A 144,179-nucleotide genomic window follows, 5' to 3' on the forward strand; every position below is an offset into this window, starting at 1 on the left:
AGATGTTCCCAGAGGAGATTGTGTAATGTAATGTATCAGGATTTGACTGATCATTTCCCCACAGTTCCATAGATAGCCCAGATTTTAAAGGTCATAGCCCGAATGTTCATATCAGGGTTACGCCACAGGAATCAAACTTGTCTATTAGTAGGTTTTGTTATCCCATTAGCGTGAGGCGGACTGGAACTAGAGGACTAGAGCTGGGCAATATGGCAAAAATGTATATCACAATACTTCAAGAAGTTTTTGCGACACACAATAAAATACAATAATTATTTTTCCTGACATTTGATAAGTTGGACCAGACAAAATAGTATTGCATTAAAAATACTTTGTATTCACCATTTCGCACACTGTGCTGCACTAACTCTAATTAAACATTTAATTAAAAACCTAATTATGCTCTTCGTTATCAAACATGCAGGTAGGAAGTGGTTTTAACTACTGATGATATCCATAATACGCTCAGGAAAGCATACTGAGACATATTGTGACTTAATTTATTAGAATAATGATAAATATTGTCATACTGCCCAGCCCTAAACAGGACTACTATTACTAAAGGAGCTCTGGTTATAGCCAATAACAGAAGACCAAACACTCTACAGTCTCCGCCCACAAATTTCACATTATATTTATATTCAATATAAGTGAAAGGTCACACTGTTAGGATAGATCCTGTGTAGTTACACAGCATTGCATAGCATCTATGAACAAACTTTACAGCATTTCAATTTGAATAACTTCTATATTTTGAGTTTCTCATTAGGCTGAATGAAAAACTGACTCTAAATGTAGGTACTGTGATATAAACTGAGTCTGTTCTACAGTTTCTCATTAGGTTGAATGAATAACTGGCTCTAAATGTAGGTATTGTGAAGTGGGCGGAGCTTGGAGGGGTCAGTTATTACTGTCAGATGCACATTACAGATTTGTGCTGGACTAAAATCACCAATCTCACTGCTAATGACTTAAATTACAGAATCTCCCCAGGTTAAACTAATCCAGCTCCAGCAGGGCTTTAGATAAAATCTGGTTTAATGCAACCAGGCTGTAAATCCGGTCCAGATCCTTCATGTGTTCCGTGTGTCACTGTAAATAAAGAGAAAGAGAACTCGAGTCCACACATTAGGTCCAGCCTCGCAGGCACGTGTGTATATTCTCATCACGCTTTCAAGCAGCGACACAGTTCACAGCGATGGAGAGATACGACTGGACGCTCCGGAAGTGTCCGCATGAGCCGAGGAAAATTGCTCAGTCGTTAGAGTCACACAGTCGGTCTGGGAAATGACGACCCAGGGGATCTGAGTGGTGTTTACAGTCTCTGTCCTCGTTCCAACTGCAGGGCTGAACGGTTCTGAGTGCAGTGAGCTGCTGTAGATGCACTTCAGCTAAATACTGAAGGATTTTTTCTCTCCTGAGTGTTTTCAAATCATAACACATCAACTTCTGCTCGACTGTATTAGTGAGTAAAGGAATCTACACACTTAAAAAGATGGTTCTTCAAGGCCTCTTTGGTAAAGGCAAGGGTTTCCGTTTTGAACCATGAGTTCTATATAGAACTATTCGCATGCTTAAATGGTTCTCTGCATGGTGAAATAGTTCTGCAGATTATGGTAAAATGATTCTTCAGAAATGGTTCTTGTATTGTTGGAAGCTTGATATCGTAACTATAGCAGAACCCCTTTTTGTGGTATATAGAACCATAATGGTTTGCAGATAGTTCAATATGGAGCTCATGGTTCTAAACAGAATAACAAAGAACCTTTGAAGAACCATCTTTTTCAAGTGTGTACTCAGTTACATTACAGCCATTCATATTTGGTTAACGATTCCTTTTTTTCCTTTGCGTTTAATTTCATTGTGTTTCATTTGACGATGTCTGTACTGCTTTGTGATTGGTCACATCTCTGACGTTGGAGATTTAGCATTTACTTTTAGATCAAAAAATCCCAAAAAGAGAAGAGTAAGAGCTGTGAAGTCGTCAGTTTCTGTGCTGATAGACGCTGAAGTTCCACTGCAGTTCTGTAAGTTACTCAAGTTGTGTATTGGGAAGATACTTTAAGATTACTTGAGTCATTATTTTACTAAAATATTTATACTTTTACTTGAGTAGTCGACTCAAAAACTTTGGAACCGATTTCTTCTGCATCTGAGCAAAAAGCAGCTCGCAAGATCTTACGCTGTCACTGTGTCAGACAGCCTCTCTGATAAATGCAAACTAAAATAGAAATATTGTAAGAGAAAAATTATTGTATAATCAAACATCACGAATGCTCAAACACCTTAGTAGTGGACAGATACCGTTTAGCCCTTGTTGGTCAGCCATGTTATTTAGCTATAGCACGACTTAAACTGACAGAGTTTTGCTTCAAATTAAAATCTTAATCTAGATTTATCTAGTGCCGGTCAAACCAGGCGGTTAGTGAGGAGGGCTGACGTGAGAGCTGTAATGGTGACAGATCTTGAGTGCACTTATTTTAGGCACGGTAAATATTATTTATTAATTATTATTATTGAACTGAACAGCCCTAGTAGCTTGTTTTAATTAACTGATTTTGTGCTGTTTTAGCGTTTATGTTCGAGTGGAACAGCTTAATGATTTTTAGAAAATTTGCATCGATACGTTCATCCAATTTAATATCACACTTCCATCCGTTTTCCTATTGTTCTGTTGTTTTTAAGGCAAAAATAACTGAAAAAGCACTCATTCCCCTGGAACTGCTGCCGCTGCATAAACTAAAACTAATCTAATTAAGCATTGCTCCGCCTGTTTTCCCCGTTCCGGTGTCGACCAGAGGAGGATGGGTTCCCCTTCTGAGTCTTGGTTCCTCTCAGTGTTTCTTCCTCTTTGCTCTTAGGGAGTTTTTCCTTTCCACTGTCTCCACTGGTGACGCTCATGGGGGCTCAGACCTGGATTTTTCTGTAAAGCTGCTTTGTGACAACACCTGTTGTAAAAAGCGCTACATAAATAAACTCTGACTTGACTTGACTTGTGCTCATCTTGCTCATGTCTGGTCAAATTTGGATGTATTCATTACTTTTTTATCAAAATGGTAGGATTCAGGTAGTATTTTAAATAAACACTATAGAATTTCATTGGCTTTGCCATGACAAGCTAGCAACCCCCTTTACTAGCGAGCCTTGAGAGCTTTAGCATTAGCATTAGCTAGAAAATCTGGGTGACCTGACATTTTTTAGGTACTTCTTCATCCTCACGCAGCAGCGCAGCAGATGGAAAAAGAAACCGTAACTGAGTATATGAATGTGCTGTTCAGCCCTGCAGTGGAAAACAGGCTGCTGGTCCAGGAGTGAGAGTCGGGGGGTTACTTTCAGTCTCAGTCTGCGGTGGTCCAGGAGTTTGTGTTACTGCAGTTCGGGCCGTGCCTCCACCTCCCCTCGCGAGGCAGTACGGGCACGGATGTACTCACTGGCCTGCAGGGGTCGCTGCTCACCCAAACGCCATCGACGCACTGCCAGGTACGAGTTCACTCCGTACACGCCCGTCACCAAAAACCCAAAAATCTGAGAACAAACAGAAAAACAGTGGATTAGTATTGACTATCAGTCTGAATCTCTGATATCAAAATAATTCTGTTGGATTCCTACAGAAATGATTCACCATGATTTTATTTTGGTGCTATTACGATACTGGGGAAAATATTTATATGCCTCCTGCTAGCTGCCCCCCCCCCACCCCAAAGCTATGAATTATTCAGCATCTACTACGTATCTACAATGAAACAGTCAGTAACTACTATAAATTACTGAGTATCCACTATGAATTATTCAGTATCTACTACAAGCTTTTCAGTATCTACTATGAAATATTCAGTATTCACTACAAATTATTCAGTATATACTATGAATTTTTCAGTATCTACTATAAACTTTTCAGTATCTATAAATTATTCAGTATCTACTATGGATTGTGAGGGTTCCCAAGGTCCCCCCTCCCCCCAGTCAGGCAGTGAGAACGCTGTGGATGTTTATGGGGGAAGTTCCTGCTAAGCACATGTGGACCATAAACCGCTAGAAGACACCCCCCCCCCATCCCCACCCCGACCATAACCCTGACTCAGTCTGTCTCTGTGCACAGCCACACATTCATATACACACAAACACACACACACACTCACATACACACACACACACACACACACACACACACACACAGTGGTGGGCGGCCTGCAGTCTGCTCCAACACAGCAACCCCCCCCGCCTCCAAAAGCCTCCACTGGGACCATGCACAGCTGCAGTGAGTGGTGGCTGCTGAGTTTGTAGGATAGTTTCTGTAACAGTGTGAATGACCATATAAACATTAACACAGCAGAGACAATATCCAGAAACCCGTCCACTCACACCCTCGCCTTCTACTGGATGAGCTCAGACTGTGATCCCACAGTAAAAACTATTAAAAAAAAACCCTTTTTAATGTTTTAATGTAAAATATGATGATTTTATGTGTGAACAGCTGTTCAAAGCTGTGTTTGCTGGTCATGTACTGGCTGCATTTTTGAGCTCAAAATAAGCTAAAATTGTCACTACCGAAACAGTCACTACTGAAACAGTCACTACTGAAACACTTAGTAAAGTTTGGTGTTATGATTGTTTTGGTAGTGATAAAATGAAATGTTTAATCATTAGTTTTAATAGAATAATCATAGTTATGGTTTAGAGTCACTCAGAGCAAAAGGATTTTAGTCTAAAGTCCAAAATCAGATAAAAGTCCCAAATGTGTTTCAGCTCTGACTCTGAACCAGTTCAGTAGAATCATCTGTACACAAATGGCATATTTCAATGTGTTTCCTGTCAAAGCAATTAGAAAACTGAATTCGTCAGTATCCACTATAAATTATTTAGTATCTACTATAAATTATTCAGAATCTACTATGAAATATTCAGTATCCACTGTGAATTATTCAGTATCCACTACGAATTATTCAGGATCTACTATGAATTAATCAGTATCCACTGTGAATTATTCAGTATCCACTGTGAATTATTCAGTTTCTGCTATGAATTATTCAGTATCTACTATGAAATATTCAGTATCCACTGTGAATTATTCAGTATCCACTACGAATTATTCAGGATCTACTATGAATTATTCAGTATCTACTATGAATTACTGAGTATCCACTATTGATTATTCAGTATCCACTATGAATAATTCAGTATCAATAAATTATTCAGTTTCAGTGTGTTTCCTGTCAACCGCCTGCAGTTCCGTCAAGGCGACCTGACATCCAATATCTGACACAGTCTGTTCACAAACTCATTATTCTCTGCTGAAATAACAGGTCAGTCGTGGTCATCAGGCTCACTGTGAGTAACTTCACCAAACACCATTTATTCACCATTTAAACACAGAGCAGGAATTAAACCACAGAGCGGTTATTTTTGGTGTTTTGCTGGGCAGCTGTGGCCGTCAGACTGAAGGCTCCGTCTCTGTGAGCTACAAGAATCTGTGTGTTGTTCATGTGATCGGCTGCTTCACAGCTCTTTAGAATGACGTCATTCATTTTAACTGTTTTACTGTTATGATTTATATTGTTTATATAAGATTTTAGTGATTGTTCTACTTTATTTAGGCTGTTCATTGATTTGCTGGATTTCTCCTCATGTGTGCTTCGTCCCGCTCCCACCTGCAGAGAGCTGGTTACCTGCTAGCTCCAGCGCACAACACAGAAAATTAGTCCCGCGCCGCAAGATATTGTAGCGGGTCCCGAGGGAATCCGCAGGAGTGCAGACCTCTACTAGCCAGTATTTCGCTATGCTGTACTGTTATATTGTTACACTGGCAATAAAATTGAAAGTTTAACTGAACTGAATTGTGTCTCAGCTGAGGAATAAGCTCTCTAGTAGACTTAGAGTTAGCTAAACTATTTGTTTCATAGCTGAAGTTATTAGCTAGTGAGCGAAGCCAAGGCAGCTAACTTGTTCAATATTCTTAACTTGGCTTGTAAACTGTGATGAAATTAATACTACACTTAAACAAAAATGAACAGATTTGGGACTAAAATTAGAATGACCCAGATATGTAGTGAAGGTTGATCACACAGCTAAAAGAGAACTTACAGAGAAGAGAACTGCTACTCTGTAGTATTTTCCGGGTTTCTCAAACACTAGAGGGCGCTCCCGGGTCCAAAACGAATGGGTTAATAAGGGTTTGAATAAAAACATAGTTTATAAATGCTTCAGCATTGTAATATAAAAGAACACAATAATTTCCTGAACACTGAACAGCATAAAACATTTTAACACTGCTGTTATATTTTTTAAGAGCTTTTAAACTCGAGTTATAGGAGTTTAAAACGGTGCCTCGTGTACATTCATGACATCTGTGAGCGTGAACAACCAATGAGCTGCTCTGCTCGCCAACCAATCAGCACTCAGTAGCAGTAATGTTAGTGTCCTGCTGCCCAAAACCCGTTTGTTGTAGAAAAAAGGAAACATACAGGTGAGTTTTCTCTGCTTTTTTAGTGAAATACATCCTTCTACTTTCTAAAATGAAAGGACCGTTCTGGGGAAGTGATTAGAAACTATTTTAACTTTTCGTTTTTAGTTGTGTAGTTCTATTCACCCATTCTTTGAGGACCTGCTCTGGCGTTCTGCTGTCATGTTTTTGATATAACAGGGGAAATAGGAAGAGGCCGGACTCCACTTAAACTGACTCTGTTGGCTACCTAATTGTTTAGCTGGCAGAAGATCTTAACAGGCACAAACTTACAGCTACACTGAAACTGATGCAGTGTCACAAAGTGGCCACACAGGGGCAGCACTGCACTGTCAGAACAGTGCCACATTATAACTGCACTGGGTCGAGATCCTAACAGCACTGTAACGGCTGCAGTCTGACTGTTTGTGTGTGTCTGTACTGAGTATCAGGGTTAGTAAAAGCTTATTTACCACAGCGGCGATCTCGGCTCCACTCTGGTGGTTTAGAGCTGCCAGAACCACCGAGGCCAGGAAGAAGAACACAGTGCTGGAGGCAGTATTTATCAGGTCCTGCATACACAAACAAACACACATGATGAACTCAGACACACTGATATGATGAACTCAGACACACTGATATATCATTATCTCAACTGGAGTCTAAGTTCAGACCCACCTGACTGATTCTGATATAAGGTCTCAGGCTTAAGTGCTTAAAGTCGGTTTCCAAGACTACAAAGAGTTGCTTGGAGTTATTTCAAAAGCATTTAAAGCCAGACAAAAAAGTACTAATACAAATGTAAAAATCTAAACATACATAATACTTCAATAAAAATTAGTGGAATAGTGGAGTAATAAATGTGAGATTTGAAGGTGAAATGTGAGCTGCGGCTGAAGACAGTAATAAGTGCAGTGCCTATAGGCTGCAGGCAGGGGGCACCAAAACACCAATATACACACTCAGGGCACACATTTAAATAAAGAATATAAACTTAAATCAGTTATATTAAATCATATGGCTATATCGCTGTTGTGGGAAGAAAACCTCCTATCTCCAAAATGGTAACTTTACAGGAGAAGGAAAAAACATACTTTACTTTTCATGCAAGTCAATGGAACCAGACATTTTTCCAAGTCATTTTGGGTCGTGTCTTTTAGTCCATTCATCATGACATTAACATACAACGTAAAGGGTAACATGTATTTTTAAATTATGTCAAAAACTGAAAATGTCAAAAATGGATATGAGGTTTTCTTGTGACAACAGCAGCATATATATTTATATACCAAAAAAAAAAAACGTTTGTTTTTTTAGTTTTCTGCATAATTTGAGCTCCACAGTCGTCTTTAACATTGTGTGGAACTTTCAGGATGATTGTACCAATAGAAATGCTCCAAAATTGCTTCAAATAAAACATATTCCCATTAATTTACATTGAAAATAAATAAATAAATAAATCAATAAATAAACAAATAAAGAGATAATATTTGAATAAATATTATACTCTGTTTATTTATTATATAATGTGCATATTTTGTGTAAAGTGCTTTACAGTAACAGCAGACAGACGTATAATCACAGTCTGTTGCACTGAGGACACAACAGTTCAGCTGAACGGTCACTGCAGTGTGACTGAGACACGGTCACTCACATGACTGAATACATGACCACAGTCATTTACCACATGACTCTCTCCCTCTTTCCCTCCCTTTCACTTTTCTCTCTCCATCTCTCCTGCTCTGTGTCTCTCTCTTTCTCTTCTTGGTCTCTTTTAGTCTTTTATTCTGTCTGTCTCTTTTGTCCCTATCCATTTCTCTCTCTTTTTAATGTTCCTCCTCTTGTTCTCTTTCTCTTTCACTCATTTCCATCACTCTTTTTCTCTCTCTGTTCTTTTATCTTTCTTTTTTCTTCATCTATATCTCACCTTTTCTTTCTCTCCGTCACTTTATTTTTTCTCTCTTTCTCCTCCTCCGTCTCTTTTTTCTTTCCTTTTTTATCTCTCCATCTATCTTTATTACCCCTACACTTCCTGTAGTGTATTACAGTCTGTCAGAGTGACTGTGTGGATCATATGAACATTATAGAGGCTTTTTAAATGAAACAGTAGAAGCCATATCGCCCCCTACACTTCCTGTAGTGTATTACAGTCTGTCAGAGTGACTGTGTGGATCATATGAACATTATAGAGGCTTTTTAAATGAAACAGTAGAAGCCATATCGCCCCCTACACTTCCTGTAGTGTATTACAGTCTGTCAGAGTGACTGTGTGGATCATATGAACATTATAGAGGCTTTTGTTTTTATACAAACTCTGCGTCGACTTTTGTCCACAGTTATGTTGACAGTTAATCAGATTAGCTGAATAATCTCTGATTCAGAAGCAGTGAAGTGAAAACCGCAGCAGCTGTGCTGGTTTCGGAGAGAAGCTCAGGGAGCCTCAGGTGGAGTTTTTGGAGAGCGTGTTTATGAGCTGTGGAATTTCTGAAGCCAGTGTTTTCTGCTGAGCAACAGGAAACCCACGGAGCCAGAGAATGTGGAATATAAGGAGAAAAAGCCTCTTTCCAACAGAGAGCAGGGGGAGAGTGAAGGATAAATGTTCCAGCTCTTCTTCAGCCTGGGTGGTAAAACAGAGTTAGCATGAGCCACGAGTTTTACTGGGTCAGACTTGGCAGGCTGAATCTCTACCACGCCGTGTGCTCTGGGCTAGGATGATTTCTTACCATGATTTTTACCATAATTATGCTGTCAGACAAAAATCATGATGTTTTTTGATCATCAGTTAAAACAAGTGAGGTAGGACAGTACAAATCAGCTTGATTTTAGCTTAATTTTAGAGAATACAAACTTTAAATAGTGCTTCAACACCGAAGAAACTCCTTTTCCTAGTGTTTTTATCAACGATAAATTCACACAGGATTAATATAGTCTGAGATTACTTCTAGAGTTTGTTTTATAGCGAATTAATATAATCTGGGATTATTTCTAGAGTTGGTTTTATAGCACATAATCACTATAACCTGGGAATATTTCTAGAGTTCATTTTATAGCACAAAATTAATATAATCTGAAAGTATTTTTAGAATTCATTTTACAGCACATGATTAATATAATCTGAGTTTATTTTTAGATTTAGTTTATAGCACAGGATTAATATAATCTGAGTTTATTTCTAGATTTGGTTTTATAGCACAAGATTGATATAATCAGAGATTATTTCTAGAGTTCATTTTATTGCACAGAATTAATATGATCTGAGATTACTTCTAGAGTTTGTTTTATAGCACAGAATTAATATAATCTGGGATTATTTCAAGAGTTTGTTTTATAGCACAGGATTAATATAACCTGGGAATATTTCTAGAGTTCATTTTATAGCACAAAATTAATATGATCTGAAAGTATTTTTAGAATTCATTTTACAGCACAGGATTAATATAATCTGAGTTTATTTTTAGATTTAGTTTATAGCACAGGATTAATATAATCTGAGTTTATTTTTAGATTTAGTTTATAGCACAGGATTAATATAATCTGAGTTTATTTTTAGATTTAGTTTACAGCACAGGATTAATATAATCTGACACTACTTCTTTGACTGGTTCACACAGGATAAGAAGTCTCAATATAAATGACAGAGATGGGACCAAACCACCTTTACTCCAAAACAATCAAAAACAAGTAAAAACGTTTCATTAGCTGACGTTCGGTTTACCCTACACATCTGTCTTAATGTCTTATATAAACGCACTGTGTCTTTAACTGGGAATTCACAGCCAGCAGCAAACATCACTGAATAACATCAAACTTTTTAAGACAGCTTTTTGAGTTAACTCAGCTGGAGGGCGCTGGTGAACCCCTATAACCTCATGTTAACTCAGAAAAGCTGTGAAGTAAGTAAAATTTAAAGTTGACCCAATTTTTCTTTTCCTTGCACTCTCACTCTCTTTTTTCTTTTTACAGTGGATCAAACTAGGAGTGGGCAATATAACAATATTTTATCATTAGTGTGATAAATGATGTCACAGTACACTTTTCTTCTTAAAGGACACCGACTAACTACATGTTTCAGTACAGAGTGAGCAGAATTAGGCCTGTTTAACTGTACTTAGTTCAGTCTGTATAACATTAAATAAAAATCACTGTAATGTATTATTATTTTAGTATTTTTATATCTAACATTGCAGATTCTATTTTGTCTGTTCCAACTTATAAAATCTCAGAAAAACTAAATAAGTAGATAAGGCTAAAAAACTAGATAAGGCCAGAACTTAGACGGCTGTAAACACTGCATTTTAAGCAGCTACAGTGTGTGTGTGTGTGTGTGTGTGTGTGTGTGTGTGTGTGTGTGTGTGTGTGTGTTTTCATTTGTCTTTGTTTGTGATGAAGGACAACAGAAGGGACAGTGCACTGTTTTCTGTCCTCATTCTTTCTAGAACAGAGAGACAGTCACAGCCTGGTACCACAGAGAGAGAGAGAGAGAGAGAGAGAGAGAGAGAGAGAGAGAGAGAGAGAGATGTTATGTGGCACTGAAATCTGGGAGATGCTGTAAATTCTGGTACCACCTGAACCAGTCAGATCCAGACTCCTTCACTACAGAGTCTTCATCAGTAACAAAACAAACTCAAACCACCCACTAAACCAGCCACGAACAAGAACTCAGAGGGGAGCTCAACAGCTCGGCGCTCCACACTGAGAGAGAATAAAGACAATAACAAAACAGATTACAGCTTCAGATTTCTGGAAAAAACAAATTACACACCAAAATTAACCCAAATGTTCTGAAATATTTAATAATTATCAGATTAAAAGTAAAGATGACAAACAAAGGCAAATGCTAACAACATTCAGAATGAGTGACCATAAACTGGCCATTAAAATAGGAAGTCACAGAGAAGCAGGATGGACAGAGAGGACAGGATCTGCACCAACTGTCCATCAAGAGAGACAGAAACTGAGACCCTGTTTGCACCTGTTCAATTCATCTCTTCAGTATTAAGATTATATCTGGATGAGGCTCCTCCCAGTACAACCAAAACCCCTCCCAGTACAACCAAACCCCCTCCCAGTACAACCGAAACCCCTCCCAATACAACCGAAACTCCTCCCAGTACAACTGAAACTCCTCCCAGTACAAACGAAACCCCTCCCAGTACAACTGAAACTCCTCCCAGTACAAACGAAACCCCTCTCGGCACAACTGAAACTCCTCCCAGTACAACCTAAACCCCTCCCAGTACAACCGAAACTCCTACCAGTACAAAAAAAACTCTTCCCAGTACAACCGAAACTTCTCCAGTACAACCATAACTCCTCCCAGTACAACCGAAACCCCTCCCAGTACAACTGAAACCCCTCCCAGTACAACTGAATCTCCTCCAGTACAACCAAAACCCCTCCCGATGCAGGTTGTCACTGGGCTCGTGATCCGTGTCTGTGAGGGAGATAATCATGGAGGACCCTCCTGGTTGGGGGCGAAAAGAAATGCATAACAGCAACATGGACAGACACGACTGTACAGAACACACTGCAGACAAAGAGGCTGAACAGATAAACAGTTGGTAATTGGTTGCTGCGTATTGAGCTGATTTTCTGTCCCACAGCAATCTGATTTCAGTCTGACTAACCGGAGACGCATTTGACCACCAAGTATAAATACATGAGGCTAAAATCTTATCAGGATACACTCCAGATACCAGACATGAAGTGAGCCGGTATAAAAAGGGTCTGAGAAAGAATCCCCACCTTCTCCTCACTGACCGGTACTGAAAATTAAGGTATTACTGTAGAGACAACAGATTTAGCAGGACAGTTTATTCAAAACCGCCATAAGATCGAAAATAAAACATGTAACACAGCATATCTGCAGTTACGGAATCTGTGTTTCTGATTCCTGATGCTCAGATGTGCTTCGTAATTTTTTAAGTTTACCTTATTGTTTACTTTATTTTTTTTTATTTTATTACTATTATATTATTATTATTATTATTATTATTATAATGTCCATACTCATTTTACGTTTATATATAATCATACATATACTTAATCTTTATAGCTTTGTTTTAATTATTTATCTTTATGAACTTGCGAAAGAATTTCTTCACTTATATATTTATTATAACTCGGTTTAACATGTATTGTACAGTTTTGGTAACATAGGTCTCATATCCTGTCATACCAATAAAGCATATGAGATTTGATTACAGAGAGAGAGAGAGAGAGAGAGAGAGAGAGAGAGACAGAACAGAGAGAGAGACCAAATGTTCCCTGACAAAATTAGTCTAATTAATTTCAGCTAAATCATTAAAAAATTATTGACCCATTAACATTTTTAGGTACATTTTTTTTCTTAATCTCAATAACTGACACAATAGACTATATATTGAAAATTGAACTTTGCTTTTTTACCAATTAGCTACTCGTGCTAAAGCTGTGTTCACATTTTGCCATTGAAAAAAGTGTCTTTGCACGACAGACAGGGTCATGCAGCCGTGTTTCCATGGTGACAGCATCCACCAATAACCTGTGATGGTCTAAGGAGAGCTCGGCCTGCCTGTTTTATTTATTTAGGGTGGAAAAAAGTCACGAGGATGCAGAAACTCAGCGCTTTGGCCCACGACAACCATACATATGTTAATATGTTCATCTTTTTTTTTTCCATATTCACTGGAACTTTTTTTAAACAATCAGGAATAAGCCCCCCTGCCCCCCACCCGGACCCCCAGCTAAGTCCCTGAGTTGGACTCGACTCTGGATTTTGGATCTCCTAAACTGCCTCTGTAAGGAAAATAAGTGTTTCCGCTCGGGCCTGCCAGAGATACCATCAGAGCGGAGTTGGAGAGGGTTTCTTCTGAAAGCTCATTCGCTAACTGGAAAAACAAACCCTCCTCTGGGACGCCGGCCACAATTACAACACACAGCTCTACGAGGGGAATTCTGGCATCAAAGCTTCAAAAAAGGCACGACAGTTTACCCTCACTGCTGAGTCACACAAAACCCCCCAGCCGGCCTGGCAGGGGTTTGAGGAGCTGTTAGGGTTTGAGGAGACGGTGAGGTTTGAGGAGCTGGTGAGCTTTGAGGAGCTGGTGATGTTTGAGGAACTGGTGGGAATTGAGGAGCTGGTCTGTTTGAGGAGTTGGTGACCTGAGGAGCTAGTGAGGTTTGAGGAGCTGATGAGGTTTGAGAAGCTGGTGAGGTTTTAAGAGCTGGTAGGGTTTAAGGAGCTGGTGAGGTTTGAGGAGCTGATGAGGTTTGAGAAGCTGGTGAGGTTTTAAGAGCTGGTAGGGTTTAAGGAGCTGGTGAGGTTTGAGGAGCTGGTATGGTTTGAGAAGCTGGTGAGGTTTTAAGAGCTGGTAGGATTTGAGGAGCTGGTGAGGTTTGAGGAGCTGGTGAGGTTTTAAGAGCTGGTAGGATTTGAGGAGCTGGTGAGGTTTGAGGAGCTGGTGAGGTTTGAGGAGCTGGTATGGTTTGAGAAGCTGGTGGGCTTTTAAGAACAGGTAGGGTTTGAGGAGCTGGTGAGGTTTGAGGAGCTGGTGAGGTTTTAAGAGCTGGTAGGGTTTGAGGAGCTGGTGAGGTTTGAGAAGCTGGTGAGGTTTTAAGAGCTGGTAGGGTTTAAGGAGCTGGTGAGGTTTGAGGAGCTGGTATGGTTTGAGAAGCTGGTGGGGTTTTAAGAACAGGTAGGGTTTGAGGAGCTGGTGAGGTTTTAAGAGCTGGTAGGGTTTAAGGAGCTGGTGAGCTGAGGAGCTGGTATGGTTTGAGAAGCTGGTGGGGTTTTAAGAACAGGTAGGGTTTGAGGAGCTGGTGAGGTTTGAGGAGCTGGTGAGGTTTGAGAAGTTGGTGGGGTTTTAAGAGCAGGAAGGGTTTGAGGAGCTGGTGAGGTTTGAGAAACTGGTGGGGTTTTAAGAGCAGGAAGGGTTTGAGGAGCTGGTGAGGTTTGAGAAACTGGTGGGGTTTTAAGAGCAGGAAGGGTTTGAGGAGCTGGTGAGGTTTGAGGAGTTGGTGAGATTCGAGGAGCTAGTAAGGACTGAGGATCTGGTAGGAATCGAGGAGCTGGTGAGGTTTGAGAAGTTGGTGGGGTTTTAAGAGCAGGAAGGGTTTGAGGAGCTGGTGAGGTTTGAGAAACTGGTGGGGTTTTAAGAGCAGGAAGGGTTTGAGGAGCTGGTGAGGTTTGAGAAACTGGTGGGGTTTTAAGAGCAGGAAGGGTTTGAGGAGCTGGTGAGGTTTGAGGAGTTGGTGAGATTCGAGGAGCTAGTAAGGACTGAGGATCTGGTTGGAATCGAGGAGCTGGTGAAAAGGTCTACACAACTACACAAGCTGGTGGGATTAGATGAAGCTGGTGGAGTTATTTACCTCAACCCAGAACAATCAGTTCACACTGTGTTTCTAACTTCGTTGTGAAATCAAAATGTGGAAAATGATCACAGCTTAAATAATTGCGGTCATCTCGAATAACTGCAATTAGGCGATTATGTAATAATTATGACAGACCGACATTCAGCTAAGTCGCTCTCTTTAGCTTATAATAACAGTGGGAGATCAGCAGTGTGGAGAATTTATTCTTAAATTCTAGGCTGAAAATCACTGGTTTTTAACACTGTGTGCTTCTGGAATCGCTTGATAATGTATTAAGATTAATACTAAGTGACCCTTATTAGTCCCACAATGGGGAAATTTCACCTTCGTGCAGTGAAACACCACATACCACATAATGAACACACACACTAGGGGGCAGTGAGCACACTTGCCCGGAGTGGTGGGCAGCCCCATTCACGGCGACTGGGGAGCAGTTGGGGGTTAGGTGTCTTGCTCAAGGGCACCTCAGTCATGTACTGTCAGCTCAGGGGATCTAACCGGGCGACCTTCCGGTCACAAGGCTGGTTCCCTAACCTCCAGCCCATGACATGCGCCCCCTTGTGGATGTAGAAGGCATAACAGTGACTTGGATATCTGCCGCTTGCTGCCATTAATTATCCACTTACTAAAAAAATGCATACAAATAAACAAGAGGATAATCGAAATTTAATTACCGACCCCATCTGACAGCCCTAATATAAAGCACTGTAATTGAGAGACTGATAGTTTGTTAATATCGTGCAGCCCTAATTATGTTATTAATACACTGATGTCAGTATAAATGTGATTGTCAGAGGTGAACAGTCTTTGTGCAGCCAGTGACGGTCAAATAAAACCCTGTTCCCTAAAAACAGGGCACAGTTCTGTGAAAACAGGCTGAACAGGAGCAGACTGGCTGCATGTTTAGGGTTAAGCATGCGTTCCTGTGTTGTATAAACTGCAGTGTGATAGTTATGGTTGGACTGGAACTGCCCTGCTCCCACCAGCTCTCTGCTCTGGTTGGTATGCAGAGCTCTCACAATACAGATCAAGCTTTTCCATCTACAACCAGTTACAAATGGTTCTGCAGCAAAACCCAGCAGCACTGAGGTCTCTTCATGTTTTCTAGAGTGTCGTTGTCACTCATTTGTCAAAATTCCTCCATAATTCAGTGTGTGAGATGTAAACAGAGTGATTCAGAGTGGTTTGGTGTGAAATGGTTCAGATGTCTTTACAGTGGTGGTGATAGGAACCAGGGGTCGCCATGACTACAACACAAATATAGCACTTTATCTACTATCCAGAACCACCAGTGAACCTACACGAGTCTGAGTTTTATATGGAATGTTGATGATGGAAAATAGTGGAAAATCTGAAATAATAAGTTTTCTTTGGGGACTATTTTGCATCTTCAAGCGTTCTTCAGTAAAGACAACGGTTCTATATAGAACCATGAACACTCAAAGAACCACTTGCATGCTTAAAGCGTTCTTCACATCATTAAATGGTACTTCAGGTGTTGTATGTGGTTCTATACAGAACTTTTTTGAAAAGGGGTTCTATATAACACCTAAAAGGATTGTTCTATTGTATACAAGCTTGACAACATAACAACAGCAGAACCCTTTCTGAGGCTATACAGAACCCTGTTCAAAAAGGTTCTATGTAGAACCACATTCAACGCCACTTAAAGAATTTAATGATGCAAAGAACCCTTTAAGCATGCAAATGGTTCTTTGAGTGCTAATGGTTCTATATAGAACCACTGTCTTTACTAAAGAACCCTTGAAGAACCATCTTTTTTTGGCTTCTACTGCTCTATAATGTTCATATGATCCACACAGTCATTCTGACAGACTGTAATACACTACAGGAAGTGTAGGGGGCGATATGGCTTCTACTGTTTCATTTAAAAAGCCTCTATAATGTTCATATGATCCACACAGTCACTCTGACAGACTGTAATACACTACAGGAAGTGTAGGGGGCGATATGGCTTCTACTGTTTCATTTAAAAAGTGCTCTATAATGTTTTATCTGTTGAACTCGGTTAGGGTTAGGGTTGGTGTATCTATACATTGTACATACCGTTAGACTCCAGTTGACCTGCGGCACTTTGGTGTGCAGGTTTAGGCTGAAGATGAGGAGTAAAACTCCCGTAACGACGAAGGCACTGCAGCTCACAAACTCAAACAGGTAAACTCCCGCACACGGAGAACACATCATCACCGTCTCGATACAGATAAAGCCGATCAGAGACAGGACCTGAGAGAGAGAGAGAGAGAGAGAGAGAGAGAGAAAAAGTTAAAAAATGCACACAGGCTTTTATTTTGTAAAATAAACTAAGACAAATATTACAAACAATTGAGAGAAAAAAAAAGAATGATTAGGCCTGATATAAAATGATATAAAATAAACACATAAATCGTGGGAGCGTTATTTCCCTAAACAGTCAGTTTATGTTGTAGTTTATTTAATAGAAAGGATATCAATTGTTATTGCTAACATCTGTATTTTTACAGTTTTTCACTGTAGATTAAAAAAAGAATTTTTAAATATATCAATATCAGTATCGGTATTTGGATATTATGCTTTGTATTACTTGATATAAGATAGTAAAGGAAGTTACTGATGTTGCCCATCCACAATTAGTGGGTCATACATACTTTTGTAGCTAAACGTACCAAAAAGAAACGTATCGCTGCTGTCGGAAGAAAACCTCCTATCTCCAAAATGGTAACTTAACAGGAGAAGGAAAAAACATGCTTTTCTTTTAATGTAAGTCAATGGAACCAGACTTTTTTCCAAGTCATTTTGGGCCGTTTCTTTTAGTCCATTTATCATGAAATTTACACACAATGTAAAGGACAACAGGTATTTTCAAATTATGTCAAAAACTGAAAAACGTAAAAAATGGAGATACAAGGTTTTCTTGTGACAACAACGTTACATAAAGTGTATTTGATACATTGTAATTCCTCAATACTGGTTTTGTAATTTGTTTAATTTTTCTATGTTCACTTTTGCAAAGTTAGTGTTGCTGCCAAACATTTGCTCTGCAGTGAACAAATCCGAGCGTCCACCGCAGAACCTGAACATTCTTTTGTGGTCTTCGGCTCCTGTTTCTCTCCGGTCCCGTCCCTGAAGTTCTCTCAGGTTTTAGCGCGCAGCAGTTGCTCCTCCAGAGCCGATGCATTTTCCACATGCCTCTGAGAGGGCCGCTGTGTTTTTTTGGAGTCGTGCAGGGTTCAGCCGTGTTTTCCTGCCTCGTTCTCCAGCCGACCGCAGCGGGGGAAGAATCCTGAGGCTAAAGTGCTTTTGCTATTTAGGTGTTACGCTGCCTCGGCTCTGCGGAGCGAAAAACCTCAGACAGATTACAGGTTGGAGCGCTCGGAGACAGAACCGCCGCCACAGAACATTCCAGGAGCCGGAGCCTTCTGAGCCGGCACGCACCGGAGAGTCAGGAGAACTTCATCATTACGTCTAGTAATAATCATATTTAAATCATAACTACTGTTCCTGGCTTCCATTCCCATAACAACAACAACAATAACAGTAATCATAATAGTTGACCATGATGTTAATTAGCTGAGCTCATTTGCTAACATTCTGTATTTTTACTGGCTTGTAATCTGTGTGTATAATTGTAGGCATTAAAAGTGTTTAATTTGGCTCTAAATTTGTTTGCATTTAAAAGACACAGCCATCATTACACAGCCATACCCTCCTGTCATGTAACTGACCTCAAAACAATTCCAAAATGATTCTTTATGCAACGACTGATTATAGAATCTCAAATTTCACAACAGGTCAGTTCCAGTCACTGTAATATTATCTTAAAAACTATATATATTTATACACTGATCAGGCATAACATTCTGACCACCTCCTTGTTTCTACACTCATTGTCCATTTTATCAGCTCCACTTACTATATAGGTGCACTTTGTAGTTCTACAATTACAGACTGTAGTCCATCTGTTTCTCTGATACTTTGTTAGCCCCCTTTTACCCTGTTCTTTAGTGGTCAGGACCCCCCATGGACCCTCACAGAGCAGGTACTATTTGGGTGGTGGGTCATTCTCAGCACTGCAGTAACACTGATGTGGTGGTGGTGTGTTAGTGTGTGTTGTGCTGGTCTGAGTGGATCAGACAGCAGTGCTGCTGGAGTTGTTAAACACTGTGTCCACTCACTGTCCACTCTATTAGACACTCCTACCTTGTCAGTCCACCTTGTAGATGTAAAGTCAGAGACGACAGCTCATCTGCTGCTGCACAGTTTGTGCTGGTCATCCTCTAGTCCTTCATCAGTGGTCACACGACGCTGCCCACAGGACGCTGTTGGCTGGATATTTTTGGTTGGTGGACTATTCTCAGTCCAGCAGTGACACTGAGGTGTTTAAAAACTCCAGCAGCACTGCTGTGTCTGATCCACTCAGACCAGCACAACACACACTAACACACCACCACCATGTCAGTGTTACTGCAGGGCTGAGAATGATCCACCACCCAAGTTGTGAAATTTGAGATTCTATAATTAGTTGCTGCATAGCAAACACACAAGCTACAGAACACACAAGCTACAGTCTCTAACTCTACACCAGCAAGGGTTTCTAATAAAGTGGCCAGGATGCATATTATAGTACATCATTATAATAAGAAGCTGTAACAGAGTCTGGTGGAACTGGCCTGGATAACACACAGCTGTTCTAAATAAAGACTGTGGTGCATGTGCGAGTCCTCAGAAACGAAGGAGCGAGATAGAGAGACCGAGGAGCCGTGATCACAGAGCTGCTGATGGAATGTGAGAAAACATCCTGTCAGTTTATTCAAACCATCCACAACTTCAGCAATAAAAGCTTCTGCAGCTTCCTCCTCATCTGAGAGCAGATCAGAGGAGCCTCACACAAACACACATCTTTCCTTTCTTACAGATACGTTTGAGCTGATCACTAATTATATAGTCAATCACAGATAGTTTCCATATATCGCAACTGTCAAACAACTTGGTCGATTTAAGTGTCTGAAAAACAGGCCGGCTACAATCTACAAAATACGTCAATTTACCAGCAAATCTAATGAGTAACGTTATGCATGTTGTAATCAGTCCTGATATGTCTGGCTTTAAAACTTGTGTAGCAGTGCAAGGGAGATATGCCAACACCAAGAACTACCAAACCATACCAAAAACCACCAACCCATACTTAGAACTACCAAACCACACCAAGAACTACCAAACCATACCAAAAACCACCAACCCATACTTAGAACTACCAAACCACACTTAGAACTACCAAACCACACCGAGAACTACCAAACCATACCAAAAACCACCAACCCATACTTAGAACTACCAAACCACACTTAGAACTACCAAACCACACCAAGAACTACCAAACCATACCAAGAACTACCAAACCATACCAAAAACCACCAACCCATACTTAGAACTACCAAACCACACCGAGAACTACCAAACCATACCAAAAACCACCAACCCATACTTAGAACTACCAAACCACACCAAGAACCACCAAACCATACCAAAAACCACCAACCCATACCAAGAACTACCAAACCACACCAAGAACTACCAAACCATACCAAAAACCACCAACCCATACTTAGAACTACCAAACCACACTTAGAACTACCAAACCACACCAAGAACTACCAAACCATACCAAAAACCACCAACCCATACTTAGAACTACCAAACCACACCAAGAACTACCAAACCACACCAAGAACTACCAAACCATACCAAGAACTACCAAACCATACCAAAAACCACCAACCCATACTTAGAACTACCAAACCACACCGAGAACTACCAAACCATACCAAAAACCACCAACCCATACTTAGAACTACCAAACCACACCAAGAACCACCAAACCATACCAAAAACCACCAACCCATACTTAGAACTACCAAACCACACCAAGAACTACCAAACCATACCAAAAACCACCAACCCATACCTAGAACTACCAAGTCATACCAAGGACTATCAATCTCTACCAAAAACCTCCAAACCATATCAAGAACTGCCAAACCACACCAAGAACTACCAAACCACAACAAGAACTACCAAATCACACCAAGAACTACCAAACCATATCAAGAACTACCAAATCACACCAAGAACTGCCAAACCATACCAGGAACCACCAACCAACACCTTGGACTACGAAACCATACCAAAAAGTACCAAACCACACCAATCATTACCCACCATACCAAGAACTACCAATCTCTACCAAAAACCCCCCAAACCATGCCAAGAACCCCCAAACCATACCTAGAACTACCAAGTCATACCAAAAACTACCAAACCACACCAAGAACTACCAATCTCTACCAAAAACCTCCAAACCATGCCAAGAACTACCAAACCACACTAAAAACTGCCAAACCTCTTCAGCAACTACGAAACAGTACCAAAAACACCCAAATCATACCAAAACTACCTCATACACATTCAAAACTCTTCATTTTGTGGACATTTTATTGCAAAGAATAATCAAAAATGTGCTACAGATGTAAAGAAATATATGTAAGTTGTATTTGTTGACATTTGTTGTTCTACTTTGTGGTAAAAAATAAAGTTTATAGAGTTAAAATTCACCCCTCAACTTCAAATGCAAGTGTTGAATTCAGTGTCTATGGTGATCATCCATACACTACAGACACAGCACATGGAGATCAGGCTGAAAAAACTGGAGAATTAATTCAACTGTGTGTTATTTAATAAGGCAGATCTCATCAGTCGTATGAATGCACTGAGCTGCACATCGTCTCACTTTCCACAAAGAAACCTGCAGTGTGTGCAGTCGATATTCAGATGAAGACATGCAGAGGCTTACAAAGAACTAGTTTTGCAGCTTCACTGAAGGTTTGTTTAATGTTTAACGTTTAATGTCATAACATGATCATAAAACCACCAACATAATCACCGTGCACTGTTTCGCCTTTAAAGCAGAGCTCACCCCATATTGTAGCATTTCTGCATAATTCAGAGAGGTTTGGTGTGAAATGGTTCAGATGTCTTTACAGTGGTGGTGATAGGAACCAGGGGTCGCCATGACTACAACACAGATATAGACATTTTATTTACTATCCAGAACCACCAGTGAACCTACACGAGTCTTCTGAGTTTATATGGAATGTTGATGATGGAAAATAGTGGAAAATCTGAAATAATAAGTTTTCTTTGGGGACTATTTTGCCTCACAGCACCCTGCATATTATGTATCCCTCCACCATGAATGGAGTTTAAGTTCTCTAAACTATCATAAAACAGTGTCTCAGTCATCAGGCAGTGAATTCATAACCATTTCATGTAGTAACTTTCTGTGAGGGAGCTTTTAGAGGTGGACGTCTGGTTCCTATCACCACCACTGTGAACAGTTCTGACTGTAATTTTGAAAAGTCTCTGAAGTTTCCCTTGCAGTCCTATTAAAGAGTAACACTGTGGATTTGCTTCTGTGAGGCACTAAAAACAGACGGTGAGAATAAAAAGTGTCTGAAATGTAGCTCGAGTCAGATTTTGTTCAAGAGCTACGACAACATCAGCAGATTCACAGGGAGGATTCAAAAGGTTCTCCATGGCAACAAGCGCAGAATATGCAAATTACATATCAACATCTAACATTACATACAGGAAGGTTTGTATCTAATGATACTAACCACACAACCAAAACACACAAATCATTTCTGCTTTATTATGATGCCACTTTATAACAATATAACAAAACATTAGGTCACACAGAGGTCACTGATTAACCAGGGGGCGACGATGGCACCCCTTTCCACAAAATTTCACATTTCTGTCCTCTAAAAACGAAAAGCCGGTGGGCCAAGTGGTCACTCACCTAGGATATTTTTTTGCTTTGTCATTTTTAAAGGGCAGTTCCAACAATTTTTTAAAATTCCTGCATGATTAATTGATTAAGATATAAACAGAGTCATTCAGAGTGGTTTGGTGTAAAATGAGAAACTTACCGAGTCAGCACTGTTCACAGTGGTGGTGATAGGAACCAGACATCCACCTCTAAAAGCTCCCTCACAGAAAGTTCCTACATGAAATGGTTATGAATTCACTGCCTGATGACTGAGACACTGTTTTATGATAGTTTAGAGAACTTAAACTCCATTCATGGTGGAGGGATACATGCAGGGTGCTGTGAGGCAAAATAGTCCCCAAAGAAAACTTATTATTTCAGATTTCCACTATTTTCCATCATCAACATTCCATATAAACTCAGAAGACTCGTGTAGGTTCACTGGTGGTTCTGGATAGTAAATAAAATGTCTATATTTGTGTTGTAGTCATGGCGACCCCTGGTTCCTATCAGCACCACTGTAAAGACATCTGAACCATTTCACACCAAACCTCTCTGAATCTCTCTGATTACACCTCACACACTGAATTATGGGGGAATTTTGAAAAATGAGTGGAATTTCCCTTTAGCAAACTTGTTTGTTTAGACAGGACAAACTGCATCCAATCATATTTTGTCTGACTTTGTTAACTGTGACAGCTAATGTGGAGGTGCGGAGACTGTGGTGGTCCGCCTGCTCACAGATGCTGTTCTATTGGCTGATGTTTGCTAATATCACTGTATGAAACAATATCTTAAATAAAATAAGGTGTAAATCAGCTGGTGTTACTCTGCAGATCACATGATGTCAGGGCGGATCACCTCAGCAGGGGGACCACTGTGGCCACCAGAACAGCAACATTTTAAAGGCAAGAATTAAGCATTAAATAAAAACTATTATATTAAATGTTAATTACATGAACTGGAATAGAGCATTTCCTGAAGAAAACGCAGCGGTTGCGTAGTTTAAGCGATTTGAGAACAGTTGCTAAGGCGTTGCCAGGCGGTTACTATAGTGTTTAACATGATTGCTAGGATGTTGCTAAGTAGTTGCTGTTTTATTCCAGGTGGTTGCTATGGTATTTCCTGGAGGTTGCTAAGGTGTTGCTAGATGGTTGCCAAGATGTTGCTAGGCGGGTGTCATGGTGTACCAGTGGTTACTAAGGTGTAGCTAGGTGGTAACTAAATTTGTGATTTAAGGAAGACTGTACGAAAACTGTACATTGGATCAAAAAGCTGTACACAAGCACAAAATTCCCGATCAGACCAAACATTCCGGAGTTGGAATGCTGTCCATATTTAAAAAACTGCAGGAGTTAGCAGACAAAAATCCAGCAGAAAAATAAGAAAAAAAAAATCAATAAACAACAGTGTTGCACATTGCATTGCACAATCACTAATAATAATAATAATAATAATAATAATGATAATAATAATAATGTGCTGTTCGCTGGTACGGAGCGGTCAGGACTGACTTTTTTCTCCACTCTTTTGTCTTGTTACACAGCAGATGGTCAACACTGAGACCGGACTCCAAGTAGCCATTAACGCGAGCAGCTTGATGTTAATCCCTCAGCTGGAGGAGGAGGGGGGAGACGGAGGGGGGGAGATGGGGTTTCTGACACAATCATTACTTACACACTTGCTGAACACGGCCGGTCTGCGTCTGTGTGTCTGACACCTGCTGTCTGCAGGCTGAAGTCTGGCCTGTGACCTGCTGGACACGTTACCTCATCATCCCCCCAGAGACCCTCTCTGTTTCTCTCTGGCGCTGAACCGCTAAACTGCTCATTTTCACTTCATGTACGACCTACGTTCATCTGATTAGCACCGTCCGGTTTAGGGTGGTGGGTTAAGTACAGTCATATGCGAAAGTTTGGGCACCCGGTCAAATTCCACACTGTTGTTGATTTTCTGAGTCACACATCCTCTACAGAGACACACTACTGCACATTTTACTACACAGTTACTGTTTATTTACTGACTTTAACTCTAAAAATAAACATAAATTGTGGCATTTGCAAATGTTTCTATGGTATATTTTATTTAAGATGCTGATCCTGCAGCACTAATTCATGCATTGTCTGTCTGTTTTATATGTCAACAGTGATATGAAAACCTTAAAGTTCGGTCATTTTGGAGACGTTTTTATACAAATCACATGAAAAAAATGCTTTTGAAAACACAACATTTTTTATTTTTTATTTTAAATACACCTAAAATAGGTGTTTGATGTGTGTATACATGATTTCAAAGCGTACCGTTCACTCCCCAGTACATACAGTCCATATTTGAAAACTAAACCGCAGAAAGAGCCCGTTCGGAATTTATCATAGCTGTGATGTCACAGCCAAAAACGAACAGTTTGTATCATATTTCAGGTCGGACTGCTTTTTTAATGAGGCAGCCAATCAGAACAGAGCTCATTTACATATAACAGTCTTAAAGGTAGAGTAAAAAAGCAGCCTGTTTAATGTTAAGGGGATAAAGAGAGGTTGGAAAAATGAATTATGAATTTTTGGTATAGATGAACCTCAGGGGCACATGAGAAACATAGGATATGGGCTTTTTGTGTAAATGAATACCAAAAGGAGCTCATATCTATATAAATATTAGAATAACCTCACTCAGCTGGGTAACATGGTGATATGATATCATTACTGTGATAAATTACATCACAAAATTTGTTTCTGAGCTCCCTGCAGGCACTGTGAGTACTTGTGTAAACAACTGCATGCCTGATAAAGCACTGTCGAGTTAAAACCGCTTAGCAAGTAGCTGATTGGATGTCATTTCCATTATGATTTTATCTTATTTTTGGTTTAAAATTTCATTTTTTTTATTAGGTTGAATAAAAGTAAAAATTGCTGTACTTATAGTACATAATCTTTTAGCATTTTTAGATGTGTATCACGTCATTAACGTCAGATGTAACTCACTCACTCATGTTTAGCAGACTGAAGACTCTCCAAAAGGGGGTGCTGTTAGCACTATAATAGCCTCTGGTGCTTTATAAAGCAGTGCTGTATCAGTGTGTCCTTGATTTAAAATTAGGCACTGCTGTGTTGCTGGTGCACTGTGACGTGTATTGCGTATCGTGAAGAAGTACTGGAATAATACATTTCTGCCATACCACCCCTAAACCACGCCCCGCCCGCCTCTGTTCTGCTTCTGAAAGGTAAATGAACCGTCCAGGCTTTTTTCTCGAATAAACTGATTTACTCTGGAGGTTCCTGTACATTCTCCACCCTTAACGAGTTTCTGAGAGCAGCCAGAGAAGCACAACACAGAATACAGCATCCCTGCAGCACACACAGACACACACACACACAGACACACAGACACACACACACACACACACACACAGACACACACACACACAGACACACACACACACACACACACACACACACACAGACACACAGACACACACACACACACACACACAGACACACACACACACACACACGCTCTCACACAGAGAAGCATCTGGAAAACTCATTTAACTCCACACACATTAAACAGAGTTACTACAATAATATTTAACTTTCCCTTATTAAAACATTTATTATAAACGTCTTTGAATTCAAGGCCAATCTTGATACATGTGCACTGATACATTAGTCCGTTACACCATTAAAGCAATACACCATTACAACATTACACCACAACATCAAGCATACCACTGTGGTATTACACCATCACAGCCTTACAACATTACAGCACTACACCATTACAGCACTACAGTATTACACCATCACAGCACTACACCATTACAGCACTACAGTATTACACCATCACAGCACTACACCATTACAGCACTACAGTATTACACCATCACAGCACTACACCATTACAGCACTACAGTATTACACCATCACAGCACTACACCATTACAGCACTACAGTATTACACCATCACAGCACTACAACATTACAGCACTGCAGTATTACACCATCACAGCACTACACCATTACAGCAGTACAGTATTACACCATCACAGCACTACACCATTACAGCACTACAGTATTACACCATCACAGCATTACACCTTTACAGAACTGCCATAATAAACCATTACACAACATTACAGTCATTACTTGAGTACATTACAGTATTACTACATTACAACACTACACTACTACACCTTTACAGTACTACACCATTACAGCACTACAGTATTACAGAATCACAGCACTACAACATTAAAGCACTGCAGTATTACACCATCACAGCACTACACCTTTACAGAACTGCCATAATAAACCATTACACAACATTACAGTCATTACTTGAGTACATTACAGTATTACTACATTACAACACTACACTACTACACCTTTACAGTACTACACCATTACAGCACTACAGTATTACAGAATCACAGCACTACACCTTTACAGAACTGCCATAATAAACCATTACACAACATTACAGTCATTACTTGAGTACATTACAGTATTACTACATTACAACACTACACTACTACACCTTTACAGTACTACACCATTACAGCACTACAGTATTACACCATCACAGCACTACACCATTACAGCACTGCAATATTACACCATCACAGCACTACAACATTACACACTACAGTATTACACCATCACAGCACTACAACATTACAGCACTGCAGTATTACACCATCACAGCACTCCATTACAGCACTGCAATATTACACCATCACAGCACTACAACATTACAGCACTGCAGTATTACACCATCACAGCACTACACCATTACAGCACTACAGTATTACACCATCACAGCACTACAACATTACAGCACTGCAGTATTACACCATCACAGCACTACAACATTACAGCACTACAGTATTACACCATCACAGCACTACAACATTACAGCACTACAGTATTACACCATCACAGCACTACAACATTATAGCACTACAGTATTACACCATCACAGCACTACAACATTACAGCACTGCAGTATTACACCATCACTGCACTACAACAGTGCAGCACTGCGGTATTACACCATCACAGCACTACAACATTACAGCACTGCAGTATTACACCATCACAGCACTACAACATTACAGCACTGCAGTATTACACCATCACAGCACTACAATAGTGCAGCACTGCAGTATTACAAAATCACAGCATTACAACATTACAGCACTGCAGTATTACACCATCACAGCACTACAACATTATAGCACTACAGTATTACACCATCACAGCACTACAACATTACAGCACTGCAGTATTACACCATCACAGCACTACAACATTACAGCCCTGCAGTATTACACCATCACAGCACTACAACATTACAGCACTGCAGTATTACACCATCACAGCACTACAACAGTGCAGCACTGCAGTATTACACCATCACAGCACTACAACATTACAGCACTGCAGTATTACACCATCACAGCACTACAATAGTGCAGCACTGCAGTATTACACCATCACAGCATTACAACATTACAGCACTGCAGTATTACACCATCACAGCACTACAACATTATAGCACTACAGTATTACACCATCACAGCACTACAACATTACAGCACTGCAGTATTACACCATCACAGCATTACAACATTACAGCACTGCAGTATTACACCATCACAGCACTACAACATTATAGCACTACAGTATTACACCATCACAGCATTACAACATTACAGCACTGCAGTATTACACCATCACAGCACTACAACATTACAGCACTGCACCTAGCTAACTGTTGTCACTCAGACATTCACACACTCACTCACTCAGCCACTCACTCAGTCAGCCACTCACTCAATTACTCAGTTACTCAATCACTCAGTCAGTCAGTCAGTCAGTCTTTTACTCACTCAGTGGAAATCCTACTCAAACAGAAAGCCTGGCTGAAGCAGGATGGGGCAGCAGGGTGGGGAGTCTGCCCCGTGGGTAACTGAAAGTCAGTCTGGTGACCAGACCAGTTTGGCAACAGAGGGAAAAAAAGCAGCAGATGGGCGTGTTGTGGTTTACACACTTACAGGGAGTTAAAGAACAGCGAGGAAACCTCCTCACGCAGGAGACTTAAAACTGCCTGATCAAAAACACTGCAGGAGTTTAAACGTCCTGGATAATACGACAAAACTTATCATTATAGTGATAAATTATATGAAATTGTCACATATTATACTGTGGATGCTGTCAGTACTTCTACAACACTGAGCAACTGCGCGTCCTGTTCAGTGCAGTGCAGCATGTAAAACATTGAATAAAAACAATGTACACTCATAGTATTCAATAGTATTATAATGTGGAACTACTGGTTCTATTTTCATCTGTTCCAACTTAAATTAAACTTCAGAGAAACGAATTATTGTGACATTTTCCACTGGTGAAAATGCTTCTATTTTGTATTCCTTTCTAATTTAGTACAAAACTGCTAAATGATATCATCAGCATAACAATTTGAGTGAAAAATAGAATTGTTTACATTTTAACATGTAACAATTTTAATTTAATAATCTGAATTGATAGCATTTCGATAACATTACAATCGTGCTGCCACCATTTTGGTAGCAACATCAAGTTCACTCAGCAGTGCTGTGGCTGTTTGTAATGAGATAAAGCAATAACTGATGGATCACTTTTTTAAAGCATATTAACTGATATATTTGAGTGCACTGTCTTGATTTTATTTGATTTGTTGTTGTAGTGATAGCAAACGAAAGCTGAAATCTAAACGGCTCAGATTTTCCGCTGTGTTACTAGCACCCCATCCTAAACCTCATACTAGCTCACTAAATAGTGTGTGAAAATAGTGCATATCTCATTAGAAGTGCACTCATTAGTGCAGTAGGTGAAGTACGGAAGTGTGTGGTTTGGGACGCGGCGTTAGATCAGCCAGTGAGCTGCATTCAACAGCTGCTCTGCTGTGCTGCTCGTTAGCTGCTCATTAAACCCCTCCAAGAGGAAGTTTGAGAGGTTTGTTGATTGAGAAGCGTTTATTGAGGTAAATTAATCATTTATTGGGGTAAACTTATGTATTTATTGCGGTAAATTGATGCGTTTATTTAGTTAAGCTGATGTTGCTTCCTATTCACCAACTTTCATAACTCATTCTACGTTTAAGGCGCCTCAGTGTAACTGCAGCAAATTCAAATGAGAAGCTGGTGAATCAGAAGCTTCAGCTTTATTTCTGTGTATTTCTGTTTATTATTTAAGAGTTTTGGCAGTTTTGGTGCCACTTTTATTAGTTTTTATAAAATACCCCACACTGGAATGTTCTGAACTCTGGAGATGTGCAGGTCATACGGATCCACCAATCGGCTGATCACTCCTCGTAGTATTTTCTGCGGACTCATCTAAAGCGTCCACATATCTGTTCATGTTTTTGTGGTCATTCTGGTCTGTTTTGTTGGTGTTTATCCTCCTGCAGGGCTGTATCTGCAGTATGACGAGACAAGCTCATCATCATCATCGTTACAGCTCACCTACCAACATGGAGACACAGAAAAAATGTATGTACATAGTTTTTTGTTCTATGTGGCTGTATTGTTGACTGACTGGCTACATTTAGGGTAAGTTGGGGGGGGATTAGACTTTCTGTCAAAGTACCACTTAAATTCATACAGTACATTTTAACCATACTGTATGGATTAATGGATTATGGATTTCAGCCACGCCGTCGTCATAAACCTCACAGTTACTGACAGACTGAGACGGCTAATGCTAACAGAACTCTCAGTGAAAGTTTGTATTCTAAACACAGTTTCACCAAATCAGTAATCAAACAGTAACTGCAGATTAGCCTTTATCCCTAGCAGGATGATTTCTGGACATAACGAGGGTCAGTCAGCGTTAGCAGCAGGTCTGCAGATGGACAGCGGAAGCTCCACTTCACACAGATCACACAGAAAAACTCTGCTCTCCGGCTCAGAGAGGTTGTGGTAAATCATCCACCAGCGGCTGCTGAGGCTCAACACAGGAAACATGAAGCCATAAATAAATAACTACAAAAACATTCACACAACTGTGGGCGCGCCAGCCTGCGCCGCTCACCAAACAGCACACAAAACAGCAGCGCTAACAACAGCATGACGTCGTTTTATTATCATAAATTAATTCTGACTCGAAGCTCACTGAGACGAGTGGAGAGACAGTGTGGAAAGTGCTGATTCTGAACTTTTAATCTGTCCCACATTCGTGTCTGTGAGTAGAAGAGAAGGCATTTCATTATGATCTGAATTTGACAATGACAGTATGTAATTCATTATTAGGGCTGGGACCAGTTACTGACTTATTAATACCAGCCATGAAATGTAAAAGCATTCTGCACTTTGGTTCTCCTTATTTTCACACGGCAGTGAGTGAATGTCACTCCACAGAGACGACAACAGAAAATGTATTTTTCATGCTTAATAAAGTTTACTGCAGTGGCCTCCAGCTCTGGTCCTGGAGATCCACCTTCCTGCAGAGTTTAGTACCAACTTGGTTCCAATAAGATGCCCCGCCCCCTTACTTAACTCTAACCTTACGTTCATACCGGCAGCAAATTTTTGCCTCGTCACCCAAAACGCTGGTCGCTCATCGCCTGTGGGCGTTCTGAGCTCGAGCGGACTGTTGGTTGCAATGGTTTCACTGATGCCAAACACAAATCAGAGGCGTAGGCGCTAGATATAAAATCGCTGGTATGAAAACGCTTGTGTGGTTATTCTTATTTAATCCCTGTGTCTGTGCAGTCAGTATGTGAGGAAAACAGTATTTGGTCTTTTTACTGCCTATTTGTGACAAACACACCGCTGCCATTATTCCACCTGTAGTAGGAACCATTCTCTAGGAACCAAAAATGGAGCGCACCGTTTCAAAGTGGTGGAGATAAAGCGTGTACTACGCTGCTCAATGCTCAATTCCTATTGGTAATCGCCACATTGTTTCGCTCCTTATTTGCATGAAGTAAAACTCCGCACAACTTTGTCGCATCACTGACTCCGCCCACTTCGCATCGCCAAGGTTTTTGCCGCCTTCTGTCGCCAGAAATCGCCAGCTCTTATTGAAAATGAATGACCTCCGGCTGCTTTGTCGCATCGCTGCCAGTGTGAATGCAGGGTAATACAGCTGATCCAGCCAATCAGGGACTTGGGAAGAGGTTATTTAGCTGGAGCAGGTGTGGCAGAGTGTGGTTGGACCAAACTCGTCAAACGGATATTTACAGATTTAACGCACCGCAAACTTCACATCAGGTCCAATGCATTTTTTCACACAAGAGGACACAAGAAGGCTGTAAGGTGGTATAATGTGTTTTAAAACAGTTCCATAATTGTCTCGTTTATTTTGTTTGTTTTATTACATTTGTCTTCATACTTGAATACCTGAATAATACAAACCTCAACACAAAGAAAATTGGGACAGTGTGTGAAAAGCCAACAACAACAGAAAGCAGTGATCTGTATATTCCATTTTACCTGTATTACATAGAAAACATGATATTTGATCTTTTTCTACATGAACTTTGCTGTTTTTTTGTAAATATTTGCACATTCCAAAAAATGTTTACCTCTGAGTTAACATCAGCTTTTAGCAACGCTTAATGATCGTTTGGGGACTGAAGATAAAAACTGATCCAGCTTTGAAAGTGAAAGTTTTTGCCATTCTTCTGTATTACAAGTCTTCAGCTGCACAACCGTATGTGCAAAAAAATTAAGTTGATAAAACATAAACATCTTTTTATTTTAAAAACAGGTCAAAGTAGATCAACAAATCAAGAGTTTCTGTTTCTTTATTTGCATTCCACCTAATATCCTAATTTTTTGAAACTGGGTTTGTACATAGAAATTAGGGTTTAAACTCATTTATCTTGACCTGGCAGTCTGGCACGCCTCCACACAGGCTGTGTCTCAACCGCACACTACTGTACTACACACTGTGCTGAAAACAGTAAAGGCGTCAGTGGTGGTGCACTAATGTGACGAGCTATTTAGAGCAGTATTTGCGGTTTGAGACGCAGCCGCACATCTGAATATATCTTTAATGGATGGAATGCATTAAGAGTGAGACTCAACCAGACAATTTAACGTCCAGTCGAGCAAACCAACCGGACAACGGAGCTCAAAACCTGACCTGGCGACTCTGAGTGTGACTGCAGCCCGACAGTCAAAGGATTCATAGATTACGGAGCTGATCGTGAGCAGCAGCTCTACTTAACAGCACCGGAGAGGCTTCAGCGCCAACACACACCGACTCACTCTGACTCTATTCATACCTTATCATTTGTTTCAGTGCCGTATCAGAGACACCAGGCGGCTCAGAGTGACGATATCTGACCTTCCACTAACGCGCTAATGCAAATATCTCAGCTGTGCGATAAGACGTGGTGGCGGCACACAGAGAGTTTAAACACGTTCAGCAGCTCAGACACGGCACAGCGCGGCTCACTCAGCTGTTTAAATGCAGAAGCTGGTCTTAGATCTGTTCTCCAGCGTTTTAACGAAGGATATCCACCTTCTTGTTCCACAAACAATCTCTTAATCATTGAATTCAGGTGTTTCATTCAGTCTCATTACCACAGGTGAATGAAATCAAGCACCTAGCCATGCAGTCTGCCTTTACAAACATTGGTAAATGAGTGGGTTGCTCTAAAGAGCTCACTGTATTCGAGCGTGGTGCTGTAATAAGATGCCACCGTTGCAACAAGTCAGTTCACAAAATTTCTTCCCACCTAGATATTCCACAATCAACTCAAGTGGAAGCGTTTAGGAACCACAGCAGCTCAGGCACGAAGTGTCAGACCACATAAAGTTACAGAGCAGGTCGCCGAGTGCTGAGGAGCATAGAGCACAGAAGTCTCCAAGCCTCCTCTGGCATCAACATCAGCACAAACACATTACCAAGCACAATGCTGAGCGTCGGATAGAGTGGTGTAAAGCACCGCCACTGGACTCTGGAGCAGTGGAAACGTGTTCTGTGGAGTGACGAATCAGCTTCTCTATCGGTCAGTCTGATGTTGAGTCTGGGTTTGGCGAATGCCAGGAGAACGTTACCTGCCTGACTGCACTGTGCCAGCTGTAGAGTTTGGTGGAGGAGGGATGATGCTATGGGGCTGTTTTTCAGGGGTTGGTCTAGAACCCTGAGTTCCAGTGAAGGGGAATCTTAAAGCTTCAGCACCAAGACATTCTGGACAATTGTACACTTCCAACTTTGTTGAACAGTTTGGGGAAGAACCTTTCCTGTTCCAGCATGACTGAGCCCCAGTGCACAAAGCAGCTCCATAAAGGCCTGACTGGGTGAGTTTGGTGTGGAAGAACTTGACTGGCCCTCACAGAACCCTGACCTCAACCCATCAAACACCTTTGGGATGAACTAGAATGGAGATTGTGAGCCAGACCCTCTCGTCCAACATCAGTGTCTGACCCCACAAATGCTCTTCTGGATGAATGGGCAGAAATTCCCACAGACTCTCTCCAACATCTTGTAGAAGCTTCCCAGAAGAGTGGAAGCTGTTGTAGCTTCAAAGGGGGACCAACTCCATATTAATGCCTATGGATTTAGAATGGGATGTGTAGGTGTCCTAATACTTTTGTCCATATAGTGTATTACAGAGGGGTTCCTTTCAAAGCCGCTGCAGTTGAGATTAAATAGCACAGAGCATTCAGTGTTAACACCTGCGTGATTGAATCCAGCGGGTTGTTGGGTTCTCGTTGGCAAAGCAGAAGCTCTTCCACCTACGATCATCCACCCTCACTGTGCACATGACAGGACTCACTGTGGTGGACGAGCCAAAAACATTTCCAAAAAAGTTGGGACGCTGTGCAAAATGTAAATGAAAACAAAATTCAATGATGTTCAAATCATTTAAACCCCATATTTAATTGAAAATAGTACAAAAACAACATATCAAATGATGAAACTCGAGAAATTTTTAACATTTGATTTGTCATCTTTGTTCTATTTTCAATGAAAAATAGGGTTTAAATGATTTGAACATCACTGAATTTTGTTTTCATTTATATTTTACACAGCGTCCCAACTTTTTTGGAAATGGGGTTGTATTTTAAAACGTGTAAATGAATAAAACTTTATCAGTGGAGTGAGACTTTCCTGCAGGACGTTATCTTTTGCGTCCGACGCTGTGGATCTTTCCTCTGGCTGAGTGTCCAGATGCATGTTTCCCATAATCACTTCCTCAGCTTCACTGTTAGTTTTCCTGCTGTGAATTCAAGTGTACGCGTCACTGCGAGCAGCAGGCAGTTAGAAATACGTTCCACATCTCCACGGAGACTTACAACATCTGGTTCAGAAACAGCTGGGATGTTGCTGCTCTGTCTGTTTTGCAAAAGAAAAAAACTTTCTTTCTTGTTTTTTTGGAATCCCTGCAAAAAGAAAGTACTTACAGACTAACAGAACAGTTATTTTGGTGACTAATCAAATAATCTCTCCATTATTTTGATTAATGAGTAATCTATCCTTCCATTTGATGAATAATCAAGAAATCTACCCATCAATTTGATGACTAACTGAGTAAATGACACCTTATTTTGATGGCTAATCAAGTAATTAATATTTGGTGGCTAATCAAGTAATCAACACATTATTGTGATGACTGAACAACCTACACATTGCTTTGATGACCAGTCGAGCAACTGACACATTGCTTTGATGACCAATCGAGCAACTGACACATTGCTTTGATGACAAAACGAGCAACTGACACATTGCTTTGATGACCAATCGAGCAACTGACACATTGCTTTGATGACAAAACGAGCAACTGACACATTGCTTTGATGACCAATCGAGCAACTGACACATAGCTTTGATGACCAATCGAGCAACTAACACAGTTTTGATTACCAATCGAGTAACTGACACATTTCTTTGATGACCAATCGAGTAACTGACACAGTTTTGACCAAATGAGTAACTGACACATTGCTTTGATGACCAATCGAGTAACTGACACAGTTTTGACCAAACGAGTAACTGACACATTGCTTTGATGACCAATTGAGTAACTGACACAGTTTTGATTACCAATCGAGTAACTGACACATTGCTTTGATGACCAGTTGAGTAACTGACACAGTTTTGATTACCAATCGAGTAACTGACACAGTTTTGACCAAACGAGTAACTGACACATTGCTTTGATGAGCAATCGAGTAACTGACACATTGCTTTGATGACCAATCGAGTAACTGACACATTGCTTTGATGACCAATCGAGTAACCGTCACAGTTCTGACCAAACGAGTAACTGACACATTTCTTTGATGACAAATTGAGCAACTGACACATTGCTTTGATGACCTACCAAATAACTGACACATTGCTTTGATGACCTACCAAATAACTGACACATTGCTGTGATGGCTAATGGAGTTATCAACACATTGTTTTGATTGCTAATAGTTTTGATCACTTATTGAATAAACAATTTAACTGACTAATCAAACTTATCTATCAATTTGATGATTAATTGTGTAATTTACCCACTTTTTTGACAATTAATTGAATAATTAGTTCAATTTGTATTTTTGACATTTTCTTTTAAAAGTCAAACTGGATTCAAATGTTTAATAAACTCATATTTTACACATTTTTATAATTTGAGCTTTAGTGGTTTAGTTTAGATTTCATTTTTTCATTTAAAAAATCTAATTTAAACATTATCATCATGCAAACATTCAGCTAATCACTGCTGAATCACTGATAAGGTAAACTTTAATCAGTAATTTGTCTTAATCAAGTTAAATCAATTAATGTTAGCCCTAGAAAAACACATACACAAATAACCTGATGAGCTTTGTCTTCTGAAACTAATTCACTTGAATTCAGCTGCTCTTTTATTTTCCTCGCCTGCATTCCACACACAGTCGGCACACAGCCAAATCCCGATTTCACTCGCAGTTCATGGAGGACACTCACTGCTTTAGTAGAGGTCAAACACACCAACAGTGAAAAGAATCATATCTGCAACACAACACAACCAACACATTACTGCACCTGAATAACTGACTCTAAATGTAGGTATTGTGATATAAACTGAGTCTGTTCTACAGTTTCTCATTAGACTGAATGAATAACTGACTCTAAATGTAGGTATTGTGATATAAACTGAGTCTGTTCTACAGTTTCTCATTAGGCTGAATGAATAACTGACTCTAAATGTAGGTATTGTGATATAAACTGATTCTGTTGCTATGAAAGGACGTATATAAAGTATGGAGAGGACGATCTCCCGTGTTGGGAAAAGAGAGAAAATAAAGCAGCCACAGAACACAGGTGTGAAAACTCTCACCTGGGAAATATTTCACTAGTTAGCCAGATAAGTGTAACCTCTAAGGGCCGGTATGTGGGTTCAAGCCACAGCTCCTCACTTACTATAGCAGACACTACTACTGAATAATTCTTAACAGATACTATAGCAGATACTAAGACATTCATAGTAGATACTGAATAATTAATAATTGATACTGAATAATTCAGAGTAGACGCTGAATAATTCAGAGTAGATACTGAATAAGTCATAGTAGATACTGAATAATTCAGAGGAGATACTGAATAATTTAGAGTAGATACTGAACAATTCATAGTAGATACTGAATAATTTAGAGTAGATACTGAATAATTCATAGTAGATACTGAATAATTTAGAGTAGATACTGAATAATTCATAGTAGACACTGAATAATTCATAGTAGATACTGAATCATTTATAGTAGATACTGAATAATTTAGAGTAGACGCTGAATAATTCAGAGTAGATACTGAATAAGTCATAGTAGATACTGAATAATTCAGAGTAGATACTGAATAATTTAGAGTAGATACTGAATAATTCATAGTAGATACTAAATAATTTAGAGTAGATACTGAATAATTTAGAGTAGATACTGAATAATTCATAGTAGTTACTGAGTAATTTATTGTAGATTCTGAGTAATTCATAGTAGATACTGAATTGTTGACAGTATTGATGGAGTAATAAGTCTTAATACTTGTTTGTAGTATATAAAGAATAGTTTGGGGTAAAAAAGAAGTAATAAGTGTTGAGATTAGTAAATTAGTATTAAGATTAAGGTTCATGGGGTTAAGCATGGTTTAATCCCTGTCTGGAGTCTGGATCTATTTCTCAGTGCACTGAGCAGGATTTCTCTCTTAGCTGGATATGTTAATCCAAAAGCACCGTCCAACAGAGACGCCCCTCAGCTCTCCTCCTGTCTGTCAGGTTATTTCTTTAAGCACTGTGATGTTATATTTCTGCCATATCACCTCTAACAGAGGTAAAAGTGACTGTTTTCATCCCATTTAACAGCCTGAACACCGACACAAACTCGCGGTCAACAACACTGCAACCGTAAACCACCTCACCTGTTATTAACACTGTAACTGTCACCCCCAACAGTTTATATACATATTAATATGAGTAACACCCATACTGTACTTTCTGCACCCTAGCAGAGCTACAGTTGTAGTAGTTGTAGTAGATGTATAGCTGCATGTAAGCCTTGCTGGAAAAAACTACAGAAACCATCAGGTGTTTTTGTTGGTTCCTCGTGGTTTCGTATTGTGTTTAGCCTTTTCTTAAAGGGTTGGTGTCACAGTATAAAGGATCCTGATGGTTTAACAGGTGACCTGTGACGGGTTCTAGACGCATTCGATGGGATCCGAATCATTAAGCCACATCCCATTAAGAAGCGAAAAGCATTAGGGCTTTAATCATACGCTGTGAAAAAAAGGGCTTTATCTTAAAAAGTGAGGAACCTGGTGGCCTTAAAGTTCTGAGTTCACTAAACTTCAAATAAGTTAACAGAATGTAAAACACAGATTACTGTCCTGCTAACTTACTATTATAAGTGATCATTTTTACAGTGTAAAGGTTCTAATTTTCAGCAGGGCACACACACACACACACACACATACATATATATATATATATATATATATATATATATATATATATATTGCTGTTGTCTGAACAAAACCTTGTATCTCCAAAATGGTAACTTTACAGGAGAAGGAAAAAACCTACTTTACTTTTAATGTAAGTCAATGGAACCAGACTTTTTTCCAGGTCATTCTGGGTCGTTTCTTTTAGTCCATTCTTCATGAAATTTACACACAATGTAAAGAGCAACAGGCATTTTTAAATTATGTCAAAAACTCAAAAACAAAATACAGCTGGTACAAATCAGCAGGTACTTTAGGCTCTATTTTGTCTTATTAGCTGTATGAGTAGCTATATGTCCCGTTAGCAGGGGTTTAGTACAGACAGCCTTTATAACATGTTATAATGTGTGCTTTTACAGTAATAAAACAGAAATGCAAATGAGTCAAGCAAAGACACATAGATACACAGATAGAGAGAGAGAGACGTAAATGAAATAAAATCAGTTTGAAACTATCATTTGATTTAGGTTTCAACACGTATTTTCAGCTGAAAATAAACATAAATAAACAGTGAAATGGTTAATTAAATACACTTCAACAAGGCAACTGGAGTCAAATCAGTTTACGGAAGTGTAATAGCAGTTTAAGAAGAATGGAGGGATGGGCAAGGAACAAATGAAAGGTAAAGGTGCATGACAGTTACGGATGGGTGAAAAAAGGAGCACTGATTAGCCAAAAAAAAAAAAACCTAAAAGGGAAACTTATGGTCGGTGTAATACTGCATAATGGACCTCACTAACATTTTCATCCTAGTTACAGCCCTGTATATGTGGGTGTATATGTATACACATATACACACATATATATATACACATACACACACTGATCAGGCATAACATTATGACCACCTCCTTGTTTCTATGCTCATTGTCCAGTTTATCAGCTCCACTTACTATATAGGTGCACTTTGTAGTTCTACAGTTACAGACTGTAGTCCATCTGTTTCTCTGATACTTTGTTAGCCCCCTTTTACCCTGTTCTTCAGCGGTCAGGACCCAAACTGTGCAGCAGCAGATGAGCTATCATCTCTGACTACATCTACAAGGTGGACTGACAAGGTGGGAGTGTCTAACAGAGTGGACAGTGAGTGGACACAGTGTTTAAAAACTCCAGCAGCACTGCTGTGTCTGATCTACTCAGACCAGCACAACACACACTAACACACCACCACCACGTCAGTGTTACTGCAGTGCTGAGAATGATCCACCACCCAAATACTACCTGCTCTGTGAGGGTCCATGGGGGTCCTGACCACTGAAGAACAGGGTAAAAGGGGGCTAACAAAGTATCAGAGAAACAGATGGACTACAGTCTGTAACTGTAGAACTACAAAGTGCACCTATATAGTAAGGTATATTGACCGGTGTATGTTTGTATATATATATATATATATATTAGTACTGAATAGTTTTTCACTCTTGTGTATTCTTGTATATGTGCTGCTGGAACACTGATCTCCCTTTGGAGATTAATAGAGTCTTAACTTAGTTTTATTCTGTTATTCTGCCCCCACAGTAACCCTCCACTGTCAGTGCCCGGATATAAACTCTAACATAATATAATCTCACCACTTCCAGCGCTTTCAGGATGCCGAAAGAGGAGCGGAGGTACTCCGTGTCCCAGCGGACGCCCCTGACCCCTCTGGCCGCCTGGACGGGCTCTGTGGTCGGCTGGTAAGGGCTGGTGGCGCCGCTCATCATGGAGGCGCTGGAGGCCTCTCCATCAAACACCTCCGGCTCCTCCGAGCTCCTCATCCTGCAGGAACAGCGGGGCTCCGAAACAGGCCGAAATAGCGAAGTAATAAAGCAGGACGGCAGGAAGTCCAGCAGCAGCAGCGGCTCCTCCGCCGGACTGAGGGAGCAGCAGCACCGCAGCTCAACTTGGAATCACTCACTGCTGACCTGCGGCTGCCGCTCGGCTCCAAACTCCGAACTCCATCTTCTCCAAACGGCTCATGAGGCTCCGTCTGCTCGCGCTGCGTTCATGCACGGAGCGGAAAACACTGCGAGGATGGACAAGCGGCCTTCAGCATGACGGACCTTCCTCACAAACACTACATCCCACTACATTACACTACATCCCACTACATTCCCACTGCTTTAACTCTGAGCTGCTGAGCTCTTCAGGCTCCGCCCATCATCCCCGAGAACAAAAACACAGAAGTTAAAAGTCCCAAAGAAAAACTGGGAATACAAATAAAATGCAGAACCTAAAAATAAATATATTAGGAAATTAAATCAAAACGAGTCGATAATAATAATAAGAGTCGGCTCGGAGCTCTGAGTGCTGCAGCCCTTTCTCTTTCACTGTGTTGACAAAACTTACAGTGCAAAAAGGGGAAAATTAAGGAAGTCCGGAGAGGTTGTCAAAATTTCTGCATTGTTATCTCGAGATCAAAAGATAATTAAGTCATGATCTCGAGAAAACTTTGCTATCTTAGGATCACAAGATAATTAAGTCCCAAGATAACAAAGTTGTTATCTGTTTTGTGTAATTGCAGTGGTGTCCCAAGTGGTTACTATGGTGTTTTTCTGATTGCAGTGGCGTCCCAGGTGGTTGCTAGGGTGTTTGATGTGATTGCAGTTCCTGCATACATTTCCTTTGAGAGAAATTTAAAAAAAACCTGATTTTTAAAATCATTATATGAAAACCATACACCTGGTCAAATGCTGGACACAAGCTGACCATTCCTAATCATGCCAAACATTCCGGACTTGGAACGGTGTTAATATCTTGAAAACTGCAGGACGACTTGGTGGACAAAATTCCCCTAGAAAAATAATAACTAGAAAAGTGCAGCGAAGGCGCAGCTGAAGCTAGCTAAGGTGTTACTAGGCAGTTGCTATGGTATCCCAGGTGGCTGCTAGGCAATTGCCATGGTATTCCAAGTAGTTGTAAAGCTGTTTCTTCATGGTTGCTAGGTGGTTGCTATGTTATCCCAGGTGGTTGTTAGGTGTTGCCAATGGACGTGTATCATTGAGATATAAATGGTGCATAAATGGTTGCCCCCCCCCACTTATTCTTGAAAACTGTGCATCTGATCAAAAAGCTATATACAAGCACACAATTTCTGACCAGACCAAACATTCTGGAGTTGGAAGTGTCCTTATCTCGAAAACTGTGGGAAGAGACAATTCAGTAACACAGCGATAAACTTGGCAACTGTTCGCTGAACGCTACTGCATAACAGCGACATAACCATGCCATAAACATGTCATAGCAGATCTCATGTGTTGTCATGAGAAATTTTGTTCGGTAATATACACCAATCAGGCATAACATTATGACCACCTCCTTGTTTCTACGCTCATTGTCCATTTTATCAGCTCCACTTACTATATAGTTTCACTTTGTAGTTCTACAGTTACAGACTGTAGTCCATCTGTTTCTCTGATACTTTGTTAGCCCCCTTTTACCCTGTTCTTCAGTGGTCAGGACCCCATGGACCCTCACAGAGCAGGTACTATTTGGGTGGTGGATCATTCGCAGCAGTGCAGCAACACTGACGTGGTGTGTTAGTGTGTGTTGTGCACAGCTTGTGTTGGTCATCCTCTAGTCCTTCATCAGTGGTCACAGGACGCTGCCCACAGGACGCTGTTGGCTGGATATTTTTGGTTGGTGGACTATTCTCAGTCCAGCAGCGACACTGCAGCACTGCTGTGTCTGATCCACTCAGACCAGCACAACACACACTAACACACCACCACCACGTCAGTGTTACTGCAGTGCTGAGAATGATCCACCACCCAAATACTACCTGCTCTGTGAGGGTCCATGGGGGTCCTGACCACTGAAGAACAGGGTAAAAGGGGGCTAACAAAGTATCAGAGAAACAGATGGACTACAGTCTGTAACTGTAGAACTACAAAGTGAAACTATATAGTAAGTGGAACTGATAAAATGGACAATGAGCGTAGAAACAAGGAGGTGGTCATAATGTTATGCCTGATCGGCGTAAGAAAATCATGTTATCATTAACTGTCATGCCAAATATTATAATGTTAGCTTAGACCACATGCTGCTATTTTGCTGCGTTCTCTAATTAGTCATCATGGCAATTATCATATTTTACTGGGAATAGTCTTAGTTAATGGCATTTAATTGGTACAATTAATAGTATCTGTAACATGATACCGTTATATTACTAAACATAATCAGTTATGACAGCATATGGCATGTGCTATGACATGTTTATAGCAAAATTGGCCAAAATTGGCCATTTAAGGTGGAATGGAAAAATTCAAGGTCCCTTTTTGGTCCAAAATAAACCACTAAAGCTCCAAAATGAGATGAGTGACCAAGAGTAAAGCAGAACAGGAGCTGAATGAAATTAAATCCTGAGTAATTCAAGAAAATCTGAATACTTTACTCCCTAATGTACTTGCTTAGAAGTCAAAATTACTTTACAATTACTCAGGAAGACACAAATCCATCAACATTTTATTTGTGTTCCTGGAACTGAGTGAATGCGCAGGACGCAGCGCTGCCCTCTAATGGAGAGTTCAAGGCCTCACAGCCATTCCAAGTCCAAAATAACTGGAGGAACAATAACAACCATGTAAATAGTCACTGACTGGGTAAAAAAAAGAGGACAAAATGATGGATGGAGTCTGGATTTGTGTTTTATTGAAGCCAAGTCTGAAAAAAGACATGTTTTCTTTATTTCTCTGCCGGCACTAAAAGCGAGATTCCACACAATCGCATTTACTGCATCAGGTTAAAGCCATACAGTCAGACTGAGGTGAATATGTGCACAAACAGGCCTTTTTCACATGGAAAGTGTCATGAAACTCCACACAGGGCTGAGAGCAGAAGCTTACTGGAACTTCTGCCTCCTTATAAACAGGGGAAGTGCGTATTTTAGGGGTTTTTAAGCGCAGCTGTCAAGTTTTAGCTAAGGCTGAGTAAAATATCTACAAAAAAAAAAAAAAAATCTGTTCATCATAACTGTTCTGCATCTACCACTGAAACCCAAACAAAGTGCAAATCGAATCGCTTCCTTAGATGTCCAAGACAAAAATATTGCTTTTTTTGGTGGACAGATTTGGACTCTTTCATCTGATGTTGCTTTATCTCCACAGGGAGAGCAGACGTGTCCAGCAAATGACGCTGTAGAAGCTTTGAAGAAGCTTCAAGCGCGGAGCCAGCGTGGCGGTTTTGGTGCGCGGTTTGTTTGCTTTAAATTTTAGATTTATAAAAAAAGGAAATTTAGCAAATAAATGGGCATAACAGTCCAATAAAACAGCTTCAAGAACGCCAAGTCTCGCTTTAATCCCACAATTACTCAAAGATTTCAAGAAAGATCTGCAGACGGAGCGAATGTGAAGAACGCATGTGAGGATACTTAAGTGCATTTCAGGTAAACGTGAGTGAAACTCGCTCTCCGAGCAGAGTGAATGGATTATAACAGGTGACGGTGAGAAGATTATTACAGAGCTTTAATGATGGAAGTGCTTAATTACTAAAACCGGGGGTAAATAGTCCAGACTTACCGACGATATTGACAATATTGTGCTTGACTATCAGCGAATGCTTAGCCCTGCCCAACAAAGACGCTAATTCATATGCATCATATGTAGATTCAGTATGCAAATGAGTTCCTCCGTTTGGTTGGTATGAGACTCTTTCTATACAATTAATACAGTTCATTAAAAAAAAAAGTAGACTCTGCACACCGTGTGGTCTTTTCCCTTAAAGAACTGAAAAAAAGCAAAAAAAAAACCAAAAAGATCAAACCATCAAGTAGGGCTGCACAATATTTTGTCAATTCTTATCATAATATTGGCATTTGTAATATGCAAATGAGCATGAGCCCCCTAGCCAATCACAGTGTGCTGTGAGCATCCCAACCAATCACATTATTTTATTTTGGTTAAAACAATGCAGATTCTCAATTGTGACACATTAATTCACCAAAGAGTCCTTAAAGGGGAATTCCACCAATTTTTAAAATTCCTGCATAAATAAGTGGTTCAGAGTGGTTTGGTGTGAAACGCTCTGTTCTAGATAAACTTACCGAGTCAGCACTGTTCACAGTGGTGGTGATAGGAACCAGACGTCCACCTCTAAAAGCTCCCTCACAGAAAGTTCCTACATGAAATGGTTATGAATTCACTGCCTGATGACTGAGACACTGTTTTATTCTTTTTTTGGGCCTAAAATTGATTAGGCAGGGCTAGGGTTCTCCCAAAAACAACTGCAGCCACAAAAACGAAAAGCGAAAAAGCTCTGCGCTCTGACACCTGCTAATACTTTCATCTCACCAGAAAAATTTCTTCATAATTTGTTAAAATAACTGACTTTTATACAGAAAAACTCTTTGTGTATTCACAGGGTCCGTTGATGCGGCCAGCGTGGGCAAGAATGGCCAGCAGGGTTTCGTTTTTTTTTTTTTGTTATTTTTTTAAACTTATCACTATTTTACCATCATCAACATTGCATATTGTCGCTCTCATGTAAAAACCTTGCAGCCTTGTTGTTTTTCATTTTTTTTGCATAATTTGAAAACCCCAACAGCCCTTTGCATTGTGTTGAAATGTCATGATGAACAGACTTACAGAAATGATCCAAAATTACTTGCTGCATTAACTTCCATCACAAGTTAACAATGTTTTTTTCCTTAAAAGTTACTATTTTAAAGATGCAGCGGAGATATATTTGTGTTGTAGTCATGGCGAAACCTGGTTCCCATCACCACCACCCCTGTAAATACATCTGAACCATTTCACACCAAACCACTCTGAATCTCTCTGATTACCCCTCAAACTGGATTACAGATGAATTTTGAGAAACTGGTGGAGTTCCCCTTTCACAGATCATATTCAGTGTAATGGTAATGCTGGTGTGTTGTGTGTACGGTGCAGCTCTACCACCAAAACATTCAATCAGAGCGAATACAGACCACCTCAGCGGGCAGAGGAAGAGTTTTGGAATGAATGGCTTCTCCAGGTTCGCTGACCCGGAACACGATTTAGGACGCGACTCCATACAAACGCACTCACTCACAACATATGGGTTCTTTGGTTCCAGGTTCCAAATCTGCATTTTCCTTTTTTTTTTTGTTTTGTTTCCTGAAGCGGCCGCCGTCGTCCAGAAGCCGCTTTAGCTGCTCCGTTTAACATCTTTTTTTTTTCTTTTTTTACTCTCTAACACTCGTCAAGGATGGTAAAACTGAATTAGAGAAAAAAAACAACCACAGGATTAAGTCACGTCTTCGGCTGATTCATCGAAAAAAATCAATACGTTGCTAAATTTTCTAAATTTGTTCTGCCTATTCTCACAAAAACTCCAAAAAAAAAAGAATTTCTTGAATTTACATGAATTAATTGGATATGATACAGTATCAGAGGAGATAACAGTAGCAAAAAGGGAAAAGTGACTATAGCTATTAGCGTGAAGGCTAGCACAGGCTGATGTAGGGCTGCTACACTGAAGGCAGAGCGGCGCTGGGCACTGAGGCGGGTCGAATAACGCATTTTCCTTGAGGGACGTTTCTCTACAGCTTCACTGTGTACATTTCAGGAATGTTTTACACTGCAAGACCGTCCGACAAAACAAAACAAAGTGACTTTAGAGAAACATTCGTTTCATTAGAACCATTCTGACTGGTACAGGTAACGTAGACGAGATATACTGGGGGGTGTGGGGGGTAGATGAGATATACTGGGGGTGTGCGGGGGGCAGTATTAGTGGTCTGGGCCATCTAGGTCAATTTCAGACACAGGTATGCAAAAACAAGCTTTTTATACATATATATTTATATATAGAAAAGAAAAGGCGTGCTTCCCTATTGCTCGGCTGAATTATCTAGGCCACAATGTAAGCAAAAGGTCAGGAGAAATAAGCAAGAGCAATAGCATACCACAGATCTGTAGAAAAACAAAACTAAATAAAATAAATACCTGAAACAGGACAAATTTGGAAAAAAAAATAAAGAGACAGCAAAATTACAAAATTAAATAAAATAAACTAAATAAATACTAAAAGCCTGGCAAAAAAAAAGGCGATACAACAGAAAACAAAACTGAAGAAAAAAAAAAAATGAAGACAGAAAAAAAAAATAAAAAGATAAAAAAAAAGGACCGAAACCTTTGACCGTTGGTGCTACAGTGCAATTCCTCTTCTGGAGACACAGACGCCGGCTGTGCCAGGCACTTGGGAGTTTTCGGATAATTTTTTTTAAATTTTATTTTTCAGGAAAAATGCTGCCCCGCCCCTTTTCTCCCAAAAACAACTGTAGCCACAAAAACGAAAAGCGAAAAAGCTCTGCGCTCCGACACCTGCCAATACTTTCGTCTCATCAGAAAAATTTCTTCATAATTTGTTAAAATAACTGACTTTTATACAAAAAAACCGAACTAAAGCTCGTATAGCAAACTCTTTGTGCATATTTACAGAATCCGTTGAGGCGGCGAGCGTGTGCCGATCCCGTCCGCGCTTTAAAGGCCAGCAGGTTTTTTTTTTAACGTATTCATTTAACTATTATTATTTTTTTTTACATTTTTTTTCCTTTTAAATCGGTCGTTTAGTGTCATGACGTCAGTGGTGGAGTTAGCACGTTAGCGAAGAAGCTAAACGTCTGATGGATGAAAACCGAGTAAATACTTCTTCTTCGAAGCTTTGTTTTCATATAAATACATCAATATCGCATCTACGTCTTTACATACTACATACTTTCTGCAAGAATTTAATTCTGAATTGAATATATTTCGCCTTTTTTTGTTTTTTTTTCTTTTTTTAAATCACCTGAAGCCACTGCGATCCTCCAATAGGTAAAGCAGAACAAGAAACAGCAGCATGTCTCAGTATGTTTGCTGGGAGGATGAGGAGGAGGAGGATGATGAAGATGGGGGGGGTATCAACTTGTGTGTACATGCATCGTTTTAACCTGCCACGCCTGCCTCGACAAAAAACATGACCACAAAAAATGTTTGGAAATAAACAAATGTAGTATTCAGATCTCTCTTTGCCCCGCCCCCAAACACCTGATGTCATCCCAGCGTACTGAACGAGTGGGGGGGGCGGATTTTGGTCATTACAGTTTTCTTTATGTTCTATAATCATGGTTTTGTTTTTCCAGAGTGTTTTGATGTTGTTTATTCTCGGAGGAGCTCACGCCTCGTTCTCCGCGGCGGGGGTGCTGTTGTTGGCCTTTAGCGTGGAGTCCGGTTTCTGTGTCATTCGGTCCAGCTCCGCCTGGACGTCAGTCAAAGCCGGCTTCTGCCCTTGGAGAAAAAACAGAGAGAGAGAAAACAGAGTAATCTCCTGTAGCGTCTGCGCTCACATATCCAACACTGAGGGCCCAGTACAGCAACAAAAATAACCTGACAGTGGACACACCCCCTCTCCCTGAGGTATAATAAATAAATAAATAAATCAAATTAAAGTTTGTGATTTAGTTGAAAATAATAAAATTTTTAGACTACAATTTTACTAGAAAAATATATTTTTTTAAACATGCATACGATATAAAAATATTTTACTTTTAAAATAAACTTCAGAAAACATTTAGAAAGCATTTTCAATATTAAATACTGTTATATGCAAAAACTAACATCTTTTTTTTCACATTTGGTTGATTTAAGAAATTTATTTTCTGCAAGTTTTAGTGCACAATTTCTATTACAAACATTTATTTAAAGTTAAAATTAAAAAAATTTAACTGACTTTTTTTAAATATGCATACTATACAAAATGTCATTTTTTAAATAAAGTGCAGAAAATATTGAGAAAGCATTTACGATATTAAATAGTCATATGCAAAAATTTTAACACCTCCACTCAAATGACATTTTGTTGATTTAAGTGAATTTTTGTTTTCCTGCAAATTTTAGCGCACAATTTATTTGCTGGTTTGAACACAGTAACCAATATCTTAATTTCAGTAAATAAACAGTAACTGTGCTTTGAAATGCATCATGTTGAAATCCATGCATGTCTGTTTTTTAAAAAGGGGACTGTTGCATAAACACATTTTGCAAAAGTTTTACTGATTGGAATTGATTATTATTTGGACTACAAAACATAAAATATGCAAATTTAGGACTGAAGGGAGCATCTGCATATTTTAGCAATTTATCTCAACATAAAAATCAGAATATAACTAACTTTATAAAAGATTTTGCTATACTGTGTATCATAAAGCAAAGATAACATCAATATCATTGCACATTTTTGATACAGAGACCCTTAAAAAAATGTGCTGAGGGTGGAAATTAAACAGGAAACTCGTTATTTTAATGGCACAAAAGTCTGAACATCAAAGTAATGTAGAACAAGCTCTGCTTTGTTCTACCTCGAGGAGGGGTATGTCTAAAAAAACAGCTTTTTTTGGTGGATTTGTTGCTGTACGAGTCCCGAGAGAGTGGAGGTTTGAGGAGGTCTGAGGAGGTTTATGGAGGTCTGGGCTGCGTTTCAGTGCTGGAATGCTGCGACAGCAGAAACATGACGGCGGCTGCACACATGCAAAACTAATCATGAGGGCGAACGAGTGAGGAAACAACGGCTGCATGCACTTCCTCTTTTCATCCACAGCAGAGAGGTTTAGACGCCAAGGCCATGACATCAGTGAGAGGAGGACAGCAGTGAGGTCAGCTTTTAGGACTTAATGTGGATGAAGAGTGACAGAGCATTAACCTGTACAGGCTCCGCCCACAAATACGTTCTTTCATAGGTGCTGCTGTGAGGTTGGACAAACTTTACAGAGCGCTATTAAAAATCCCATTAAACCTAGTGAGGAACTGTAGAACAGACAGTTCATATCACAATACCTACATTTAGAGACAGTTATGTTAGATATAAACTATAATCTGTCCTACAGTTTCTTATTAGGCCGAATGAATAACCGGCTCTAAATGTAGGTATTGTGATATAAACTGATTCTGTTCTACAGTTTCTCATTAGGCTGAATGAATAACCGACTCTAAATGTAGGTATTGTGATATAAACTGAGTCTGTTCTACAGTTTCTCATTAGGCCGAATGAATAACCGGCTCTAAATGTAGGTATTGTGATATAAACTGAGTCTGTTCTACAGTTTCTCATTAGGCTGAATGAATAACCGACTCTAAATGTAGGTATTGTGATATAAACTGAGTCTGTTCTACAGTTTCTCATTAGGCTGAATGAATAACCGGCTCTAAATGTAGGTATTGTGATATAAACTGAGTCTGTTTTGCAGTTTCTCATTAGGCTGAATGAATAACCGGCTCTAAATGTAGGTATTGTGATATATACTGAGTCTGTTCTACAGTTTCTCATTAGGCTGAATGAATAACCGACTCTAAATGTAGGTATTGTGATATAAACTGAGTCTGTTCTACAGTTTCTCTTTAGGTTTGATGGGATTTTCACCAGCACTCTAAAGTTTGCCTAACCTCACAGCAGCACCTATGAAAGAACCCATATGTGGTCAAAGCCTGGACAGATCAAATCATGCATTAGATGATAAAATAACTATGCAGTGACGTGAAACAGGAGTCACGTCGTTTAAGAGTTAAACCAGCGAGGGCGAGACGTCACCGGCTGCTTCAGCGTCTCTTCGATAGTCCCGGCCTGACGTGCTCTCCGACTCTACAGGTAAACCTCCACACAACAGTGTTTTCCAAAGGTAACAGCAGCGTATTCAGGCAGACTCTGTGCAGGTTAGACAGGTTAGTGAAGGTTATTTACCTGTTTTCTTTGCAGACCCCTGCACTGTGGCCCCTGCGGCCCCGGGGCTCCCTGGCGAGCCCGTCTTTTTACTCAGCAGACTGTTGAAGAAGTTTGCCAAAACGCCCTCGTTCGCAGCAGCACCTGGAACACACAACACACAACAGACACACAGTTACATTTTCAAAATTTCCCCAAGGTTAAAAGTTTAAGATGTAAACAAAGTCATTCAGAGTGGTTTTGTGTGAAATGCTCTGTTCTAGAGAAAACAGACTCTGCCTGAGGTCTGAGACACTGTTTTACGGCTGTTTTGAGAAGAATTTAAATCTAAAACACATTTTGTAAACTCCATTCATGGTGGAGGGATATATGCAGGGTGTTGTGAGGCAAAATAGTCCCCAAAGAAAACTTATTATTTCAGATTTTCCACTATTTTCCATCATCAACATCCCATATAAGCTCAGAAGACTCGTGTAGGTTCACTGGTGGTTCTGGATAGTAAATAAAATGTCTATATTTGTGTTGTAGTCATGGCGACCCCTGTTTCCTATCACCACCACTGTAAAGACATCTGAACCATTTCACACCAAACCACTCTGAATCACTCTGTTTACATCTCACACACTGAAAAATTGGTGGAAATTCCCATTTAATCAACAAGACGATGGATAAAATTTATGTTTACACCTTCTGCATGTAGTCATTTACTGTATTAAACGTCCATTTTTACATATAGAACAAAAAGGCTCTACAGGGATGCACCAATATGGGATTTGTGGACGCCACATCACCAATACTGATACAAAAACATTTGTAAATGTATAAATTGGGATTACATCTACCTGAATTAGCATTACAGAGAAATAAAGCATTACTTCTGTAGTTACAAATGCAGTAAAATGAATAAAATAAATGAAATGCAGATATTTTAGTGCAGTAACCCAGCAGCACATAAATATTCTGCTCTTCTGAAGTTCAATAAACACATCATATATTTGTCTGAAGTATCAGTCAAATCTAATCATCTGTAGGATAGTTATTCATTTTTTTACATCAAATATCTGCCAATATTGACACGGATATCATCATGCTTCTCTATAATGCTCTATAATGTTCATATGATCCACACAGTCATTCTGACAGACTGTAATACACTACAGGAAGTGTAGGGGGCGATATGGCTTCTACTGTTTCATTTAAAAAGCTCTATAATGTTCATATGATCCCCACAGTCATTCTGACAGACTGTAATACACTACAGGAAGTGTAGAGGGCGATATGGCTCTTTTTTTGGTTTACTTTTCTACATCATTTGATGTCCTTTACATGATGAATGGACCAATAGAAATGCTCCAAAATAGCTTGTGATAAAATCATAATGTTTTTCTTTGAACAGTAAAAATATGTATTGATATTTCTTTCTATAAATTCTTATTTACTTTTAAGAACAAAACACAATATAATATAGTAACAGATTCTTATTGTGCATTGCTGCCCTTGACAACAAGTTTTGGCTCCCTGCTTTAGGTGTAAAAGCACTCAAGGAGGGTAAAGCAGAAAAACAACTCAAAAATGACCCAGAAAAGCCTTCATGTTTCACCACACTGTTTTGGACTGTGTTCATTTATCTGTGCCAAAAACCAGCAAAGTGAGAACCAGCCAGCTGTGTGAATAGAGCGCAAAACTTTCAATTAAAGTTGATTTAATTTATAAAGCGCCTCATTCCTGCTGGTATGCGGCACGCTCTCCTGCTGAGCTTAACAACGGAGAAAATGTCAATATTTCTGGCCAGGCAGACCAACTGAGACCTCCAGGAATTTAGGGAATAATATTCAGAGCCCCCTCATGATGGCAGTGTTCGCAGTGAAATTAAGGGAGAAATAAAAGAACACAGCATCTCCACCTGAAGTGGAAAATAACCCAGAAGTCTCCATCCATCAGCACTGGAGATCGAGGCTAATGCAGCAGGTGCATCACAATTATTACATAATTGCCTGAGGTGTGTGTGTGTGTGTGTGTATCCAACAGTGTAGTGAATCAGTTCGATAGTGTTACGCCTGATTCACACATGCTTCCTCTGCGTGGCTGAGCGATGCGGCGGCGTGAGCACTACAGCTTGAATGAGCTGGACTTTCATACATACAGCATTTGTGCTGCGGAGCGGAGCAGCGAGGAAGTTCCACAGACATTAAGGCCCAGTCCCATTTCTTCTTTTTACCCCTGCCTCTTGTTTTCGAGTGTCACCCTAACCCCTTGGAACTGAGTTACAGGGTAGTGGTTGAAATCTTGCCCTACGAAAGGGGACCCAAAATACCCCAAAGAGCATCACTTCATTAACAGCTACCAGCGCTGCTCTGTAGGCGACCCTGCCAGTCTGCAGTGACAGCAGAGGAGGGTAAAGTTCAGCTCCTCACTGCTGGGCTTTAGTTACATTTAGGGCATCATATGATCTTCAAAGAGGGGGGCAATTATTTATTATCACCCACCAATACTTCTTCAGTGATATGAAGCTCAGATATTCACCAGATTCTTGTTAGAATTTTTCCGTTCCACCTTAAATGGAGCAGCAGTTACATTCTGGCACTTCAGACGTCTGAACTGCTGGACTATTTAAGGTGGAACGGGAAAATTAGCTAGCTAGCTACCGAGACATTAGCATGCTATTAGCGATTTTTATGCTTGTTATGAAGAAAATGACCAAAATACACTGAAACGACATTAAACTAAGATAAAACAGTGGTTATCCTATTTTTTAAACGGAGAAAATTCTCACATTTGTGTGTTTCTTTGGTCTCTTGTTCCCCATCTTGCCGGTTTTTCTTTTTTTCTCATAACTCTCTGTTTGGAGTCTCTGGAAAAACCTCCATTTGGAGGGTCATGTAGCCCCAGCACTTCACCCTCCCCCTCTATCTCAACAAGAATCAGGACACCCTACATCTAGACGAGAACACGCAAAACAGAGGGCTAAGGGCTCAGTGGTAGGGGCGAGGGGTGAAATGGGACTGGGCCTCATTTTTCCAGACGTATTGATGATGACAGTCAATAAATACAGGGTGATTTAAAAAGATTCATCTGATTTCAAAGCGCCATATTTTTACAACCGTGAGGTGTCTAGGAACCAATCACAATCCAATTGAAAGAGGGGGTCATAGAGTTTCCGACTGTCAGTGGAAGATGGCTCCCCTTCAGTCTGAGAGGAGATGAGACCCCTGAGCAGAAAGCGTTCTGCTTTCTCCACTTCAATAAGAGTGAATCCGTCATAACTGTGCAGTGTGATTTTCGTGGGCAGTGAAGCTCCAGCAGCTCAGAGCGTTCGACGTTGGTTCCACAACACTGGATGATCTCCGAAATCGCACTGAAAGAGCCGTGAGTGCAGCGACACCCGACACGCTCAATCCAGTATGGGATGAGTTTGACTATGGCGTTGATGTTGTCTGTACAGCAGGAGGAGGTTCATATTGAGCACTTATAAAACTACATAAACTTTATGCTCATTTAAACCATTTACAGTTCACTGCATTGATCTGTAACGATGTACAAGTGAAATAAATCATTTTGAAATCAGATGAAACTTTTTGAATCACCCCGTATAATTTATAAAGCACACGATATATTTGTTTATCCTCGGCAGCGTTCTGACTGTGATTAGGCAAAAGCCTTCCAAGCCAGATTTCCCAACTGGGAAATCTGTCTGCAGCACAGAATGTTTAACTAGTATTTCATTATGAATTAAATTAAATGTAAAAATTAGGGTTTTTAAAGTTTTTACACAGTTTTCTGTTTAATTTTCATTGATTTTCATGGCTTATTTCAATTTGCTGCGTGACGTGCACAGGAAAAAACGGCACTGGGTCTATTCTCGAAAATCCCTCGGACGCTCTGCCGTTCCGCTCACACAGCCTGTGTGCAAGTGCTAACCTGTTAACATGAGCGCTGAATTGAAAAGCCGCTCCGCGTCGCTCACGACATGCAGAGGAAGCATGTGTGAATCAGGCCTTGGCCTCCTAGTAAACACAGCTAAGGTGCCAGATGGCTAATAAGCCAACTGGGACATTAGGCTCAGTCCTATTTCACCCCTCGCCCCACCACTCAGCCCTTAGCCCTCTGATTTGTGTATTCACATCTAGGGTTAGTGTGTCCTGATTCTTGATGCGATAGAGGGGTAGGGCGAAGTGTTAGAGCTCCAGGGCTCTCCAAACAGAGGATTTTCCTTAATAACACTCCAAACAGAGTGTTCTAAGGGAAAAAATAGAAAAAAAGCGACAAGATGGCTGAGCAAGCGACCAAAGAAACCCTCAAATGTGAGAAATTATGATGACTACTGTATTATCTTAGCTTAATGTTGTTCGAGTGTATTTTGGTCCTTTTCTTCATAACAAGCACAACAATCGATAGTAGTGCTGATGTCTCGGTATCTAGCTAGCTAAATTTCCCGTTCCACCTTATACAGTCCAGCAGTTACATTCTGGCACCTCAGACATCCAAACTGCAGCACCATTTAAGGTGAAAATTCTAACAATAAGCTGGTGAATATCTGAGCTTCATATCACTGAAGAAGTATTGGTGGGTGATAATAAATAATTGCCCCCCTCTTTGAAGGCATATGATGCCCTAAATGTAACTAAAGCCCAGCAGTGAGGAGCTGAACTTTACCCTCCTCTGCTGTCACTGCAGACTGGCAGGGTCGCCTACAGAGCAGCGCTGGTAGCTGTTAATGAAGTGATGCTCTTTTTATTTGAGGGTCCCATTTCAGAGGGGAGATTCAACCACTACCCTGTAACTCAGTTCCAAGGGGCAACACTCAAGAACAGGGAGTAGGGGTAAAGATGAGAAATGGGATTGGGCCTTTGGCTTCAACTTTAATACATGCATATGATGAAGACAAACTGTCAATCCCAGTTATTGATGAACAATCATCAGCTAAAATTCCATGACTGTGACAGACCTATAACACAGCTAAAAATAAGAAGACTTAGCAACACCTAAAACGCCTCAGACTGTGTGATGTTCAGTATCTCTAATAGTCTTGATGATGTGTTTTCTGACACTGTGTGACTCACTGTTATCTATAAACATGGACTAAAGTATATTAGCATAGCGAACATAGTAGCATTTAGCACGTTTATAGATAACAGTGAGTCATGCAGAGTCAGAAACCACATAATCAAGACTATTAGAGATACTCACCATCACACAGTCTGAGGCGAGTGATGATTTAAGAAACTGATGCTAATCGACTGGCTATAAGTTTATGTTACCTGATAGCTACACTGGTCTTGTAGCTTCAGTGCTAAAACTAAAGAAGCACCAAGCATGCCTTGGCTGACTGACATTAGGAGTGAGGTAGAAATTATCGCTTTAAAGCTGGAAGGACGCTCACCCTTCATGTTGGGGTCGGGTTTCTTCACTGTCGTCATGGGCGACACGCTCGCCACGTTTGTAGGTCCGGCGCGTCCCGTAGGCCGAGGGGATCCAGACGCGGTCCGCGCTGGAGACTCCTGCACACACAGTTCATATATAAGGTCAGAGATTTGACCAAACCATTTCCATAAAGCAGAGCTGGCCAATACGGTTAAAAATCCATCTCGCTATATATTTTATAACCTTTGGCTGATAAATGATTTCAGTATTCATTTCAGTATTCAAATGATTTCGTTCGCCCTGGAAAGGTTTAAGAGTGAAGAACCACGATTTGGGCTAAACAATTTAGTAGTTAAACGCAGCGAGACTTGTTTACTGCAATAAGAGCTAAAATATAATTAATATAAAAAAATATTTTGGCTGAGATGTAAACAATCTAAATTTTCTAATTTACTATCCAAAATCCACCAGTGAACCTCCATATGCCTCGTTTGTTTTTATGTGATGATAAACGTAAAATAGTGGATAATCTTAAAAAGATATGATCCTTTATTATTGCCACAACAGGGAAATTCACAGTGCTACAGCAGCAAAGGGACAGCAAGGCACCAAGCAAAATAGTATCAGGAAGAGAATTAATAAACAAGGTAATTAACTTGTTTATTACTTTACACGGTTACAGTTTGTTACTTATAACTTTATAGACAATATAAAAAACACTAAATATAAAAAACACTAAATATAAAAAATAACTAATAATATTTGCGTGTATTGCACATGGATATGGTGAAGAATTAACAGTTTAAACATTATAAATAGAAAGGCTAAAAAATCTTTACACTATTATGCCGAAATTTTGAAAAATCAGTGAACTTGTCCTTTAATTTTGAATTTAATAGTTTTTACAGTATGTGTCATCAGACCTTCATGTGTATAGGTATTCTTATCTGTACTTATGTATTGTACCATTTCAAGCTGAGCTTTGATCACAAACCTAAAAATTACACTTTGATTTTAATGCTTTAAGTTCTGAACTGTACTGATTTTACATTTTATAAATGTACAGAAACTCAATTAGCTATTTAAAACTAAAACAACAAGAAGTTTTACTCACCGTTCCTCTTGTTGGAGTGGCTGGCTGCTTGGCTAACAACGACTGCACGACAGAAAAGGATATAATGAGATATAACCACACTTCAGTTCACATTTAAAGTAAAACAAACAAAAACTAAACCAGTCCAAGAAAAAGTGGCAGAATAAGCTTAGCTTTTAACAGAAAGACACTAAACGAGTACATGATATTAACCAATTTGGGTCCATACTGGAATCATTTATTTATATTTATTACTTTTTTTAAACTACAGCGGCTCTTAGAGCCTCACTGAGCACTAATCGGAAAAAGAAATCAAAACTGGTCAAACAGTAACAACAATACTGTGATCATTTCTCGTAAGAAACTGAGATGAACACAAAACTTATTTTGTCATTAAAAAAAATTGGACCAAAGGATAAAAGTACAATTAGAAAATCTCTTATTAAAACTAGAAGGAGCAGGGAATAAATAAACAAATAAATAAATAAATAAATATACACATATGTTTTTCTCTGTCTCATATATATATATATATATATATATATATATATATATATATATATATATATGTATATATATATATATATATACACACACACACACACACACACATACATATTTTATATATGTATATAAAAAACAGAAACACACTTATACAACTAACTGGATACACACAAGATTTCTGAATGAAATTAGCATTTCATACTGGTTGGATAGGCAGTGGCATAAAATGACCTGACATCAAAATAGAACTCTTTTTGTCAAACAGAATAAAATTCTGTGACCAATTTCCTTTTTAATTCTTTAGGTGTAAAAGGGTTAAAGTGGTTATAAATAAGCTAAGAAAGCAAACCAAGTACTACTCATCAGTATTACTGAGCCAATTAAACAACAAATATATGCAGGGACCAAAAAATTAGCCTTTGTACCAAATAACATTATTATAATCAATATTAACACTGTATAATCAATGCTGTCTGACTGACAAAGCAACACACAATGTCTTTACTCAGACAGTGCAGGGCTGTGAGAGATGGACACTGTTGTTCATGATGTGGAAACAGACCTGCTGCTTCATGAGAAACACCTGCTCATCCTCAGCGTTGATCTCTTTATCATGCACCAGCTGGAGAGGAGACAAACACAGTGTGACACAAATAATAATAATAATAATAATAATAATAATGAGAATTCATGTTATAATAATAATAATAATAATAATAATACACAACCAGTTTAATTTAAATAAAGCTCATAACTCTGAAAAAGTAACTACTGGAGAAGCAAAAACAAATTATAAATTTCAATGCGAGTTAATGTAAGAAGATTTTAGTCTAAGTGGTTTTGGACTGTTTCTATCTGTCCTGCCATGACACTGAGTGTGTTTACATGCACTCAATAATCCTAATCCTAATCATAATCAGATTTCTGCAGTTATCTGATTATTCAAATAAAAAGCACACTCTGATTTCTTAGATCGGAGTAAGGTCTAGAAATGCAATTAAGAAATCTGATTGATTTTAGCTCAGTAATCAGATTTCTCAGTGCATGTGAACTCTTACTCTGATTTCTTTCGGGTTTCTCAGTCTGAGCATGTGTGAAAACAGACGGCGATACCGGAAATAAGCGAGCAGCGTCGCCGCGAGACACAGCAAAACACTTTCGGAGCGACGCTGAAACCAAATATATGCTTAACGAAATGAAGGATTTAAATATTCTTCATCTTCTAGATGATGTCTGTTCATATTTTCAGGTAAAGTGGCGCAATGTTTTAAAAAAAGCCGCAGCATAAAGTTTGAGTTTACATCACGTCTCCTTCTGTGAGTTTATTGGCTGGTTGTAAGGCAGAAATCCGATTACTGTCTGACTCATGTAGATCCTGAGTTTCCACATTATCTGATTACTCAAGTGCATGTAAATGTGTTGATCGGATTACTGACAAAATCTGATTTTCTGCACTTTTTGGATTATTAAGTGTGTGTAAACGCACTTATTGTGCCATATACAAAAGTTTAGGCGCCCCGGTCAAATGACATGCTTTGTTGATTTCCTTATTTATTTCAGCTTATCTATACTTAGAAAACCAACAACATGCAATTTGACCAGGGCATTACACCTCACCTTTAATGATCATATCATATTTTCTATATATATATATATATAAAGACAGTGTTTACAGTAGATCTAACAGGTAGAAACAGGTAAATTCTGCAAAAATACATGGTTAAAATGCTAATTTAACTCCGCATGTCTTCTTCTCTCACAGCTCCGTCTGTCTTACCTTTCGTACTGGAGGTTTCATGATGAAATCCTCAAAGGGATCTTCCGGTCTAACCGTTGTAAAGTTTTCGTGCAGAATCGCAATTTTCTTCTCGTTATCCCATCCAGACGGACTGTAAACGGAGTGTAGAGACACACAGAGGTCAGTACAGCCTAATACACACACAGAGGACAGTAACAGACACACTGATGCAGAGACGGTCAGCTTCACACTGAAATAAACAGACTGAGTCCGTTAGCGAAAACGAATAAAAGGCTGATGTAGGCGGCTTTAAGCCCGAGTGGTCATTGACGTTAGAGGAGCTGCTGGGTCTCTTACATGAACACAGCGTCCTTCTCCACCACTAAGGCCGGCGTGGTGAACTGGAAGTCGTACATTTTGTGCACTATGTATTTGTACAAGAGGTCCAGGTTCTTCTCCTCCTTTACGGAGGTGTAGATCAAGGCAGCTCCATCTGTGGGATGAGGTTAAGGAACAGACACCAGCTGCACCGCAGAACAAGATTCCCTTCAGAAGATGTTTTATAATCAGAGAAGCAAAGTCACAGAATTTTCTCCTGTATTATTTTCACCTCCTCTTGGTGTGTCTAACACAGCAGCGTTTAGAAGCAGATGAACAGCTCACAGTGAGAGCGAGACAGGCTAAAGTACAGCCTCCACATGGAGAAGGTTGGTTTAACACACAGTTACAGCTGAGACCCCCAAAGTACCCAATCAGAACTACAAATAAAACCCCCCCTATACATTTAAAATACTTTGCAGAAGATTTTATTGACAGATTAATCAAAAACATGACCACTGATGTCTATCAAATAAAATATTTTTCAGTTTTCGCTGTGCCAATATTTACTGTTCTACTTAGCATTAAAAAATAAACGTGTCAGCGTTTAAATATTTATTTTTATACCTTCAGTGTGGAAAGTTAATCGACTTGAATCAACATAGAATTCCAACGACTTGTGTTTTGCATCGATTTGGCAAACTTTTTAGTGGCTATTACAACTCACAAGCCCGTACCGAAGGTCAGCAACTCGGCCTCCGCCCCGAAGGCCAGCGACTCGGACACCGCCCCAAACGCCAGTGACTTGGCCAGTGACTTCGGACACCGGCACAAAGACCAGTGACTTGGACTCCGGGCCAAACACCAGTGACATGGACTCTGCCCTGAACGCCAGCGACTCGGACTTTGACTTTGAGCAGAAACCTGTTGGGTTTAAAAGCTGTGTAGCGTATGGGGGGTTGTCAGCTCAGACTGGGTTCCCGGCCCGAGTAAGGTGATGGGGGTATACGGCATGCGCCTGTCCTTCAGGCCCCGATGACGGCTGCGAGAGCCGCCAGGCAGGCGGGACAGGAGGGAGAGGAACACTGCGAGTGAGTAGGGGGCGGCACGCAAATCCCGCCCGGGCCCCACCCCCTGTTCCACAGCGAGACCGCTTCACTACAGCTCAATTTGTTCGATCAAGGTGGTCGAGCTGCCGAGCGTGGGGCGGTCACGGGGAGGCGGAGCAATGGGCTCTCTTTCCCTCTCAGCTCAGGTGCTCACGCTGCCCTTAATGAGTGCCAGCTGATGCTGGTTTGACTTCGGCAGCATGGGCACCTTGAACAGGAGCGGAGAGGGAAGAGAGAGGAAAAACATGGTTGAGCGGAAGCAGAAGAAAGACTGACGAGCTGAAAAGCCTGGGTGTCAGAAAAGGACTAAAGAGTCTATCTAGAGGCCACTGATAAGTGGTCACATTCTCGTTCTTGTGTTTTGCTTTGTGTTCTGCGGGTAAAAAGGTGAATGTCCGCTGCTGAAAAAGTCACTCCTGCCTCAGGCGTCCCTACTCCGTCCTCGCTTTAAAGGACACACACACACATCATTTGTTGTTAGCTGTGTGTCATAGCCCTTTAAAATCTCAGGCGAATTATTCAGTAACTACAGCGACTTCAGCACAAACTGGATGAGCTATTCTTAGGTTATAGAAGTGTGTATTAAACTTTGGGGCTGCTGGTGGGATCTGGCCATTTAAGATGTTAACTCACGGTCAAAGAACTCTTTTTGCGATCTGTGATTGTCTGTGACAGCATCATCACGACAGTTATCATACAGTGTAAAGCTGCCTTAGTTCCCACGTCTGTAGTTTACTGACATTTCCCCAAAATCAACAATTGGTGAGGAGCTCAGTTCACTGTAATAAACTCTTAATAGGGCAGTTAGACTGAAGGATACACTGTAGGCTGAATCGCCTCATGTGGGACTGAATGAAGTCAAAATGCTCCTCTTTGTAGTCGTGATCCTTCTCCAACACAGTGACTGCATCACACTAGAAAAAAATAAAAACAGAGAGATATTTTAGCTCGGGGAAGTCAGCTGTTCTCTCATGAGAGGCATGAAATTATTGAAAAACAGGTTGTACATTCAGCTACACTTCCCTCCCACAAACACCACAACAACAAATCACCACCCTGCAAAAAAAAATCATTAAAGAGCTTTTACTCCACACTTTTATCGCATTTTATTTCTTTCTTATGACATTTATGTGATCTGATGGACCAACTGCAGTCATACATCATTTTTATATTTCACATTTTTTATGACCAGAAATAAACTAAGACTGTTTTTCTTACTGTGCCTTTATGATTGATGTATGTAAATGAGCTCTACTGTGATTGGCTGCTATGTCTTGTAACTCCTTGAATCCTTCAAGGAAGTCCTTAAATTCTAACAAGCAAGGCTAAACTGCCGCAGGCTGAAAGGGTGGAGCTAAACTGCCGTAGGCCGAAGGGCGGGGCTAAACTGCCGCAGGCCAAAAGGGCGGGGCTAAACTGCCGCAGGCCGAAAGGGCGGGGCTAAACTGCCGCAGGCCGAAAGGGCGGGGCTAAACTGCCGCAGGCCGAAAGGGCGGGGCTAAACTGCTGTAGGCCGAATGGGCGCGGCTTAACTGCTGTAGGCTGAATGGGCAGGGCTAAACTGCCGTAGGTCAAAAGTGCAAGGCTAAACTGCCAGAAGCCGAAAGAGGTGGGGCTAAACTGCCAGAAGTCAAATGGGCGGGGCTTACCTAGATGTAGGCCGAATGGGCGGGGTTTACCTAGCTGTAGGCCGAACGGGCGGGGTTTAACTGCTGTAGGATGAATATGTGGGGCTAACCTGCTGTATGCCGAACGGGTGGTCACATGTAAATGTCTTCATGGTTGTGACATCACAACCATGATGAATTCACAGCTGCCTGCTTTTGCAGCTGACTTAACAATCTGCCTGTGTGGCCTGCGGGAGCGAAATTTACGTTTTTAAAATGTTTACTTAAATCGAAACTGTTTTCCATGCTATAAGCCCTTTAAGGCCTCAGAGGCCTCTTTTTTGGGCTGCAGGACGCACCGTGACTCAGGATGAGCCGCGTGTTCCCTCGCTCCCTCCAGCGTTTTGGCAGAAGCAGTGGGTGCCTGATCAGATATGCAGGTCGGCATGAAAAATGAATATTTTGGTGCAAATCGCTTTTGGGAACGGACAAGTGCACTCAACTCAGCCCGTCTGGAAGCAAATCTGTGCTAAACAGGGCTGCAGCCCACACAAGCTCTCAGCAGCTCCCAACGCCACATCCAGACACGCTTACTCAGCAGTTAGAGAGCAGCTTGGCAGCTGATTTTATTAGAAAGATCTTCACCGCCTGTTGAAAGTCTGGGGACAGTTAGCTTTTCAAAATGTTTTGAAATCCTAATAAATGTTTTTCATTCACACTTGACATTAACTTAGGCTGTTAAAGAGCCCACTGCATGGAAAAGCAATAACAGTATAATGTTATAGTCAATACATGGAATACATAAAACAAAACTCAGTTTTTTTGTGATGTCACAACAACCAATGCATTTACATGCCACCTAATCACCCTACAGCAGTCTGGCTGTAGCTTCAGCGTGAATGGGCTGGGCTAAAGCGCTGTGGACGGAAGAGGTGGATGGTAACGGTTGCCTATAAAGCGAAATGTATCTTAGCACTAATAAGGCCACATTTTAAACCTGAGGTTACTAAACATTTCACAAACTGCACTGAACTACATCCAATTCAACAAGACTAATTATCAGGGATGCATTGATACAGATACTTGTACTGACACTGTGCTCATTCACTCACAAGTGAACACTGATACTGGCTGATATCGTGGCTCTGCTCACACAGAGAAGAGTTACTGACTCCGTCACAGTCGGACACAAAGCCGCTGGTCACTTTAAACATTCCGCCTTGGCAGATTTCCATCAGGGATACACTGTGTGATTTTAGCCCGTTTATAAATGCACAATCACAACCACTTCACTAGCACGGGTGGAGACACACAGGCCAACAAAACGGAGGAGAAAAAGTCAACATATCCTACCAAAGTCCATATAAGCGACTTTACTCTGTTTGAGTGCAATAGTGAGGTATAAACATTAATACAGTGCTGTGTTTGTAAATCAGGCTGTAGAGACCGAACTGTCCTACCATGAACATCAGCGCCTGCTTTAGCTTCAGTGCTCAGTGTTAGCAGTGCTGCTCAGTGTCTCAGTGTGTTTGCTCAGTACTCGTGTTTTTCTGAATGAATCAGCTTTATTGATTACGGTCCGTAGACAGAGCGTCTGTAGAGGCTGCGTTTAACGTAGCAGGTCAGTCAGACAGAGCGTTTTCGTACAGCGTACAGAGTCTATAAATCGTAGCTTTGTCTGAATACAACGATCTATTCAAACGTACAGTGAGAGTCACCAAAAGAACAAGATTTCTAAAATCACACAGTGTCTGTCTGGCTTTAGAAGACATTCAGGTACAGCTCAACCAGCCAATCAAAAGACTCCAACAAGACGGAAAACTGGAAGCATGAGCTCCTCGGATGTGTAAGCCTCGGATGTAATTCCTGCGGTCAACGTGCTGCTGCTGAAAGAGACAGGTGAGGATCAAAACTATGAAACCTACTTTACTTACAGCTGTACAGAAGAGCTTTTCTGACAAGGAACTAAACCAGCTCTTCTCCACTGCAGCGCTGCTCTAACAGAGACCACTAATGTAGCAGAGCTTGCTAACGCACTTCATTTAAAATTTAAAGATTTAACTTTGCACTCATTTACACTAACAACTACTTTATTCCAAGTAGGCATTCATTAGGTACAGTATCAGACTCTGTATCAGCAAATACTAAAAAATATGTACTCATACTCGGTCTGAAAAAATGGTATCGATGCATCTCTACTACTCTCGATATCCTCAATATGCTCAGAGAAGCACACTGTGTGCATCATGACAAAATTTATCGCAATAACAAAAAAAAACATTGTCATATTGTCCACCTCTAGCAGATGTTATGTAAATGTGTTGGTTTTTAATGACATCACAAAAACAGCAACACAAAGAGCATGTTTCTGCAGCTTAGTGTGTTTTCCTATATTGACTGGCGAGTGAACAGTACAGTTTCACAACATTTACATTTTAAATCAAGGCCCAGTCCCATTTCACCCCTCACCCCTACCACTCAGCCCCACCCCTCCGTTTTGCGCGTTCTCGTCTAGGGGTAGGGTGTCCAGATTCTTGTTAAGATAGAGGGGTGAAGTGTTTGGGCTACATTGCCCTCCAAACGGAGGTTTTTCAGACACTCCAAACAGAGTGTTATGGGGAAAAAAGAAAAACCAGTGTGGTGCCCAATCTCACATCCCTGTCCTGATCTTACTTCCCCTGCTTTCCGGTCACGGTACTCACGGTTTTACTGGCTGAATCAATCATACATATCACAGCCGTCAATTAACAATTCTGGGAGGAACCTCAAAAGGCATAGGTAGATATTTATGTGCCAGATTTTTTGTAAACTTAAATATATTCATAAATGCAACAAAGCTAGCACACCCCTGAATTAAAACAGTGACACAGTTTACCGTTAACAGTTCTGGCTTGCATGATAATGAAAACGTGCTAAATTGATAACTCTTGCCGAGGGTCCTTGGAAAGTGAAATCAGGACGGGGATGTGAGATTGGGCAAGCAAATGACCAAAGAAACCCACAAGTGTGAGTATCTTCTCTGTTAAAAATTACAATAACCACTGTATATCTTAGTTTAATATTGTTTCAGTGTATTTTGGTCCTTTTCTTCATAACAAGCATAAAAACCGCTAGCAGCAGTGCTGACGTCTCGGTAGCTACAGCTAAATTTCCCGTTCCACCTTAAATGGTGCAGCAGTTACATTCTGGCTCCTCAGGCATCAGAACTGCTGCTCCATTTAAGGTTTAATGGGAAAATTTGAACAAGAAGCTGGCAATTAGCTGAGCTTCATATCACTGAAGAATTAGGAGTGGGTGATAATAAATAATTGCCCCCCTCTTTGAAGATCATATGATGCCCTAAATGTAACTAAAGCCCAGCAGTGAGGAGCTGAACTTTACCCTCCTCTGCTGTCACTGCAGACTAGCAGGGTCGCCTACAGAGCAGCGCTGGTAGCTGTTAATGAAGTGATGCTCTTTTTATTTGAGGGTCCCATTTCAGAGGGAAGATTCAACCACTACCCTGTAACTCAGTTCCAAGGTGCAAGGTGACACTCAGAAAAAAGGGGTAAAAATAAGAAATGGGATTGGGCCAAAATTCCAGTTTTCCGTGATATTGGCCCTTTAAAGGCACAGTAGCAAAAACAGCCAGTTTAATTCTGAGGGATGGAGATCATTGGTTGCCAATCAACATTATTGGTTGATATTTTTGGCCCATGCGCAAGTCATTACATGTTGATGGAAGACTACTGGAAAAACAAGAATTCAGGCTCATGATATGACCGGCTGAATTGTGCTTAATATGAACCAAGAAGATAAAAGTTTAGATTTCAGGTTGACTTTAATGAGTCGTGCGATGATAATGCTGTGATTTTTATCTCTGTGGGGTTTTTCAATCCAGCACTTTATAAATGGTTTAGGAGGGACTTTATTATCTCTCATTTAATTAAGAACTGAAACGAAAGAGGCTAAAAGAAAATGTTCCCTGATGTGTTAATGCGGGGTGTTGTGTGTCGTGCAGCGCTGCAGGGCGAGCGTCGTTGGTGTGAGTTGTGGTGTTGTGTCCTAAGAGAGCATGTGAGGGTCTGCAGCTCCATCACTGCAGGCCATACAGACAGCATGAAGAGAGTCTTTCATTAGCAGAGACTCTGCAGGAGGAGACGCTGAATACATCTCACACTCCGGAGTCCAGCGCTCCTCACAACAATCAGGGATAGTCAGCTATCAGAAGTACTGAGGAGTCTCTCAGCACCTTTAAGACTGACGTATGCAAATGAGCTCTGTTCTGACTGGCTGCCTTGTATTGTGTCTCATTCACAAGGCAGTTCAGGCTGAAACACTTCTTATGACTTCAGCGTGAGTGGGTGGGGCTAAACTGCTGACACTCAGCACATACGATATACATAAATACACTGGTTTCCATGTCATCACAGAATTTCAAAATGGGCAGTTTTTGTAGTTTAGCTGCACTGGAGAATGATGACATTTTTATACACTACATCAAACTATTTTAAGAACGTAAGGAACATTTTGTCTGCCCTTTAAAATATACAGATTGAAACAAACAGTAACAATAAAAATAATAAAAACGCAACTCCTATATTAATTTATTATTTTAAATACAATACTGCACAAAGTAAATTAAAAAAAGTCACTTAAATAAAAACATAAAATAAAAATGCAGAGTAAAAACATTACATTGTGTATTGTTCTAACTAGAATCCTTTAAAAATCTGCATTTTATAATTTGGCCACATATTGGTGCTGAATAATAATCTCTAAAGGACATGCATATTTTATTTTTTTTCCAGCCTACAGCAGTTTAGCCCCTCCCACTCACCCTGACGTTATAAGGAGCGTTATAAGGAGTTTTTTTTTTCTTTTTTACGTAACATCAGTCTAAAAGGCTCTGTAGCAGAAAAGCCTCTTTAGTTCTAAGAGATAAAAAGTAGAAATCAATTACGAAAACGTTTGGTAGAACATAAATGCTGTAAGTGGAGTATAAAGGAAAAAATGAAGTAGATAACACACTTACAGTATACTTATATTTCAGAAGTGCCTTTTTTCCCCCACCCTAAAGGGTGTGCATTCGATTTTTCTGGTGAAATTATTCCTTCAACTCTAAACAAATGTGTTGCAACCTAAAAATACTGCAAATTGTATTCGGCAGCATTGCTCAAAAATGCAGCCCGTCTCTGAGCTCAGACAGCCATGCAGGCAAAACAACCAGTCTCTTTTTTTTCTTAACTGAATTATGGGCAAACTGTTCAAAATTCATCAAAATAAATACGAATTTGACCAAATGTTAAGAATTTTTAGGCGTAATTAACTGGTCAAGATGTAAATGGAGTCGTTCAGAGTGGTTTTGGTGTGAAACGTTCAGTTCTAGAGAAACTTGCCGAGTCAGAATTGTTCACAGTGGTGGTGATAGGAACCAGACGTCCACCACTAAAAGCTCCCTCACAGACAGTTGAACATACCGCCTGATGACTGAGACACTGTTTTATGATAGTTTTGAGAAGATTTTGGGCTTAAACTCCATTCATGGTGGAGGGATACATGCAGGGCGCTGTGAGGCAAAATAGTCCCCAAAGAAAACTTATTATTTCAGATTTTCCACTATTTTCCATCATCAACATTCCATATAAACTCAGAAGACTCGTGTAGGTTCACTGGTGGTTCTGGATAGTAAATAAAATGTCTATATCTGTGTCATGGCGACCCCTGGTTCCTATCACCACCACTGTAAAGACATCTGAACCGTTTCACACCAAACCACTCTGATTACATCTCAAACACTGAACTGTGGAGGAATTTGGAAAATATCTGTGGAATTTGCGTTTAACGCACAGTCACCTGTTTTTCCCGTTCCATAAAGAGGCTGAATTTGTTGGCTGTTTTATTTATATCCCCGATTCACACTAGGAAGCTATTAGCATAGTCAAAACACAACACGGTGCGTCTTCTCTGTGATCAGCCTGTGTGATTGATGTTATCTCCTCCGTAATACACTCTGGCAATGTTTCGTCATCCTGCAACAAGGCCGACTGGGTGGAGTTTCAGGGTGGAAACAGCTGGTTAGTGACAGTCGTACCTTTGTGCAAACTATTAGTACAGGAATGCCGAGGTTGTGCGTGAGGACGTTCTCTCCGAGGGGCAGCAGAACCCCCTCGTCATCTCCTCCGGCCGGAGGGACCCGTCTCTGGGGTGAAGAGGGCACCGCGTCCTCCGGCTCTGCGTACTCCTGGAAGGCCTTCACCACTTAAAAAACCACAGAGAGGGAGAGAAACAGGAGCCGTTAGTGTCTGAGTGAACTACTGAAGGAATATAAATCAAACAAAACAAAAATCTGACAATAACAGTGATATTTTGATACGTCTCAAAATGAGGCATAGTGTCTTCATTTATTCCAGTTCAGACTGGGCTGTGCGAGAACTGTAACACTGAATTTACGTGTGTCAGATGACAAAGCACTATAAAAGATCCTCACAGTCTCTACCACAGCTGCTCCAGCTAATTAGCTTCCTCAGAAGTCCTTGTTGACCTGACGCAACACAATGACTAAACATTAAACTAAAAAGCAGTCCTCACTACTGCTGTATAAAACCAGCGCTCATGTATACAAAGAAACAAAAAATCCACTTAGCAATTCATGGACAATATTGATAAATTACTATGAATCAATAAGCAGTAGTGGATTTAGCACAAACCCAGACGTAGTTTAATTAAGCCACAATATTTGTTGATGCTCCCAATATTCACATATTTGCCACGTTCGTAGGCAGGTCGCCTTCGGGGTGTGGGGAATAAATAAAAATAATAATTATAAAAAGACACACACACACACACAGACACACACACACACACAGAGACACACACAGAGACACACACAGAGACACACACACACACAATCCTGCCCCACCAGCGCATCGTCTGGTGCTGTAAATATGGACTGCAGGCTTGAAACAACTAAGCATATTACGGATTAAGCAGAGAAAATGGGCTGGTAGTTGATTGTGTGGTTTGGTGGTTCTTGGTATCTGCTGGTAGTTGATTGTGCGGTTTGGTGGTTCTTGTATGGGCTGGTAGTTGATTGTGCGGTTTGGTTGTTCTTGGTATGGGCTGGTAGTTGATTGTGCGGTTTGGTTGTTCTTGGTATGGGCTGGTAGTTGATTGTGCGGTTTGGTTGTTCTTGGTATGGGCTGGTAGTTGATTGTGCGGTTTGGTGGTTCTTGTATGGGCTGGTAGTTGATTGTGCGGTTTGGTGGTTCTTGGTATGGGCTGGTAGTTGATTAGGTGGGTTGGTTATTCTTGGTATTTGCTGGTAGTTGATTGTGCGGTTTGGTGGTTCTTGGTATGGGCTGGTAGTTGATTAAGTGGTTTGGTTATTCTTGGTATTTGCTGGTAGTTGATTGTGTGGTTTGGTTGCTCTTGGTATGGGCTGGTAGTTGAACTGTATGGCTTTGGTAGTTTTTAGTGTTGTTTGGTACGCTTGTTTTTTCCTTGGTATGGTTTGGTAGTTTTGCTTTGGACGTCAAAGTTTTTGCCTTTAGTTTAAAACATTTTGCGGTTACAGCCTTAATGATATTTTAAGTTATCGTTTAAATAATAAAACAGCTAAAGCTTAATCATGTGAAGTAGCCTCAAGGTTCCTGTTACTCTGTATGCTGTTGTTTTGTTTTTGAAAACTGATGTAAATCACAACATAAAAATCTTTTGGTGAGGAAAGGCGTTCCGTGTATGGAAAGCTGCTGCACAGCTTTATCAGTTTAACCAGCACAACAGCGTGTGGGGAAAAAAACCTCTTGCGCTGCTACTTTACTAAACACAGTCTAAACTGACCGTGACACAAATGTTACTTTTGTCCATTTTAAAGCTGCAGCGTGTTTTTAGATGTTTAAATGCCCAACTTGATTGATAATCGCGACAGATGCCTTCCCACACTGTTGATTAACAGATCTAGAAGACTCCAAGACGAAGGGGAGAGGAGGGACTTCCTGAGGAAGGAACGGAGCGGAGGAATGCAGCTCCAGACGACCCAGAAAGGCCACGGAAATACAACCAACCCCCCCGACCACGGCCAGAGAACACAGAGAGCTGAAACTGACGTTCCTGCTAAAATCTTCCAGACACAACAGAACAGAGGATACACACAGCCCAGCAGGCCAACACACAAATAACGGCACTGCTAAACTTCTCATTTATGTTTCAATCAGTTTTGAGTTGAAGATTTTGAAAAACTTCTGAATCTGAAGATGTTGTTATATAACAAAAACCTACCTCTGCAAAAACTCACTGAATAAAGACAATATACATTATGAGGAAAATGTTATTATGGATGTATAATTAGAAACACTCAATAACATTCATATGATCCACACAGTCATTCTGACAGACTGTAATACACTACAGGAAGTGTAGGGGGCGATACGGCTTCTACCGTTTCATTTAAAAAGCCTCTATAATGTTCGTATGATCCACACAGTCATTCTGACAGACTGTAATACACTACAGAAAGCGTAGGGGGCGATATGGCTTCTACTGTTTCATTTAAAAAGCCTCTATAACGTTCATATGATCCACACAGTCACTCTGACAGACTGTAATACTCTACAGGAAGTGTAGGGGGCGATACGGCTTCTACTGTTTCATTTAAAAAGCCTCTATAATGTTCATATGATCCACACAGTCACTCTGACAGACTGTAATACACTACAGGAAGTGTAGGGGGCGATATGGCTTCTACTGTTTCATTTAAAAAGCTCTATAATGTTCATATGATCCACACAGTCACTCTGACAGACTGTAATACTCTACAGAAAGTGTAGGGTGCGATATGGTTTCTACTGTTTCATTTAAAAAGCTCTATAATGTTCATATGATCCACACAGTCACTCTGACAGACTGTAATACACTACAGGAAGTGTAGGGGGCGATACGGCTTCTACTGTTTCATTTAAACTTAATTTAAAGTTCATACGACTTCTATTAAATAACAGTTCATAGATTAACTGCTTGTAGAAACACTGCTGTACTGAAGTGCATCATTAGCCCAGCGCTGATCTCTGTAGGTGTTCATAAGGTCACTTCATTAAATTTATGTAGGGCAAAATAAATAAATAAATCAATAAATCAATAAAACTAAAAATAAAAATACTTGCGTTTCTAATATGCGTGCAAAAAAAGAGAAAGAGGGCCTCAGAGGAGCTGGAGAAGGACTTATTTAGCTCACATGGGAGCAAAAAGCATTTTTCTTGGTTCTTCACCAACATAATAAAGCTCTTTCAGAGAACATAAGAGTCATAGATCAGTGAGAGCGGCTCCAGAGGGCAAACCAGAGTGTCCGGAACACTAATAATACTTATTTAAATCACAAGGAGCTGTTTTGAAATAACAACATGCTTAGCTGCAGCTGTTTGTACCAGCAGTTTAGAGGAACATACTGTAAATTTTTGGCATCACAAACTTCCACAAGTGATGATTCTGCCAGATAGTTACAGATACGACTAGCGTACGAAAGTGTGGAGTAACTGGCCAGATTAATTTATTACTTTTATGCAATAACAACTTATACAACGAGGACGTAAACGTTACAAGCTATTCACCAAAAGGTATTTTCAGATGTTTTACTCAACAACACTGTTTGAAAACACTGACCAACTGCATGTTTCATCATAAAGAGAGCAAAATTAGTCCTTTTTAACTGGATTTAGTGCCAAATATTAACTTAAAATCATGGTGTTTGGAGTTTTTAATCTATTTTTTTTTTAATTTAGCTCTACCGGTGCTTTTTTCCCAGTTCCAGTTGATCAGATGTCTGAAAACAAATACTGTACTGTGAAAATTTCTCAAAGTATCGCAATATATTTTTGCCACATCACCACATCTAACTGCAACCTACACTGACCAGGCATAGCATTATGACCACCTCCTTGTTTCTACGCTCATTGTCCATTTTATCAGCTCCACTTACTATATAGGTGCACTTTGTAGTTCTACAGTTACAGACTGTAGTCCATCTGTTTCTCTGATACTTTGTTAGCCCCCTTTCACCCTGTTCTTCAGTGGTCAGGACCCCCGTGGACCCTCACAGAGCAGGTACTATTTGGGTGGTGGATCATTCTCAGCACTGCAGTAACACTGACGTGGTGGTGGTGTGTTAGTGTGTGTTGCGCTGGTCTGAGTGGATCAGACACAGCAGTGCGGCTGGAGTTTTTAAACACTTCAGTGTCACTGCTGGACTGAGAATAGTCCACTGACCAAAAATATCCAGCCAACAGCGTCCTGTGGGCAGCGTCCTATGACCACTGATGAAGGACTAGAGGATGACCAACACAAACTGTGCAGCAGCAGATGAGCTATCGTCTCTGACTTTACATCTACAAGGTGGACCGTCAAGGTAGGAGTGTCTAATAGAGTGGACAGTGAGTGGACACAGTGTTTAAAAACTCCAGCAGCACTGCTGTGTCTGATCCACTCAGACCAGCACAACACACACTAACACACCACCACCACGTCAGTGTTACTGCAGTGCTGAGAATGATCCACCACCCAAATAGTACCTGCTCTGTGAGGGTCCATGGGGGTCCTGACCACTGAAGAACAAAGTATCAGAGAAACAGATGGACTACAGTCTGTAACTGTAGAACTACAAAGTGCACCTATATAGTAAGTGGAGCTGATAAAATGGACAATGAGTGTAGAAACAAGGAGGTGGTCATAATGTTCCACACTACATCAAGCTAATTTATTCAAAAAATAAATTAATAAAATAAAATAAAGTGAGACGTTTGGTTTTCCATTATATGGGCCTTTTAAACGTAAAAATAATACTAATAAGAAAATAAAAGATTTCTTTAATCGTTGAGATTAAAGATTACCATTGGTAATCAATAATAACCATAATTTAGCCCACAGTTTTAGACACTGCAGCCCATAAACAGCATCAACCCTTTCACTCAAACACAGTCAGACTGCAGCTGTAAACACTTTCCCTTGTCGACTTTGACCAACTTTCACTTAAACCAAACACGGGTGTGGTCCTGTCCACCGTCCGCTGAACAAGCCTAAGACAAACACTTTAAATACTGCATATACGGCTTTAAATGTGGCGTATAAACCGAGCGCTGCCCCTGAGCGCGACGCTCTCCTCAGCCCCAATCCAGCACAGCTCTGAGAATCAGATGTCAGAGCAGACCATGATGCAACCGGCCTGTAACAGGGCCTGGACACGAGCCCAAACCATTCTCTCTCTCTCTCTAGCTCGCCCACTCACTCCCCTCAGCCTGACGGAGCGATGACATCATCCCCTCCCAACATCCTCCTGTTAGACGGTCTGCTTCACACTGCAGGACTTATTAACCCGTTAAGGTCCAAATCTGATACCTGACATCTGAGCACAAATCTTCTCAAATCCATCAAACTATATAGTTACAGCGCAATTTTTAAACCAGTACTTTTATCTTCTACAGGTTTATTTTTACCAATTATCATTAAAAAATTACAAAAATGCAAATCTGATTGTGAATAAAAGTATGCAAATTACATGCAAATCATAAAAAAAAAGCACTGTTAGATGCTGATCTGAGGTTTAATTATACATGTTATCATCACTTTAGATCAGGGGTCGCAACCAAAACGTTAAAAAGAACCATTTTGTCCCGTTTCAACAAAAATCTAACCACCATGAGAGAGACAGCATTTTATGTTAATTTTACTGATGTAACGTTTTACCATATTGGCTGTAAATATGTCTCAGTATGTGCTAAATGTGCTGATAAAGGCTAAAAATATAATCCAAACAAAAACTCAGACTTACTTTGCTCTGCTTTAAGCTTTAGCTCAGCTATAGCTGCTTTTCTCACATCTCCAGCAGGAAACTTTTCCTCAAAAGTAGAACAGTTTCTTGTAAAATGTCTCTCAGTGTTCGACTTTTTACGAGGCTAAAGTTGCTTCTCATTCAGCAGCTTCCTGTTCGAATTTTCCCGTTCCACCTTAAATGGTGCCTGACATTACAGCTGCACCATTTAAGGTGGAACGGGAAAAAAAAGTTGGTGAATGAGAAGCGACTTCGGCCTTGTGACTTTTTAGTGTTTCAGTTTCTGGTTGCAGATTAAACGTACCAGGAAACCAGCTGGAGTGATTATAAACACAAATAAGTCAATTTGTCTCCAAATTATCGATGTTGGTCTTAAATCTCTCTCTTTGCCGTTTCGTTAGCTACTAGCTAGGCGAGATTGTTGTCTGTGTTGCCATGGTGACCAGCAGTCTGCGCTGATCATCAGGGTTAAAGGGTGAATTAGCAGTTCTACATTAACTCCAGAGTTTAAGACCATTTATTGTTAAACTGTGTTGAACGATCAGCAGAGCTTTATTTTACTGTAAAGGAGGATTATTTTATTTTTACCTTCTAATCTGATTCAGCTGTGGAGCCACAACAGGGCAGTGAACGAGCTGCATGTTGCCGACCCGATTTAGACTGATCAGAAAATAGATAGAGCCCAAACTCAGTCCTGTCCAACAGGAGGAGAGCTCAGAGACACTCCTAATGCAGAAGGAACACTCACTTCTGCTCTGCGTCACCCAGAGTTTAAAAGTAGGTCTGCATGATACAGACTCAATACTATATTGTGATTTTATTGCTACGCACCACAGTGTATCATATAAGGGCTGAGCGATGTGACAATATTTATCATTACTGTGATAAACTGTATCACGTAGACATTGTTATAGAGAGCGTAGTTAGTCAGGTTTAAGTGGATTTAGTGGTAATGTGCAATATAATAATAATAATAATAATAATAATATTTAAAAAATTGGTATAATTTGCATTGAAAGTCATGATATCATACTGAGTGTCATGAACATTTTGTAAAGCAATTGTGTGTTTGTGGAACACATGCAATAATAATAATAATAATAATAATAATAATAGCATCTCATACCCAATGCTTTACAAAACAAAAACATCTGCTACTATGATTCTTCGTCTTCTTCTTCTTATTATTATTATTACTACTACAATCCTTGTTGGCAATGTTATTTATTTAATTAATTTTAATATAAATTTAATATTTATTATTATTATTACTATTATTATTATCATCATCATCATCATCATCATCATACCTTGTTGACATTAACATTCATTTCTTACTTTTTATTATTACTATTATTATTATTATTTTTTTACTAGTACTACCATTCTTGTCAACATTGTATGTTTAATTATTTTTAATATTTACGTTACTTATTTACTTTTTATTATTATAAATCATTATTATTATTATTATTATTACTGTTATAAAATGAATGAAAGGCCCCATGAAGGTCTGGCTTCAACAACGCAGTAAAGTGACCAACTAAGTGACCAAACTGTTTTCTTAACTAAACAAGTGCAAAAAACATTACACAAAGCTCTGATCCACCATGTAAGCATACAGGTCGGCCTGTTTGACGTACAGATTATAGCCAGAAGTAGCCTGAGCTTCACATCACTGCTTCCTCTTTTCATTTTCACACATACACAAACCGTGAAAGTTCTGTTTAACACAAAACGATCACAAACAGAAGCTCCAGAAGACCACAGTGCTGCGGGTCAGCACTTTAACTGGACACTCAGAAAAGACTTCACCACCACAGAACTGCAGCATAGCTAAGCAACAGGCTGTGGACGACTGCTTTCATGTTAAATGGGCAAAATAAACTCATTACCATGACACACTGATGACATATGAACATTATCTGACTAAAACACAGATAGAACTGTGTTTCACTGGAAAACTGCAGTTCTGCCAAAGCACCCAAGCCTTAAACAGCATCCTAATGCCATTATATTACAATGTTTACTGTAGTTTGGCAATTTTGGGAAGTTCCCACCAACACGGAAAGAAATACTCACACTGAAGCACTTCTCTTTTTTCAGTTAGAGGCCAATGTATGTAACTATGTGAGGCACTGAACTGAAATTTGCTCAGTTAGCTACAAGGCTAATGCTGCTAATAAGTAAGGGAAGCTTGTACTTCACCAATTAACACCTATAATAGTTAAACTATAAATTAATCCATGTTTCTAGACAACAGTGTGTCATACAGCGTCAGCAAGTCTACTAGAGATTATTTAAGTCCACACAGTTTGAGGCGAGTGATGATTTAAGCATGGATGCTAATTGGTGGAGCTAAAATGAGAGAAGCAAATTTCAAACACTAGACATGTTTGGATCAGACATACGTTTGAAGTAATGGGTGGGGGATAATGAGTAATGCGTGGGGTTAATTAGTAGAGGTAATAGATAATAGGGGTTAATGGGTGGCGTTAATGGGTGGGGGTAATAGGTAATGGGTGGGGGTCAATGGTTGGGATAGTGGTTAATTAGTGGGGGTAATGGGTGGGGAGTAATGGGTCAGGGGTAATGGGTGGGGGTTAATGAGGAATGGGTGGGCTGAATGGGTGGGGTTAATGAGCAGGGGTAATGGATGGGGGTTAATTGGTGGGATAGTGGTTAATTAGTGGGGGTAATGGGTGGGGAGTAATGGGTCAGGGGTAATGGGTGGGGGTTAATGAGGAATGGGTGGGGTGAATGGGTGGGGTTAATGGGTGGCGTTAATGGGTGGGGGTAATAGGTAATGGGTGGGGGTTAATTGGTGGGGTAATGGTTAATTAGTGGGGTAGTAGGTTGGGTGTAATGTGTAATGGGTGAGGGGTAAAGGGTTGGGGTGTAATGGGTTGGGGGTAAAGGGTTGGGGTAAAGGGTAATGGGATGTGGTGTAATGTGTAATGGGTGGGGTGAAGGGGTGGGATTAATGGGCAGGGGTAATGGGTGGGGTTTATTGGGTGGGATAATGGTTAATTATTGGGGGAAATAGGTGGGGTGTAATGTGCAATGGGTTGGGGGTAAAAGGCTTTGGGGTGGGTCTAAATGAATTTGACCTAAATCTGAACTATCGCTTTAAGGCCTGAAGGACTCCGCCTCCTTAATCTCTCCAAAGTGACAGAAACATAAAAGCCTCTTTATGAGTCAGCACTCACTCCTCTGCTCCATCTCCCTCATCTCCTCAGGCGGGATCCTCAGCTTGTCCACGTGTTCCCGCAGGACGCTCGTCCACTTCTGCAGGGACTCCATGATGGTCCACGGCCGGGACATGTCTGCCACGAACACGGCCAGGCTGTCCTTCAGCGTCTCGGCCGAAACGGCGAACTTCAGCAGGCCTTTGTGGTACAGATCTCCGTCCAGGATCCACACGTTACAGCGCGTCAGGTCTGAAAGGCAAACAAATCCGGAAAAAAATATCATCATGATAAATCAGGACCAAGAATGCAGCCCAGAGCTTTGACTGGCCAATCCGGCCCCCCAGATGAAGCTGGTAGCTGATTGGTTGTCAATCCTGGACAGGGTCATGTATCATTGGCTGACTCTTCACAAGAATTGGGAGAAAGTGTTTCTGTTTTAGAATGAAATGCACACTTTTCAGTTCTTTGCATGTGTTTAGTTTCAATTTGCACAACTTTTACAGATGCTGGCAGCAGCGTCTGGTAAGGAGAGGGTGACCTGGGAATCACATCATGATAATTAAGACGTTTTTAAAATAGACGGCAGATCTAACTGAAAACACTCGAGATACAATGACTTTGCTGTGGTACTCCAGGTGGTTGCTAGAGTGTTGCTATGGTGTCCCAGCTGGTTGCTAGAGTGTTGCTATGGTGTCCCAGGTGGTTGCTACGATGTTGCAAGACTTCACACAGTGAACTGCACTAAATCCAATTAAAGAGAACTAATTACACTCCACTTTTTAATTAGACATACTGTTCTCCACGTACTGACGATGTGCACGCTGTGTTCAGCAAAGCAAAGTTTATCGCAATAACAAATATCACCACACTGCACACCTCTAGCGTTACAGCGCTGCATGCAAAGTGAAACATCTCTGCAACGTTTCACTCTCTGCAATGCTCCGATTTCAGTATTTTTAATATTTTCATCTCAAACTATTACCTTGAGTTCTCTAGTACACACATCACTACTCACTACAAGCGGAAAAAATAAACTCGCAGCTTGCATTCATTAATGGGTTTGATGCAGTTTCTTTGGGCTTTTGTGTGAAACTTACAGCACAGACGTCTCTAAATTCAGGTTCTGGTCCTGAACTTTGTAATCACTAGACTGTAAACTGAATTTAAGGATCTGAAGAACTCTGGTAGATGTGCTACAGTCTCTCTGGCTCTGTTCGCAGCTGGTGAAAGGAACTGGGAGGTGGAGGTGGACAAGGTAACAAAGTTGTTCAGAGCAGTTTGGTGTAAAACGCTCCAATCAAACAGTCCCCAAAGAAAACTTATTATTTTTATTTTTATTATTATCATCAACATTCCATATAAGCTCAGAAGACTCGTGTAGGTTCACTGGTGGTTCTGGATAGTAAATAAAATGTCTATATTTGTGTTGTAGTCATGGCGACCCCTGGTTCCTATCACCACCACTGTAAAGACATCTGAACCATTTCACACCAAACCACTCTGAATCACCCTGTTTACATCTCACACACTGAGTTATGCAGAAAACACTTAAATCAGTTCTTCTTTAAGACCCAGTCCGAGTGCTTTGGGTTTCTAATAAGTCTCTGATCTAAAGTGATCTCCTTAGCAAGCAAGTTAAGAGTTTTGCACCAAGACATTCAAACAAGGTTATTATTAACATCAGCTGCTGACCAGCAAACGCATCCCTCCTGCAAACGGCACCCACGGCAGGAAATGATGTAACAGATGTTTTTAGAAAGCCCTCAAAGCCACAGCGAAGACCCAGGACTACTTATATCATGTAAGCTGAACTCTTTATCCCATTTTCCTGCTCAATTAGGCTTTTTAAGCTATAAGGAGCTTTCAAGGAGCTCAAAGGCCCAATCCCATTTCTTCTTTTTACCCCTACCCCTTGTTTTCGAGTGTCACCCTAACCCCTTGGAACTGAGTTACAGGGTAGTGGTTGAAATCTTGCCCTCTGAAATGGGACCCTCAAATAAAAAGAGCATCACTTCATTAACAGCTACCAGCGCTGCTCTGTAGGCGACCCTGCCAGTCTGCAGTGACAGCAGAGGAGGGTAAAGTTCAGCTCCTCACTCAATTTTCCTGTTCCACCTTAAATGGAGCAGCAGTTACATTCTGGCGCTTCAGGCGTCTGAACTGCTGGACTATTTAAGGTGGAACGGGAAGTTAGCTAGTTTGCTATTGTGACATTAGCATGCTATTAGCATTTTTTATGCTTGTTATGAAGAAAAGGACTATAATACACTGAAACAACATCAAACTAAGATAATATGTTGGTTATCGTAATTTTTACCAGAGAAAATTCTCACACTTGTGTGTTTCTTTGGTCTCTTGTTCTCCATCTTGCCGGTTTTTCTTTTTTTCTCATAACTCTCTGTTTGGAGTCTCTGAAAAACCTCCATTTGGAGGGTCATGTAGCCCCAACACTTCACCCTCCCCCTCTATCTCAACAAGAATTGTTACACCCTACCCCCAGACTTGAACTCGCAAAACAGAGGGCTAAGGGCTGAGTGGTAGGGGTGAGTAGTGAAACGGGATTGGGCCAAAGACTCATCAGCAGCTTGTAGTTTAAGTGAATCATCTTTATTTTCCGAGTGGACTGTTTACGTGACTCACCGTCTCGGTCTTCATCGTGGACGCTCAGGTACAGGTACTCGAGCCCTCTCCCTTTTTTACTGTGCTCGGCTCCCTGGAGCTTCGCCATAAGTGTCGTCTTCCCCGATCCATCCTCGCCTGAAAACGTAAGCGCAACAGCCTTGAGCTGAAAGGCCCTGTAGCCTCTATATTTCATGCATTTTTGTTTTGCCCACTGAGGTCCACTTGCTTTGCTTGTGTGCTCTTACATCATACATAGATGACCACTTTCCCATTTAGGATTAAACAGACCGTGCCTTTAACACATCGTCGCTGTCCGAAGAAAAACAAGCATCTCCAAAACGGTACGTTTTACAGAAGAGGACAAAAATGTTCTTCACTTTCAATGTAAGTTAATGTAAAGTGATTTTATTCCAAGCAATTTTGGAGCATTTCTGTTTATCCATTCATCATGAAATGGTCACACAATGTACAGAGCAGTTTTTCTACAGACAGCGACGATATGTAAACGAGCTCTTAAAATCTGTTTTAATTGGCTGTCCTGAATTGCAGCTGATCTGAATAAGCAGTCCGGGCTGAAACACTCCGTATAGCTTCAGTGTGAGAGGGCGGGGCTAAACTGCTGTAGGCTGTACAAGTGGACACATGATGATATCAGACTCAGATCAGTGTCCTCAGATATTGCATAAAAATATATAAATAAATGAAATATAAGCAGCCCACAGAGGTTTAGACCTGACAGACATTTCAAAACAATACTTGATGAATTTATTTAACTACAGTAAAGCAAAATATTTAGGTGTCACTGGGTTCTCACATATAATATATCTACATTTTATTAATTTTACATTCATAACCCACCACAAATAAGTCGCTGCTGTCGGAACAAAACCTCATATCTCCAAAATGGTAACTTTTCAGGAGAAGGAAAAAACCCTGCTTTACTTTTAATGCAAGTCCATGGAACCAGACTTTTTTTGGGCCGTTTCTTTCAGTCCATTCATCATTAAACTTACACACAATGTAAAGAGCAACAGGCATTTTCAAATTATGTCAGAAACTAAAAAATGACAAAAATGGAGATACAAGGTTTTCTTCCAAAAACAGCGAAGTGCTAGTAAGTGACCGCAATTTCTATATCAGTGCGTCCCTAATGTGGACGACACAGACGTTAGAGTTTGTTTACAATTCAAAAAAAGTGAGGAAAACTTGATTTCGCAAGATTTTGTCCCTTTAAGCAGAAAAAGCACAGCAGAAATCAGCTATTTTATAACATAAAGGTGAAGCCACACACACACACACACACACACACACACACACACACACACACACACACTCACACCACACACACTATCTGGCACAGCATTAAAGTGCGAGTGCGGGCCTAAATAGGACACAGGGTGTGGTAAACTTCTCGACAGGCATCAATGTGGTGGTTATAAAATAACACATACCGAACACCAGTATATTTTTTCCCGATGGCAATTTGGAACTGGAACGTGTGGAAACTTCACTGAGGATTGAAGACCTGCGAGAGACAAACAGGGCAGGATCATCTCACTTCACACATCACACGTCTGACACAGTAAAGCGGACTATTGGGAATAACCTGAAAATGCCTTATTACGTTATTAGCACTCAGATATTCATTATGCATGATTAATCACAGCCAGATTTGTTTCAGTCTTTGTTATTAGGGCCTTAAGCTTCACCCTGACCGACCCTGCGAAGGTGACACACTCGCTCGAACCTATGAAAACTGTCTTGACAATAAATGAGCAACAACAAAAAACCAGATCATTTTAAATGAGCAGCAAATCTAAGCTTTGGGAATCATTTCAGCTATGCAGAGCTGGAGATGGAGGGCGGCTCGCTTGCAGACAGATCACAGATAACAGACAACGTTATCTGACTGATATTTTCATTCCTGTAATGCAGAAGAAAAAGCTACAGCAATTTATACTCAAACAAACAAACAAACAAACAAACAAACACAGTACCAATACTTTAAGGTATAAAATCAATCCCTTTGAAGCTAAATAATCTTATCAATTAGTTATTCTCATCGCTTTTTCTGCAGAAGAACATGTTACAGCAAACTAACAATTACCTAACAAGACAAACACAAACAAATAAACAAACAAACCCAGCAGTGACAGATTAGAGAACAGTCCTACTGATGATATTAACATCCTGCTTATCACTTTAATGGCAAACACTGATGCAACAACATGCAGGTTACAGTCTGCATGATTTCTAATTGAGCCATGGGTTCAGAATAAGGTAAACAAAGGTGAATAAATCCAGTTTTCTGAGTGTTTTAGGGTGTTTGCAGTGTTGAGAATGAGGTAAATAAAGGCAGATAGAGCTGGATAGAGGTAAGTAAAGGTGACTAAAGGTGTGTAAAGATAAATAAAGGTGAGTAAAGGTGAGTAGAGGTGAGTAAAGGTGAGTAAACCCAGTCTGTGAGTGTTCCAGCGTTTGTGCTGAGCTGCTGAAGGGAAGCGCCCTCAGTGACACAGCACAAACCCGCACTAACCCGCTCCCAGCGCCCCACAGTCAGTGTAAAAGTAGCGGTTTAGCTCCGTTTGGGTGCCCTGGTGTGTTCTTTTACCACAGGTTCTGCCCCTCGTCCTCCTCTCCGTTGTTCTCCATCGGCTCTCCAGCGGCTCCCAGCAGCTTCTTCTCCACTCCGGGCGCCATCTTCCCCATCAGCCGCGCCGCTTTTCCCGCCCGCATTCCGGCAGCCCCGCCCACTCTGCGCCCTGATTGGCTGGCGAACTGACACTGAGCGAATATTCAAAAACTTTCTTTTTTTAAAAAATCACTTTATTTCAGTTTTTTTAATTAAAGTTTAAAGTTTTTATCTCATAATTTTTTTCATTTGTCATTCTTATACAGCATTTTAAACCGAACATGATTTTTTTAGACCATAGTTTTTACTAAAATAACACTTAGAAATTATTAAAGCTTTTATTCTATTTGCGTGTAAGTAATCACTTTATATTAAGCAATATATTTGTAATATTTTAATAATTTATAGTAATATTTTTATTTGAAATAGGCATCTTTATTGTTTTAACACTTTTTAAAATCTAATTTTATTAACACTTTTGCTTGATTAGCAATTTACTTTATTATCTATATAAAAATTAAATTAATTCGTTTCAAGTTTCAAGTTCATTTGTCATCTGCACAACATGTCAGGACATTCATGCATTGAAATACTTGTGGTGACGCACAGAAAGTAAACAAGTAAAAATAAAAATACAAGAAAATACTGAAACTGAAATAATTTAAATATAGAGACAGGAGGGGCCTATGTAAGGAGAAAAAATATTTATATATTTATGGTATTGTATATATATATAATTATGCAATTTATCGCTTTTATTAAACTGCAGCTTCCTTTTAGGAAGGAGTAAACCTTTGATTACAAATTTAAAAGATATTATAACTAGAATTTGTATACTCTGTTATTAAGAATCATTTACATTTTCTTTATTCAATAATATTGATATTTATAAAGCTTTATTTAAATATTTTACATCACTTTATTAATAATTGCTGTTTCTACTTTTTCTACTGACATATCGCTCTAACTGTGAAGGTAAATTCGCCCAGAAAACAAATGAAATGTAAAGTTATTCATATTTGCTGTTTTTATTCACTTATTTATTTATTTATTTAGCTGCAGCGTCGACGTCTCGGCGCCGCTGGCCAATCAGAGCGCGGAGGGCGGCGTGGCTCCGCAATACGGGTGCGAAAATAAAACCGACAAAGGGTGGAGGCTCCGCCTGAAGGACCCAGAGCCGCAACTCTGAAAACTTCAGTTCCACAAACCGCATATGTTGCAGTTTGCAAACACGGCGATCCTGCAGCGGCTTGAATATGATCGGTGGCGGAGCGTTTTGTTGTAAAACAAGAGAAAAAGCTGCCTAAAAAGGGCGCGTTTGTGTTTAATCCCTTCCTGTGTGTGATTGTGATCCGGCAGCTGGACGGGCAGCCCCATACGCGTTGGCCTGAATGACGTCACCCCTCACTCCTTTTGTGATTTTGGCAGATTTTTAGCTAAAAGGCTCATTCACTGATCAATAAGCAGCACTTTGCATTGTGTTTGAACAGGAGGCTGAAATAAATACTGGATATTCCTGTTTCACATCACTGTTTAAGCACCTGGGCCTGTTTATTATTCATGACTGTGTAAAAATGGGCTTTTTCTGCTCTGTTCTTTGTTGAAATTGAACGTTGTTTTAAAACCTGGTTTAATGAACAGATTATAACTTTATAAAGTGAGTTAGGTCAATACCATGAGGGCTTACTGTGAGTTTTCACTGGTCTGTAGTTTCCTGTCTCACTGCTGACTGATTAAAGACTAGACTGACCTAAAAATAAACATCAGAGCCTTTTCAGTACAAATAAAACCCTCTTCCATTATGAGGCCTTTATTAGGCCTTCAGCGCCAGATTCCCCCCTGTATTATATCCAGATTTATTCCAGGCTGCAGGGAGGAATGTGTGTAACTTTCCCCCCTTTGAATGTGTATTTAATTATAATTCATTTATACTCCGATCAGGCATGACATTATGTTTCTACGCTCATTGTCCATTTTATCAGCTCCACTTACTATATAGGTGCACTTTGTAGTTCTACAGTTACAGACTGTGGTCCATCTGTTTCTCTGGTACTTTGTTAGCCCCCTTTTACCCTGTTCTTCAGTGGTCAGGACCCCCATGGACCCTCACAGAGCAGGTATTATTTGGGTGGTGGATCATTCTCAGCACTGCAGTAACACTGACGTGGTGGTGGTGTGTTAGTGTGTGTTGTGCACAGTTTGTGTTGGTCATCCTCTAGTCCTTCATCAGTGGTCACAGGACGCTGCCCACAGGACGCTGTTGGCTGGATATTTTTGGTTGGTGGACTATTCTCAGTCCAGCAGTGACACTGAGGTGTTTAAAAACTCCAGCAGCACTGCTGTGTCTGATCCACTCAGACCAGCACAACACACACTAACACACCACCACCACGTCAGTGTTACTGCAGTGCTGAGAATGATCCACCACCCAAATAGTACCTGCTCTGTGAGGGTCCATGGGGGTCCTGACCACTGAAGAACAGGGTAAAAGGGGGCTAACAAAGTATCAGAGAAACAGATGGACTACAGTCTGTAACTGTAGAACTACAAAGTGCACCTATATAGTAAGTGGAGCTGATAAAATGGACAATGAGCGTAAAAACAAGGAGGTGGTCAGCATGTTATGCCTGATTGGTGTTTGTGTACATTTGGTTATCAACACTTTAACTACAAAGACCAAACACAGTAAAAATAGAGTAAACGCGGACTGAGGACACCTGCTGGTGGAAAGGAGGAACAGCAGGACAAAGAGCTTTACTCACTTTCATTAAAAATAAAAGGCCAGTTCCCTAACTGCTTCACTTAGGATCTGGAAATAAAATTTCAGCACTTTAAAAGAGTGATTTCAGTCATTATCTGTAAGGGGTGGCATTGCAGTTAATATTTATAACAATAATTAATTCAACCATATGTGAAACAATAATAAATAATGTTAAATAATTAGTTTAAAGTGTTTGAAAAAAATATGATATATATATATATATATATATATATATATATATATATATATATATATATATAAATAAATCAAATTAATTTTACATTAGTGGGTGCAACAAACAAACAAACATCACAAATTATTTGATCACAAATTTGTTAAACCAGTTATTTATTTAATTGAATTCGGTTCATTTTATGTTGTATTTTTGTTCCTTTCAAGAAATGACTTTCAGTCCTGATTATCGCTCTGCCTTTCTATCCTAATTCATCATTTGTCCAGTTCATTTGTACTCAGCACTCATCTGGACTGTCTATATCAGTCCGTTTAACAGACTGGTGCAGCATTCACAGACATAATTGATCTCTTACAGGGCATCTGTATCTATGTGGATGGTAAAACATGGTGGTTTGACATTTCGTCCATTTTTAGAGCGCATTCTGACTCTAAACCAGTCTAAACCAGGTTTACAGACACGTAATCAATACAGAAACCAGCTGCCAGCGTGCAGCCCCAACACTTCCCCACAGTAAAGAGCACAGTGAGTGAATGGAGGGTAATTAGTGCTGAGATCATTGACGGACGCTGTGGTACACCTGCTCCAGCTCTGGAGAGAGTTGGGGGGAGGGGAGGGGAGAGAAGGGGGGCTCCTGGTCGCTCCCTGAGGTCAGAACATATGGTGGTTTGTCTCTGAGCTTCGAGCTGGATGTTCGGGTTACCAGCCCTCAGTGATTTGTGAGATTAGTGGCTTTTTTATTAGAAAATAAAATCAGGGTAAAATGCATTAAAATCCCGTTTCCTGAATTTTCCTCTATTTGATTCTCTTCCCTCCACTTGTGACGTCTGTGTGGGTTTATGTACCAAAACAGTCTTCATTCATTTCTACATGAACATTTTCCAGCCTCTTTGCTTCTGTCACTGTACCTTTAAGACTGATATATGTAAATGAGCTCTGTTCTGATTGGTTGACCTGTATTGTGCCTCATTCAAAATCAGTCTTGGATAAAACACTTCATGTAAATGTATGATCAGTATGTGATTGGTCAGCATTATTTGGCTTATAATTGGTTAGCCTGTGATTGATTAGCCTATGATTGGTTAGCCTGTGATTGGTTAGCCTGTGATTGATTAGCCTACCGTTGGTTAGCCTGTGATTGGTTAGCCTGTGATTGATTAGCCTACCGTTGGTTAGCCTGTGATTGGTTAGCCTACCGTTAGTTAGCCTATGATTGGTTAGCCTGTGATTGGTTAGCCTGTGATTGGTTAGCCTATGATTGGTTAGCCTGTGATTGGTTAGCCTACCGTTGGTTAGCCTATGATTGGTTAGCCTGTGATTGGTTAGCCTGTGACTGGTTAGCCTATGATTGGTTAGCCTGTGATTGGTTAGCCTGTGACTGGTTAGCCTGTGATTGGTTAGTCTGTGATTGGTTAGCCTACCGTTGGTTAGCCTGTGATTGGTTAGCTTGTGATTGGTTAGCCTGTGATTGGTTAGCCTACCGTTGGTTTGCATATGATTGGTTAGCCTGTGACTGGTTAGCCTGTGATCGGTTAGCCTGTGATTGGTTAACCAGTCTATAAATAGTTAACCCAGGATTGGTTAGCCTGTGATTGGTTAGCCTAAGTTTGGTTAGCCAGTGATTGGTTAGCCAGTGATTGGTTAAGCAGTAATCAGATAGCCTATGATTGGTTATCCTGTGATGGTTAGCCTATGACTTGGTTAGTCTAAGATAGGGTAGCCTGTAATTGGTTAGCCAGTCGGTAAATAGTTAACCCAAGATTGGTAAGCCTGTGATGGGTAGCCTGTAATTGGTTAGCCTATGATTTGTCATCCTATGATTGGTTAGCCCTGGATTGATTATCCTGTTCTTGTGACTGAAAGCAATTGAATCCTCACAGCAATGTTCCAACATCTAGTGTAAAGCCTTCCCAGAAGAGTAGAGGCTGTTACTGCAGCACAGACTCCCTATTAACACCCTTCATTTCAGAGGAAACGCTGGATCAGCAGATGTCTCCAGACTTTCGGATGCACAGAAAGTCCCTGGTTGGACGCAGAGCTGGCAGGATTTGAGGCTCAGACTGGAGATCTCCAGGGAGTGCTAACATGCTAACATGCTAGCATTCCCAAAGCATGAGTCATGAGAGCGGCCCTGAAACTCGACCCTCCATTCGTACTGTTCTTATTGTCTGAACAGGACGACCGAACACACAATTGTGCAGCGTGTGTGTGTGTGTGTGTGTGTGTGTGCACCCAGTGTTTCATTATTTAAAACTAATAGAGTTAAACCGTTTACTTTTGCTTCCTGACGTTAAAATTTGGGTTAGCAATAGAAAATTCTCAGTGCGTATATAAATAATACATATGGGGCATATTATCATTATATATAGATACTTCCATACATATGAGATTTATTAAAATTACATAAAGATACACACAATTGTACTTAAGGAATATATTTATATGACACATAGATACAAACATATAAACATATATATATATATATATATATAATACATATGTAACAGGACTGCAGTCCTACTCTCTCCCTCATCCCGTCTCACTTTCTCCTTTTCTCTTAATTACTTAAGTACTTAAATTAACCTTTTTTAAGGTAAAAAATCACTAAGAAGTATTCACCTCCTGTTAATGTGGCCACACTGCCGGTCCCCCCACCGTCCCCCCGATTAGCCCTACATCTGAGGCATATGTGCTCCCATCATTCCCTCAGTGCTTCACAGGGTTTATTAATAATGTTACCCCTTAATACGTATTTTCTCAGTGCCAGAGGCCTCATGAACGACCTATAGAGACAGCTAATGATTCTCATGGCTGTACGTTCATGGTTTGGCCACCAGATGTCACTGTCTTCATCATTAAAGCTCCCCTTTGAGAGCTCCTCGCTTTATTCCGTCTTCTCTGCTTTATTACAGCCGCTCTGTGATTAATTACGCTGTTTACAGTGTTCGTCAAACTCACAGCAGAGCACAAACTTCACACACCGTAAAATCTTCAGCGCGTGTTTTTTTAACGTCATCCCCTTCGGGCTAAACAGCAGGACGTTTCAGCAGATTAGCAACACGGCTAACGTGTCAGCGAAGCAAAACGGGGCAAATTTGGACAAATGTAAACACAAAAATAACAATAAATCTGAACAATTTGTAATGCAGAGAGATGATCAATATAAATAAAGCTGATTTTTCCTGTCAGCTGTGTGTCAGAACTTGTTTTGCCTGTTAGCGTTTGGTGAATTGCCACCTAAACCACACAGGCTGAACGGTTTCTTCACCCTAAACATCATAAACACTTAAAAAAGATGGTTCTCCAAGGGTTCTCTAGTTAGGGCAGTAGTTATATGTAGAACTCTATAGAACCATCTTGTGATTAAATGGTTCTCTGCACGGTGAAATGGTCCCTCAGATTGATGGAGAATGTGGTGTATATGGTTCTACACAGAACCTTTTTGAAAAAGGGTTCTTCTTCTATTGTAAGCTTGACATTGTAACGATATCAGAACCCTATAAAGAAACATATGCGACACATTCTCCATCAATCTGATGAACCATTTCACCATGCAAGCATGAAATAGTTCTGTTTAGAGCTCATGGTGCTAAACAGAACCATTCCTGCTACTTTGCCCCAGAAGAACCATCTTTTTGAAGCGTGTAGTGTTAGGAAAAACTAGCAGAAGCTACCAGGAAATGTTCAGATTCCACATCCACAATGTTTACTGAATAAAAACCTCACTAGTTTTTCATTTTCCACGACAAAACAGCCAGAAAATATGACAAATATGTGTTTGGGATCAAAGCAGCTCCACATATTAGCTCCAGCAGGCGCTAACAGGCTAAGCAGAATCTCGGTCGTCCCATTAGCACCAGGCAGACAAATCACACGCGGGTGCCAAGCGCCGGGCCGCGTAAAGCGGGGGGCGATATTAAGGACGACCTCTCGCCTCTTCTGGCTTCTTCCCTTCGTTCTCTGTATGTGTGGAATTAGAACCTGCACTGCAGGACACACAGAGGCTGACTTAGCCGGAACACACTGGCTATGAACACCGCGACTGAAATATGCTAACTATGCTAACCATTCGCAGAAAGTGGCGTTTTATCTTTATTAAATCTCTTTCTGAGTACAGTCATGCGTGGAACCGGTCATGTGAAAGACCCAGTATGGAAAATAAAGAGACAGGAATGGGTTTTTTAATAAGTGTGAGATACGGATCCAATATTTTGTGTCATATTCCAACATTAAGTGGTACTTTAGGCAAACATTTCTTTCTGTTTTTACATAAGTGATGAATCCACTTTACACTTGTTTCTTTTCCAGATTTGTGCTACTTTCATGCACATTTGTTAAATAAGTCAACACTAATAAACGACCAGTAACACTGCATTAAACTATATAATGTAGTGCCTGTAGTTCCTGTAGAGCTGTTTTACAGTAATCCACAATCATAAGCCCAAGTGTTTGCCCTCCTGGTCAAATTCCATGATGTTGTTGTTGGTTTTTAAGTGTAAATAAGTTACCAAATCCTTCACAGAGACACACTTCCGCACATTTTAATCCACAATCACTGCTTACCTGCTGAATGTGGCACATTTGATGTTTTATGTTTTCTTTTTTTCCCATGTTAAACTCAGCAAATATGTAGAAAATGAAGAAAAATGCCACATTTAAGAGGACATGTTAACTTATTTTCACTTAGGAGATAATATTTGTGTAGTTTCCTGTAGTAATTAATTGAATTTCTGAATTTTTTATTATATTTAGGCTATATTTATGCTATTGCTTCATTTAAAACATGGTATTTTTTTCCTTCCAGTGGTTTATATTAACATGTAAAGCACTCTGAGATGTTGTAGCTGAAATATAAACGCTATTTAAAAAGGTGATTATTATTATTATTATTGTTGTCCTTACATGTCCTTTGACCTGGGGTGTAATACTTGTGTAGTATGCTGTAGTAAACCTTAGTAATTGTTTGAATGTACTATAAGATTTTTTATTGTATTCAGGCTCATTTCTTCCATACTAATTATGTAATTATGCTATTACTTCATTAACAACATGGTATTTTGTCCTTCCAATGTTTTACCTATATTAATGTGTAAAGAGCTCTGGCTAAAATGAAAAGTGCCACATAAACAAAGCTGATTACTGTTACTATTATTATTATTATTTAATAGGTATCATATTATTTTAATACTTTATATTATTATATTATTATTTTTAAATGGGTTCTGACAGCTACGGCTGGGCATATTTGTGTTTTCATTGCTCTGTGAAGGGACAGAGTGCTGAAAAACGAAAAGCACGAGTGGGAAATTCCCAGAATACTAATGTTAAACCTGAAAATGAAAGCTGTTGCAGTGAGTTGCGTGTAAAGGGTGAGAGGTGAGAGAGAAAAGAGGGGCTGAAAGGAACAAACGGCATGTAATCTAGAGAAGTATGTGGCCTTGGGAAGGGGGGAGGGAGGGGGTAAGAGATGGGGGGCGGGGGTGAGTGGGTGTGGTTTGGGGGAGAAGGGGCAGAAAGGGGAGAAGAGGAGGAGGAGGAGGAGGAGGAGGAGGGGGGGGGCAGTAGAGCCACATGGCCACAAACGGAGCTGCTGTTAACAAGAGGAGGAGCAGAAAGAGAGAGAGAGAGAGAGAGACAGAGAGACAGGGAGAGACAGAGACACTGAAAGGAGCAGCAGAGAGGAGCAGCTGGATCCACATCACCCGCACATTATCAGGCTTCTTCTCTTTTTCTCTCCGGGCTCTCCATCCGCAGCAGGTCTGTACAAACTCCGCTCTTTTGCGCATTTTCACGCACTTCTCTCTCGCGCTGCGCACGTGCCGGCGTTCTGAACGGCACTAGTTGGTGGACTAATTTGGTGCACCGGCGTTAAAAGGCAGAGCAGACGGCGGAGAGCGGATTTTGGGGTGGATGCTCAGTCCGCTCTTTGTTCTCCACTCTTCATTTTTGCAACCTCGAGATTTGCTTTATCTCTAACTGAACGCGCGCTTAAATCCCGAATTTAGGCCGCGGATAGAAAAACGTGGTGTTTTATATCTTTCTTTGTGTGAGTCGCTATTAAGGCATGTGGCTGAAAGAGCCACAGGAGACCCTGAAGTAGTGAAAGGCTTATTTAAATGCGCTGAATGCGGACAAAAAGGAAAAGTGGTGGGTTTTAATGTGATGTAATGTATAGGAAAGGTGGTTAAATGCATTGTGATGCAAAAAAAAAGTAGTTCAGCTTTAATGTTAATAACATTTTTGCTGACTTGGCTGCTTTGTGCTGCTCGGGCTGGGCTTTCAGCCCCACAGGTAGGTAGGTCCCTTATGGCTGGTACTTTTACCCAAAGCTGAATCTGTATTTCAGATTAAACACCAGTTTTCAATTTCCCCATCTGTCGCGTGGGGCCATGAAGAGCTGCAGGGGGGGAGAGAGGGAACAAAGGAGGAAAAGGAGGAGGAGGGGGTACAGTCAGAGGGGCATCTGGCTTTTCCAGTGCATTTCTTACCACCCTTGAATTGCCCTTTGCTGCGGTTTAGCATGGCAGTGTGGGGTTTTTCCTGCTTTAGGCTGAGGCATGAAAAGCAAATGAATGCAGTTGATGTGGACGAGTGCAACATAATCTATAGTACAGCAGCTCAGCTAGAGCTGGAAGTTGATGTAATGTAGGCCTCAATCTAATTAACATCATTAGCTTTTCCAATGTAAGACCCACACACTGAAAATGCTGCTTTACATTCACAACTCAAATGTCCACCATGTTAAAATATACCACCAATTCAGTTATAGGCAACATCCACCAAATCAACAGTAATAATCATATTAAAGCAGTCCGTTTAATTCTTTTATTCACATGGAAGCGTTGCAACTTCATTTTGCTTCAACCAGATGCTTTTTAGACACTCAAGTCACAATTTGCATGAACATTTTGTGCTCCAGCAGTAGCGTGGATCCCATGTGCTAGCCAGTCAAACTGCTAGTGTCATCAGTTTAAAGGGTTTGCTTATCTTTATCCTCATTCCAGTCACTGTTGCATGCTATTTGTAGACTGTTCTACCTGTATTAAAGCTTGTTTTGTGTGTGTAGTGCTACTGTAGTGCACAGAGAGTGATGCATGGACAGATAAGTGCCTACAGGCGGCTATAGTGAAAGCTAGCGTGTGCTGCAGATGTGTGCATTGGGATTGATTGGTGCATTGGCTTGGTGCATGACGATGTATCCGGCCTTAGTTGCCCCAGTGCAGCACTATGGACAGCTCCTACTGTAATTACCCCACTTATAATTACCCCTCTGGTGCAGCTCCAATTGCCTATTGCATTTACCCCCCCCCCTAGCTGCAGCACATGCAACTGTCATCAGGCATATAATCTAAATATGATTATTAATGTGTTTAGGCTATACAGTCTTTCAGTTCCACATTATTTTTTAAAAATGACCATATTTCACTCTTAAAAAGATGGTTCTTCTAGGGTTCTATACAAAACCATGAACGCTCAAAGAGCCCTATGCATGCTTAAATGGTTCTTTGCCTGGTGAAATCGGTCTCCAGTTTGATGAAGGGTGTGTTGTGTATGGTTCTGTATAGAACCTTTTTGAAAATGGTTCTGTGTAGTACCAAAAAGGGCTCTGCTGTTGTTACGATGTCAAGATTTAACTATAGCGGAACCCTTTTGGTGCTATATAGAACCATTAGCAACACTGAACATTTCACCATGCATTTAATCATGCAAATGGTTCTTTGAGTGTTCGTGGTTCTGTATTAGAACCATTTCCTTTACTAAAGAACCTTCTTTTTTAAGAGAGTACAATTAAACGAAGTGGCTTCTTCAAATGTCATGAGTAAGCTCATTTTTTAGGAATTTTATTTGATAAAGAGGAACCGACAGTATGTCGAAACCTGGTCTTCTCCTTTTCTAAGCTGTAAAAAAAAGGAGAAATGATGTCCAGACGTCCACTGAACATCAATTAGCTTCAGTTTTTTAAACGAAGTTAAACTTTTGACCTTATAAAAATGTCCGCAGGCTGCTCCGGTGAATGCATCCTGTTTTTTTTGTGTGTTTGTGTGATGAAAGTGTGCAGTTCAGTGTTTACCCTTGTGTTTTATCTAATCAGACGTTCTCTCCACCCTTATCTCCTCGCTGCACTGAACCAAGCCACGAGCAAACCTCACATGGTCCTAACAGCCTCTCGCTAATGCAGAGCCGCTGCACTGAGCTCGTTCACAGTGTACTGTGAGCTGATCAGCACTGACACTGAGACCCTCATCAGATTATCGCTGATTATCATTAACAGCCATGAAATAACTGGGTTAAAGGTCTCTTTGTTTATGAAATAATAATAATAATAATAATAATAATAATAATAACACATATGAGTTTTATTTATAGCGTGCCTTTCAAAGACACTTTACAACACAAGTAATAAAGTAACATACACAAATGAAATAATAGAAGATAGAAGAAAATACTGCATATCAACACTGGCAAACAAAACGTATCAAAATGGTTTTGATGGTCAAAAATGGTCAAAACTTTACACAGGAAAGAATTTTACAGGAGAAAGAACAGGTGTTTTTACAAATTATGTTAAAAAAAGTAAAAATGACAAAAATATACATATAATATTTTGTTCTGGCAACAATATATTAAAAATGCAAGCAATAATATAGCATCAAAAATTATTGGATAAATAGTAGAATGAATGAATTTATTTATTTATTTATTTATTTGCATAACCAAAACCAACATGGATGCAATTCTTATTCTGTTTTTTTTTAAAAACCATGCGTAATCATGGATATGACTGAGTGAGATTAGTTTGTAAAAATATAATGAAACTTAAATCAGTGTAAATAATTTAACACATCCTCTACAGAGAACCCACTTTAATGTGCCAGATTACAAATTTTGTGCACGATTTTAACACACAGCGGGGAGAAAAAAGTACGGTTACACTTTCCTATTGGGTACAATTCATAAGGCTACATGGCACCTACATAAGCTTGTCATGATAACTGATATAACCCTACATAAATGTTTATAAACGCTTATTTCGATAGGCATTATTCTCTATAAATGTTACATTTGCCAGTTTTGATCGAAGTAGCCTTTATGACAGATGACACCTATTGGAATAAGCATTATTAAACATTAATGTACAGTTTCATGACAAGCGTATGTAGGTGTCATGTAGCCTTATGAACTGTACCCTACAGTAAAGTGTTACCAAAAGTACTTAAAATGTGTCATAACTTTTGCAAAGGCCACATTTTATGTTACCCCAATGTGTTCAATTCAGTAAATAAGGAGTAATTGTGCATAAAAACGTGCAGAGGTGTGTCTCTGTAGAGGACGTGACTTATTTACGTGGAACCTGATCAGGGGTGCCCTGACTTTTACAGCCAGCTTATGACTAAAGACTTTAAGCACGTTTAAATAAGTTTTACACGGAATAATGAATAATAACATACATCGTTTTTGAATGCTTAGTGATTGGGGTTTTGGCGCCCCCTCTGTTGAAAATGGGAACTTTCTCAGACATATTGAATATGGAACTGTGAAGCGTCTATGATGTTAAATAACAACAGTATTGATTATTTATTGATCGTTTTGTTTGTTTTATCAGTTTTGCCGAGCAGGTGAGGAGCAGCTCAGCAAAACTGATAAAACAAGACAAAACCCACATTTTTATGCACAATTACTCTTTATTTACTAAATAGACATGACACCTACATACATGTGACTGACATAACTGTACATTAATGTTTATTAATGCTTATTCCAATAGGTGTCATCTGTCATAAAGGCTACTTTGATCTAAGTTGGCAAATGTAACATTTATAGTGAATAATACCTATTGAAATAAGCGTTTATAAACATTTATGTAGGGTTATATCAGTTATGACACATTTTAGGTACTTTTTTTCTCCTCCTGTATGTTAAGATTGAGCACAAAATTTGTAATCTGTCATATTAAAGTGGGTTCTCTGTAGAGGATGTGTTAATTTATTTACACTGATTTAAGTTTCATTAATTTTTACAAAAAAAAATATCATCTCACTCATAGTCATATCCATGATTACGCACGTTTTGAAAAAAAAATGGTGTAAGGGTGAAACAGTGAGCAAACAGGCTAGAAATTTGGCCCGTCTGTGTAAGCTGGTCATTTTCATGCATGCTGACTGACTAAATTCAGTCTTGGCAGTGAGTTGAGTCTTGCTTTCCCAGGACACAGAGGTTATTTTTTCCTTTTTTCTCTCTTCTTTAAGTAGCCCGCCTCGGTTTCTCCGCGCTTCTCGTGAGAGAGTTGCTGCGAGTGCCGTCCTCAAAAGCCGAAGCGGCTCAAAGTGAAGAATGGGCGCTCTCTTGGCAGACCGCTTACTCCACATTCCACAGTCACACACACAAGAGCCTAGTTTGGAGTTTACAAGAACCATGTGAAGGCCCGCCAGTAGAGGTTTAGCCATTTGTCTTTCGTCCGTCCCCCTCTTCCACAGGGCTCGGACCGCGCTCGGTCTCTGTCCTTGGCGCAGTTTGTTTTAGGTAACATTGACTGAGTGCCCTTAAAGAAGGACAGAGACGTTGGCAGGCGTTCACAACTTTTATCATTCCCATCCACTTTATGGTTAATTAAAGTGGTAGTTTGGCCAAAAATCAAATTTGCCCAGTGGATATTAAAGCGATAGTTTGGCAAATGTGTAGATTAACCTTTTACCGCAAACGTAGCCCATCAGTCAGGACATGTTTGGTGTCTGAAGTTTGCTTCTTTAGTTTTGTAGCTGTGAGGCTAATGTGGCAGTGCAAGCGTATGACCACCACTTAGCACTGTGCTAAATAAGCAACTCTGTTTGAGATTACTGAGCCACGTGGTTTAGGCATGCAGTTAGCACCACGCTACTTGCTGTGGTATAAGCTTCCATTACATATTAGCTACATAAACCTTGTAGCACCAGTGCTAATCACGCCAAATCCCGGGATATAAGCTTCCATTGTGTGTTAGCTACATTAGCCCCTTAGCTCCAGTGCTAATCACGCTAAATCCCAGGGTATAAGCTTCCATTGTGTGTTAGCTTCATTAGCCACGTAGCTCCAGTGCTAATCATGTTAATTGGTGGGATTTAAGCTTCCATTACCGGGGTATAAGCTTTCATTGTGTGTTAGCTTTATTAGCTGTGTAGCTCCAGTGCTAATCAAGTTAATTGGTGGGATATAAGCTTCCATTACCGGGGTATAAGCTTCCATTGTGTGTTAGCTACATTAGCCCCTTAGCTCCAGTGCTAATCACGCTAAATCCTGGGATATAAGCTTCCATTGTGTGTTAGCTACATTAGCCCCTTAGCTCCAGTGCTCATCACGCTAAATCCCGGGGTATAAGCTTCCATTGTGTGTTAGCTACATTAGCCTTGTAGCTCCAGTGCTAATCACGCTAATTGCCGGGATATAAGCTTCCATCATGTGTTAGCTACATTAGCCTCTCAGCTCCAGTGCTAATCACGCTAAATCCCGGGGTATAAGCTTCCATTACGTTTTAGCTACGTTAGCCTCGTAGCTCCAGTGCTAACACTGAAAAAGCAAACTTCAGACAGCACATCTTGGCTGATTGACTACACTTGGGGTACATTTGAGTTTTACCACTTTAACAAAGACCAAAATGCTCATTTTTATAGCTTAAACTATATTTTCTGTCATTTCTCCAGGACACATCATGGGAGGCAAGCTGAGCAAGAAGAAGAAGGGATATGACGTCAGTGATCCCAAGGATAAAAAGGAGGAGAGTGCAGTGGTGGCAACATCAGCCTCAGAGCAGAAGGATGAAGCTCCAGCCACTGAGGCCACCAAGGTGCCAGAACAAGCTGCTGCTCCAGCTGAGCCAGCTGCTGCACCTACAGACGTAAAGGAAGAGGTGAAGGAAGAGCCTGCAGCAACCAAGGAAGCTGCAGCTGCACCAGAGCAACCATCAGCTGCTCCGGTGGAGGCTGCAGCGGCCCCAAAGGAACCAGAGGCTGCACCAGAGAAGCCTCCAGCCCCAGTAGAACCTTCATCTGCTCCAGTGGAGGCTGCAGCTCCCAAAAAGGAGCCACCGGTGGACTCAGCGGAACCTCCAGCTGCCCCTGTGGAAGCTGCTCCTGCCCCTGTAGAGGCTAAATCTGCCCCAGTGGAACAGGTCCCAAAGAAACCAGCGGAGGAACCATCAACTGCCCCAGTGGCGGCTGCTGCGGTTCCCACTGTGGAAGCTGTTTCTGCACCTGTAGAGGATGCTCCTGCCCCAAAGGAGCCTGCACCTGCCCCAGAAGAGCCTACAGCTGCCAAAGAGGAACCTGCACCTGCCCCAAAGGAGGCTGCACCAGTGGAAGTGGCTGTAGCTACAACAGTGGAAGCTGTTGCTGCCCCAGCAGAGACTGTATCTGCCCCAGCCGAGCCTGAAACTACACCAGTAGAGGCTGCTGCTGCCCCAGAGGATCCTCCAGTTGTCCCGGTGGAGGCTACAATTACACAAGTGGAATCAGTTCCCGTCCCAGAGGAACCGGTAGCTTCACCATCGGAGCCTGAAGTTCTACCACAAGAACCAGCTGCTGCAGAACCAGAACCTACCCCAGTAAAGTCTGTAGCTGCCACTGAGGAGCCTGTTGTGGCCCCAGTAGAGTCTGTAGCTGCCCCACCACAAGAACCAACAGCTGCAGCTGAGGAACCAGAACCTAAGCCAGTAGAGCCTGTAGCTGCACCAGAAGAACCTGAAGCTGCATCTGAAGAACCTGTAGCTGCACCAGAAGAGCCTGTAGCTGCACCAGAAGAACCTGTAGCTGCACCAGAGGAGCCCATAGCTGCATCAGAAGAACCTGTAGCTGCACCAGAAGAACCTGCAGCTACACCAGAGGAGCCCGTAGCTGCACCAGACGAACCTGTAGCTGCACCAGAGGAGCCTGTAGCTGCACCAGAAGAACCTGTAGCTACACCAGAGGAGCCTGTAGCTGCACCAGAAGAAACTGTAGCTGCACCAGAAGAACCTGCAGCTACACCAGAAGAGCTCGCAGCAGCACAGGTAGTGGAGGAAGCCGTCCAGGAGGTTTTAAGCACCATGGAGGTTCAACAAGTATCAGCTGAAAATGCAGAAAACACAGAGGTGCCAGAGCCAGAGCTTCCAGAACCTTCTCAAGAATCCGAGCCCAGTGCTGCAGCCCCAGAACCTGAACCTGAACCTGAACCCGTTGCTGCTCTGAAACCTTCAGAACCAGAGCCTGTGGCCCAGCCAGAGAGTGAAGAACCCATTCCTGAAATTGTGATTTCTGAGTCAGCTTCAGCCAATGAGCTTTCAGCTGAGGAGCCCAGCGCTGCCCCTAGTGGTACGGAGGAGAAGCTGGACAATGGCAACTGCGACAGCGCTGGAGTTGAGGAAGAACCTTCCGGAACCGCACCTAAAGTGAATGGGGATTGTAAGGAGAAGGCCAACGGAGATGCCAACGGAGATGCTGAGGAGTGTGTCAATGGAGTCGTGGCAGAAAAAGCTGCGCAAGAACACACTGACTGTGAACTGAAAAAGGATTTAAGCCTTGCTGCTGACCCTGCTGGAGATGTGGTGGTCAGCCAGGCCATCGATACGGTCTGAAAAACCCTTGAAATGTGAATTCCATTCTGATGCAATTGAAAAAAGTCCAAGAAAGAACACAGGCTTTCTGAAAATAGACGTCAAGAATGCCTGTCGTGGTATTTTCAGGCAAAAAAAAAAGGAATTTCTGGTCAACCCAAAAAAAGAAATGCAACCACTCAAGAGCTAAAAGAGAGACAAAAAGAGAGAGAGAGTGAGAGAGTGAGGGAGAATTACAGAGAACCAGGAAAAGTCAAAGAGAGAGAGAATGATAGAGAGAGAGTGAGAGTGAACAGCGCTGGAAGCCTTTGTACCCTGCCGTGTTCGGCGAAGGCCGGCTGGTGAATATATAAACCAGAATGAATGTGAACGATAGTTAGGCATAAACAGAAAACAAACTGGACCACAGATCAAAACTCTGGACATTAAAGAAACAAAAAAAACAACAACAACAAAAAAAAACAAAAACATGATTGGAATGAATAGTCTTGTGTTTTTTTGCGTGTGATTCTGATAAATATGAAAAAAAAAACTGGGTTATTGGATTAGCATTTAATAGCGTATAATCTAATTTAGGTTTCACATATCCTTTCCGTATCCGAATGAAGATTTTCAACTGCGCCGAATCAGTGAGGAGGAATGTTCGTTTTTAACGTGATGGATTAGAAAAAAAAAGACAAAACAAAACAAAACAAGACTCTTATACCTTTAAAACCTTGGTGCTTTCATTTTCACACCTTTCATTCTTACCCGGAACGAGTGCCTGAGACTGAAACGGTCTTTTGTTAACTTGTGTAATATTTAAAAAAGTATTTCAAATAAATGTACGGCAGAAACCTGGCGGCTGATGTGGTGAAGGTGCTGTGTTTGTTTTTGGGCTTTTGGGTTTGTGTGTTTTTTTTCAGGTAGATCGTGTCTGACAGGTAGGTGACCTCTGCGCTGCTGACCTGAGTGTCACTGACTTGGTAAATTTGTTTAGCGAGGCTGGGTGTAGGTTTTCCACAAGGCAGAGAAGCAGCATGCATGCAGAAGCCTGTGGAGCGGCTAAAGCAGGGGTCGCAACCCAAATGTTAAGAAGAGCCATTTTATCTTTTTAACAAAACCAAATCACAACATTTTATGCCCATTTTACCATATTGGCTGTAAATATGTCTCAGTATGTGCTAATTTACTGGTATAGGCTAAAAATATATAATATAAACAAAAACACAGACTTGCTTTGCTCTGCCTTAAGCTTTAGCTCAGCTATAGCTGCTTTTCTCGCATCTCCAGCAGGAAACTTTTCCACAAAAGTAGAACAGTTTCTTGTAAAATGTCTCTCAATGTTCGACTTTTTACGAGGCTAAAGTTGCTTCTCATTCAGCAGCTTCCTGTTCGAATTTTCCCGTTCCACCTTAAATGGTGCCTAAGGCGCCAGAATGTAACTGCCGCACCATTTAAGGTGGAACGGGAAAATTCGAACAAGAAGCTGGCCAATGAGAAACTTCAGCTTCGCGACTTTTTAGTGTTTGACAGTTTCTGGTTGCAGATTAAACGTATCAGGAAACCAGCTGGAGTGATTATAAACACAAATAAGTCAGTTTATCTCCAAATTATCGATGTTCGTCTTAAATCTCTCTCTTTGCCATTTCGTTAGCTACTAGCTAGGCGAGATTGTTGTCTGTGTTGCTATGGTGACCAGCAGTCTGCGCTGATCTTCAGGGTTAAAGGGTGAATTAGCAGTTCTACATTAACTCCAGAGTTTAAGACCATTTATTGTTAAACTGTGTTGAACGATCAGCAGAGCTTTATTTTACTGTAAAGGAGGATTATTTTATTATTACCTACAAATCTGATTCAGCTGTGGAGCCACAACAGGACAGGTCCAGAGCTGCATGTTGTCCTGGGCTAAAGAAATAATTTGGTGCAAATCTAATCCCCCAGTTTATCCTCTCTTACTCCAAATCTAATGATCAGCTAAAATGGTTATGAATGATAGTTTTGAGATGATTTTGGTCAAAATAGTCCCCAAAGAAAACTTATTATTTGAGATTTTCCACTATTTTCCATCATCAACATTCCATATAAACTCAGAAGACTCGTGTAGGTTCACTGGTGGTTCTGGATAGTAAATAAAATGTCTATCTGACATCTGAACCATTTCACACCAAACCACTCTGAATCACTCTGTTTACATCTCACACACTGAATTATGGGGGAATTTGAAAAATGGATGGAATTCCCCTTTTTTTGATCACTCTCCTGAGCTGGTCTTCACCAGCAGTTACTAAGAAAAAAGCAATCTATTATAAATGACTCATTACGTCTCTCACACTGTAACAGGATTACAGATTACTTCCTGTGAAAAGGTCATCTCACCACTCATTACTTCTGAGTTACTCTCTGAAGCACTACTGGGACGGGATTAGTGTTATATGTGAATTGATGTATTACTACCACAGGACATCTGTAATGTTTTTGACAGACATCATGTTTTATCATATGGGATTATATAACCTGAGATTATTTCTACAGTTTGCTTTATAGCACAGGATTAATATAATCTGAGATTTTCAGTTTGCTTTATAGCACAGGATTAATATAATCTGAGATTATTTCTACAGTTTGCTTTATAGCACAGGATTAATATAACCTGAGATTATTTCTTCAGTTTGCTTTATAGCACAGGATTAATATAATCAAATTATTTCTTCAGTTTGCTTTATATAGCACGGGGTTAATGTAATCTAAAATTATTTTTTCAGTTTGCTTTATAGCACGGGATTAATATAATCTGAAATTATTTCTTCAGTTTGCTTTATATAGCACGGGGTTAATATAATCTAAAATTATTTTTTCAGTTTGCTTTATAGCACAGGATTAATATAACCTGGCATCATTTCTACATTTTGCTTCATAGCATGGGATTAATAAAACGTGAAATTATTTCTACAGTATGCTTTATAGCATGGGATTAATATAACCTGGGATTATAAAACCAGTAAAAACAATAACAATTTACAGTGCTGTCCTGAAGTCTTAAGCAGCTGTTTAAAAGCAGTTTATCTGGGGGTGTTTTTGCCAGTAAAAACATTAGATTAAATATAAATAATCATAAATACAGTAGCCAGACTGTTTTAGGTAGTTATGAATGTGTATGTTGGAAGAACACAGATATATTCAGTTCCATCAGCAGCACCTGATGTGATTTAAAGCAGGACTGGTTATGTAACTGTAAATGCTGAATATCTTGTATTTATTCACTTGATGTTCAACATAACGTAGTCGATCATCCAAGACATGATTGGAGTCCAAATTCTGCTTCTTTAGTTTAGAAATAGAGCTACAAGGCTAACGTTGCTACCAATCACTAGAACTCAATAGTCACCCAAATTTCCAAATGTTTCTGTAAAAATACCCCAAAACTTCATTCAAACCTCATCCAGGTCTTGTTTAAGGTAGAGCAGACTTGTAGACGTGATCTGGAGTACAGTATGACTCACAGTCAGTCACATCTACAGGTCTGTACCACCTTAACAAAGATGCGGTTTGAGAATTTTAGGAATGTATTTGTACAGAAACAATCTGGGCTATTTAGGTGACTATTGAGTTCTAGTGTTTTTTAGCAGTGTTAGCCCTGCCGCTCCAATGTTAAACTAAAGAAGCAAAAGTTGCAAATTGTTTTGCTGAAGTGCTCCTTTAAGCTAACACACACACAGAAAAGCCACAATGGACTGTTTACTAGTTTGTTTGTATTTATTACAGTCTTTTTTTGAACAAATAAGTGTTTACTGCCCAGATAAACAGCTTTACAGGTTATTTTATCAGGCTTTTAGCACAGTAATGTATATTTACAGTAAAAACATGTATCTATTTTTTCTCTGTTTGTCTGTATTGAGTAAATCAGCTTGTTTATCAGCTCTATTTATCATTAGCCTCTTAGCTTCAGTGCTAAAACTAAAGACTTCAAACTACAAATACGTTCTGACTGATTAATTCACACTTAGAAAATGTTTTTTTCACAGATTCTTTAGTAAAGAAAATGGTTCTATAAAGAACTTTGAACACTCAAAGAGCCCTTTGCGTCATTAAAGCGTTCTTCAAGTCTATGAAGAACATGTTTAGATGGTTCTACATAGAACCTTTTTGAAAAGGGTTCTATATAACACCAAAAAGGGTTCTTCTGTTGTTACAAGCCTGAAATTTTCTTCAAGGGTTCTTCAGTAAAGAAAATGGTTCTATAAAGAACCATGATCACTTAAAAAACCCTTTGCATCGTAAAAACGTTCTTCAGATAGATGGAGAACGTGCTTTAGATGATTCTACCTAGAACCTTTTTGAAAAGGGTTCTATATAGAACCAAAAAGGGTTCTTCTGTTGTTACAAGCCGAACATTTTTCTTCAAGGGTTCTTTAGTAAAGAAAATGGTTCCATAAAGAACCTTGAACACTCAAAAAACCCTTTGCATTGTGAAAGCACTCTTCAGATCAATAGAGAACGTGCTGTAGATGGTTCTACCTAGAACCTTTTTGAAAAGGGTTCTATATAGCACCAAAAAGGGTTCTTCTATTGTTACAAGCCTGACATTTTCTTCAAGGGTTCTTTAGTAAAGAAAATGGTTCCATAAAGAACCTTTGAACACTTAAAAAACCCTTTGCATCATAAAAAAGTTCTTCAGTTTGGATGGAGATCGTGCTTTAGATGGTTCTACCTAGAACCGTTTTGAAAAGGGTTCTATGTAGCACCAAAAATGGGTTCTTCTGTTGTTACAAGCCAGACATCTTAACAACAGAAGATGCAAAGAACGCTTTGAGTTCTTTGAGTGATCATGGTTCTACGTAGAACCATTTTCTTTACTAAAGAACCATTGAAGAACCATCTTTTTTAAGAGTGTACATTTGCCAAACTATCGCTTTAACATCTCTGTTTTCTCCATCATCGTCAGACCCCCCCAGCCCCCTCCCTCCCCCCACAAACCCACCGCCTCAAACACTGGCCGGATTTCACAGCTCGAGTGTGTGAGGAGGAGAACTGGGGGGGGTACATGGGGGATGGGTGGGCTTCTGTTCTGGAGGAAGGGGCTTTGAAGAGAAAGGGAGAGGGAGCAGCTGTGTGAGGAGAGAGAGGGAGAAGGGTGTGGGGGTCTTTTGGCTGAGAGGCGCATGTTAAACATGCATATACAGTCATAATGGAAATGAATGGAAATTTAAAGCTGTTTGATGTTTAAGGCAGACAAAATAGTGTAAATAGACAAAATATTGAATTTAAACAAAACGCTGGGCTGTTATACCCTCACTGGCCACTTTATCAGAAACCCTGCTCTTGTAGCTCCACAGTTTGATCCTCTAGTCCTTCATCAACGGTCAGTTTCTCACCACAGATCCACTCTTGCCTGGACATTTTTGGGTGGAGGTCCCCTTTCAAGCAACACTGACGTGAGACGTGAAACGTGAGATTTATATATATATATATATACACGCTGAAAAAAGATGATTCTTCAAGGGTTCTTTAGTAAAGGAAATGGTTCTATATAGAGCCATTAACACTTAAGGAACCCTTTGCACGATTAAACGGTTATTTCCATCGTTAAAGTGTTCTTCAGATTGATGGAGAATGTGTTGTATAGGGTTCTATACAGAACCTTTTTGAAAGTGGTTTTGTATATCACCAAAAAGCGTTATTCTATGTCAAGTTCGTTTACAATAGAAGAACCCTTTTTGGTGCTGTATAGAACAATTTTGGCGCTATATAGATTTTCAAAAAGGTTGTATATAAAACCATCTACAGCAAATTCTAATCAGTCTTAAGAACCATTTCACCATGAAAAGAACACTTTAATCATGCAAAGGCTTCTTTGAGTGTTCATGGTTCTATATAGAACCATTTTGTTTACTAAAGAACCTTTGAAGAACCATTAATATGAACCATCAATACACACATATCACTGCTGTCGGAAGAAAATCTCGCATTGCCAAAATGTTGAGTTTACAGGAGAAGGAAAAACATTCTTAGTTTTGAATGGAAGTTTATGGAACTAGATTTTTTCCCAAGCACTTTTGGAGCATTTCTGGTGGTCCGTTCATCATGAAATTTTGTCACATTGTAAAGATCAGCTGGCGTTTTCAAATTCTGTAAAAAAGTACAAAATGACAAAAATGGAGATACAAACAAGGTTTTCTCCCAAAAGCAGCGATACGTATAGTTTTTATAAGTATTTGGGAATTTGGATTGATGACAAGGGCAAACATTCACTGTGTGGGTTCATCAAGGTACAAACAGTGTAAACGTTCCCTCAAATGTGGTTTTAAGGTCTGATTGTGAACCTTAAATAAGTGTTTCCAGGTGAAAAGTTCGTATTTGTACCTTTTCATAACCGATTGTTTTAAACAGAACAGTAAAATAAAAGCCTGGAGACGAGACGGGGTGTGTGGAGTCAGTACAGCTTAGAACATATCATTTCAGTGGATTATGGTACAGTTATGTCCCACCCCAGTGACAAGAGGGGCACTGACCCAGTGACAGTTTAGTACCTTTATTTCTGAGTGTTGATGAGTTCATAAAGAAACTAAGAATTAAATTAGCTGTTTATATAGAAACAGAGTATGTCTGTGTTTGAAAGTTGGTCAAGCAGCAGTTGTATCAGTGCTGGATTATGGTGGTGTTATCTATATGAATGCAGCTCCATTAATACTGGAATCCTTAGAGTTTTAGGCCTAAAACCATTACTGTAAAGCTGACTGGTCATCTTTGTACGTAAGAATGAAGCAGCATTTATTGGGTATTATTTATAAACTTGAAACACACTATTCCACACTATTTTCCTTATGGTTAGAACTAATGAAATCTGTATTAGAATTAATGCTTGTACTGTACTCATCTACAGAATTTATTAATAATTTTCATGCAGTGCTATGTTAGTGTGGAATGACCTTCAGCTAAGCGCTAAAATACAACAACTCTTAGTCAATTTAAAATGCTTTTAAACAATCTGACAGATGAGAGCTGTAGGTGTAATTCATGTGTTTTATGTTTGTTATATGTTATTGTAATGTATTTTATGTATGTCTTACACGGGCCCAACTGTAAATGAGACATAGGTCTCAGTGAACTAAGCTGCCTGTGGCAAAATAAAAGAGAGTAAATAAAACATCTGGAAATACATTGAATAATCAAATCAAGCATCTAACAATGAGAAATACTGGATAATTAGACTAGATATAGGAAGCTAAGATGTAATTATTCGCTGTGTGGTCAGTGGTGGTCCTATGGTGGTCCCTTTCTGTCGATTAATGAAGTGGAGGGAGCTGATTAACTGTGCAGTAACAGATGAGCTACGGTCTGTGTCTATCTACAAAATGGTAACTTTACAGGAGAGTGAAAAATGTTCCTAACTTTTAATGTAAGTTAATGTAAAGTGATTTTATTCGAAGCAAATTTGGAGCATTTCTGTTGGTCTGTTTATCATGAAATTCTCACATTGTGTAAAGAGCAGCTGTTGAGCTCAAATTATGCAGAAAAATTAAAATGCAAAAAAAATGTTGGTGTTTCCGATAAAATGGCCAGAGTATTTGGTGCACCCCCACACTGTGCAGCTGTGTGTAGACGCTGTAAAACTGTGTGGAGTCCTGAAACACACACAAACACACACACACACACACTCTCAGGTTTCTTCAAAAAACACACAGCTCTTCAGATTTATGTAAGGAATGTTCGGGAGAGTCGGAGGGGGCTGTTTGGGGGGACGCTGGGGGGATGAACTCGCTGCCTTCGCTGTTTCACACACTCGTTCTCCGTCAGGCGCGCGACAAATCAGTGAGAACTGAAAGAATGTTCTCACTCATCGTCTAGAACACTTTAAACTGCACCACGAGGCCTTTAATACCACACCTCTAATCTCTCAGCACAAATATTTATATCACAGACTTTTCATACAGTTTATAGTCAAAAATAGCATAGTGTGATGCTTTTGAAAAGGCAATTCCACTGATCTTTCAAAATCTCTGTATGGCTGAGCTGTTAACAGAGTGATTCAGAGTGGTTTGGTGTGAAATGGTTCAGATGTCTTTACAGTGGTGGTGATAGGAACCAGGGGTCGCCATGACTACAACACAAATATAGACATTTTATTTACTATCCAGAACCACCAGTGAACCTACACGAGTTTATGTGGAATGTTGATGATGGAAAATAGTGGAAAATCTGAAATAATCAGTTTTCTTTGGGGACTATTTTGCCTCACAGCGCCCTGCATGTATCCCTCCACCATGAATGGAGTTTAAGTTCTCAAAACTATCATAAAACAGTGTCTCAGTCATCAGGCAGTGAATTCATAACCATTTCATGTAGTAACTTTCTGTGAGGGAGCTTTTAGAGGTGGACGTCTGGTTCCTATCACCACCACTGTGAACAGTTCTGACTCGGTAAGTTTATCTAGAACGGAGAATTTCACACCAAACCACTCTGAACGACTCTGTTTACATCTTAACCAATTAGTTATGCAATAATTTTGGAATGGTATCTTAAGTGGTTGCTAGGGTGTTGATAGGTGGTTCCCGTGGTATCCTAAGAGGTGTTGCTAATTGGTTCCTATGGTATCTTAAGTGGTTGCTAGGGTGTTGCTAGGTGGTTGCTAGGGTGTTGCTAGATGGTTCCCATGGTATCCTAAGAGGTGTTGCTAATTGGTTCCTATGGTATCCTAAGTAGTTGTTGCTAGGGTGTTGCTAGGTGGTTCCTATGGTATCTTAAGTGGTTGCTAGGGTGTTGCTAGGTGGTTCCCATGGTATCCTAAGAGGTGTGGCTAATTGGTCCCTATGGTATCCTAAGTGATTGCTTGGGTGTTGCTAGGTGGTTCCTATGTATCCTAAGTGGTTGCTACAGTGTTGCTAAGTGGTTCCCATAGTATCCTAAGTAGTTGCTAGGGTGTTGCTAGGTGGTTCCTATGGTATCCTAAGTGGTTGCTGGGGTGTTGCTAGGTGGTTCCTATGAATCCTGAGTGGTTGCTAGGGTGTTGCTATGTGTTTCCTGTATTGTGTCTCATTCAAAAAGCAGACTGGGCTGAAACACTCCTTATAGCCTCAGTGTGATTGGGTGGAGTTAAACTGCTGTAGGCTGAATGGGCTGATATATGTAAATGTGTTGCTTTTGTGACATCACAAAACATCACAGTGAACTCAAAGCATGCTGTTTTTGCTCATTTGGAACTTTAACAGTATTAAAAACTACATCTCTTTTATTTTTTTGAACAGTTGGACAGCAGAACTCTTTCGTCTCAAAGGCTGTTGAAAGGTTTGAGTGCTGACATAACAACAAGGGGAGAAAGCTTTATTCCCACTGTAGCACTGTAACTTATTTTGGCCCAATATGACAGTTTTACTATAAATAAACATGATTAGACTTTAAGATGGTCAGTCATTGTAAATCAATGTAGATCATTTGTATTAAAAACGTTCTGAAAAGCTAGATGTCCCAAAACTGGTGTGAATGGTGTTGCTGTAACTGCAGTTTTTTAGCTGCACTGCATACGAAACCTGAAAGAGCAGAACTGAAAGCTATAAACTCAGCGTCTCGCACTGAAGCATATCCTCAAAACCAGCAGCGCTCAGTACAGCAGTGTTTCTGCAGACGCTCTGAGAGAGCCTGCAGCTTTAGAGCTGCTCAAGGCCACAGTGACGGTGGGAGAGCTGCAGATGCCATTAAAGGACCAGAACTATTTAACCTGATCTCTGCCTGATGTACAGCGTACAGTCCATTACCACAGACGGTGACTTCAGCACGCCTCCCTGAGCCTGAGAGAAGAGCAGGAAACTCGCTGACTCAAAGCTCGCTTATAATACAAGTCAATAAATACAGAAGTGCATTTCCTGGAGAAAACGCAGAGTGACTGTGCAGCTGAAGCTTGCCAGGATGTTGCTATGCGCTTGTTATAGTATCCCTAGTGGTTGCTAGGGTGTTGCTAGGTGGTTGCTATGGCATCCCAGGTGGTTGCTAGGGTGTTGCTGGACAGAAATCTAATCCTAAGTGGTCGCTACGGTGTTGCTAGGTGGTTCCTATGGTATCTTAAGTGGTTGCTAGGCTGTTGCCAGGTAGTCGCAATGGCAACACAGGTGGTTGTTTCGAGGTGCTTCATATGGTATTCCAGGTGGTTGCCAAGGTGTTGCTAGGTGGTTCATATGGTATTCTAAGTGGTTGCTAGGGTGTTACTAAGTGGTTCCAATACATCCTCAGTGATTGCAAGGGTGTTGCCAGGTGGTTGCTATGATATCCCAGGTGGTTGCTAGCATGTTGCTGGACAGTTGCTTTGGTATCCTACATGTCTACTAGGGTGTTGCTAGTTGGTTCCTATGGTATCCTAAATGGTTGCTAGGGTGTTGCTAAATGATTCCTATGGTATCCTAAGTGGTTGCTAGGTGGTTCCTGTGTACCCTTTGTGGTTGCTAGGATGTTGCTAGGTGGTTCCTATGTATCCTAAGTGGTTGCTAGGGTGTTGCTAGGTGGTTTCTGCTCATGCTATCTTTTATTCTCATTTCGAAGCCCACCTAAAATGATGTAGCAGTTACATTCAGATGCTTGGAACCAGAATTGTTCCATGTCATTTTGGGCCATTTCTTTTCGTCCATTTTTTTGCCCTTTATAAAGGGCAACAGGTATTTTCAAATTATGTCAAAAACTGAAAAATGACAAAAATGGAGATATTAGGTTTTCTTCCGACAGCGGCGATATATAAATTATAAATAGGAGTAAGAAAAAATAAAGAAACATCCTCTGTTACTGTGCATATAAAAATGTATCAACAATATTCTGAGACTAAAAACAGTCCAACATAGAATATGAATGTCTGATGTTAGCCAGCCAGCTAACATAACATTAGCTATTAGGTTTAAAGCTTTACTAACCCTTTTTGCATGTTGATTTAAATGCTAATATAAATGCAAACCAGTCACATTCTTGGCCTGTGGTGTTTCTGTAAAGAACTCGATTTTGTTGATCCAGTGCTAAGCTTGCTCCTAAAGCTAATTTAACTAAAGTGCCAGAATTGTTCACAGTGGTGGTGATAGGAACCAGACGTCCACCTCTAAAAGCTCCCTCACAGAAAGTTCCTACATGAAATGGTTATGAATTCACTGCCTGATGACTGAGACACTGTTTTATGATAGTTCTGAGAACTAGAATACATAATATGCAGGGCGCTGTGAGGCAAAATAGTCCCCAAAGAAAACTGATTATTTCAGATTTTCCACTATTTTCCATCATCAACATTCCATATAAACTCAGAAGACTCGTGTAGGTTCACTGGTGGTTCTGGATGGTAAATAAAATGTCTATATTTGTGTTGTAGTCATGGCAACCCCTGGTTCCTATCACCACCACTGCAAAGACATCTGAACCAACACTGAATTACGGAGGAATTCTGGAAAATCAGTGGAATTCCACCGAAACCAAAACAACATTCTCGTATATGAGTGAATCTCTCTCGGCTTGCTATGCTAACCCTGTTTGCATGCTGATTTAACGCTCCTGCAGGTCACATGCTTGTCCTCCGCAGCTGTGTTTCCTGGTTACTCCAACACTATAGAGCCTGTATAGTCTCTCTATAGCGCTGCTCAGCCACACACATCAGCTGCCTTTCCCTTTATTCACACACAGAATCAGTCCTTTATCACTCTCAGCGTTACTTCCACTAAACCTACTGAAACACAGCCAAACAGAGTGAGATAAAATCAAACAAGTTAAACATGCGTTACGACTTTAAAGCAGTCCATTAAAACACAGTGTGTCTGCATTAGTAAAGGAAATTATTGACATTAATGGAAAAACCTCATTGTATTTTAATGTTTATGGAAGACAGTATTTTGTGATATAGATATTAGCACATCCTGTTTGTTGTAAAGGAATCATTCGATGAAAAATGCTAATGTTGTTAAAAGGGATAAAGGCGAATAGTTACCAGTATTATGAAAATACAGTGATTGGCAGCTACAAGCTTTCCCTTTACTGTTTGGAAGAGCTATTCCTTACAGCAATTCTGTGTTTTTATATTGAACAAGCTATATCCAATACACCAATCACACACACTAATCACACACTATATCAACATCAATCACACACACACACTAATCACACACTATATCAACACCAATCACACACACACACTAATCACACACTATATCAACACCAATCACACACACACACTAATCACACACTATATCAACACCAATCACACACACACACACTAATCACACACTATATCAACACCAATCACACACACTAATCACACACTATATCAACACCAATCACACACACTAATCACACACTATATCAACACCAATCACACACACACACTAATCACACACTATATCAACACCAATCACACACACACACTAATCACACACTATATCAACACCAATCACACACATATACTAATCACACACTATATCAACACCAATCACACACACACTAAGCACACACTATATCAACACCAATCACACACACATACTAATCACACACTATATCAACACTAATCACACACTATATCACCAATCACACACACTAATCACACACTCTATCAACACTAATCACACATACTAATCACACACTATATCTACACCAATCACACACACTAATCACACACTATATCAACACCAATCACACACACTAAATACACACTATATCAACACCAATCACACACACTAGTCACACTCTATATCTACACCAATCACAAATACTAATCACACACCATATCAACACCAGTCACACACATACTAATCACACACTATATCAACACCAGTCACACATACTAATCACACACTACATCAACACCAATCACACACACACACACTAATTGCACACTATATCAACACCAATTACACACACATCAGTCAGTGCTTCTATGGTGAGTGAGTCCAGACAACGCTGGAGTGGCCAGCTGACACATTTCATACACTGGTCACCGGTTATCATTATGAAAATGCCATGATGCTAATTGAGGGTTACTAGCTTCCATTCATTGTTAGCAGCGTCAGCATGTTTCTGAGTGACTGAGCTGTTCCTTTCAGCAATTCTACATTTTTATTTGTGCCAATTTGTGCAAGCTGTGACCTAAACTGGCCAGTCCATACTAGAAAAGCAGTCCTGCAGCTTTTCTTGTTTGGAGAATTTAGGATCTCCATCTGAGTTCAGCTTAAAACTGCAGTGCATTCCTTGAATAGTTTTCATATTTTCATACTGCCACTGGTGATTTTAGTCGGGAGAGCCAGAGGAGTGTGTTTACTCACATGTATCTCCACTGCAGAGAGTCCATAGGGAGTTTATTCACTTCATCTGAGACAGAAAAGAGAGAGATCTGTTAGCTTAAACCTTGAACCACTACTCTATTAACGATTTCCAGAATGCTGCATCCATATGAGCTGAAATTATTAATTTATGTGTGTTACATATCAGCTTCTAGTTAGATTAGATCAAAAATAACATTTTCAGGTAGACTGAAGATGGAAAATTTTAAATATTTATATTTATTTGATTTTTTTTATCAAATTTGGTGAATAATATTCCACTACACTGTGTACAGTTTTCTAATTTCTAATATATTATTATACATTTCAAAAGGATTTTATGAAGAAAAATCACACACTATACAAACACTAATCACAAGTTAAAGAAGTACTAATCACATACTATATGAGCACTAATCACACATTATACACAGACACTAATCCTACATTACATAAACACTAATTACATACCCTATATAAACACATCACACACAATATAAAAAATAATCACCCTGTATTAACACTAATCACATGCTATATAAACAATAATCACACAATGTATAAACACTAGAAACATTAATTACACACTATATAAACATTAGTCACACACTAGGTGAGCTCTAATCACACTATACAAACACTAATGACAATATATAAACACTAATCACACATTGTATAAACACTAATCACTGTGTAAAAACACTAATTACACACTATACAAACACTAATCATACACTATATAAACACTAATCACACACTACATAAACACTAATCACATACTACACAGACACCAATCACCCACTACACAAACACTGATCACACACTACACAGACACTAATCGCACTATATAAACACTAATCACACTATATAAACACTAATCACATACTACCCAGACACCAATCACCCACCACACAAACACTAATCACACACTACACAAACACTAATCACGCACTATATAAACACTAATCACTGTATATAAACACTAAACACACACTACACAGACACTAATCACACACTATATAAACACTATTCACACTATATAAACACTAATCATACACTATATAAACACTAATCATACACTACACAGACACTAATCACACAATATATAAACACTAATCACTGTATATAAACACTAAACACCACTACACAGACAATAATCACACACTACACTAAGCACTAGGCTGTTTCTGTCTCTCATGGTTGTCACTGCTTCTTTCTAACACAGAGTTGTTTCCATCTCACTAATTTCCCTCTATCTCTCTCTTCCTCTTAATGCTGTCATTATATCCGTGCTGTAAGATGCTGTCAGTGGGTTGTTATGGCCGTTATGGTCAGTATTGATCTGTTCGGAGTGTAATGGGCACTGAGAGGCCTCCCTGTTTCCTTTCTATCATTTTCTCTCTCCTTCTGTCGCTCTCTCAGATTACATTACTGTGTGTGTGAGAGAGAGAGAGGTAGTTTCCCTTCTCTGTGGTGAATAATGTATTTTCCCATGTTTTGCATGATGAAACACCCTGGAACACACAGACGATTGAGAGAAACACAATGTGTGGTTTTCTGTGTTTGAAGTGCATAAACTGCACATTTCATACGAACCTCTTTAGCCTCCAAAAGACCTAGTTTACTGAGCCCCCCCAACTCTCGCTCTCTCTCTCTCTCTCTATCTCTCTCTCTGCCTCTCTCTCTCATTATCTCTCTCAGATTACATGCACGTTTTATACGTGTATAAAACATGAAATGTCTTTTAGAAGCTTCAAATTTCTGTGTTTAATCTCTATTAATTTTCCATTCCACCTTAAACCGCCACAGGACCCCCCCAGAGCAGGTATTATTTGGATGGTGGGTCATTCTCAGCGCTGAACTGACACTGACGTGGTGGTGGTGTGTTGCACTGGTGCGAGTGGATCAGACACAGCAGTGCTGCTGGAGTTTTTAAACACTGTGTCCACTCACTGTCCGCTCTATTAGACACTCCTACCTTGTCGGTCCACCTTGTAGATGTAAAGTCAGAGACGATAGCTCATCTGCTGCTGCACAGTTTGTGTTGGTCATCCTCTAGTCCTTCATCAGTGGTCACAGGACGCTGCCCACAGGACGCTGTTGGCTGGATATGTTTGGTTGGTGGACTATTCTCAGTCCAGCAGCGACACTGAGGTGTTTAAAAACTCCAGCAGCACTGCTGTGTCTGATCCACTCAGACCAGCACAACACACACTAACACACCACCACCACGTCAGTGTTACTGCAGTGCTGAGAATGATCCACCACCCAAATAGTACCTGCTCTGTGGGGGTCCTGTGGAGGTCTTGACCACTGAAGAACAGGGTAACAAAGTATGCAGAGAAACAGATGGACTACCGTGCAGCTGCAGTTTGAACTAATTTAGTACACACTTAAAAATGATGGTTCCTCAAAGGTTCTTTAGTAAAGAAAATGGTTCTATATAGAACCATGAACTCTCAAAGAACCCTTTACATGATGAAATGGTTCTTTGCAATGCTGAAATGGTTCAGAGTGATGGTGAATGTCCTGTTTATGGTTCTATATAAAAGCAAAAAGAGTTCTTCTACAGGGTGATTCAAAAAAGACTCATCTGATTTCAAAGCGCCATATTTTTACAACTGTGAGGTGTCTAGGAACCAATCACAATCCAATTGAAAGAGGGGGTCATAGAGTATCTGATGGTCACCAGAAGATGGCTCCCTTCAGTCTGAGAGGAGATGGAGACCCCTAAGCAGAAAGCGTTCTGCGTTCTCCACTTCAATAAGAGTGAATCCGTCATAACTGTGCAGGGTGATTTTCGTGGGCAGTGAAGCTCCAACAGCTCAGAGCGTTCGGCGTTGGTTCCACAACACTGGATGATCTCCGAAATCGCACTGAAAGAGCCGTAAGTGCAGCGACACCCGACATGCTCAATCCAGTATGGGATGAATTTGACTATGGCGTTGATGTTGTCTGTACAGCTGGAGGAGGTTCATATTGAGGCCTTGTAAAATTACATAATAAACTTTATGCTCATTTAAACCATTTACAGTTCACTGCATTGATCTGTAATGATTTACAAGTAAAATAAATCATTTTGAAATTGGATGAATCTTTTTGAATCACCCTGTATTGTTAGGATGTCAAGGTTGTTACAATAGAAGAACCCTTTCTGGTGCTATATAGAACCATTTCACCATGCAAAGAACCATTTAATCATGCAAAGGGTTCTTTGAGTGTTCATGGTTCTATATAGAACCATTCTCTTTACTAAAGAGCCCTTGAAGAACCCTCTTTTCTAAGTGTGTAGAATGGTTATTATGCTTTGATTATGCTGCTTTGAATTGAATCAGATTCTAAGAATTTCCCTCCCTGTCCTGCAGCTGCTGTAAGGGGACATTTCGGTGCTTTCAAAGTCACACACACACACACACACACACACACACACACACACACACTACACAGAGCTATATCAGGAAATGAGTAATAATTTACTGAAGCGTTTCTCCTCCAAGAACATGACATCATCATTCAGGGAAGGTGTTCCTGAAGGTGAGCAGGTGAGCGGCGCAGGATTAAAGATTAAATCTCACTCAGTCACCTTCAGAAAATGCACACACGCCTGTGCAGGTTTTGGTAGACACACACACACATACACACACACACACACACACAATGTCCACCTTGTGTCCTTCTCAGTGATGTAGACCACAGACCCCCAGACCCCCAGAGTTATTGATTATTACTGAAGGAGAATTTGTCCTGCACAGTGGGGCGTAAAACATAATGCATCGATCTGAAGGTGGTGATTAAACTGCATCAACATTGGAAAAGTATAATCAATTCTAGTAATATTCAACCGTGTATTCAATCATACATTATTTTGACCCACAACCATTTTCAGAGGTTAAAATCCAACAAAACCATTTTCATTTTAGGGTTCAGATACACGACTTTAGTTACTAAGTCCAGCTCTGATGTCCAAATGTTTACACTAGTTCAGTAGCAACCTTTATGCTAGTTCAACAGATGCTAACTGTAGTTCTAACATCTGGATTACGGTGACCAGATGTCCCCATTTTGGTGGCCTGTCCCTGCTTTAAACTGTGAATTAAAAACACCAGAAAGTCCTCAGAAAGACCTGCAGCAGAGCGGACAGGCAAACATTTCCTGCTCTGCTTGTTTTAGCCAACAGAGGGGGCTGCTATCAACTACCCACTTATAAAAAGTATAGTTCTGGTCCTAAAATCTGATTGGCTGTGCCACGGTCGAAGCTGTTGTAAAATACACGAAATGTGCACACCTGTGACCACCTTACAGCAACTGGACTCTGCATCACTGCACCACATTATGAAAAGCCCTTGTGCTGTTAATGAATAATCTTTGACTCTCATGCTGAGCACTGAGTGTACTGATAAAGTCAGAACTCGTTTTCTGTTTAAACTGAGGGGCTGACAACTTATGTTCTTAACTAGAACTGGGCTGGTCAGATAGCTAACAGGCTAAAAGAGCCAACAGCCTAAACCCCTCCATCATTAATATCACAGGCTTGAATTAAAGCAATTACAGTCTGATTTACTGTAAAACTGCAGGATAAAAGTCTAAAAATGTCACTTGAATGTCTTAGAAGCTTCAAACATTCATGTTTCAGTCAGAAGTCGCGTCAAACCCAGACTGAATCCCAAACGGCTCCGTACTCCCTAAATAGTGTTCTAGCTATGAAAGTTTAGAAATTCTAGCCTCTATAGACAAACAGTGCATCATGTATCGAGTGTGGATGTGTCTGAGTCCCAAATGACTGTTTCTTAGCTGTATTTTGCTCTGTTGGGCTGCAGGATCCAGTATTTAAACTCCTACATAGTGCACTATGTAGGGAATAGGGAGCTGTTTGAGATTCAGCCCCAGCGTGAGAAGAGGAGCCGCTGGATTGGTGCTAAATAAGACTCACGGTGGTGATTTGCTGCCCAAAAAGTACTTATAAAGTGAAGATTTCTGCATTAAACAGTGCTGCGTTATGTTATATTAATATTATAAAGTTTATGAATATTAAAAGTTAATGAAATAACTACAATGTACAGCAATGGGTGACCAACGTTCTTCTCCTCATTTAGCATCTATGGTTGCTTAGCAACGATACTGTACTCTAGGGGAACTACATTTCTTGGCAGAATACTTATTTATGTACATTATTATTAATAACTTACATCTAACATCTGGATGTTTATGCTAGCTCAACAGTTACTAACTCTAGTTCTAACATCTGGATGTTTATGCTAGTTCAACATTTGCTAACGTTAGTTCTAACATCTGGATTTTTAGGCTAGTTCAACAGTTGCTAATTCTAGTTCTAACATCTGGATGTTTAGGCTAGTTCAACAGTGGCTAATTCTAGTTCTAACATCTGGATGTTTAGGCTAGTTCAACATTTGCTAACGTTAGTTCTAACATCTGGATGTTTATGCTAGTTCAACAGTTGCTAACTCTAGTTCTAATATCTGGATGTTTATGGTAGTTCAACATTTGCTAACTTTAGTTCTAACATCTGCATGTTTATGGTAGTTCAACATTTGCTAATGTTAATTCTAACATTGACATGTACACTATACTAACCATAGCGTGTTTGCAGTAGTTCAGTGCTAAGTCTAATTTGGTTTCTGTGAAGGAACGTTTCGTAAACGTTTCTGATGTCCAGACTGTTAATGAACCCGGAGGTGACTTTGACTTTTACGAGTGTGAGTATAAATCAGAGCTTAATCACAGTGAGACTTTTTTTAAGACGGTCAGCCAGAGACACTGTCACTGTGAATTATTCAGAGAGAGAGAGAGTGATAGAGAGAGAGAGAGAGAGAGAGAGAGAAAGAGATGTACAAAATAGACCCGTAAAGGCATTTTTCTGAATTCCTCATTATCTCAATAACCATCACTTCCTCTTAGTGTGAATACGAAACCTTCAGTGGACCCCCTACACACACACACACACACACACACACACACACACACACACCAACAATCCTGCACAGCCACATTCCCACCACACACACACACTTACTTACTTCCTGATGAAAACACTCGCAACAGTGTCAGCGCTCACTAACACACACTGGAACAGTGACACTGAGTGACCGAGCGGAAATAACCGTGCTGTTATTTCACCACAACATCACAGGTTTATTCACACTGTGTCACTCTGCTGAGACGCTGCTGCTAAGCAATGACTTTGACAGCTGTAGGAGACGCTCAAGACATTTGAACGTTTTTACTTCTTACTTTGCCACAAACAGAAAATGGACACTTTTAAGATCACATTTGACCGACAGCCGATTTGGTCAGACTCTGAAGATGAGACGACACTAAATTCCCAAACTGTCGTCACCACTGAGCAGCTTTTCAGTCGGCAGCTGTGACAGAAGAACAGCTGAACAACCTGGAATCAGCCAGAAATGAACCCAACACCATTCGCCAAACTAAATGGGCTGTAAGATGCTTTACAGACTGGCTGGAACAAAACAACATTAATACTGATCTGGAAAAAACTGACAAAACTGAGCTGAACTTGATATTGCGGCAGTTTTATGGCTCAGTCTGTACTTCAAAAGGTGAGGCTTACAGCAGGCTGTGCAGCGAGTGGGCGGAGCTCGTTACTCTGATGTAGCAACAAGCTGCTTGTTAAGGAACTATAATTTGGTGAAGGAACTGCGAACATTAAAACATATTAAACGCCGCGTTCACGGCCCAGTTTATTAATTTATTACTTTATTTAACTGTTGTACAAAAGTAATAGAACACTCGAGGAGTGTGTTATCGCCAATAACATCACGGCTGTGATGATCTACGGTGACCAAATCACAGCCGTGGTGTTATTTTGTGATAACACACTCCCTCTGTGATCTATTGCTTAAATATATCGCTGCTCTTGAAAGAAAACCTCGTATCTCCATTTTTGGCGGTTTTCAGTTTTTGACATAATTTGAAAATGCCTGTTACCCTTTGTGTGTAAATTTCATGAAGAACGAACCAAAAGAAACAACCCAAAATGACTTGGAAAAAAGTCTGGTTCCATTGACTTACATTAAAAGTAAAATTTTAACAATATACTTCAAGTACATACAAATACATTGTTGCTGTTGAACCAAAACCTTTTATATTTTTTTTTTAACGTAATTCAAAAATATCAGCTGCTGTTAACACTGTGTCAGAATTTCATGATGAATGGAACAACAGAAATGGTCCAAAATGAACTCGAGTTAAAATCTTGTTACATTAACTTACATTAGAAGTTAAGAATGTTTTTTCCTTCCGCTGTAAAGTTACTTATTTCTTAAGGTCAAGATTTCGTTCCAACAGTGACGATTTGCAAGTATTGGTTACACATTTCTGTAGGTCAGTGTTCAACAGGCTACACGACTTGACACAGGCCTACATAAACATTTATAAGGGCTTATTACAGTAACCATCATCTGTCGTAAAGACTGCTTTTGTCTGCTTTGATGTCAAGCTGATATACACCTGTGTCAGGTGATGTTTTTTCTGGCACTGGGTTGGCATCACACTTTTTTGGGTGAAGTGATATAGAGCATAGTAACATCTGACTCTGTAGCTCAGTGTACATCACAGTGACACAGTGCTGATGACCTGATGGAGCTTAAATATTATAAATGGTCAAATGAAACTCACTTTATCAAAGAGTCACAGAAAATGCTCACTTTGGTTCAACCCAGTGTTTCTATACAGGTGTTACACCAACTTGACATCAGAGCTGGAAAATACAACCTTTATGAAAAATTACTGCTATTAGAATAAGGGTTTATAAATGTTTATGTAGTTCTGTGTCAGTTGTCATGAAAAGCTTATGGGTGTCATGTAGCTTTATGTTTCTATATCTAACAATAACTTGTTCCACATGTGTTATGTTTATGTAAGTACCTATATGCAATAATAATATGTCCCGTATGTATTATATGTGAAAGTATCTATATTTGATAAATGTTCCCATGTATATTAAATGTTTCGCTGTTGTCAGAACAAAATCTCCAAAATGGTAACTTTACAGGAGACGGAAAAAACACACTTTACTCTCAATGTCAATGGAACCAGACTTTTTTCCAAGTAATTCCAAACTAAATTTCTTTTAGTCCATTCATCATGAAATTTACATACGAAGTAAAGGGAAACAGGCATTTTAATGGTGCCTTCACAGATGTGCACGTCACCCATGCCATGTGCACTAATGCCCCCCTATACCATCATGAATACTGGCTTTTGAACTGTGCACTGATAACAAGCTGAGTGGTCTTTAGCCCGGAGGACACAGTGTCCATGATTTCCAAAAAGAATTTCAAATGTTGATTTGTTGGACCACAGGACACTTTTCCACTTCACCTCAGTCCATTTTAAATGAGCTCAGGCCCAGAGAAGGTGGCAGCGTTTCTGGATCCTGTTTATATTTGGTTTCTTCTTTGCATTTTAGAGGTTTAACTTGCATTTGTGGATGCAGAGATGAACTGTTTTCACAGACAGTGTTTTTCAGAAGTGTTTCTGAGCCCATGCATTGATTTCCACTACAGAATCTTGTCTGTTTTTAATGCAGGCATCAAATTCAAAATTGATATATATTTTTCAAAAAACAATAAAATTTCTCAGTTTCAACATTTGATTTGTTGTCTTAGTACTATTTTCAAATAAATATAGGGTTTAAATGATTTGGACATCATTGCATTTTATTTTTATTTACATTTTGCACAACGTCCCAACTTTTTCAGAAATGGGTTGTAAATAGCTGTGTAATATTAATTTGTCCCATATTTATTATATATATGTAAGTACCTATATGTGTTAATAATATGCCCAATATGTAATACATTTTTTAAACATCTATATGTAATATTAATTTGTTCCATATACATTAAAGATAGATGTAAGTACCTATATGTAACAATAATATGCCCCCTATGTATTATGTATCAATATCTATGTAATAATATTTCACATTTTTTTCATATATGTAAGTATGTATGTGCAATAATAAAAATTTGTCCCAAGCGTGTTATATTTATAGAAGCATCTATATGTAGTGATAATTTTCTAACCTTAATCTTAATCCTAACACTAGCGTTAGGCTCAGGAACCAAGAGGAAATGCTTTTGCTCTTTCGGTTGTAAATAATGAAACATGACCTCCACACAGACAGACAGACAGCTCTATTCATAAAGCAGGAACTGACGCTCACTCTGATATTAATGTTGATAATATCTGCGTGTGGAGATGAAAGACTGATCAGAGAGCGATCGGGCAGGCCGGACTGCCGCAGGAATGCAGTGCGTGTGGATGTTGATGAAACACTCAGGGCTCGTCATTATTACTCATCTGACTGCTTTCATCATCAACAACCAGCCTACAGCAGTTTAGCCCCGCCCATTCAGCCTACAGCAGTTTAGCCCCGCCCATTCAGCCTACAGCAGTTTAGCCCCGCCCATTCAGCCTACAGTAGTTTAGCTCCACCCATTCAGCCTACAGCAGTTTAGCCCCACCCATTCAGCCTACAGTAGTTTAGCCCCGCCCATTCAAACTATATTGGTTTAGCTCCACCCATTAAGCCCACAGCAGTTTAGCCCCACCCATTCAGCCTACAGCAGATTAGCCCTGCCTATTTATCCTACAGCAGTTTAGCCCCACCCATTGAGCCTATAGTAGTTTAGCCCCGCCCATTAAAACTATAGTGGTTTAACCCCACCCATTCAGCCTATAGCAGTTTAGCCCCGCCCATTCAAACTATAGTCGTTTAGCCCCACCCATTAATCCTACAGCAGTTTAGCCCCGCCCGTTCAGCCTACAGCAGTTTAGCCCCACCCATTCAGCCCACAGCAGTTTAGCCCCACCTATTTATGTTACAGCAGTTTAGCCCCACATATTCAGCCTACAGCAGTTTAGCCCCACCCATTTATTCTGCTGCAGTTTAGCCCCACCCATTTCTGCTGAAGTGACATAGAGTGTTGTTCCTGCAGAAAATCTGTATCAGAATTATTGGAGTGGAAGTTGTGTGAAAATGATTAAAAGAAAGAATGCAGGGTAGCCAATCAGAACAGAGCTCATTTACATATATCAATAACAAAAACAGCCTGTTTAATTCTAAGAGATAAAGAGAGGCTGGAAAATAATCATGTAGAAATAAATTACTGTGGTTTATGGTGCACAATGTTACCTGGGAAAATTTAATATGGGCTCTTTAACCCGCGCTGTCCTCCATCCACATCACTGCACACAGACTATGGGAGCGGGCAGTAAAACTGGACACCCCGCGGGTCCTGGCCTGCTGTCCTGTAGGATTATAACCCTGTGCTTCTCCTGGAGGAACAGATTTAGCATCACTCAATCTGCCACATTCATTATCTGATGATTTACTGCTGTCACTCCACAGAACCCATCAGAACCGCACTCATCAGGGAGAACACAGACAGCAGCAGTAAAGCAATCACACTCACACGTGTCTTATCTCACACACACACCCACACACCGCGTATTCACGGCTTTGTGTTTCCAGTGTGTTTGTCTTACTGTTATTACCTTCTGTTACATCACACACACACACACACACATACACACACACATACACACACACACACACACATACACACACACACACACACACACACACATACACACACACATACACACACACACACACACATACACACACACACACACACACACACACTGCTGTTGTAGCTGTGCTAAAAATGACAGAAAGAATGATAGAATAAAGGAAAGGAAAAAGGAAAAAGTAAAGAAAGAAACACAGGGGAAAGAACAAAGACTCAGACTCTCACCTCAGAGACTCAAGACTCGACTTTGACTCTCACCTCAGAGACTCAAGACTCGACTTTGACTCTCACCTCAGAGACTTAATACTCAACTTTGACTCTCACCTCAGAGACTCAAGACTCGACTTTGACTCTCACCTAAGAGACTCAAGACTCGACTTTGACTCTCACCTCAGAGACTCAAGACTCGACTTTGATTCGCACCTCAGAGACTTAAGACTCGACTTTGACTCGAACCTCAGAGACTTAATACTCGACTTTGATTTGCACCTCAGAGACTTAAGACTCGACTTTGACTCGAACCTCAGAGACTTAATACTCGACTTTGACTTGCACCCCAGATACTTGAGACTCGACTCAGACTCGCACCTTTGAGACTCGAGACAGACTCGCACCGCGGAGACTCGAGATTTGATTCAGACTCGCACCCCAGATACTCGAGACTCGACTCAGACTCGCACCTCCGAGACTCGAGACTTGATTCAGACTTGCGCCCCAGATACTCGAGACTCGACTCGTACTCGCACCTCCGAGACTCAAGATGCAACTCAGACTTGCTCCTCGAAGACTTGAGACTCAACTCAGACTCGCACTTCAGAGACTCAAGACAAGACTCAGACTTGCACCTCAATGACTCGATTCGGACTTACACCTCAGAGACTTGACTCGGACTCACACCACAAAGACTTGAAACTTGGCTTGGACTTGCACTCCAGAGACTCGACTCAGACTCGCACCTCAGAGACCCGACTCAGACTCACACTTGGACTTGCCTGAATCAGTTTGTGAACAAACAGAAATAAAGCAGAGGCTGAATCGCAGTAGAACAGTGTTGGTTTTTGGGTTCTTCCTGGGTTCTTCGTGTTTTCAGTGTTCCAGGGCAAGCACGTTTACACTGATGCAGACAGACGTGTGTGTGTGTGTGTGGAGTGTATGTGTGGAGTGTTTGTCCGTCTGGATGCATGTATACACACACACACTAATATGGGCGGACATGCTGAGAGGGAAAGCTCAGGGCTCAGACATACACACACACACACACACACACACACACACGCTGCCACAGGACGACACACACCCAAACACTTGCGTAACCGTCTCCTGACCTCTCCGTGACCCCGGCGTGTAATCCCTGCATGAACCTAAACAGTTTCTGGACTTTCTACACTTTCATCTCAGAAATACTGAATTCCTTACTGACCATATATTCATTTCATTCTATACAGAATCTCTGGGATCATCGTTTTTACAATCAGTACAGAAACAAGAATAGAAAGTAGATAAGAATATGTAAGAAAACATTATACATAATATATAATAGGGTAATAATATGTATAATAACTACTGTAAATAAAAACCTGAGTAATTTATTTATTAATAAATAAGACATAAACAATTGAAAACAGGTAAATACAAAAAGCAGGTACTGTTACAGTAGTAATACTCAGAGGCCTTAGAAACCTAGACTAACTTAATACTGCATATCTAGATTAGTCTTAGGTTTTTGTTTTTCCTACTGTACCACTTTTTACTAACCCCCTAGTAAAAACAAATATTCATGCCATCCCCACTATAGTCCAAGCTAGTGCACTATATAAGCTGTGTCCCAATTCAGGGGCTGCATCCCAGCCTTACCGCTCAATCATCAAACGCCACTCCTGTCAAGTTCTTTTAAAGTTCTTTAAAGACGGAGCCAGAAACTTTTTCATTTATTAGAGATTCGGTTTTGCTTCAGACCACATTGGCTTTTTAAACATTTGTATCTTTAGCTATTTGACCCAGTTTAAACCCAATACTACAATACAATATTTAAAGTGTCTCCTCAGTCGCCGTGCGCTCCTCTGCTGACGCCGCCATGTTCTCCGATCCTCACCGGCACGCAATGAACCTCAGGATATGTTGGCTGGTAAAGGATCCACCCGTTGGATCCTTCGTTGCCATGGAGAAGAAGGACACATTTCTTGGCCACATATAAAGGAGCCTTTGAAATGGGACGGCCTAATCATGCCGCTGTGTCGCAATCGGCCTTCAAATGAAGGACGCAGACCCTGAATTGGGACACAGCTATAGTGAATAGGGCACAGTGTGGGACATAACCCAAAATAGTGCATTATACAATGAATAGGGAGATAGTAGTTTCAGACATAGCCCAAAATAGTGCACTGTATAGTGAGCAGAGCCCAAAGTAGTGCATCGTATGGTGAACAGAGCACAGTATGAGATATATCTCAAATTATTGCTCTGTATAGTGAACAAGGAATAGTATCAGACCTAGCCCAAGATAAAACACTATATAGTGAACAGGCCATAGTTCAGGGAAGCTCAAAATAGTGGACTGTATAGTAAATAGGGCACAGGGTCAGACCTAGCAATAACTAGAGCACTATACAGTGAATAAAGCATAGTCTTGGACAACCCAAAATAGTGCACTGTATGGTGAATAAGGCATAATGTCAGACATGCACTATATAGTGAACAGGGCATAGTTTTGGACAGCCCAAAATTGTGCAATGTATAGTGAATAGGGCATTGAATGGGAGATATCACATATGTAGCACAATATGTACTGAATAGGGTGTAGTTTGTGCCCAAAATAGTGCACTATATAGTTAATAAAGCAAGATTTGGGACAGTGACAAATAGTGCAATACACAATAAATAGGTCATCGTTTGGAACATAGCCCAAAATAGTGCACTTTAGTTCGGGACTTAGCCAAAAATAGTACCTATATGGTTAGTAAAGCAAGATTTGGGAAAGCCCAAAATAGAGCACTATATAGTAAATAGGGTGTAATTTGGAACATAGCCTGGAAAAGTGCACTATACAGTGAATAGGCCATAGTTTGGGACATAGCCCATAGTAGTGCATCATACAATGAGCAAGGTGTAGTTTGGGACACAGCCCAAAACTAAATGCACTAAATGGTGAATAGAGCGAAGTCTGGAACATATCCCAGTTTACTGCACTGTATAGTGAACAGGCAATAGGATCAGACATAGTCCAAAATAGAGCACTATATAGTGAATATGCCATAGTTTGGGATAAAGCCCAGAATAGTTCCTTGTTTCAATGAATAGGGTATAGTTTGGGACACAGCTTCAGTTGGACAGGCAATAATAACTCTCCAAATAACAGCAGGCTTTACCTTTATCCTGCCTACAGCTTTTAAGGCTGACTTCAGCCTGGTCACATGAAGGGGAGGAAATGAGTGTACATCCATTATGAGTCTCTCTCAGACGGAGGTACATTACTGCATCAATAACGAGGCTGTGAGTGTATTACACACCAAAACATTGCTGTACAAGGCTGATGTAGCTAAAGAGTAATGGAAGCTTGTATCCCACCAGTAAGCATGGTGCTAACCGCATAACCAAACCATCACTCGCATCAAACCGTGAGTTGGTCAGTAAGATCTAATAGTCTTGTTTATATGGTTTTTGATGCTGTATGATTTAGAGTTGTATTAAGCCATAAAGGAGCCGCAGCACATCTACAAATTTATAATACGTTAACGAAGCATAATAAGACCTTATTTAGAAAACAGGATTAGTCCCTTTAGAGAGAATATAGGGTTAAATAAGAGTGAATATTTCAGAACTGAGTTGAGTTTTTGAAACGGACTGAGGTCTGTAAACGAGAGTTGGCGTGAGTGAATATGAGTGACGATTTGTTTATACAAAACATTTTAAGCGCATCACTGAACAAGCACATTACACAGTGAACCGATAGTATCACTAGCTAACAATGTCTGACTCGTGAATTGTTCTTTTGAGTCATTTGCTGAATTGAATCGATTCACATGAGACAAACTGAATCAAATGAGGCACCGTGATGTGTTTATGTCAGTTTCACTTCGCGTTCTCACACTCACAGTGTCTGAGGGCTCATATGTAATATCACATCACATCACAAAGCATTCAGCCTTTGTTTACACTGGAAACGTAAAAGGCAAAAGGTAAACAAACTCAGCTATGGGCTAATAGCTTGACTTCAATTGCAGAATGGCTGGCTGCATTACTTACAGTGCTTTGAAAAAGTTTTCACAAATAGATTTCATCTATTTCTGCGCATTTTCCACTAAAATTTTTTTTTTGAGGTTTCAGATCCTCATACAAAGTGTAATATGGAACAAGAAGGTGAGGAAACACAAAACAGTTTATAAATGATCATTTTATTTATTGAAGGTTTTGTGGAGATCAATCTTTCATGTTGCTGTGGAGGAACTCTTGCAAAACTACTTTAATTCAGCCACACTGGAGGGCTTTCGTCCTGCCACAGCTCCAAAACCTTAATTCTGTTTCTTCTGACCCTTTCAAAACCGGACTGGCTCTTGTGCTTGTGCGGAACATTGTCTTGTTGCCGAGCCCCACTTTGTTTGGGATTCAGACCATGGATTAGAGCTCAGATGCTCTCCTGTAGGATCTTCAGAATTCAAGGTTCTGTAAGTTATGGCAAGTCGTCCAGGCCCTGAAGCAGCAAAGCATCCCCACACCATCACACTACCACCACCATGTTTCACTGCTGGTGTGGTGTTCTTGTTGTAGAATGCTATTGAATGCAGACATAACAGCACCCCCGTCTTCCACTCTTGACTCCACAGAACATTATTTTTAAAAAGCTTACCTTTTTAGTGATTCAGATTGTAATTCAACAACGGCAACAACAACATTTCAGTTTCAATCAATTCAGTTTGTAATTCCAAATCTGATTCTGATTTTCATTCTGATTCAAAATCACATTATGACTTCAGTTCTGATTCTGAATCAGATTCTGATTTTGAATTTAAATCACATTATGATTTTGATTCCAATTACAATTCTAAATGTGATACTGACTCTGCTTCTGATTTCGATTCAGATTCCGATTCTAATTCCCGTTTTGATTCTGATTCTCATCCGATTCTCATTCTGAATCACATTCTGATTCTGTTTCTGATTCTGACTCTCTCTGGTGGTGAGTTCTCTGTAGGAGAGTTCTCCGTGACCCAGTGATCTTCTAGCTGCTGCACTTATCTGAGGAATTCAACACGCCACTCGGTTCTCATCAACACCTCACTGTAGAGCACCCAGCATCACACACTGCACATAAACACCCCTCACACACACACATTGAGAGAGAGAGAGAGAGAGAGAGAGAGAGAGAGAAATAAGTTTACCTCTAAATAGTATTTGCTTTATTGACATGATACAATTTACATTTGTTTTGTTAAAGCACAACCAGCAACTTAACTCCAACTAAAATGTTAACCATTGAAGTGTTTCCCTCTAAAGCCTCTGAGGAATTAATACGTGACCCTGAGGGGTCAACCTAACCGAGACCACCCTCCATTCCACCCAAACACGGCTGAAATAAAGACATACAGCATGCTTTCTCCCTAGGCAGTGTTGCACTGCTCCCCCTACTGGCTGGCACTGAAACTGCTTCACTGTTCTAAAATTAGCCCAGCTGAAAAAAATAAACATGAAAATAACCTTAATATTTCTCAAGTCCTCTCTTTAAGCTGGTGGAATGGTGTGATTATAAGGTAACTAATGTAACATATTTATGTTCTTGAAACTCCAGCTGCTTGAGTTATTAGAGTAGAAGATAAAGTTTCTGAGTAAGCTATGTTTTTTCCAGCTAGTTATATAAGCATCCTGAGATTCCTCGGTCTCAGACGTTTTTTCCTTTCTGGAAGTATAAATGACATTTTCGGAAAACATCTATGTCAACCTGTTTGCTCTACATACATTTTTTCCCCCAAACGTCAGTCATGCTAAATCATGCTAAAAGCTAACACTGCTGCGCAATGAACTGTCGTCATAAAACTAGCAAACCTACCAAAATTCCCCACACAAACCAACAGGCTCTGTCCAGTAGGGTAGTTTAGAGGCTTTTATGCTGCAGTTTCAGTAGCTGGTGTTGGTATATCACAGTGCTAAAGCAGTGCATGAATACATGCATTTCATGCTGGTCTAAGCTGGGCTAAGCAGTCTATGCTGATTTATGCTGGTCTAGTGCTGGTCTGGTTCTGGTTGAGCTGGTCACCCTAGCGTGGTCATGCTGGTTGATCAGCATCAAAAAAATGCTGGATTTTCTTGCTGGGTTTAGTAGAGAATTATAGTTTAATATCATTATTAGCTGCACACAGTGCATCATGCAAAAGTAAATTCCTAATAAAAGCATGTCAGGTTCAAAACGGCTTCAAATAATGTGTTTTTCATTGTAAAAAAATGTGTCAGATGGACAGACTGAAGCGCACCCAGTAAACGTGCTGTTTAAAGGAAAGAGGTAACTCAAAATGGTTGTGTAGTGTGTAGTTTCTATTGCAAGTATGCTAGCTATCTAATTCAGCTGAACTTTAGTACGTTTTAAAGAAATAAGATCTGCAACTCACTAAACTTCAACTACATTAGCCTTTGTGCTAACTAGCATACTAGCTGTCTGTTCCAAGTGAAGCTGTCGTAATGACTCTGGTAGAAAAACTGAAAAGTAAAAAACGTAAACAAAATGTTTTTACGCAGTTGGTTATAATTTCATGAGTCTTAAAGGGGAATTGATTCAGAGTGGTTTGGTGTGAAATGGTTCAGATGTCTTTACAGTGGTGGTGATAGGAACCAGGGGTCGCCATGACTACAACACAAATATAGACATTTTATTTACCATCCAGAACCACCAGTGAACCTACACGAGTCTTCTGAGTTTATATGGAATGTTGATGATGGAAAATAGTGGAAAATCTGAAATAATATGTTTTTTTGGGGACTATTTTGCCTCATAGCGCCCTGTATATAATGTATCCCTCCACCATGAATGGAGTTTAAGTTCTCTAAACTATCATAAAACAGTGTCTCAGTCATCAGGCAGTGAATTCATAACCATTTCATGTAGTAACTTTCTGTGAGGGAGCTTTTAGAGGTGGACATCTGGTTCCTATCACCACCACTGTGAACAGTTCTGCCTTGGTAAGTTTATCTAGAACAGAGCGTTTCACACCAAACCACTCTGAACTGCTCTGTTTACATCTTAACTGTTTAATTATGCAGGAATTTTGAAAAATCTGTGGAATTCGCCTTCAAGTCACGAGTCTTTATTTGGGCATGTTGGCGACTACAATGTGACGTACAGCGTAAGAGGTCTGTTATCTTGGTGTTCCTTCATATCAGAAAGAGCCCGGAACTCTGACTCTATCTCTCCGTCTGTGCTAATAATTTGTATAAGGTGAAGTTCTTGTAAAACATTCCATCTTCAGCTTAATCAGAATGACAGAGCAGCCGGAATGACCGATGACCGGTGAGCATGAGTGGAATGTGAGCGCTGGCAGATGAAGACGATTCTGTCGGATGGAGAGACAGTGATAAGAACGGCACTCAGAGAATGTGCATGTGCGCTCCGTCATATAGAACACACACACTTAGAGGTCACATATTTCTTAGCGTTTATCCCATTTAAATATTTTATAATAAAAGTCTCTCACTCAGAAAGTGGGACAAAATGTATTAGGGACTTATATATAGATGGTAAGTTTGCATCATTTGTGGAACTTCAAAGAATGTACAAACTTCCTGTCTCGCACTTCTTTAGATATTAACAAGTCCGGGATTTTGCAAGGTCACATCTGACTAATGTTCAGACCCTTTTTATACGGGTCATTCTAAAGAAACGTCCATTTTTGTCTGCCTAGCATTTACAGATATATTACACTTAAAAAACATGTTTGGGTAACAATTTATTTATATTTTAAAAATAAAACAATATATTATAATAACAATTACACCTTCTTGAGCCTCAATTTAGCAATATTAGTTTTTAAATCAATCATCTAGAATTCCAAGCACCACAGAAGAGGCCATATTTTGAAGAAAAAAACAAGTTTTTCTGCAATTTTAACTACATAAATCTATACATAAGAATATAATATAAGATATAATATAATATAATATAATATAAGAATATAATATAAAGAAAACAAATGCCAAATAAATATTCTAAAATGTATAATGAAAGTTCCCCAGGAGTCGTGTCACTGGTGTTACAGCGTAACAAAAAATCTCTTATTTTGAAATAAAAGTCACACTGATGACATCACTCGACTTCCTTTTACCTGTTTTCTGAGGATCTATGAAGAAAAGCTCATGGTGAGTCCACTGTGTCTTTCAGTTATCAGAGATTTTCTCATTTAGCTCATGATTTCATATGAAGCTTTTAGCTGAAGTCACTGGTGTGACCGACTTTATTCTGAGGTCATTGTGAAAAAATAGAATACAAATGGATTAAATTCCATATTTTAGTGGATATTCCATCATTCATACGTATCCGATCTAGGACCACATATGAAAGTGGCTCAGATCGGATTTGAAAAGATCAGATTTGCGTGTCCACACAGCCCTGAAAACATCAAATCTGAGTCACATTAGGGCAAAAAATCGGATTTGTGCCACTTCAGCCTGGTAATGTGAACATAGCCAAAGAGAACATTGGGCCTCGTTCTCCAATATCTTCCTAAGTTTGTTCTTAAGTGTGTTCTTAACATCATTTAAAGGTCTCAGTAAAATAAAGAGTAAATGATGAAAAGAGTAAAACATGAAAATGATAGAAGTAAAATATGAAAATGTAAGGAGTAAAAAGTATTTTTTGTCTTGGAAATATAATTGAGAGAAAGTATTCTAGGTCAATAATATTCAAGCAAAGTAGAAATCTTTTAAATAACCTTTAAGTACAGTAGTGATGAACCATGATTATTAGAGCTGGGCCTTCATTTCGGGGCAAAAATGTCAAAACTCTCACACCTCTACAACAATGCTTTCTCAGCTAGCACCCCTATGGAATCCTAGTAGTATGTCAGTGCTAAGCTAACGCTGGTGCATAGATTTTTTGGCCATACGAGATTGAATGGTGGTCATTTGAAGCGTGTAAATGGCATTCCGCATGTTTTATCTGAAGCCTGTAACACATATTATCATGTATCTGAGCTTGTATCAGTGTTTCAGCGACTCTTTCAGTAAATAGTTCTGACATAGAGCTGCCGCCGCTGGTTTACACTCATAACGACTAATACAAACGCTGCTTAGACTACAGCTCATATTCACAGTCAGTAACATATCTAGAACTTCCAAAAGGACTAGAATGATGTTTTATTCTAACCACTCATTTTCAATGAAAGCATGATTGGTTGATTCCTCTGTCACTTCCTAATTATTTTGGTAGTTAATCTAACGCGTAAGGCCTTCAGTCCAGCTCCTGAAGTCCTAACCAATAGGATAGCTCACTAAGCTGTATCTACCTACATACACAGAGAGTATGTAACAATCCTGATTGGATCATTTTCCATTGGCTATTTCAAAATTTTAACCCTTTTGGTTCCAACCAAAACTAAACACTGTAATAAGGGTATTACTACAACACTTACAGAGTTCAAATACAAAAACATGATGATTAGGCTTTCTCTGAGGATCTAAAAAGCTCTAAGGATTCCCCACTGAAGTTCGGTAACAAAGTAAATTATTTTCCACCCCTGAACATCACAAAAAGCCACTCTACAGTCATTTTCCACATGATGCCCCCTCCCTACGTTTTCCAAAACACAAAGTGACCCACTGAGGTCAAAAAAGATCCTGCCTGATGTTTGTGTACATTAACCATAGTGTGTAGAGGCACAATGGCCCGTGGAAAAAACCTTTATATGTTTAAGAAACACACATACATGAAACACGTTCACCTGCCGCTCCATACAGGTACATTATACAACCTGAAGGTCAGAGTTTCACTCCATTCTAGCCTCCTACAAAACAAAAGCACACTTAGACTGAATGTGCAAAAGTTAATACATAGTTGATTCATATTATTAACATTAAAATATAGAAAAAAGTAAAATAATAATTGTGGCTTGTGGAACATGTGGAATAGTTTGGATAACCTTCCAGTTGACTAACTTGTTAGGCCTTAATTGACTCATTAGGACTGGTTAGGCAGGTCAAGAACTGTCATTAGGAATTGTTAACTGAAAAATTCTCTGACTTTTAAAACTGCAAGCTAACACTCATCAACCATGGGCTCCTATAAGCAGCTGGCTAAGAATCTAAAACTGAAGCTAACTGATGCTCATGAAGCAGAAGGAGGCTATAAAAAGGTATCAAAACACTTCCAGCTCATAATTTCCACTGTCTGAAATGTAATTGCAGTTGAAGGGAACTGTAAAAGTCAAGGCAAGACCTGGAACTGTCAGATAGTACTGCTTGTATGCTGGACAGAAAGGCAAAGCAACACCCCGATATGACAGCAAAGGAAGGTTAAGTTGACACAGGAGTGTTGGTGCACTGTTCTACAAACATGATCTGTATTAAAGAGTCATCATAAGGAAACATTACCTGCGACCTCATCACAAAAGTCAAAGTCTGAAGTCTGAGAAACAACATCTGGATATTCCAGAGGCATTTTAGAAGCAAGTGCTGTGGACTGACGAAGTAAAAATACAAGTCTTTGGCCACAATCACCAAAGTTAAAGGAGCAGCATTTGATGAAAGGAACACCATGCTGACTCTTAAAGAGTAACTACACCCCACTATTTTCAGCTAACTCCACCCCTCTTAATCTTTGAAAAATTCTCAAAATTGGGAGGGGCATGCTGGGTAGGGGCACTGCAGTGATCTACGGGTTTGGAGGTGGGGCTGCGAGGGAAACCAGGTGGGCTGGGCTGCTGTGTTTTTAATAGAAAACATGGGGAGTGACAGAATCAAACGGCATTTACGCAACTTCGAGCTCTTATGAGGTTGAAGATTTTTCTCCACTACTATCCCCATGTTTGACAGTTGGGGTCGTACACTGCCTCAATCCAGGGTATGCAGTGGCCCTAAATCCTTGCGTTCTGCAAGCTGTTCATGATAGATAGATAGATAGATACTTAATTGATCCCGAAGGAAATTTAGCAGCCAGTAGCAGTCACACAACACAGCACAGTAATAGTAATAAGGATGTAAACAATATAACAGGAAGAACAAATATAAAAATCCTATCTAGAGGTATATATACAAATAGAAAAATGGAGGCACAGGTAATGGCATATAATGACAATACTGAATAAATACGTGCAGATATTGGTACCAAAATAAAGTGTCTACTGAGGAGTGTCCAGATGTGCAAGATGTGCAATAAGGTGTGCAGAAAGTGCAATATGTGCAGTAAGGTGTCCATATGTGCAACTGGCTAAAAAGAAATATAAGATTTAGCATGAGATATAAGGCCTATGATTTGTGATTTAACATGAGATTCAGATTCAGTCCTCATCCCTCCTCTTCCCTCTTTTCTCTTCTCTCTTCTCTTCCGGCCCCCCTGGGAAGAGCTGAAGAGCCCGTTGGCTCTGGGGACAAAGGATCTCCTTAATCTGTCAGTTGAGCAGCTCTGTGACAGCAACCTGCCATTAAACATGCTCCTCCTTCCATGATGATGGTGTGCAGCGGGTGGCCATCATCCTCCATAATGGAGAGCAGTTTGTGTAATGTCCTTCTCTCAGCCACCTTGACCACAGAGTCCAGTTCCACGCCGACCACTGACCCCGCTCGCCTGACCAGCTTATCCAGACGCATCTCATCTCTCTTTTTCATGGCACTTGATCAGCAGCTATATGGAGACTTGCAAGAATCCTCACTTAATCGGTCTGTCAGGTTATCTAATCATACGCTGAATGTTATCAATATAAGGCTACAAACACAGTAACTAAGAACTACCCGTAATAACTAACTAGAACACTAATTAACACACTAAATGTGATGAAACGAAATTTGTATGGAAAAACATCCCAAGCAGCGCTGATGTTCTCCCTCGCTCTAGACTCTGGTTTCATATTTATGAGCACGACACCAGTAGAGCCATCTCACTACACGGCTCTGGGCACAAGTAGGGCATCATCAGGGGGCGGTAACCTTGGTTGACTGATTTGCATACTGTGACGTGTCATCGTACTTTGGTATGAAGACACGTCGTCCGTGCCTATAGCAGAGGGGCTCTGCAGAGGTGGAACTGACCATGATAAACATGATATTTTTACAGGTTGGAAAGATGTATTCACATTTTAAGCAAGTCTGGTATATTTTATTATTGCAGAGCAATGCATTTCAGCTTTTAATGGAAAAAAGGTCTTAGGTGGAGTCACGAGTAGATGAAAGTACCACTTAATATCAGCAAAATCTGGAAGCAAATGTGACACAGTCAGTCAAGAACTTGAAGCTGAAAAGAGGACAGGACAATGATCCAAAACATACCTCAAAATCTACCATGGACTTCTTTGAGAAGCTTTTGAAATGACCCTCACTCTCCCCTGACCTGAACATCAGCAGAAACCTGTGTGTAGACCTTAAACTTGCTGTGCCCAAGAGTATTGCAGAACTAAGTGTTCTGCAAGGAAGAGTGGAAGATACTTATTTACCCAGAAAACAGAGAAGAGAAGAGAGCATGGCACGGACTCTCTGCAGTGTCCCGTCACTGTTGGGCAGAAATGAAAATGTCACTCCTGCTCCCGAATTTATGACCCCACCGTTTGTCCACTGAAGGATAAGCTGTCATTTGCAGCTCTGACCCCACCCCCTGCGCAGGACCGGCCAATAAATATACTGCGTGTCGGGGTGTTTGTGTTACTGAGAACTAAAATCCTCTCTGTGATCTAAACACAGCTGCAACTCTCCACAAAGAGTCATAAAACTGACCATTAATATTGACCGCCTAAAATCTCAGCCTTATTACATACTAAGGCTTATTATTCAGTAACTACAGGGACTTCAAAGCAAACTGGTTAAGCTATTCTGTGGTTATAGAAATGTACATACAAATGTGCATACAACAGCAACCACCTGGAATACCACAGCAACCACATAGCAACCATCAAAGACACCATATCAATCACCTAGAAACACCCTAGCAACCACCTGGAATACCACAGCAACCACCTCGAAGAATACCATAGCAACCATCTAGCAATGATCAGAGATACCATATCAATCACTATCAAACAGTGATATCCTAGCAACCTCCTGCAGTACCATAGTAACTACCTAGCAACACACTTGAAACCATCAGAGATACCATATTAATCAAATAGCAACACCATAACAATTACCTGGAATATAATAGCAACGAACTAGCAACACCTTAGCAACCACCTGGAATATCACAGCAACAAATTAGCAACACCCTAGTAACCACCAGAGATACCATATCCATCACCTAGCAACACCCTAGCAACCACCTGCAATACCGAAGCAACCATCTAGCAACCATAAGAGATACCACATCAATCACCTAGCAACATCCTAGCAACCACCTGGAATATTATAGCAACCAACTAGAAACACCCTAGCCACCACCTGGAATACCATAGTAACCATCTGGCAACACGCTAGTTATAACACACAGTATGTGGTGTTTCTAGTGTCTTTGTACTTCACAACTATTGTCATATCTTGCACTTCAGTATTCCACACACACACACACACGCACACACGCACACACACACACACACACACACACGCGCACACGCGCACACGCACACACGCACGCACACACGCACACACACACACACACACTGCTGCACTGCACCCTAATTCAACTGAAGTTGTTTGGCAATAAAAGAATGTTTGGACGTTGAATCTTGAGAGCAGGACGGAGCGACACTCATCCGTCTGAAAACCATTCCAGACGTCAGTCTGACCCAGACCACAGCGCTGAGGGAGAGAGAGTGTGTGTGTGTGTGTGTGTGTGTGTGTGTGTGTGTGTGTGTGTGTGTGTCTGCAGCCATGTTACATAAACACCCCATAAACTACCCCCCCCATGTACGAGCCGTCCTCCAGTGAGGTTCTGAGCCACAGCCTTTATGTTTCACTGGCTGAACTGAAGACATTTAAAGCAATAATTCAACAAAAAATCTAATTTAGCCCCGTAACTCTAAAGTCAGGCGATCAGCCAAGACGTGTTTAGTGTCTGTAGTTTGGAGCTACGAGGCTAATGTAGCTAACAAGTAATGTAAGCTAATTTGTCAGCCCCCAGTTATTATGGTGTTAAACACAGAGCGTGTTTACATGCGCTCAACAATCCGATCATAATCAGATTTCTGCAGTTATCTGATTATTCAAATGGTCATGTACACAGCACCCTCCGATTTCTTAGATCGGAGTAATGTCTAGAAATCTGATTAAGAAATCTGATAAAGAGGCTGGATTTTAGCAGTAATCAGATTTCTCAGTGCATGTGAACTCTTACTCTGATTTCTTTCGGGTTTCTCGGTCTGAGCATTTGTGAAAACAGACGACGGTACCGGAAATAAGCGAACAGCATCGCTGCGAGACGCAGCAAAACGCTTTCGGAGCAACGCTGAAACCAAATACATGCTTGAAGAAATAAACGATTTTAATATTCTTCATCTTCTAGATGATGTTTGTTCATATTTTCAGGTAAAGTGACTCGATGTTAAAAAAAAAAAAGCAGCAGCATAAAGTTTGAGTTTTACGTCGTGTCTTCTTCTGTGAGTTTATTGGCTGGTTGTAATGCAGAAATCTGATTACTGTCTGACACATGTAGACCTGGACTTTCCCCATTATCAGATTACTCAAGCACATGTAAACACATTGATCGGATTACTGACAAAATCTGATTTTCTTCAGTTATCAGATTATTAAGTACATGTAAATGCACTCATTGTATTTTCTTTTTTGTTTGTTTGCTTGTTTACTCTTTGTGGCTAATGAGCATATTTTTCATTCATAGTTTTTATTTTTGTTTACTTTTAATTGCTCGTTTTTATTTGAAGTGATTTTAATTGATTTTTCAGATGGACCTTTGCTTTAATACGAAGGCCAGCAGCTGCTGGGAGAGTTCTATTCGGTGGTGCTGACAGCAAGTTTACTCAAAAACCCTCACAGAGAACCAGGACAGGGACGGGAGGACGGTTCTGATCCGCCACTGAATGCGGAGTTCAGTTTATTCTGTCTCCAGCCGGTTTGGAGCTCCAACAAATAAAGACAGACCTCACGCTTTAATACAGCCAAACCCCAGCAGAGCTCAGCAGGAGAGACGGGAGCTCATCCAGAGTAATCAGCAGCACAGCTCAGAGACATAAACCCTCCCTCAGACTGACGCTCTCTCTCTCTGTCTCTCTCTGTCTCTCTCTCTCTCTGTCTCTCTGCTCCTTCTAACCCTCCCACTCTCTCTCTCTCTCTCTCTCTCTCTCTCACTCAGCTCCTTCTAATCCTCCCTCTCTCACAATGGCTATCTCTCTCTCCTCCTTCTAACCCTCCCTCTTTCAGACTGACTCTCTCTCTCTCTCTCTCACTCTTTCTCTCTCTGCTCCTTCTATCCCTCTCTCAGACTGACTCTCTTTGTCTCTCTGCTCCTTCTAACCCTCCCTCTTTCAGACTGACTCTCTCTCTCTCTCTGCTCCTTCTATCCCTCTCTTAGACTAACTCTCTCTCTCTTCCATCTCCTTCTCCCTTCCTCTCTCTCCTCCACTTCTAACTCTTTCTCTCTCTCTGTCTGTCTCTCTCTCTCTCTGCTCCTTCTAACCTCCCTCTCTCAGACGTACTCTCTCTCTCTCTGTCTCTCTCTCACTCTTTCTCTCTCTCTGCTCCTTCTAACTCTCTCTCTCTCATCTCCTTCTCCCTTCCTCTCTCTCTCTTTCCTCCACTTCTAACTCTTTCTTTCTCTCTCATTCCTACCTCTCTTTCTTTCTCTCCTCTACTTCTCCCTCTTTCTCTCCCCCTCTCTCTCTGTCTCTCTCACTCCCTCTTCTTCTTCTGTCACACGCTCTCTCATTCTAACTCTCTCTCTCTCTCTCTCTCTCTCTCTCTCTCTCTCCTCTTTCCAACCACCCCTCCTCCACTTTAAACACTCTCTCTCTTTATCTTCCCTACCTCTCTCTCCTCCTTCTAACTCTCTCTCTCTCTTCCCTACCTCTCTGTGTCTCTCTCTCTTGGTTTCCCCTCTCCTTCTCCTTCTCTCTCCCCTACCTTTCTATCTCTCTCCCCCACTTCTAACTGTCTTTCCCTCTCTCTTTCACTCTCTCCTTCCATTTGCTCATTCCTTCCCTCCCCATCTCTCTCTTTTCCCCCTTTCCCTTTGTCTCTTTCTCTTTTCTCTCCTTCTCCCTCTTTCTATATTATTCTGTGTTTTTCACTCTGTCTTCTCTCTCTCTCAGTGCAGATGGAGGGAGGGTAGTAAGTGATCGTGTGCTCTGTCAGGGATTCAGGCTCAGGTTATTGATCTTAGCGCTGTGGTGGCGCTCGGGGTCGAATCACTGTTTCATCAATATTAATTTGCATAAATATGCGTGGGCGGAGATTCGATACACTAATAATAACCTACAGATTTGCTGCTCACTACCAGTCATAGAGGAAATATCTGTTTATTTTAAAATGTGTCAGATATGCAATATAGTTTCATTTTTTTGACATAAACTGACTCATTAAAATATAAATATATTTCAAAACCCATCACATACAGTGCACATATATATTTTAATATGCGCAAACATATGCACGTACACTTTTCTTCCGTATGGCTGATTGAACATTTTCCAGTTTATTAAAAGACATTTTGATCTAAAGGCTGATTAAAAGTCTCTAAGATAAATATAAACGTACAGATTGATGCCTGTGTGTGAATTCATGCCCAAAATAAAAGCAAATAATTTTAAACTGTTATTCTTGAAACTAGCCATTGTCATTTTGGACTTCTTCATCTGTTTTATGCGTCAGTTGGAGTGCTATGAGAAAGTAATTGTTTTTGCTTATTTCTTCTGTTTTTGCATGTTAATCATAAATAATTGTTTCAGATATTCAAAAAAAAAGTAAAAATCCCAAATTTAATGAGACAAAGACAACTTGAATAAACACAAAAGCACAGTTTTTAAATGATCATTTCATGTTCTGACAGAAAAAAGTCCAACACTAACTGTGTGAAAAAGTAATTGCCCCCTTACTTACTCAATCAACCACACACACACACACACACCTTCTAAACCACTCATCCTTCTGGGTCGCAGGGGGAGCTGGAGCCTATCCCAGCTGTCATTGGGCGGAAGGCAGGATACACCCTGCACAGGTACTCAATCAACCAATTAACCAAATTTAGTTCGTAATTGAGATCAGTCTGAAAAGAGTTACACAGCCATTTCTGAGGTTCTGGGAGTCCAGAGAACCACAATGAGAGCCATTATATCCAAATGGAGAAAGCTGGAACAGTAGTGGCTCTTCTCAGAAGTGGCCGGCCTTCCAAAATTCCACATACATATTTTTGTATATTTCCAGTTGTATATATGCCTGTAGATTGTTTTTTTGTATATATTCTTCTTTTTATATGGTATCACCCTTATTATTATGACGGTCCTGTGTTGTGTGACTGCTATCTGCTATCTATCAACCTGTCTATCAACCTGTCTATCAACCTGTTTATCTATCTATCTATCTATCTATCTAGGAAGTCACAAAAGAACCCACACAAACATTTAAGGAACTGCAGGCCTCGTTCTCCTCAGATAAGGTCAGTGTTCATGATTCCACCATTAGAAAGAGACTGGGGGGCAAAGATAATATCCATGGGAGAGGTGCAAGACGAAAACCACTGAAGAACATAAAGGCCTGTCTCACATTCACCAGAAGAACACCTTGATGACCCTCAAAGCTTTGGGAAAATTGTTCTGTGGAGTCGAAAAGTGTAATTTTTTGGAAGACAGGGATCCTGTTACATCACACCAGCAGTGAAACATGGTGGAGGTAGTGCGATGGTGTGGAGACATTTTGCTGCTTCAGAGTCTGCATGACTTGCCCTAATTTACAGAACTTTGATTTCTGCCGTTGCCCAGAACATCCTGCAGGAGAATGCCCAGTCATCAGTCCTTGATCTAAAGCTCAAGTAATTGGGTTCTGCAGCAAGGCGAAAATGATTCACAGCACAAGAGCAAGCTGAATTAAAGCAATTCTGCAAAGAAGAGTTGGAGTTCCTCCACAGTGATGTAAAGGCTGATCTCCAATATTGTTAATTATAGAAAATATGATGAAAAAATAATAAACAAGTGAGTCAAACTGTTTTAAACACCAAACATGCACCAGGAAAGACTGAATTGGGCTGCATACTGATGCAATGTTTGGGGAAGCAACTCCCACAACACACCCCACCCAGTAACGTATAAATCACTGTCTTCTGAACTGTATTGACTGTTTACATTGTTTATCTGTTTAAAGGTGCTATACGTTCCTATTAGCTAACCTGCTAAAGTTTACATTCTGTATCGCAGTGATGAACCAATCAAATCAATAAACAGCCACACCCCCTGTGGGAAATCATTGATTTTATGAGGGTGAGCACACAAACAGAGATAACACGCTTCCCCCAGCCTGGAGAGAGAGAGAGAGAGAGAGTTTAGCTCTGTGTGTGTATCGATAGCATGGGTTAGACTGTGAGACCGGACCCCCGTAATGTCTTTATTGGATCATTACTACTTACACAACTTTACACCCACAAATGAACGAAAATACGCTGGTAAAAGCTGAAGTACTGCTTCACATCCTTTATTCAGTTCAAATACAAAATACAAACTATTAAAAGTATAATTAGCCCCTTAAAGCAGCTTTTTAAAGGTAGTTTCTCTGTTGAATATTATTCTGATCTAAAAATAAATAGAAATGGGAAAGATGTGAAAGGGAAATCCCTCAGATTTTTTCTAAATTCCCCCATAATTCAGTGTGTGAGATGTAAACAGAGTGATTCAGAGTGGTTTGGTGTGAAATGGTTCAGATGTCTTTACAGTGGTGGTGATAGGAACCAGGGGTCGCCATGACAACAACACAGATATAGACATTTTATTTACTATCCAGAACCACCAGTGAACCTACACGAGTCTTCTGAGTTTATATGGAATGTTGATGATGGAAAATAGTGGAAAATCTGAAATAATAAGTTTTCTTTGTGGACTATTTTGCCTCACAACATCCTTTTCATATCATTTGACTATGGATTTATTAAAATAAATTTATTAAAATATGTTTTAGACAAAAAACATTATCACAAAACTATCATAAAACAGTGTCTCAGTCATCAGGCAGTGAATTCATAACCATTTCATGTAGTAACTTTCTGTGAGGGAGCTTTTAGAGGTGGACGTCTGGTTCCTATCACCACCACTGTGAACAGTTCTGACTCAGTAAGTTTCTCTAGAACGGAGCGTTTCACACCAAACCACTCTGAACGACTCTGTTTACATCTGAACTGTTTAATTATGCAGGAATTTGGAAAAATGAGCATTAACATATTTGTTAATAGGTGGTTATTACATGATCTTAGCTCCACTGATACAGATCATTCTATTTAATTGATAATTATGTACATATTTACTTTACTTTGGGTTTAAATATATCAGAACTTAATACTTGTAATTATCAAAGCTCTGAATACTTCATTTTTTTAACAGATTTCTTTCAAATTTGGTGGAACGGTCCATATAAGAACGATTCACAATATAATAGTTCGGGCCTGCAATAAAAATGAAACATGCCACAAAGACCCCCATCGCAAACATAAACGGGTCATTATCAGTCTGTAGATCGAGCTGTAGAGGAGCTCTGTACTGCCTCATAAATGAGATCCGTCCATCTTCCATTGCAATGAATAACAGGCCGACTGTCCACAATCACAATATATGTTTTACACTCGTCTCTATGTGAGTATATTCGACCGCCCCCCCCCCATCCCCCCTGCAGCTGACAGAGGCGGATCAGAGCGTGATCTGACAGCCGTCTCTGGAGAACAGTGTGTGTGTTATTGAGAGCACTGTTCTCATCCATATTAATGGAAAGAAGCCGCACTGTTCTGCAGCACGCTGCGAGAACTTCATATCTCAGCAAGTGAAGTCATCTTACATCAGTCAACATACGGTGCTGTGCAAAAGTCAGAGATTAACCATAATTTATTTCCAGTCAAAACGGCCAAATTATTTAACAGAAGATATTTCTGATTAGATTAGATGGTCAGAGTCATACAGGAGTTTCCAAAACTGGAGTTCAAAATATGATTAAAAGCTACAGAGAAAATGGGAACCCTAACAACCACCTGGAAGACCTGACAGACACCGAGGCTGCCCCCATCAGATAAACAGCAGAACCTGTACATCCAGGCCAGGAACGCTTTAAAATACAAGGATGAGCAGATGACCATGCTGTTCCGTTTAATGAAATTACTCAGAGTGGTCACGCAGCAGCTAATCAAGGATCAAAGCACGACATCAGATGAGAATGCCTTGCTTCCACATCAGAACCCTTTACTTCATAAGGTCTCCATCCACTGCTACTTTTCACAGAACACTAGCAGCGCTCACTAGCAGCTAGCAGCTCAACACACGGTCACAACATGGCCCCTAGGGGGCACTGAAGAAAGAAGTTCAAACGTAGTCCTTCCACTGTGAGAAGACGACTCAGCGCTATGGATCTAAAAGGATGTGTAGCTGTCAAGAAGAACCTCACTGAGAAAAGGAGATGGACACATCAAACAAAGAAGCTGAACGATGGACTGACCACCACAGAGTCCAGACCTCAACACCACTGAATGTGTTTGATTACGTCATAAAAAGTAAAGTTGACACTCACTGTCCATTTTATAGGTGTATCAGTATGTATATATATATATATATATATCCTGACATATATATATAAATAATGGTCCATTCATTATGAAATTTACATACACTGTAAAGGACAACAGGTATTTGCAAATTATGTCAAAAACTGAAAAATGACAAAATTGGAGAGGTTTTCTTCCAACAATATATATATATATATATATATATATATATGATATATATATAGATAGTATATATAGAGAGGAGAGAGAGAGAGAGAGAGAGAGAGAGACAGAGACAGGGAGAGAGAGGGAGAGAGAGAGAGAGAGAGAGAGAGAGGAAACACTACTGCACATTTTAATATAGATTACTATTTATTTATTGAATTTAACATATTGGGTATAAAAATAGAACATAAAATGTAGCCTAAATGTTTTATTTTTCCCTAAATATTTAAACCTTTTTTAAGCAAATAAACAGAAATCATGCACCAAATCAGAAAACATCAGAAAACGCTATATTACACTTCATATGTCATATAACGTTTTATATTTTATATCACATTATCAAATATATTTGGCACTAAAATATGTAGAACAATGGCAAGTTTGTTCCGTGCTGAGCTACACATATGTACCTATATAGAAATAAACACCCACACACACACACATACCACTTTAATGTGTTATAACTGTTTTTGAACCATTTTTAAGGTATTTAGGACCTAATTAATAGTCATTAATATAATAATTTTAAACCATTCATAAAACTTCAGATAAATGTTGGCCTTATCATAAAGTGGTACACACTTAAAAAAGATGGTTCTTCAAAGGTTCTTTAGTAAAGAAAATGGTTCTG

General features: G+C 40.2%; 3 protein-coding genes across 4 annotated transcripts; 1 reads left to right on the forward strand and 2 right to left on the reverse strand.

Annotated features, from left to right (window-relative positions):
* Positions 1-285: 285 nt before the first annotated feature.
* Positions 286-40,686, reverse strand: cmtm4 (CKLF-like MARVEL transmembrane domain containing 4). The gene is made up of 4 exons (XM_036584490.1): positions 40,138-40,686; positions 16,859-17,035; positions 6,913-7,011; positions 286-3,525 (listed from the first exon to the last, which is right to left on the reverse strand). Exons 1-4 carry the CDS (start codon positions 40,321-40,323, stop codon positions 3,367-3,369), a joined length of 621 nt encoding a protein of 206 aa, XP_036440383.1. The 5' UTR covers positions 40,324-40,686; the 3' UTR covers positions 286-3,366.
* Positions 40,687-47,282: 6,596 nt separating this feature from the next.
* dync1li2 (dynein, cytoplasmic 1, light intermediate chain 2) lies at positions 47,283-82,272 on the reverse strand. Of its 2 annotated transcripts, none has more exons than XM_036584487.1 (13): positions 82,170-82,272; positions 81,010-81,083; positions 79,577-79,693; positions 76,955-77,185; positions 68,022-68,188; positions 61,162-61,255; positions 59,272-59,407; positions 58,954-59,065; positions 57,739-57,798; positions 56,694-56,735; positions 55,599-55,716; positions 50,240-50,362; positions 47,283-47,793 (listed from the first exon to the last, which is right to left on the reverse strand). In XM_036584487.1, the coding sequence occupies exons 1-13, from the start codon at positions 82,265-82,267 to the stop codon at positions 47,681-47,683; spliced, it is 1,485 nt and encodes a 494-aa protein (XP_036440380.1). In that variant the 5' UTR covers positions 82,268-82,272; the 3' UTR covers positions 47,283-47,680. The 2 variants fall into 2 exon arrangements, with proteins under 2 accessions (XP_036440380.1, XP_036440381.1); XM_036584488.1 differs by having other exon boundaries at positions 47,640-47,788.
* An 8,433-nt stretch (positions 82,273-90,705) lies between these two features.
* si:dkey-56m19.5 (vegetative cell wall protein gp1) lies at positions 90,706-99,546 on the forward strand. Its single transcript, XM_036584484.1, has 2 exons — positions 90,706-90,901; positions 96,820-99,546. Exon 2 carries the CDS (start codon positions 96,828-96,830, stop codon positions 98,724-98,726), a length of 1,899 nt encoding a protein of 632 aa, XP_036440377.1. The 5' UTR covers positions 90,706-90,901; positions 96,820-96,827; the 3' UTR covers positions 98,727-99,546.
* The last annotated feature ends 44,633 nt before the right edge of the window (positions 99,547-144,179 follow it).

This window comes from Colossoma macropomum, unplaced genomic scaffold (genome assembly GCF_904425465.1).
Source record: "Colossoma macropomum unplaced genomic scaffold, Colossoma_macropomum, whole genome shotgun sequence".
Lineage (NCBI taxonomy): Eukaryota > Metazoa > Chordata > Actinopteri > Characiformes > Serrasalmidae > Colossoma > Colossoma macropomum.

What these genes read in the sequence shown, in the direction of transcription:
- cmtm4 (XM_036584490.1), bottom strand. Translation starts at nt 40,323, where the DNA reads ATGAGGAGCTCGGAGGAGCCGGAGGTGTTTGATGGAGAGGCCTCCAGC. An exon ending in TCCTGAAAGCGCTGGAAGTG is followed by an intron (nt 17,036 to 40,137) that starts GTGAGATTATAT and finishes TCTCTCTCTCAG; the next exon opens with GTCCTGTCTCTGATCGGCTT. An exon ending in GAGCCGAGATCGCCGCTGTG is followed by an intron (nt 3,526 to 6,912) that starts GTAAATAAGCTT and finishes GTTTGTTCTCAG; the next exon opens with ATTTTTGGGTTTTTGGTGAC.
- si:dkey-56m19.5 (XM_036584484.1), top strand. Translation starts at nt 96,828, where the DNA reads ATGGGAGGCAAGCTGAGCAAGAAGAAGAAGGGATATGACGTCAGTGAT.
- dync1li2 (XM_036584487.1), bottom strand. Translation starts at nt 82,267, where the DNA reads ATGGGGAAGATGGCGCCCGGAGTGGAGAAGAAGCTGCTGGGAGCCGCT. An exon ending in GAGGCGATTCAGCCTACAGT is followed by an intron (nt 59,408 to 61,161) that starts GTATCCTTCAGT and finishes CTCATCCCACAG; the next exon opens with ATGGAGCTGCCTTGATCTAC. An exon ending in TGAAACCTCCAGTACGAAAG is followed by an intron (nt 57,799 to 58,953) that starts GTAAGACAGACG and finishes TCTCCTCTCCAG; the next exon opens with CTGGTGCATGATAAAGAGAT.